Here is a 144,179-nt window from a genome sequence, read left to right as displayed (position 1 = left end):
CCTTTTCTGTGCGATGTTGCAAAAAGGTGTCATTCTGCTTCTCAGCCATGTTTTAAATTGAAATTACACAGACTTGCAAAGTTCTTTTTATTTTTATAATGTGCTGCAGCTCCACCAGACACAAAAGTAATTTTTGTAAAATTGATCGACTGTTTCAAAAAGTCAATTAATTTTGAAATGAATAAGTGAACAGCTTTTGTGTCATGGGTCATTACTTCTGATATTATAATAAAGCTAACGTTTTCTAATTTACCGTTTCTTTTAAAGTAAACTTCAAATGGATGTATTGATGCCTGGGAATTATTCCAATGATAACCCTGCGCAGCATTTTGGATAATGAATGAATAATTTTCAGAGAAATCCAGCAGTACAAGTATTTCACTTTGACCTAAAGTACTCTTTTTGATACTTTTCCGAAAAACTTCTGGGAATTTCACGACAATGCGCCATACAACACTTTTTTGTTGGTTTTGTCATTTTAAAGTTACATCGATTTAAAAAAAAATAAATGAAAAAAAAATAGGCCTTTATCAAAAGTTACTCTTGACATTTTTTGAAAAACCAAGTATGCAGAGTGGCTTAGAAATACCACATCTTTATGCCTACTACAGGGGATGGACAAAATAATTAGGATAGGCAAATTTTGGGTAAAATTAGATTTGTTGTAACTATCTTAGTTATCATCCGATTTTAACAATTCAGGCATGCCCGAACTAGAAAATTAATGCAGTTTGACGGTATGTCCATGGAACCGACTATGGCCACTGGATTACGGAGATATTCCGGGTTTTTCGGAGGTAGGTTCAAAATCGTAAATTTGAGGTGGATATTAGGAGAAGTTGTGGTTAAAAATTGAATAATATTAGTAACCACAAATGAAGTAGGGCTCTTGCTGATTGGAACCATATATTGAGATTTGGAATCGGACCAGAATCAAGTGAGATTTGGCCATTTCTTTATAATCGGTTCCGATCGATACTTATCAAAGGGGCCAGGCCACAACTTCATTTGAATCTCGCTTTTTGATAGATTGTCCACTATGATTTTATTCTAGAAGGCCTCTTATGTATTAAGAATGAAAAAAAAATTGAATAAACGGATCCTGGAGTCGCAGGAAAGTGTCCCCGGGGAACCTGTGAATGGGGACATTTTAGTTTTTTCACCAAAACCAGTCGTTCGACGGCTCTTTTTTCATGGTTTTCGATCAGGAAGTGAAGTATGAATATAAAATGGTCAATTTACGGTTCTGACCGCTTCCAGGACCTACGGATTGGCCTCGGGGAACCTGTGGAAGGGGACATTTTAGTTTTACCACCAAAACCAGTCGTACGACGGCTCTTTTTTCATAGTTTTCGATCAGGAAGCGTAGTATGAATATAAAGTGGTCCATTGACGGCTCTGACCGCTTCCCGGATCTACGGATTGGCCCCGGGGAACCTGTGGAAGGGGACATTTCATGTTTAGCACCAAAACCAGTCATTCGAAGGCTCTTTTTATGGTTTTCGATCAGGAAGCGAAGCATGAAAATAAAATAATTCATTGACGGCTCTGACCGCTTTCAAGACCTATGAATTGGCCCCGGGGGACCTGTGGAAGGGGACATTTTAGTTTTAGCACCAAATCCAGTCATTCGAAGGCTCTTTTTACATGGTTTTCGATCAGGAAGCGAAGCATGAATATAAAATAATCCATTGACGGCTCTGACCGCTTTCAAGACCTACGGATTGGCCCCGGGGAACCTGTGGAAGGGGACATTTTAGTTTTAACACCAAAACTAGTCATTCGAAGGCTCTTTTTTCATAGTTTTCGATCAGGAAGCGAAGTATGAATATTAAATAATCCATTGACGGCTTTGACCGCTTTCAAGACCTACGGATTGGCCCCGGGGAACCTGTGGAAGGGGACATTTTAGTTTTACCACCAAAACCAGTCATTCGACGGTTCTTTTCCATGGTTTTCGATCAGGAAGCGAAGTATGAATATAAAATGGTCCATTGAGGGCTCTGACCGCTTCCAAGACCTACGGATTGGCCCTGGGAACCTGTGGAAGGGACATTTTAGTTTTATCACCAAAACCAGTCATTCGACGGCTACTTTTCATGGTTTTCGATCAGGAAGCGAAGTATGAATATAAAATGGTCCATTGGCGGCTCTGATTGCTTCCAGGACCTACGGATTGGCCCCGAGGAACCTGCGGAAGAGGACATTTTATGTTTAGCATCAAAACCAGTCATTCGACAGCTCTTTTTTCATGGTTTTCGATCAGGAAGCAAACTATGAATATAAAATGGTCCATTGTCGGCTCTGACCTTTTCCAAGGTCTACGGATTGGCCCCGGGGAACCTGTGGAAGGGGACAATTTAGTTTTAGCACCAAACTAGTCATTCGACTGCACTTTTTTCATGGTTTTCGATCTGGAAGCGAAGTATGAATATAAAATGGTCAATTGAAGGCTCTGACCGCTTCCAGGACCTACTGGTTGCCTCCGAAGAACCTGTGGAAGAGGACATTTCATTTTTAGCACCAAAACCAGTCATTCGACGGCTCTTCTCTAGTGATTTCGATTAGGAATCGAGAAAGGAATATAAAAGAGACCATTGATGGCTCTGACCGCTTTCTGAACCTACAGATTGGCCCAGGAAACCTGTGGAAGGGGATATTTTAGTTTTAGCATCAAAACTAGTCATACAACGGCTTTTTTTTCATGGCTTTGGATCAGGAAGCAAAGTATGAAGTAGGCAGGTTCCCCGTGAGCTATCCGTAGGTCCAGAAAACGGTCAGAGCCGTCAATGGTCCATTTCTTGTTCATACTTCACATTCTGATTGAAATCCATGAAAAAAGAGCCGTCCAATGATTGGTTTTTGCCTTCTTCTTCTTCTTATTGGCATAACATCCCCACACTGGGACAGAGCCGCCTCGCAGCTAAGTGTTCATTAAGCACTTCCACAGTTATTAACTGCGAGGTTTCTAAGCCAAGTTACCATTTTTGTATTCGTATGTCATGAGGCTAAGCACGATGATACTTTTATGCCCAGGGAAGTCGAGACAATTTCCAATCCGAAAATTGCCGAGACCGGCACCGGTAATCGAAGCCAGCCACCCTCAGCATGGTCTTGCTTTGTAGCCGCACGTCTTACCGCACGGCTAAGGATTGGTTTTGTGCTAAAACTAAAATGTCCACTTCCACAGTTCCCCGGGGGCAATCCGTATGTCCTGGAAGCGGTCAGATCCATTAATGGTCCAATTTATACTCATACTTCGCTTTCTGATAAAAAATCACGAAAAAAAGCCGTCGAGTTATTGGTTTTGGTGCTGCAACTTAAATGTTCCTTTCCACTGGTTTCCCGGGGGGAATATGTAGGTCCTGAGAGCGGTCAGAGTCATAAATGGGCAATTTTACATTCATACTTTGCTTATATTAAAGAAGAGCTGTCGAATGATTGATTTTGGTGTAAAAATAAAATGTCCCCTTATACAGGTTCCTCGTTGGCTACCAGTAGGTCCTGGAAGCGGTCAAAGCTATCAATGGTCCTTTTATATTTATACTTTGCTTCGTGGTCGAAAACCTATAAAAATAGCCGTCGAATAACTTATTTTAGTGCTAAAACTTATAGATTCCCTTCCACAAGTTCCCCGGTGGCAATCATTGGGTCCTGGAAGCGGTCAGAGCCGTCAATGATTCATTTCATTCTCGTATTTCGCTTACTGATCGATAACCATGAATGAAGAGCTGTCGAATGGCTGATTTTGGTGCTAAAACTAAAATGTCCCCTTCCACAGGTTCCTCGGGGCCAATCCGTAGATCCTGGAATTGGTCAGAGCCGTTAATGGACCATTTTATATTCATACTTCGCTTCCTGATCGAAAACCATGAAAAAAGAGCCTTCGAATGATTAGTTTTGGTGCTAAAACTAAAATGTCCCCTTCCACAGGTTCCCCCGGGCCAATCCGGAGGTCCTGGAAGCGGTCAGAACCGTCAATTGACCATTTTATATTCATACTTCGCTTCCTGATCGAAAACCATGAAAAAAGAGCCGTCGAACGACTGGTTTTGGTGGTAAAACTAAAATGTCCCCATTCACAGGTTCCCCGGGGACATCCCAGCGACTCCAGGATCCGTTTATTCAATTGGTTTTTCATTCTTGATACATAAGAGGCCTTCTAGAATAAAATCATAGTGGACGATCTATCAAAAGCGAGATTCAAATGAAGTTGTGGACTGACCCCTTTGATAAGTATCGATCGGAACCGATTATAAAGCAATGGCCATATCTCACTTGATTCTGGTCCGATTCCAAATCTCAATATATGGTTCCAATCAGCAAGAGCCCTACTTCATTTGTGGTTACTAATATTATTCAATTTTTAACCACAACTTCTCCTAATATCCACCTCAAATTTACGATTTTGAACCTACCTCCGAAAAACCCGGAATATCTCCGAAATCCAGTGCCCATAGTCGATTCCATGGACATACCGTCAAACTGCATTAATTTTCTAGTTCGGGCATGCCTGAATTGTCAAAATCGGATGATAACTAAGATAGTTACAACACATCTAATTTTACCCAAAATTTGCCTATCCTAATTATTTTGTCCATCCCCTGTAAGTTTCATTTGATTCTGAGATGGTGCTGCCAGCCCCATAGAAGGGTTGGCGCGAAATTCGTCTATACCCATCGCGTGTCTAACGTATTTACCCGAAGATTGATTCGATATTTTAACTACTTTGCGACGACTAAAACACGTACTGCACTCGCTTGCTCGATGGCTACTGCAAACTATCGAAGATCGCGCTTGTTTCGACCGGAGCAAAGCGCAATACATGCGCATGAGCCACCGAACACAAGATAGTTATTTCACTATTTTCCCGACGACTAAAACATGCACTGCACTTACTTGCTCGATGGCTACTGCAGACTCATAAAAAAGTTAGAAGTAAAAAGTGAGAAGTAAGAAGCGAGAAGTAAAAAGAAAGAAGTGGAAAGTTCGAAGTTAGAAAAGGAAAATAATAAGCGACAAATTAGAAGTCAGAAGTGAGATATGAATAAATAGAGAGAAATTCGAAGTGTGAAGTTAAAAGTGAGAAATGACATGTGCGAAATGAGAAGTGCAAAGTAAAAAGTGAGAAATGAGTTGTGGGAAGTAAAAAATGCAAAATGAGAAGCGAGAAGAGAGAAGTGAGAAATAATAAGAGAGAAATTAAAAGTGAGAAATTCGAAGTGCGAAGTAGTGGTGAGAAGTGAAAAGTTAGAAGCTAGAAGTGAAAAGTGATGAGTGAGAAATGAGTAATCATAAGTGAGATGTGGGAAAATATAAGTGAGAAGTGAGAAAAAATAGAGAGAAGTGAAAAGTTAAACGTGCGAAGTGAGATATTCGAAGTGTGAAGTGAAAATGGAGCAATGAGAAGTGAGAAGTACGAAGTAAGAAGTGAGAAGTGAGTATTGGAAAGTGACAAATTAGAGGTGAGAAGTTAGAAATGAGAAATTCGGAATGCGAAGTAGTAATGAGAAGTTAGAAGTAAGTGATAAGTGAGAAATGAGAAGACAGAAGTGAGATACGAGTAGTTATAACTGAGAAGGGAGAAAAAAAAGTGAAAATGAGAAGTGAGAAGTGTAAGAAGTGAGTTGTGCGAAGCGAGACATGAATAGTGAGAAGTGTGGAGTGAAAAGAGAGAAATGGGAAGAGGTAGGTGTTTATCGAGGTAGGTGCGAAGAAAAAAGAAAGTAATGACAAGTTAGAAATGAGGAATGAGAAGTGAGTTGTGAGAAGGGAGTAGGATAAAGTGAGGACTGGAGAACGAGAAGTAAGAAACGAGATTTTTTTTTTCATTTGTTTCTCTTCTTCCATCTTCCATCTTCCATAATTTTTCTGTCTTATAATCTTTCCACTCACTTTTCACTACGCAAGATATCATAACTCTCGTTTCTCACAACTTGCTTCTATTTCTATCACTACTCACATCCTACTTCTTATTTTGCAACTATCTCTTCGAACTTTTCACCACTTACTTCTCACTTTCCACTACTCACATGTTACTACACACATCTCACTATTTAATACTCACTTCCGTTTTTCAGTACTCGCTTCCCACTACACTATACTTATTTCGAACATCGTTTATTGACGTACGCCGACGCCGGTCAAGGTGTCGGCGGCGCGCCATACGCCGATTGGCTTCACGACGCCGAATTTCGTATTCCACGCCGATGATTGGCCAAAACAAAAATCACATTATGTAATGCGTTAGCATCTACCGGACCAAGGCAACCTATCAGGCATTGATTAAATAGCTGATATACATTTAGTATATTTGCTTTTATCTCTGTCACTTTTACCGGCATTGGCGTGTTAAATGCTAGGTCATGCAAGAACTTCTTGGCAACAGACCTACAAATCAATGAGCGTAGCGATGAACTTCTAATCTTATATGTAACTTCATGTGGAATAACCTCATTCTGCTCGCATTGGGTGGTTCATCATCTTTTTAAAGGTTTGAATGTTACATATCTTAATTGGTCTAGTGCTTATATTCGCGGCTACAAGTCAACACTATGAAAGTTGGATTTGGATTCCCAGTCTGGTAGGATTTTTTTAAACTTCCCTGAGCATGGAGTATTATTGTGATAGCCTCGTGATATGCGAATGCAAACATGGTAACTTGGCTTCTGGAGCTGGAGCACGATGGAACACGTGACCCATCAAATTGAACATTTCTTTCACTCCTCCTTGTACTTAAATAGCTAGAATTGTTCCGGAAAAACGGGTTTCATTTATTTTGATAAAAAAAATCCCAAAGAAATTTCTTGGTTTTCCTGAAATAATGTCCGAAGGACATCCTGGGGGAAGTTCAGAAAGAATAATTGATGAAAATTCTTAGAGTTTTGAGGGTTTTTTGGATTTATCCCCGTAGTAATTTCTGGATAATTTTCTAATGGATTCCCTGGACAAAATTCTTGGAGGAACGTCCAACAAAATTCTTAAATAAGTTTAAGAATGTCGGCAATTTCTCTAGGAGTTCTCTTGGAAATTGCTCTAGGAATTCGTAAGGAGATTTCGTCCTAGAATTTTGGAAGCAAATGTCGGAGAAAACTCCGAAGGAAATACTAGATGAATATCCGAGGCAGAGTAGAGGCACTTACGCGAAGCCCGCGGGATAGAGAGATTCTCCTTTCAACAGTGTAATCCAACAGACTAATAAATAAATACGCAATACTTTATTTTGATAAACAATACCCAAATAAACTTCTGGGTTTTCTTGAAATACTTTCCGAAGGAAGTCCTGGAGAAAGTTCTGAAGGAATGAACTTGAAGAAATTGCTTAGAGTCTTGAGTAATTTCTGGATCTATCATCGTAGTGTTTTTTGAGGATTTTCTGAAGGAATCCCTGGAAAAAATTCTGAAGGAATTCTTGGAGGAATGTCCAAAAATGTCGGTAATGCCTTTGAAAATTATATCTGATATCTGAAAATTCGTCCTAGAATTTTGGAAGGAAATGGCGGAGGAAATTCTGAAAAAAATACTAGATGAATTTCCGAGGAAATGGAATGTATTATGGAATACCTAGAAAAGTTTCAGAGGAATTGTTAAAATAATTTCCGAAAGAATTTTTCAAAAGTATGTGTATCCATCAGTACAGTAATCATTAAAGTATGTACAGTCATCCATTCTGGCTTGAGTCTTGCTCTGCATATGGCTCCACCCAATATTACAGTCGAATTTAAATACCATTCTGCTTTCAATGCACTGCTGTATGAAGGGCAAAAAACGGAGGCGGTAAACCCGTAAGCAGAAACACTTACGCGAAACCCGCGGTATCTCCTTTCAACAGTATAATCCAACAGACTAATAGATAGATTCGCAATCCTTTTTGAGCTTTTCGACCGGTGGCTTCTTTGAATTGGTATTATCAAAATCAATCTTAGAAGATTTTTTATAAGAATTTCCAGAAGAATATCTTAAGAAAAAACTGGTATCATTTGTAGACGTTTTTGAAGGAGTTCCTGGAGAAATTCCCGATGGAATTCCTGACAGAATTTTTAAAGATATACTAGAATGAGTTTCTTGATGTCTTACCGAATTAATTCCTGAATATATTTTCTAGGGAATTATTTAAGGTATTTACGAAAAAATCTGTAAAATTTTTCGAGGGACTACTAATATCCGCAATATCGATATATCGATATTTTGGGAGTTTTTCTTGGCATGTAATCTTGATTCTAGAGTCAAAAATGAGTTTGTTTCATTACAGTCCAGATTTTCGAAGAAATTCTTAGAGAAATATAGGAATTTTTATTTAAATTCCAATAGCTATCCACTTGGAACATCCACTAAAAAATCCTTCATTTAAAATTTTGTCCAAAAACCTTTTCAGGTTCTCTTTTGGTAATTCCTTCTAATTCCTTCAAGAATAGAGAAAAGCTACAGAAACTAATTTAGTCATTCATCCAGGGATTCCTTCATAAAACCTTCCGGAAAGGCCTTTTATTTATTTTTCATAAACTCCTTTGGAACTTTCTCCAGGACGTCCTTAGAAAATTCCTTCAGTAAACTATACAAAATTTCTGCAGGAATAACTCCGGAACGAATCATAATATGGAGGAATTTTTAAAGGAATTTTCGAAAGAAACTTTTAAGGTACACTGACCTCACAATCATGGGTCACACACTAATATGGGTCATTTCCATCTGATCAACATGCAAAATAGAGTGACTTATAATTGTTACAAAATGACCCATATATGTAAGGTCGGTGTAATTTGAGTGATAAACTTATTTTCTATTAAAAAAAAACACAATATTTAAGAAAATTTAACAAAATTTCCGACGATTCTCCAAAAGATTTTCAGAAGAGATTCCCGAAAGAATTCTTAGAGGTATTTTAAAAGAAATTTTTGGAGATCTACAAGAATTTCTGGAAAAGTTGCTAAAGAAATTTCAGGAGGAATGTTCGAAGGAATTCCTATAGGAAAATTGGAAAGAATTCCTGGAGAAAGTTCTAAATAAATTGTTGAGCAATTACTGGAAGAATTTTTATTATAAATTTCAAAAACAAATTCCTGTAGGAATTTAAAAAAAAATCCTAAATCAAATTCCAAAGGTTTTTTCCGAAAGGGATTTCCGAATGTATTCCTAAAACAGTGTCCGTAGGTATTCCTATAGAAGTTCTTGAAAGATTTTCCATGGGAATTTTCTAAGGAATTCTTAAAGAAATTTTCAAAGGAACTCCTAAAAAAGTTTTCGAATGAATTTCGAAAGAAATTCCCAAAAGACTCCGTAAAGGAATTTCCGAAGCAATCCCTAAAGTAATTTCTAAGGAAATTCCTGAAGGAACTTTTGAAGAAATTTCGGAACGAATATCCGAAGAAATACCCAAATAAATTTTCAAGGGAATTCTTTGAGGAAGTTTTGAAGGAATTCATTAGGGAAATTCTTAATTAATTCTTAAAATTCCTTTTCGAATTTTCTGAGGAATAAATTACTTTCCAATGATTTGTTTCCTATATCGATACCTTCCTAACTCGATGGTCCCTTCAATAGGAAAGTTTGTATTTGGAAAAAAATTGGTTGCCATCCCTAAGAATTATATTTTCTTAATTCCTTAATTCCTCAATTCCTTATTTGCATAGTTTCTTAAATCCCTAATTCCTTAATTCATTAATTCCTTAATTCCCTAATTCTTTATTTCCTTAATTCCTTGATTTCTTAGTTCCTGAATTCCTTGATCCCTTAATTCCTTAATTCCTCAATTCCTCAATTCCTTAATTCCTTAATTCCTCAATTCCCTTATTCCTCAATTCCTCAATTCCATAATTCCTTAATTCTTTATTTTCCTAAATCCTCAATAAATTTATAAATTCCCTAATTATTTAATTCCTTAATACCTTAATTCCTTAATTCCTTACTCCTTTAATTCCTTAATTCCTTAAATCCTTAATATTCCTTACTTCAATACCTCAATTCCAAAATTCCTAAATCCCTAATTCCTTAATACCTTATTTCCTTAATTCTTCGATTCCTGAATTCCTTAATTCCTTAATTCTTCAATTCCTCAATTCCTTATTTGCATAGTTCCTTAAATCCCTAATTCCTTAATTCCTTAATTCTTTAATTCCTTAATTCCTTAATTCCTTGATTCCTTAATTCCTTAATTCCTCAATTCCTAAATTCCTTAATACCTTAATTCCTTAATTCCGTACTCCCTTAATTAGTTAATTCCTCAATTCCCCAATCCCTAATTTCTCAATTCCCTTATTCCTCAATTTCTTAATTCCTCAATTCCTCAATTCCATAATTCCTTGGTTCTTTAATTTCCTAAATCCTCAAATTCCTAATTATTTAATTCCTTAATTCCTTAATTCCTTACTCCTTTAATTCCTTAATTTCTTAAATCCTTAAATCCTTAGTATTCCTTAAATCCTTAATTCCTTAATTCCTTAATTCCTCAATTCCTCAACTCCATAATTCCTTAATTCCTAAATCCCTAATTCCTTAATTCCTTATTTGCTTAATTCCTTGATTCCTGAATTCCTTAATTCCTTAATTCCTTAATTCCTCAATTACTCAATTCCTAAATTCCTCAATTCCTTAAGTCCTTCATTCCTTAATTCCTTAATTCCTTAATTCCTCAATTCCTTAATTCCTTAATTCCTTAATTCCTTAATTCCTTAATTCCTTAATTCCTTAATTCCTTAATTCCTTAATTCCTTAATTCCTTAATTCCTTAATTCCTTAATTCCTTAATTCCTTAATTCCTTAATTCCTTAATTCCTTAATTCCTTAATTCCTTAATTCCTTAATTCCTCAATTCCTTAATTCCTTAATTCCTTAATTCCTTAATTCCTTAATTCCTTAATTCCCCAATTCCTTAATTCCTTAATTCCTTAATTCCTTAATTCTCTAATTCCTTAATTCCCTAATTCCTTAATTCCTCAATTCCTTAATTCCTTAATTCCTCAATTCCTTAATTCCTTAATTCCTTAATTCCTTAATTCCTTAATTCCTTAATTCCTTAATTCCTTAATTCCTTAATTCCTTAATTCCTTAATTCCTTAATTCCTTAATTCCTTAATTCCTTAATTCCTTAATTCCTTAATTCCTTAATTCCTTAATTCCTTAATTCCTTAATTCCTTAATTCCTTAATTCCTTAATTCCTTAATTCCTTAATTCCTTAATTCCTTAATTCCTTAATTCCTTAATTCCTTAATTCCTTAATTCCTTAATTCCTTAATTCCTTAATTCCTTAATTCCTAAATTTCTTAATTTCATAATTTCTCAAATAATTAATTCCTTAATTTCTTTATTCTAATTCATTCATTTATTTAGTCTACATCTATACAGATAACACTGAATCAACAATTTGACGCCACAATACACGGTTCGAGGCCGCATCTCTCCATCCTCGAGTACGCCCCACGCTCGCCAAGTCGTCTTTATTCTAAATTCAATGTTAAAATTGCAAGCTTTCAAAATCACAAAATTTCAAAAATTTAAATCTGATAACTTAAAATTTTAAAGATTCAAGATTTCAAGATTTTCAAATTTTAAAATCTCTCAGACTTCTATATTTTTAAACGGACTGTTATGATCTACCACAAATGTCTTCGGTCTTTAAAGGACTGACTTTGATATTTCTGGAGGAAATGCTATCCTCCAAACCTTTTTTTAATGTTCAAGAGTAGTAACTGATTTCCAGAAATCCTTAACCCGCCTTTTCGAGCTTTTACGGAGTTTAATAAATTCTGTTTACAAAATACCGAACTATTGAAAGCTTCTTCACGGACCTACAGGAATTCACAAACAAATTGTTTTTGCCTTTCTATAGTTCACCAAAAAAGCGCTCAGCCGAAGTTAAAATTCCGTATAGTTCACTGGAAGACACTTTTCTTGGTTAGGCTAGGTGCACCAGTTGTCGCGCTAGTGCTTTATATGCCAAATGACCATTCAAATCACCGCATACCAAGTTCATATCGATAAAGCATACTCATATGACACGATAACACCTTTGATTTCCTCCAAAACAAGCAAAGCATAATTGTAAAAATTGATTTTGCTTAATTTTTAACGTCCTTTGCACCAGTTGTCGCACTAGTGGTCCCAATTTGGCCAGTCCCATAAGAAAACAATGGGATTTGCCAAATAAGGAACCAAAATTAAGAATAGTGCCACAACTGGTGCATGCGTTCCTATTATGGATTAATCAATTTTGAGGATAATAACAAATTTTATTGTGGTTTTCACAGCAGGAAGTAAAACCTTTCGCTTGATATATAAAGTCCACCCACATGCCTTTTACTTATTTTTTAAAATAGTTGTTCTTATGTATGGCGACAATTGGTACACCGACCCTAGTTATTTTGGCTGAGTAACATCACTTTTATTGAGATCTCGGCAATTTAAATTTTGCAATAAACTCAACAAGGCAAAGCTTTCCAATAGTCTGTGAACATTACCTCCTGCATCGTTTTTCTTTTCAGCACGGCATCGTCTTCCTCCCGAACCAAACATTAGAAATACAGCCCCTGAACAGCCGTCTGCGCAATCTCATCCCACAGCTCAGCCACTTCATCGTCGAGTCGCAAAACCTCCATCTAGTCAAAAAGGCGACTCTCAAGGATGTAATTTTCGCGGAGGACCTAATCAATCGGAAAAACTTGCTAGCCATCACCAACCGATCGGGCATCCATCTGCTCGGCGACACCCTGAACGAGAAAAACTACACACTGGACGATCTCGAAGAGTTGGAAGATTTCGACGAACCGGACAACAGCTTCGGCGGTGCGACTAGACTTCGCAAATTGACCATCGAGTTGGGGCTGTTCTTTGATGAAGCCGCGTACCGAATTTTCGCGCCACACTTCGATAACAATGATCTCAAACTGAAAGACTTCATCCTGGCCTACGTGAATGCAATTCAAGCGCTTTATCACCATCCCTCGCTGGGAACGCCCGTTGACATTACGGTGGTGTATTTGGAGATAATGAAACGGCAACCGGACGACATGCCGCACCACAGAGGAGAACGGGAGTCGCTGCTGGATTCGTTCTGTTTGTATCAAAATAAATTGAACAAAGGCGACGACAGCGATGCCAATCATTGGGACTTGGCGCTGTACGTGTCTGGGTTGGATTTTTATGCGATCGAGGACGGCCGGCGGAACGGGGTGACAATGGGTCTGGCAACGGTTGGTGGGATCTGCCTGGGAAAGTACTCCTGCGTAATTGCAGAGTTCGGTACGACGAGCATTTTCGGGAAGCCTTATCCATCCGCCGGATTCACTTCCGTTTATGTGGCAGCACATGAAATTGGGCACAGGTTCGAATGATATATTGGGCCCATTTGGAAATGATCTGAAGTTCCTTTTTAGTTTAGGCATGCATCATGATTCGGCAGGCAACATTTGTGCCAAGGACGGATACGTGATGTCGCCGTCGAGAGGGACGCAAGGTGAAACCACGTGGTCAAGTTGCAGTGCGGCAGCAATTCGGGAGCTGGCGTAAGTGAGTTGATTTAATATGGAAGCTATCGATTAATAAAAGGTTACGATCGATTTCAGTTGGGCGGATTGCTTGTTCGATGCACCTTTGAAGACGAAAAAGGAATTAGATGCTTGGAAATACCAAGGATATCCTGGTCAAGTGTTCACGTCAAAAAAGCAGTGCGAGGTATTGTTGATGTAAGTATGAATGTTAAACTGGTTGTGTATTACAGTTACCTCATCACATCTCGATATTAAAGAGACCATCGAGATAGGGAAAGATCAAAGAAAGGAAGAAGCAGGGAAATGGGTACTAGATCAAAAAAAATCTCGTTACATTGAAAAAAAAAACAACAAAACAAAAGTCATTTCATATTTTTGTTGTGTTTGTTACTGTCAAAAGGTGGTCTAGTAGCCTAAAAAATTGAAAATATCGACATACTTCCGGCAACAAATAATTATAAGGCATTCGCTGATTTTCGTACAAAATGGTCATGGGAGCTGGGGTGCCAAATATGTCAATATAATCGCTGGGTCTCAAATAGCCTTGCGAGCAAAGGCGTAGGATTGCCAATCCAGAGATGGCGAGTTCGATTCTCGGTCCGGTCTAGGATGTTTCCGGGTGGGAAACTTTCTCGACTCCCTGGACATAGTGTATCCATTGCACATTGGGCCACGTCGTAAAATTAGGAGGAAAAAATTATTTTCACCATAATGATAATATTTTAGGATCAAAGTGTCTTCAGCAAAGTCAAAGCTTATTATTTAAGCTTTATTTTGAAGTTTGTTGCAATAGGGTGGCCCCACTACATTTTGAGATAAAATTTTTATCTTCTATATTTCTAATTTTAGCATTGTACGATGTTCTAGAAAGTTGTTCCTTATTTAATTTTGAGGCACTTTGCTGAAGAAACCATTTTTGTACGTCGTTGGTATCATTTGTTGTGATAATTTTGGATAATTATGTTAGGGTGATTTTAGGGTCAATATCAATCAATATTTTGATTGTAACTTTTTAGTTTTAATTTTTATCGAATTGACGTCTTCTACAAAGTTTTAGAGCATAAGATATGCAGAGATATCACTGTTTTTCTTGAAAAAATCCGTTGTTTTCAAATGCTTGTATTTTTGAATGGGGGAAAAAGGGGGATCCATTTTTCCCTGGGTTAGACAGAGGAAGGGCTAAGGATTGCTCTGCATATTTTGGTATTGGGGAATTTGAGGGAATTTGAGGTTTTTCCATCATTTGAAAAAATGGCTTTATGTACGAGGAAATCAAAATCATCAGTTCTAGAAGTGTTATAAAACCGAAAATTCCGCCCAATTCGTCAAAAACAAAATGTTTATAGTAATCATAGCTTCCTTATATATTTCCAGCGCATCTTCACTCAATATACCGATTGGTAGAATAACATGTTCAATAATATCAACGCTTATAAACGTGACAACTTCACTGTACAGACCGTAATCGTAGGTTGTTTACATCACTTGTTCAATCGATTTTACTTTAAAATCGTTAGGGTGGTATGGAAAATTAGGTTTTTCGAGCGTAGTTTTTTTTATTTTACTTTTATCTATTATTAGGGTGGTTCAAAAATTCGATTTTTCTCCACACCGATCACTCAATTCTGTCCCATGTGCTTAGTGTCCTCCGCGAATTTGAGCGAAATTGGATAGCAACTGATTTAGCAGATGATAGAAGATGTCAATTCGATAAAAATTAAAACTAAAAAGTTACAATCAAAATATTGATTTTTTAGGGTCACCCTAACATAATTATTTAAAATTATCATAACAAATGATACCAACGACGTACAAAAATGGTTTCTTCAGCAAAGTGCCTCAAAATTAAATAAGGAACAACTTTCTAGAACATCATACAATGCTAAAATTAGAAATATAGAAGTTAAAAATTTTATCTCAAAATGTAGTGGGGCCACCCTATTGCAACAAACTTCAAAATAAAGCTTAAATAATAAGCTTTGACTTTGCTGAAGACACTTTGATCCTAAAAAATTATCATTATGGTGAAAATATTTTTTTCTTCCTAATTCCACGACGTGGCCCACTGTGCATTGTACTTGTCACAAAAGATACATACTCTTGCAATGGCCGGCATAGAAGAGCTTTCAATTAATAACTGAGAAAATGTTAATAGAATACTAAATTGAAAACAGGTCAAGTTCCAGTTGGAATGTAGAGCCATTGAAGAAGAAGAAGAAGATAATCGCTACAAATCGAGATTTTGGTCCTCAACAAAATCTCGATTTCTAGCAATTAGGTTGAGGACATATTAGGCATCCCAACTTAAAATGACCTAAATTTTCAATAAATGATGGTAAACAGGTACAAATGTTTACTAAAAACGCACGTTTTAATTGGAAATAATTATAAAACCACCACTTTTATATGGAGCTCCATACATGAGAAAAGCAACAGAAACCACTATCCAAAACTAATGTATACGTATGCTTCCTTTTTTTGCGCAATTCAAGTGACAACGATGCCATGGCTGCTCCCACTTCTGGGTTGGAACGAATTTGCCAAAACCTGCAATGTCGAACTCCCCATCGCACCGGATTCTATTTCGCCGGACCAGCATTGGAGGGCACAGACTGTGGTGAAAGTAAGGTGAGCTTTTAGTTTGTTCCATCGAACGCTTTTCGCTCTTGTCCGCCTGTTGGCAGACAGCGTGTCGTGCACCAGCTCTTAACGCTTTTTCGCCTCTTTTCCGTTTTCTAGTGGTGTGTTGGAGGAAGTTGTGTGAAACAAAAGAAAAAGCCCACCACCGTCGTTAGGGGAGGTTGGAGCGAGTGGATGACTGGTGATTGTAACTCTGGGTGCTTGGCCCAATCGAGAGGCTTTCAGCAACGCACTCGAAGTTGCAACAATCCGAAACCAATCAATACAGATGCTGGGTGTGAAGGAAGCGCATACGACGTGGCAATTTGCGATGACCAAAAACTTTGCTCGAACAAACGACAGCCTATTGAAATTTACGCGAGTATTAAATGTCGAGAATTTAGTAAGCTTCTAAACAGATTGGATCAAGCTGGGCTCGGATTGCAAGGTCCGTATGATGGGCATCGTCTCTGGATGAGTTGTGCCATCTATTGTAAACGGGCAGACAGTGATGCGTACTACGCACCACGCTTCGATTTGAATGACCTTGGAGTTGACGCGTACTTTCCCGATGGAACCAAATGCTACTCCGACGGTTCAACCAATTATTATTGCCAACAACATCATTGTCTTCCTGAAGTATTTTTCTTAGATATTTAAGACTACAATTTATTACTATTTTAATCAATTTCAGCATTTTAAAGCATCTAAAATATCGATTTGGGCCCTGACTGAGGACATACCCATCCCGGGCAATGCCCTGCCAATTAGGACGCACTTCCTGGATAAAGAACTGTCCAACTATCTGTCGATTGATCGCAACCGTAAACCACTGCTGCAGCACTGGAACTATCGCCCGATTCATCACCAAGACGACGGCGAATGGCCGGATCATGATTACCTGGAACTACCGGAAGATGTTAAGAGGGCAGCCCACCGTTACTGAACTTGTGTTTGTTTCATTCTGTCCATCGACCGTTCAGCACTGTCGCGTGATAAAAATCGCAAGCTAGGTTCAATAAAGTAACACAAAAGATAAATATTTGACTGCACATCTGGCTTTTTAGCAAAACATGTTTTCTTTCGCGGGCCTTTGTAGGCTACTTATTGGTATGGTAAGTTGTTGCTAAACCTAACGACAAATGACGAGCGTGATGATCTTTGATAAAGATTACGTATTCCAAGTGTTATACTTGAGATGAATTGCTCAGGATTGAAAAAAAAAAAACTTTTAGTTTATAGATACTCCAAACAAAATGATAACATATCTAGGGCAGACTAGACTCGCATATTAGTCCCATACTGGGTTTGCGCATACTGAGAGTGAGATAGTATCCATTCTTCAATATAAAACTTCAAACAAAATCTAATAAATTGAAATATTATCGGATCCAATTGAAATTTGGCTGAGTTGTTCATCATTCGATAGATTACGGTGAATCGATTTAGTATGATTGAAACATTTCTTAGTTTTGTGCATTCAGGTCATGCAATTTTTTAATGGGACTGCTATACTATGAACTAAAAAACCAACTCGCCTCGGCAACACTTATGCCGTGGGTGGACTAGGTACGAGGACCTCAGTATGCTCATATAGAGATCATTGCAGTTCATGCGTTGTGATTGTTGCCATTGTGCCCTTCTCCAACGTGAGTTAGCGATAGAGGCCGATAGGTCGTCACGGGTTGCGATCGAAAGGTTGCCACCTAAGATGTCACGTGTTTTATTGCCTTATGCATAGACCACCCCTCCCCCCGTCCCCATTAAATGTTTAATTGCGGGCCGGAGAGATAGGCATTACTGAGAGTATTTTGGATTAAGAGAGTCGAGTAAGAGTTATTGACATATTTATCCCCTGACTACCTTACTGACCACCCTGGCCCAAGAGTCTGTTTTCAGATTTAAAAAAATGTTGGGAGAACATACTAATATGCACCTTTGGACACTATCAACTCAGTGGTACAGACCGCTGAGATAGCGATCCAACGGAAAAGGCAAGGTATTCGATACTGCGCGTTGGTGACACTTGATGTGAAGAATGCATTCGACAGCGCAAGCTGGGATGCCATCGCGCTCTCATTACATCGGCTTAGCCTGTTAGTGGGTTTGTACCGGATTTGGAAAGTTAATTCCGGAACAGTGTACTATTATACGAGACCGATGTCAGTAAGAAAACGTTTCTTTTACCGAAGGAGTTCCGCAAGGTTCAATACTGGGCCTGCTATTTCGGAACGTTATGCACGAGTCGACGGTGTTCTGAACCTAAAGTTACCTCATGGTTTCAAGATCGTCGGCTTCGCCTTCGGTCTACGTGGAGTCAACTCCTGAGGTAGAACTGACCGCAGCACAGGCGTACGGTGGCAGATTCGATGAGCGCTAGAGCTCTGGGGCTCACTCAACATAAGATGGAGGTGGTTATCGTCTACAACCGCAAATCGGTACAACATACAGTGATTTATGTGCGTGAAGTCGCGTTCACATCAAAGCGGAGTGTGGAGCGCCTTGCGGTCATAATAGACGAGAAGCTGACCTTCGGTAGCCATGTCGACTATGCGTGCAAGAGGGCTTTGACTGCTGTTGTGGCATTATCGGTGATGACGTCCAACAGATCCAAGGTGTGCACCAGTAGACGTCGGCTACTGGCCTGGCAGGCGTTACCATATCTATACTTAGGTATGAGTGAGAGAGTGCGCTGGGGATAAACAGTTACCTGCGGAAGCTGGAGGGCATGCAACGCTTTTAAAATTTTATTTTTTTTACCAGCTACCTAAAAAAGGTTCTCCCAAACACCCGCTATTCTCTTGGCGACTGCGATTCTGTCTCCGTTGATATGGAAATGGAACATTGCCTGCTGCGACTCAACGATGGAATCGTGGTGACTAGTTATTGCCGTCGCGGTGGTGAAATCGTCTGGGGGTCTGGGCTGCCGTAATCTGACAAAGTGAAGTTTCAGATTACGGCAGTGGGGGAGCCTTTATGTGAACGTGCCGAAGAAGCCGTCTTTTGAAAAGCTTCACAACTTAATTGAGCCAAGGTTGGGCCCAAGATGAATACACTACTAGGGGCTCCAATCTGCCAAGTTTATGGCAGAGAAGAAAGCGGGGGTAAAAAAATCAATTTCAGTGCAAAACGAAAACAAATTCGCTTGGCTCTACTATACCAAAATTCAAGATGGCTGGATCGTGAATTTGGCAGATTGGAACACCTAGTGGTGTATTCATCTTGGTTGGGCCTACATCGCGAACAAGTTGTCCACCTTCAACCAAGTACAGCACTAGGGTTCACATTCGTAGATGTCATCGCCCTGGAGCTAGCGGAGAAAATCGTAGCTGAGCACGACGCGTCAACAAACGCAAGACAGAGATAGAAATCAAAATTGGCAAAATGGGGAATTACCCTCGAAGCTCCGTGAAGCTGACAGATTTGTCCGAGGATATCACGAACAAGCAAATTTCCGAGTTTCTGAGCGCGTACGGAAAGGTCCTCTCGATTATCGTGCAGATATATGACAGCAAATACCGCTTCGCTGGCCTTCCGACTGGTGCTCGGATAGTATGAATGGTGGTAAAACGCAATATTCCAAGCTACATCACCATAGATAATCAGATCACCTTCTACGAAAAAATCAAGCCCAATTTATTCGCAACCTGTCTCCCGAAGACTCTCGGTTCTGCCCGACGGATACAGCGACGAATTTGCACCTAGCCGAACCTAGCCGAGCAAAGAAACCGTCGCCTACCTCCACCGGCTTCTACGCATACCACCGTGAGCAACAACTGAACTTAAGCGAGCTATGACTTTGTCATTATGTCAGAACAACTCTAGCCAAAGCTCCTCCCCTTGGATGAACAAGACCATTGTAAAGTGCTTGTTGGCTTCACCTTCACTTTGACCGATCAAGCATTCCAGTAGCGTATACGAACGTGCTTTTTGCTCGTACATTTTTCCTAGTGTTTTTTCTCATTCGTTCATGTTTTAGCTTCGTTGCGTTGGCGTTATTTTCTCCCGGATCCGTCATGGGGGACTCGATCGCGGGAAAGGTGCCGAAGCACAATGCAGTTGGAGGCACGAGTAAACCCTCTGAGCAGCATTCGCAAAGCAACGAGTATTCGTCGTTGCCAATCGAAGATGCTGGCAATCTTCCGAAGAAACGTAAGAAGCAGCAATCGAAGCTTCCGCAGGTGCAACCAGAGTGGAAGGAGAAGTGCTCACCTGTGTTTGTGAAGTGTGATCCACCGGATTTGCGCCCGAAAATTTGCCAGTTGATCGCTAAGAAGCTGAAATGTTCATTTCGACTATGCAGCGAGGGCGTGAAAGTGATGGCGGTAAATAATGACCACCATCAGTTCCTCGAGGTCCACAAGTATGAGAACTACACTCATGACCATTCTGGCACGAAGCCGCTCAAGGCTTTGCTGCGATGACTCCATGATATGAAGGAGGAAGAGCTCCAGGCAGAGCTGATGCCTATCTTCGCGCAGCTCACCTCTCGGCTTCTATCGAGCTGAAGAATTTTCTTGATCAGAAGGAAATAGACATAGCGTTCATCTCCGAAACGCATCTAAAACCGGAGGTGAACGTCAACATCCCGCATCGTTCGCATCGTGCGACTCGACCGGCCGACCAGGGGAGGTGGTTTGGCTATCGCTTTTTGCTACAACTTCAGCTCTCGACTGCTGTCAAGGTCCCAGATGTGCATCGTTGAGGCCATCGGTGTCGAAGTCATTACCTCTGTCGGCACAAACATGCACATCGTGGCGTACTGCCCAACTCAAGCCAAAGCCGGCAATGTTTCATCGGCCGCCCTGCGGAGGTACATAATCAAATTAACTCGGAGGCAAGGTCAGTACATCATTGGCGGAGACCTGAATGCCAAACATCAAGCCAGGGGCAACAGTCACGGCAGTCTAAACGGCACCATCTTTAGCAATGATATGGAGGAAGTCCACTACACGATCCTTAGTCCGGATTCCCCCACTCGGCTACGTCGGTCCGGAGAGCATGCTACACTCGACATGTTCATCACAAATATGCACGATCATATTTCACAGCCGGTTCTCTACCAGGATCTCAGCTCGGACCACTATCCACTACAATGTATGACATGATGGTCTGGTGTACAAACTACAACGATAGAATATTTCCAGCTACCTGGTGAAAATCTTCAATAATTACCTGTCGGCAAAGACATCCCGGTCGCAATCAACGGAGCAAGTTTCGATACGCACGACATCGTTACAGGCGTCCCCCCAGAGCATTATCCTCGGGCCCCTGCTGTTTAATCTGTTCACGTCCGACATACCAGAACCTCCGGAAGACGGCATTCTGTCTCTGTTCGCAAACGACACCTCTCTCGTATACAATGGTAGAGTGATCAAAGCGCAAAACTCCAACGATGCCTGGATGCTTTGACAGAGTACCAGCTGAAAGATCTGTATCATCGCGGAGAAGACCCAAGTCATCAATTTCCCCAACTCTAAATCCCTCAAACATGTTCCGCCTGGGGACCGTGCAATCATCATCAATGGTAAAACTGTGGAATGGGTCAATGAGGCCGACTATCTTGGCTTGACTCACGACAGCAAGCCTATTTTCCGATAACAGTGAGGTTGACAAGACGGCGACGAAGTGTAACGTTTTGTTGAAACTACGGTACCCTTTGATCAATCGTCGGTCGTCATTGTTTCTGACCAATGAGCTTGCTGTGTATAAGTAAATCATCCTCCCTGTAATCGAATACGGCCTGCCGATCTGGAAGAGCTGCGCTGAAACTCATCATCTGAAACTCCAACGAGTGCAAAACAAGTTCCTGAGGATGGTCCTTATCAGCCATTATCACAAGATCGCATATGCTCCTAGAATTTGCAGACGACATCGATATTATCGGGATTGATCGCCGTACTTTGGAAGAGACTTCTGTCCCTTTTAAAAGGGAGGCAGCGTTGATTGGACTCTCGATCCATATCAGCAAAACGACGTACATGGTCGCTGACAATCAACGTGGTTTAATTAGTTTAAATATTTGAAGTTGTAGAAGAATCTGTTTACCTTGGAGCTCTAGTGACTTGCAATAATCACGTTACCCGCAAGGTGAAAAAGCGTATTGCAGCTGTGAATAGGGCTTTCTACAGACTTCGTAAACCGCAAGTCCCATAGTCTGCGAACACAAATTAAATTCGTTCTGATCCTTCAAGTGGCTTTATACGGCCATGAAATATGGACGTTAGGAGGATGACTGGAGAGCTTTCTGAGTATTTGAACCTAAGGTGCTGGCATCTGACGGCGTCGCACGAATCACGAGTTATACCAGGTCCATAAACAGCTGGATATTTGGTAAGCTCATACAACACGACAGTCTAGCTTGACACATTGTTTGTATGCCTGAAGAGCGTTGCGCGAAATAATATTTAGTATAGAACCCGGAAGAGGCAGTAGGCTTCGTGGAAAGCCGCGTACAAGTTGCCTTTTTATAGCTGAAGATTCACACTTGAGGGCGTTAAACGTTTAAGGCCACTGGAATCGATTGACCGAAAATCCAGTTCAGTGGAAAAGTCTGAATCTTTAGAATGGTGTGAAGAATATTCTGAAAATTTGAGCAAAGCTGAGAAAATTTGCTTTAAAACTTCTGCCAAGATTCATAACAAATCGTGAAGTAAATATGTCACGGCAGTCTAAACGGCACCATCTTTAGCAATGATATGGAGGAAGTCCACTACACGATCCTTAGTCCGGATTCCCCCACTCGGCTACGTCGGTCCGGAGAGCATGCTACACTCGACATGTTCATCACAAATATGCACGATCATATTTCACAGCCGGTTGTCTACCAGGATCTCAGCTCGGACCACTATCCACTACAATGTATGGCATGATGGTCTGGTGTACAAACTACAACGATAGAATCTTTCCAGCTACCTGGTGAAAATCATCAACAATTACCTGTCGGCAAAGACATCCCGGTCGCAATCAACGGAGCAAGTTTCGATACGCACGACATCGTTACAGGCGTCCCCCCAGAGCATTATCCTCGGGCCCCTGCTGTTTAATCTGTTCACGTCCGACATACCAGAACCTCCGGAAGACGGCATTCTGTCTCTGTTCGCAAACGACACCTCTCTCGTATACAATGGTAGAGTGATCAAAGCGCAAAACTCCAACGATGCCTGGATGCTTTGACAGAGTACCAGCTGAAAGATCTGTATCATCGCGGAGAAGACCCAAGTCATCAATTTCCCCAACTCTAAATCCCTCAAACATGTTCCGCCTGGGGACCGTGCAATCATCCTCAATGGTACGACTGTGGACTGGGTCGACTATCTATGGCCGACTATCTTGGCTTGACTCACGACAGCAAGCCTATTTTCCGACAACAGTGAGGTTGACAAGACGGCGACGAAGTGTCACGTTTTGTTGAAACTACGGTACCCTTTGATCAATCGTCGGTCGTCATTGTTTCTGAAAAATAAGCTTGCTGTCTACAAGTAAATCATCCTCCCTGTGATCGAATATGCCCTGCCGGTCTGGAAGAGCTGCGCTGAAACTCCAACGAGTGTAAAACAAGTTCCTGAGGATGGTCCTTATCAGCCATTGTTACACGATCGCATATGCTCCTAGGATTTGCAGACGACATCGATATTATCGGGATTGATCGCCGTACCTTGGAAGAGGCTTTTGTCCCTTTTAAAAGGGGGGTAGCGTTGATTGGACTCTCGATCCATATCAGCAAAACGACGTACATGGTCGCTGGCAATCAACGTGGTTTAATTAGTTTAAATATTTAAAGTTGTAGAAGAATCTGTTTACCTTGGAGCTCTAGTGACGTGCAATAATCACGTTACCCGCAAGGTGAAAAAGCGTATTGCAGCTATGAATAAGGCTTTCTACGGACTTCGGAAACCGCAAGTCCCATAGTCTGCGAACAAAAATTAAATTCGTTCTGATCCTTCAAGTGGCTTTATACGGCCATGAAATATGGACGTTAGGAGGATGACTGGAGAGCTTTCTGAATATTTGAGCCTAAGGTGCTGGCGTCTGACGGCGTCGCACGAATCACGAGTTATACCAGGTCCATAAACAGCTGGATATTTGGTAAGCTCATACAACACGACAGTCTAGCTTGACACGTTGTTTGTATGCCTGAAGAGCGTTGCGCGAAATAATATTTAGTATAGAACCCGGAAGAGGCAGTAGGCTTCGTGGAAAGCCGCGTACAAGTTGCCTTTTTATAGTTGAAGATTCACACTTGAGGGCGTTAAACGTTTAAGGCCACTGGAATCGATTGACCCAAAATCCAGTTCAGTGGAAAAGTCTGAATCTTTAGAATGGTGTGAAGAATATTCTGAAAATTTGAGCAAAGCTGAGAAAATTTGCTTTAAAACTTCTGCCAAGATTCATAACAAATCGTGAAGTAAATATGTACAGCAGTTCTTAAGGACAAGCATCTCGGAATCCAAAACGAGATTCACTCGCGTTTTCAAGGGCACACCACTCAATGTGAAAGCATCGCACAACTGTCATTTTCATTATTCCTCGCAAGCTGAAATAATAAAAACAAAAGTTGTCCGCTGCCTCCGTATTGAGTGGTGTGTCCTTGGAAACGTTAGTAAATTTAGTTTTGGATTCTGTGACGCTTGTCCTTAAGCAACATGATGAGATGAGAATTTGTTAATTCAGATCGTCCAATATGGAATCATGTGAAGATATCCCGTGAGCCGAATGATTAGATCCGAGACTTCGTTCCGCTTTTAGAAAAAATCTCCGGATTCTCAGAAAAGTCAAAAGAGGCAGCCGTTGTGTTCTGAACTGAGTTCTGGATGTTCCACCATAGTCCTTAAGAGAATAAAATTAGTTTCGTTACTAAAAAGCGCTTTTCGGTTTAACCAATTTTGATGTTCAAGTTTGATAGATCCGTAAGTAGACTTTTATGGATACCGAGATCTATTTCTTCTCACGGGCATTACATGCCCAATTGTGACAATGCCACCTCGCAGTTCAGTGTTCATTAAGGTGAATTGCGTTGAAATCCAATTTCAAAACACATACCAAAATAGAAGTTCACATCAATATTATTTAAACATATGTTATTATGCTACTAAATTTCAATAATAAAATTTGTTTGAAGCTATGTGCAGAATGTTGCTAAAATATCTAAATTCATATAAAAAATTACTACTTAAAATAAAAAAAACAAGAAATAAAAAGATTTCAAATTTTGATACAATTTTATCACAAAAAATGGCATATTTTGTTAGACATCTATAACAGAATCATAGATGCAAAATATATTGTTAACTAACAGTTGAAATTTTTACAGGTCGTGATAGGTTTTTAATAATAATTTAATAATATTTAGTAATATTTAATAATAATAATTTAATAATTTTAATAAGATTACTTTTAAAGAACATGAAACTCCCATAACAATATAACATATTCGGCAGCCTTTTCAAGTTAATCAGCGTTGTGTTTTCTATGGCGGGGACACTTTGTTACATCCATTTGTATTGCCTACTTTTGAGCACTTTTTAAAATAATATTATGATAAAATCTTGTTACACCATTCGAAAGATATCGGCTACTAATATTTTTTTTATCAAAAAAAGTTATAAATATCACAATGTGTTAAAATTGTGTTCAGTTTTTGTTAAGCTCTTCTAATCGGGTACCGCTTTCAGGGAGACATAACTCCAACAACAAACGACAGGCAGCAGCGAAAAGCAGTTGCTCACTTGCAGCATACACAACAAAAATGGTTTTCATATGTGGTCGGGGTTCTCACAAATCGCACCAAACGCCACTTAAAAATACCCATTTTCTTGCTGAAGTTTTCGTGTAGCAGATTCAATGATCACAAACCGTATCGGATATCCTTCCACCCTATAACTCAGAATATCCAACAACAAATAAATGAATGGATTGATATGAACTCGTTTCCGTTTTCATTCTGCGATCAAAATATCACATGTGAGGGAGGCCATTGTGGCAGCCATTTTCGAACACTGCCGTGATTGTCCTTTCTTTACAGCCAAGCAACCATCTTTGCATTCGTATAACGTATTGACTCAAATTCCGAACATGATTCATATTCCGAACACTCGCTTTTAAACCGCCATTTTGGCTTTATTCGTGTAATTTTCTCCACAGCAGTTTGAATTCGTTTGTAATATTGATTCTCAGTGCGGAAACCCAATGAAAGTTTTAGTTCTAGGGCGCCAAAACGCCAGTGTTCGGAATATGAGTCGGCTTTGGGACAATTCGTCGAATGACATTTCGTCGAATGACGTTTAGTCGAATGGAAATTTAGTCAAATGGACATTTGGTCGAATGGACATTTAGTCGAAAGGACATTTAGTCTAAATGACTTTTAGTCGAATAGAAATTCAGTCGAATGTTGAAAGTAATAGATAATAGATAATTAGTAGAGTGGGGCGCAGTTGTATGGAAAAACGCAAACTTCGTCCGATCAAGTGAGATCAAGGTTTTTCTGAATCGTTTTGGGACCCCAATCAACTGTGCAAAATATGGGCTTGATTGGTTGCGACCTCGCATGCCGCATCGCGTTTTAAATTTACATTGAGATTAGTATGGGAAAACTTACTTTTTCACATATTTGCTATTAACGGCTTCAATTTAGCATCAATCACGTTACTCAATACGTTAGCATATAGTCTGGAAGATGCCAAAAGACTTTGCCGAAGAAGGTACGTCGCTGGAAGGTCTACAAAAAATGTTATTACGTTTCGAAAATTGATTGTTCAAACCATATGCAAGAAATCAATGTTTCTGCCAGCACTACCGACGACCTATGGTTATCGAAGGGCAAAACCCATCTTCCTTCTTGTCGGTTTTTTTTCTTTGTGAAATGATTCAGGATAGCTCCCATGAGCTCTAAAACCCTATAAGAACAATTATTTTGAAATAACACTCAGTTAAATTATTGGTCTACGTAGTTCGGCAGTGCTGGCAGAATAAACGATTTTTTGCAAATGGTTTGAACACTCAATCTTCGAAACGTTATAACTGGACGTGGACGTTCCAGCAGCGTGCCTTCTTCAGCAAAGTTTTTCGGCATCCTTTGGGTTATACTTTAACGCAATGTGCCACTTGGTTCACGTTGAACTGAAACCTTTAGTAGTAGAAATGTAAAAATATACGTTCTCCCATACTAATTTCCATACAAACTTCAAACGCGATGCGGAAAGCGAGGAAGGAACCAATCGGTCCCAAATTCTGCACAGTTGTTCAGGACCCAGAATGGCTTCGAAAAACCATTGATTTGAAAAAATGACCATGACGCCCCACTCTAATAATTAGTCAAATGGATGAATCGTCAATAGATTTTGGGTAAATTTGAATAAATAATCGACAAAATACAAGAATTTAATGGACGTGAGGAAGTTCAATCGATAGCGGAAGAAACGAATACGGAAGCCAATGATGATTTTTCACTTGAGAGAACAGAAACTTTTGGAGACCCTGGTGGATTATGAAAAATTGAAAACCTACAGGAATAGCTAAATTTTTTTTTCCTGTTCGGGTGTGCTAAATATTAAGTGGGGAAAAGACGGCTTTGGCAGGTTTTGTTCTATTATTGTCAGAGGGGTTTTTGTCGACCAAATTTTATGAAATTTTTCCACAATATTCTTTGATATGCAAAGAATGTTTGGGCCAAATTTGAGCATCATCAGTCATAAAAAATCCCCCTGACAATAATAGAACAAAACCTGCCAAAGCCGTCTTTCTCCCTACCTATGGTGAAATACAGTCTCTCCCTATCTCGATGGTCCCTTCAACATCGAGATAGGGAGTGATTGAGGAATGGAAGGCAAATTGAAATGGGTACTCAATACAAAAAAGCTTGTTGCTATAAAAACGACAACAAAACAAATGTCGTTTCTTGTTGTTGATGTGTTTCTTTTTGTCCAAAGATGGTCTAGTAGCCTAAAAATTTTAACATATCGTCATAAGGAAAGTTAATCCTGAACAATATATGATCAGAACACATCGAGATAGAGAGATATCGAGATAGGAAGGTTATCGAGATGTAGAAAGTCCAAATGTATGTAGATTGAAGGGACTGAGGAAACCATCGACATAGGGAGAGATATCGAAATATAGAACATCGAGATGTAGAGAGTCGACTGTATTCTCTATTCTATTTTTCGGCACATGGTCATTATCAATATCAATGTTATTTTGCCAATACTTCATCGTAGTCGGCTTTGGAACATTTCATAGATTTGCATTTAGTCGAATGACAGTTGATCAAATAATACACAATTATTTATGTTTATACAACAATTATAAACAAATAAACAAATTATACAATAATTAAACAATAATTAGTTTAGTATAAAATTGTCTTCCAAACATAATTCGTTAATTATTGGCCGAAAATTTAATTTTGACCAAATGGTCATATGACCTAATATCTATTGGACGTCATGTATAATGACAAAACATCATTCGACTAAATTTCTTTTGACAAAGGGGTATAGATTCATGTTAGTCGGTTGGAACGGTTCACCAAAGTCAATATCCAGTCGGGAATATTTTCGGGATATTAACCGTTTTCGTATTATTCATTCTTTTGATGAACCCATCATTCTTTGGACAATTGGAGCAATGATGATTATGTGATTATTAGAAACACCGCAAAAAATCATTTATTTTTTAATTGTTATTGAGATAAGTTCTTTTCTTTCAAATATCCATTCGACGGAGCTTCATTAGAATAAATGCACCAATATTATTAATTCCAAAATACGCTTTCGACCAAATTTCCTTTCAATCAAACGTCATTCGACCAAATGTCCTACGTCTCTAGCATAACTGACCGCACACCATCCTGGGTTGGCTGTCGATAGAGACGTTAAATGCGCCAGAAAAACAGCCTGTAGGGGTAGGAAGTGTTGTTTAGATACCTTCTTAAAAAGATGCGGAGAACTAGCGCGACCTTAATAGGTATCTGGAGTTGGAATTTGGATGGGTAATTATAGGATGCTTTCCATGGCGAAAAAGCGTAAATTTTAATGCTCACGACTATTAAAATGTAAAGCAATGGCATTTGGTATTGAATAAAATATGAATGGTAAAAAGTGAAATAAATTCGGCAAACTTCTGAAATATTTAAACGTGATGTTAATTATTAAATTTTAAATTTGCTATTGCTATGTGATGTTGCGCCAGAGTCATTGTCTTATCAAATGTTGCCGAAAAGGTGGATTATGCTGTTACGTAATTTCATGTAAGCAAAATAATTCAATAATCTATTCATAGAAACTTGAACGATTGAATCATCGAGTACGATTTTATGTTTTCGTATAAATCTTCCGAATCAACCAAATGTCCTACGTCTCTAGTGGATTAAAATTTCGTTTTCGACTCAATGTGCATTCGACGTAATTTCCTTTCGACCAAATGTCATTCGACGAAATGTCTTTCGACGAAATGGTATCGATTCATATGAGTCTTATTCGGGATTTGAGCCAAAACGGTATATTGAGGCTACCACGATGATACTTTTATGCCCAGGGAAGTCGAGAAAATTTCCAACCCGAAAAATTGCTAGATCGCACCGCGAATTAAACTCAGCCACCTTCAGGATGGTCTTGCTCTGTACCCGCGCATATGTCTAAAGAAAAAGCCCCGCACAATGGATACGTTTGCGTACGTCTCGACATTTTTTTCATGGAGAACCGTTCATAACGTACGCAAACGTATCCATTCTGCAGGGGATCTGAAGATTACCTAGATATTATTAAAAATTGGCAGCAAAATAAAATTTCCATGAGAAATTAAAAATTATTCATAAAATAATAAGAATTTGCCAATAAAGAAATCAGGGTATGAGCAACAAATAAATATGAAATTTCCACAAATAATCCATAAACAATTGAGAATTTTTCACAAAACAAAAATAAATTAGCACTTTTAAAAGCAAAAATTGGAATTATAAAAGAATGATTTTCCATAATGAAACCAAAATATTCCACGGAAAAAATACAAAATTTCTATAAATAAATCAATATTAGCAATAAACAGTTATAACATTTTCCACAAAATAAATATTTTGTTTCATAAAAAAATAAAAAAAAATACACAAAACAATCAATAGAGAACAAATGAAAAATAAGGAAATTTCCAAAAAAAATACAAAAAGGAAATAAAAATGATTAAATTTTTCATGAACGAAAATGCTCAGTTTTATTGCTTTTTTATGAAAATTTTCATATTTTTATTGCTCTATATTGAATAGGGGGAAAGACGGCTTTAACAGGTTTTGTTCTATGATTGGCAGGGGGGTTTTTGTCGACCAAATTTTATGAAATTTGGCCACAATATTCTTTGATATGCAAAGAATGTTTAGACCAAATTTGAGCCTAGTCAGTCATAAAAAACCCCTGCCAATAATAGAACAAAACCTGCCAAATCCGTCATTCCCCCTACCTTTTGTATTTTTTTAAAATGTTTTATGGAGAAAAATATTTATTTTGTGAAAAATTTTGTAATTGTTTATTGCTGACATTGATTTATTTATGGAAATTTTGTATTTTTTCCATTGAACATTTTGATTTCTTTATGGAAAAAATTTTCTTTCATAATTGCATTTTTTCATTGAAAAGTGCTAATTTATTTTTGTTTTGTGGAAAACTCTTAATAAACAATTAAATGGAAATTTTGCATTATTTGTGGAGATTTTATATTTATTTGTTGCTAATATCCTGATTTCTTTATTTATTTATTATTTCCGATTGTTTTATGAAGAATTTCTAATTTTTAGTGAAAGTTTTTATTTTAGTCATTAGAAATTAAGTTTACAGCATATGTCAAATTTGATTCACCTCTTGTTAATTTATGGCTAGGGTAAAAGATGGATTATAAAATATACGAAAGTAAAAACCACATTGATTCTCGGCACAACAGGACAGAGGGAGAGTTGACCTCCCAAGGGATCAAGTTGACTCGCTTCCCCTAATAGTGATTGAATTTGAAAATATGTACAGACTATTCGGTGCTTCAAATAAAGATGAAAATAAATAAAATTCCCAATTATTTTCACATACTTCGTTTTACTCAGTTACTCCACGATACTTCAAATGGTATATAGTTCTAGCTCGACTTTTTATCCTTATGAAGACACTTCACTGAACAAGCTCCAATCGAAACGATAATCACCATTTTTACGTCCAACGCGAGGAAAACTTATCAATCGTAATTAGAAAGCAATATCCTAACTAATAACAGTTAATTGTGCTCGGCACTCGTTCGAACTAACAGAGGTGACAACCAAAAGGCACTTATTAGATAACTTGAGGTTGACCACATCAACCAAGAATAGGACCCATCCATGTATTCATTACATCAGATCATTATCAGTAATTACAACGCTGCATGTCATTTTTGGAAACCTGCATCAATGCCATCCCTGTCAGTCACAATTAGGAACGGTTCTAGGATTCTAGTTTTTACCTTTCGTACACACCCGAAGAAAGGGTGTTATTATACCGAGACTCATTGGCGGCAAAACTTTGTCCGTTCGGTGCTACCAAAGCAAGCAAGGCACTGCCAAAATGAGAAGAAAAAAAACTGTTTGAGCATGTGCACTACTCAACTGTTACATCTGTCGCATATCGCACATTGGTTCGACACTTCTTTCTTCGATCTCTGGTACTAATAGGTACATAATAAATTTAGATCTGTTATCATGTTTTACTACTCACGCAAAAAAAATCACAGACTTCTGTGAAATTTCACATATTTCTCAGCAGTAGAATTGATCTTCACAGATTATTGAAGATTGGGGCAGTAACTGTAGTTGTTCTACTGTCTAAAAAAAGAAAAAAAATCACAGAAAATCCTTACTGTGTTGCTGTTAGTAATTTGGTAAAATTCACTGAAATCTGTAGGGCTGTCTGAGGTTTATTCCTCATCTGTAGCTATTTGCAACTTCTATCCGCCGTATTTCTATAGAAACAGTTCTGGTCCCAAGTTCTTCATAAAGTCAATAACAAAACTTTTATTAAAGCTCTATTTTAGTCTAGGCATTGAATTTGCTCTGTAATCTACATACTTAATGTTGATTGTCAAATCGCAAATTAAATCTGCCAAGATTTGATAAGCTGCCTGCATATTTTAATGAAATTCTTAAACGAAAATGCCAAAAAATCTGCTAAAGATTAACAATGGTCAAATAAAATAGGCGGAACCTAGTTTAATATCAGCTTTCATGCCCTGAAATACATTCAATCTATTCTACAAGCATTCTAAGTAGTTGAAACAGTGACCCATTCTCATCCCTATTTGACCGACCCATTATCACCCCCGAGGACGGTACAACAAAAGAGCAAATAATATGTTATCTAATCTAATCTTATTCGTTATCGTACCGTCTGCTCCGAGCAAAAAAAAAACGGAATGAAAAATGGTTCAACCAACTATCAAGTAAGAAACGGCAGATCCCCCTCGGGTGGATTGTTGAGGGGTTTTAATAACCCAAATCGATAGCTGACAGGCATAAATATTTAACCAAACTAGCTCACGCAAACAGTTTACTCCTCAGCTCCAGAAAAACTTAACAACAATTGGAACTAATTAAGGCAGATTGAGACGTTACTGTGTTATGTTGATAATACCTATGACGGCTGTTGTTGTCAGGTGAACTGCTACGTACTTGCTAATTGTCACTCTAAACGGTTCGATGAATGTTGTCATTCAAGCAAAACCAATTCGTGGCGCGTTTATATTTGTGATGTATGTAGCACGAACAACAAGAGCAATAATTTTCGAGCACGTGAATCATGAATAGGTGCACAAAGGCTGTTCATCAATAGATGATTGATTTTCGGTGAATGAAAACCGATGAGTTTTAGCCGATGTTGCTATAATCTTTCAATTATAAGCTAGAAGTCATCTCAAAATTGCAAAACAATCTAAATAAAGGTATTGTTTTACTGCTGGAAAGCTCTTACGGCAGCTCTTATGGAACAACACACCACGCGTCCGCTGTTCTCTGTTTGTAGAGTTCACGCTCATGTAGAGGAAAGTCTAACTTCGTCGGTTGGATCATAAGAGACGGTTCGAAAAATAGTTAGATGTTTCATCGGAAACCTAATATTTTCATATCTTCCTGTCTATTATTTTGAAGCTTTCTCCACGTTTTAAAATACGTTACACCTTAGGGCTGGCCCATTTGTTCGCTTTCAAACAGATAGTATTAAACCCCATTTTCATTTAATTGTAATTAATTTTCAACGATAATTGTCAATATTTTCAAATCGAGGATACGGCAACCTTTTCGGTTGATTTGCTTTCATATTTTTTCTCACATTGAATAATTTTGGCAAACTAATAGTTGAGATGCTAAAAAGTGCCGACAGTATCATTCAATGGGTAATATATTTATAAAACTTGCTGTGGACTTGCTCAACGAAAATCAATAAATATTTTACGCTGTGGTCTTCATTCGTGCATGTCTGGACAAACTTATCTCGTGCTTGTCTCAACCTGAACGCAATAGAATGGCGCAATAATCGCTTTACTAATTCCTCCATACAGAAGACAAAACAGAACTTCTTCCCGATGTCTGACTGAATATAACAACTACACAAGGTTTCGACAAATAATTTACTGCATACTAAAAGGTTAAATGATAACTATCAAATATTTGCATTGATCGGTGAGTCAGTGCACAATGTGATATTCTATTAATCTCGAGGGATTTGTCTATTTTTCCGTTGAGACACCTGGGCTTAAATTCAGCTTGGAACAAATATTTCCCGGAAGTGGGGATCTGCCACAGTCAGACGTAGCGACAAAGACATAAAATATCCGACATTAACCTAGAATCAACAGAAGTGACAAACATGTTTTTGTATCTACGACCCCGAACACCAAGTGATAATTTTAGTAAGCTACAAATATGATATTAATTCCACATGCAGAATCTGATTAACACATATTGCTGTGGCCAGTGTGCGTCAGCCAACCAGATTTGCCAGCGTCAACCAATAGTCAAAACAATTTTGGCTGCAAATTGACAAGTAATGCCGCCATCGACCGGTTCCTCGACAAACGAGTTGGCCAAAGAGGCAGCATTGCTAGGTCCCGATAATAAAATTGGAAATTTTCATACACAACTTTTAAATTTCCAAGCAAGGAAATAGGATTACAAAATAAAAAGTTTTACTTAAAAGCTTAAAACTTTTATTTATATCAAGACGAACGCATACTACCTATTTTGATTCAATTTAGTCAAATTAAGATAATTTATTAACAACGAACATAAATTTTCAAAAAAAAAATCCTTTGACGCCATCTTTATAAGTACCAGGAGATTATCTAGCTGGGACTGATTTGTTGGTTTGTGATTATCTGTATTTTATATTTTTATTGATGGTTCAATGCGATTCATTATATTTTTTTCCTATTTTGTACAATTTTATGAGGGTCTTAGCATAATGTTGTGTGACTCCAAATGGCCGGAGTAAAGTAGGATGCCAGCGGTACTTCGTGGATGCGTGTACACGCCACGGAGATCTGACAAGAAGAGGCCGAGTCATGGCTTGCTGTTCACCGATTGACACCCTGAGATGTGAATCTATAAACATACGCTGAAGGTTATCCACTATGTACGAAATATGTAATTTGTACGTTAATTGAGAGTCGAGAATAACTGTCAGAACTTACACTTGCGTCCTGCGTCCGATGGTGGTGCCTAGAAGCAGATAGTCAAAGTTAATCAAGCCTTTCTCCCGAGAGACGGTAATTGCCGAACATTTTGCTGGATTCTCCACTATTCAGTTGGTAATGCACCCATTTGAGAATGATAGAATCTGATTTTGCAAAAGGTGGCTATCTTCGATTGAATTAATCGAGAGGAAAATCTTAAGGACAAACCTCCCGGAATCCAAAACTAAATTCACTCGTGTTTTCAAGGGCGCACCATTCAATACGGAAGCAAAGAACAACTGTCATTTTTATGATTCCAGATTTGATTCGTCGCAGCATGCTTGAATAACAAAAATTACAGTTGTACGTTGTGTCCGTTTTGAATGATGAGCCCTTGAAAACGCGAGTGCATTTAGTTTTGTATTCCGAGAGGCTTGTCCTTAATATCGTCCACCTATGAAAGTCATGGACACCCTATAACTATTTCTGAAAGTTAGTATGAAATCCTATCAGTAAGCAATAATTGAATAATTGAATATTTTTTTCGATTTTATGTGATTCGTGACTTCCCCTGGTCGCTGAGACCGGGCCGCTATTTGCACAAGGTTTTTAAAAATATCTAAATTTATGATCATTCGAAAGCTTTCGGCGAGTATACGAAGGATCCGAGTTAAATTCCTCAGAAAGATGGACCCCTCGTCAGTTATACACGAAATCACTGTCATGGACCCCTCGATTTTTGTCAATTCTTTACTCAATTCTTACAATTCTTCCGATCGTAGAGGTCAGTATATCGTTGGAAAGAGTAAGAGTGTAGCCTTTAATTGTACTACTAAAAATTTAGGCAGCCATATTGGATTTAGGCGCCATCTTAGATTTACTTTGGAATTTTTTTTTAGCTAGGATCCCCATCACCAATTTTGATTACATCGTTGGAAAGCTTAGCCTATATTGTGCTTTGTGTTTAGAAATCTCAGGTGTATAATTTTTCTATCAAAAGTTATGTATAATTTACCATATTATTTTTAAAGGCCCATCTGACCAACGAACATTATTTTTATGGTTAATATGATACTACGACGTCAGTTGCTTGATTTCATACACTATTCTACGCCTACGCCAAATATGTTTTGAAAATGAAGAACATATCTACAACAGTAATTTTGAAGGTTCAAAAGTTTTGAGCATAACAGAGCCGCATTCAAGTTGTTGGATTTAATAGTTAAAGAATCTTGACATTGATGATTATAAAAGTAAAGCATAGTTACTTCCGTTTATTCTGAACTTATTTTTCCCTTTTTCCACTTCCCCCAGTGTACCTTACTTTTCGTTTAAAATATAAGTGTAGAGCCGTTGAAGATGCGGTGTAAGCAAAGAAACAATGGTGGAACGTGCTTAGTTTCTCCACTTTTGGGTCTTTTACCCTACCTATTCTGTATGCCAGTTTTTTCCATGTTTCACGTTCTACCAAGACGATTCCTATTGTCATAGCTACCACACTAACAGTTCCAAAACCTCCCGTGACAACTGTTCAATACTTTACGGAATCCTGAAAACTCTGAAATAAAAATTGTATGTACCTGCGTCAAAGGGGAACACATTCGAAGTGGTTGAAAGTGCGGGAATTGATCGAAAGGAGCAAAGGTGATCCGTAGCGAAGAGGAGACAGAAGCATTGAGAAGACAGTGAAATCAAGGGGAGAGTCGCTGAACACAATTTGAATTGTGTTCACTTGAATATTTGTGCCACTGTGTGCCGAAATGTGCCACATTTTGTGCTTGACCTGAGATGAGATAAGACATCTAGTTGTCCTTTTTTGCAACCACTTTGCTGTCAGAAAAGACCACTTTTAATTCGCCGATTTGACAAACGCCGGCAAGCACAGCGTCGCGTTCTTTTCCAGGCGGGTATTTTGTTTTTGCTTTCGCCGTGTTGCTAATAGTCGGGCATTTTTCAACATCGGTATTGTCATAAACAAAAAACTCGGTCAAACTAATTATTTCGCTTTTGTGAACGTGAATTATGAATCAAAAAATACCTGATAAAATTATACAAACAATTTCAATCATGAAATACCGTTTAAAGAGTAAGTATTTGATAATTTATTGTTGAGATTTATTCACCTTGTTCCCTTTTATTCATTCAAAAAGGGATGGTCACACTGCATTGCTCGTCACAAGAATCGTGATGAAAATTGTGTGAGGGCATTCAGCTTCGAGTTGTCTTATCTCATCTCAGCGCTTGACAAAAGTACTGGAAAATTCCTGAATTTGGCTGCACTGCTCGGTCATAGAGTAGAGGGAGTTCGGTCGTAGAAACCAAAGCAATCGGTTGTGTTTTTTGACGTTTCTCTTGATTTTTCGCGGATTTTCAGCTGAAAATTTTCAAAAGGATTAAGTATCCAATACCTATTTAAATGGAGAAAATGGACGCAATCCCCTTCAATTCCATAATAAGAAACGGAAGCGCGCTAGAATTGCCCTGTCCATAGTGAGTAAAACCGATACTCAGCGAATTTGTGTGTCACTGTCACAGTGGTGTTGGTCAGTGGCGCCGTGAGTGGGTAGGACAAGTAGGACATGTCTTACGCATGAATATTCCTGGGTGGGACAGTCAAGGCGTTGTCCTACCCATGATTATATCATCTAGGTAATTATTTTAACTGCAATGCTGTCTGGTCGGTCTCATTTCTAGATCTACAGATAAATCATCAGACATTGAACAGTTTAACGCATGTTGTTTTTGTATGAAATCATTGTCTGGTCACCTGTCTGTTAGAAAAATGGGATTTTCAACTCAACAGTAACAACAGTAATCATAATTAATTGCATATTATTCGGCAACTCGGCCGAACGAAAACCATTTTTTTGTTAAATATCTTGGCTGTGCATATGCACAGCATATGTTTCGAAATGGACAAATTGATATGAAATTTGCGAAAAAGAATCCACGTGTCTTGGAGGGACTCGAACCCTTAACCTCCTACTCTCTAGATAGGCGTGATAACCCTACACAACAAGACCACTTAAAGGTCACGTTTGCGGAAAAGCCATCAGAATCAATTCAGGATTAACTGTGGAAAAAAGATTGAAGACAAAAAGGCGCAAAGACAATAGGTCAAATGGACAAGTAGATGGGGCAAAAGTTCGAAAAAGCAAAATTCAAAAATATCCGTCATTTTCATGGGCAGTTATCTAACCAATTTACAGTGAGTGTGCTGCAGCCACTAGGCGAGGAATAATATGCAGATTTTTTTTCTCTTGTCGTGAGACAGACAGTTTCTGTGAAAATAAGCGCGATTCATTACAAGCCACTGTAGTGTGTAGAGTTTTATATTACTTATATATTTAGTCGCTTTTCAATGCTATTGATTATCATCCCTGCTATTTCACTTTTCTTTTTCAACGGTAATCATGAAGATGCAGAGAATTGCTCGATCTCTTGTACCAACGATTGTCGAATTAATTTGCCTCTCCTTATCATAGATTGACTGTGATCACAATCGTTTTAATTAAAATAGGTACTACCAACTATGAAATGTGCAATCATTTGGAAATGCAATATTTATTCTGAAATTCGAAGAAAATTTTACAAATTTTGTTAGGATCCTGTTCGGAAGGGAGAAGCCCAATTTTTGTATTATTGAATGATGTTATGAAAAATGTGCATCGATTTCTCTACACCACCATCGGCATTTTCCCTATTTGTCCTACCCACGACTTAGAACGTGGATGCGCCTCTGGTGTTGGTAGTATAAAAATAAGGTGCAGATAATTCAATTTGCGACCCAAACTATGGCCTCATGATTGCCGGTAATGGAGTAATTTTTGACTGCTGCAAAATCCAGGCTTCCAGGAACGCCGACGGGTGCGACTGCGCACGTGGACCGGCAATATCTAGGGAAACAAAATAAACGGCCCTCAATCAGATAGCGATGTCAGGAATTACTTCCGAATGGAAGATGAACAGCAAAACACCATACAATCGGTGAGCACGTTCCAGTTACTTACTTCAATGCTTAATTACTAATATTATTGAAAACTAAATACGTACAGGGCATCGTTTGCTGCTATTGCCGCGGATATTGTGGGAGTCCCAGGTATCCGGTTCAAGCTTTAGTCGGCAACGGTGGCTCTTCTCGACCTTCTATTCCCTGAGTAGTCAGTACGAATAAGGGCGTCCTTGTGATGTTTTGCTGTACCTGTTGTGAATAGCTAGTACATCCCCATTCCCTGCACTTCATGAGGACACCTTATTAGCTTCAGAAGTGATTCCTTTTTTACAGTACTAGTATTTACAATAAAAAGGGCACCATTACGGAACATGAGATTTGATCAAATTATTCGTAGTACTACTTGTTCAACGCCCCCGGATGGGTGAGGGATAGAGGATGGCACACACACACACACTGCTCGGTCATAGATAAACATTATCAGCTGACTTATCAAACGTATACGTATATATACGAAGAAATTTTAATTTTTATCCATCAATCGGAGTGTATCCAAAGAAAATGTTCATATTGTTTGAATTCCAGATCAATGAATTCATTTCCGCTTGAAAATAAGCGGAAACAATTCAATAGAAACACCCAACCAACGGTTGTTAGATTTTCCAACAATTCTGTATAAGAATCTACCAAAACCTGCATAAGAACTGGGCATATGCGAAATTGCTAGATTCTTATACAAATATTGTATAAGAATTCAACAATTTTGTAAGCATTTCTTAGAATTTTTGTACACTGAAAATATTATACACGCTCACACAATATTCTTTTAAATGTGAATCGAACGTGTTTTATCAATCATCGTTTTCACTACCCATCCACGTTAAAGTCGCGTGGAATAAATGTGAATCAACACCATTTGAGAAAACTGTTCATTATGACGTGTTTTGAACTTGGTTTGGCGTAGCAATACACCCAGGTTTTTTTTTACACGGTTGGAATTCATTAATTTCTCGGTTAACCTGAACTTTCACAGCTTTGTAAATACCCCCTGAATTTTCTTTGATTTTTTGTGAATTTTTTCGTGGGGTTAACTCATTGCTTCATTGACGCTGAAGGTCTTAAACGACCAAAACCAAACCGTGTAAAAAAAACCTGGGTGTAATAGGGAAAGCAATAAACATGTCGCAACAGAGAAAATTTGTTCAATATGGATGAATCGAAGAAATAGCAAACGCCTGGAGAGAAAAATAATATGTAAATTTTCATTGATTTGCAAATGGCTGCAGCTTTTTAGTGTTGTTCTGGGTATTTTGTTTCAAAAAGGTAAGTTTAAATAAATTCAAGCTTACAAAAATTAAAGAATTTATGTCAAACTATTTCAGATTAACTTGAATTTCGGAACTTGCATATAGGGAATTTGGCTGAGATCCAAGGAGACTAATACGGAAAATTCAACAAAAATCTACCTTATTTCCAGATGCATGATTGGTCAAGTATTTTTGTATGTATAATAAATCAATTATTCAACAAACGTTTTTACTGTGTTTCATTAGTAGATAATGTTCGAATTTATACTTTAATTTTGAAATTGACAAAGAACATGAGCCCAGATTTTCCACTGAAACATTCCACCAAATTTTAACGTGTTTCTCATTTTCATTCTTGCTTTATTTCAATTATATCGAACGTTTCATTTTTTGACATTTGGAACTGGATTCACACGTTATATTGGTATGTTTCTCAAGTAGTGAAAATTCATGTGTGAAACCAGTATCATGAGCGTGTATATTATTTTCAGTGCAGAATTGCCGTTTTTTGCAAAATATGTTGTCGTTTTCGGGATACTTTGGCTATGAAAAATTTGTGACATTCCCTTCGAGTGCAAAATTTATTCAACACCCACTGACATAACCCTCACATATATGTATTTATGCAAAGATGTGCAACGATTACCGCTTCCATGCTTTTGGGAAAGTTTGTATAAAATAGACTCCAACATAAATATTGCTTCAACAACTTTACAAATGGGCTAACTTCTAGAGCGGTTTTAAAGTCACTTATTTTTTAATTTGCGATGTTTTCTAGAGATTTTAAATTTTCCTTACAGATAACCCAGATATCCTAGTGAATACCATTCATAATACATAGAAACTGGAAAAAACTATATAATGCTTTCCACTTGATCGAACGGCGGTTTGTTTATTTTGTTTATCACAAGTGGACAACCAACGAACTCCAAAAACGACCCTTCCTTTCCCATAATCAAAAACCGTCTCGTTAATCCTTCTCACGCCCACGCAAGCTTACACCACCAATATAATATGTTACATATTATGATTGTTTATAAATAGTTTCGATGTCTTAGGAAAGTGTGGCATCAGTCTGAACAAATTGCGATGCTTGCATCCGTTTTCGCAAGAAACAAACGATTCGCATTGAAAATTCTTTTTTGCTTTGTTATCCCAAACAAACATATGGAAGAAAAGGCGGGAGAAGAATGACATTAATTGGCAAGGTTGCCAGTTTCTGACATTCTGTAAATGTCAATGTCAAAGGTGTGCCTCAGTGTGCCACAATTGTGAATTGATTGTTCCTTGTGATTAACAGTGTTTCAAAACACGATGAAAAAGTGTGCTTGGTACAACGTGTTCAGCGACCCACCCATTGAATGAAATACACTCCGCTAATCGAATTGTTTTGCAAATTACTAAACAGCACCTATGAGAGGAAACTGCCCAGCACTTGATGATTACTCCGATATGTTTATTCTATTGATACCGTGGCGTAGAGGAGAAAGAGGACCACGCAGTGTTGTCCTACATTTTGCGCAAAAAAATCTGTTCTTTGATTTTATATCATCCTCACCAGCGAGCGACAGTAGAACGTGACGTCGAGGACTCCATGCCATCTCTTAGAAATGTATTAACAATACCTTCGTTGCTCAGCCCATCTTTCAGCTTTGCCAGCGCCTCCATCAAACTGCAACTTCTGACGTTAGTCACTCCCGATTCCACTGCCCAAGCATCAAAGTCGTTTCCGACGATTACCGGTATTCGGTCGATTAGCTTCTCCGTAAGTGCGTTCAGCATCCGGTTATAGTGCTTCAGAGTCCACCTTCGCTTGAGCTGTCTACCTCCTCATGGTAGGAATCTGTGCATGACTTCGACAGACCCCGTTGAGTCCACCACCCAGTTGCCGTTGTCAGAAGGGATCCGATACAGATCAGCAATACAACGTCACATCTTGTCTGGTATCTGCACCCGACCTCTGTCTCCTACGATAGAGTTGGCTCAAATCCCGAACATGACTCATATTCCGAACACTGGCATTTTGGCACCCTAAAACTAAAAATTCCATCGGTTTTCAGTTCTGATGATCAAGATTACAAATAAATTCAAGATCCTATGAATTACACGAATAAAGCCTAAATGGCCATTTAGAAGCGAGTGTTCGGAATATGAGCCATGTTTGGAATTTGAGTCAAAACGGTACGTTCCCTTCATTGCACTGAATTGGCTACGAACTCCCGGAAGGGAGAACCCTTGATCGTAGAATCCTTCTTCAACTCGAACAGCAACTCTCCTTGTTCTCACCACTTCCTCACCCAAGTCTTTTTGCTCCGGGTCCTCTCTCACCTTCTTCAGGATCACTGCTCGTTTCGACGATCAGGGCGTCACCATTGATCCTCTCTCGAGGAGAATGAAGTTTTTCTTTTTTCTTCTGTTCCTTCCTATTTTCACATTCTCCTTCTGCTTCTTTCTCTTCCTTCCTTCCTTCAGGACACTGGCACAATCTTGGACGTTCCGCTGCTTCCTGCTCTCATGGCGAGTCCCAGCCTCGCTTTTCCGTGCGAGTATTTCGGGGGCTCTTTGGTGCCTGCTGTGTCTCATCTGTTGTTTGCTCCGCAGTGTCTTTCAGCACCTTTTCAGCTGCTTATCTGTTCGTGTCTGGTTGCTTGGATGGCAGATTTGATGTTCGTTACTAGATGCTTGATCTTAGTGTAAACATTGTGCTTGTCCTTCCCTGATTCACATCAGTCTTCTTCGTACTGCTGGTACTCGCCACTACTAGGTTGGTTGATTCTGGTGCCTTGCAGCAGCGTGTTCAGAGCCAAATCGGCCTAAACCAGGAATGGTGCATGGACCGGATTTAGCCGGAAGGGGGCCCCGGGGCCGACGGTATGTGGGGTCCCATAAATGTACAAAAAAGGTTGGTTTTGGTACATAAGATTTGTGGGGGCCCGGGGCCACGGACCCCCCGCCCCCCCCATAAATCCGGCCCTGGGTGCATCTGATCCTACCACCCATCGTTATAGGTGACAGGTTAAAAAACTGCGTTCTTTTTTAATCCGCGAACAAAAATCACGTGAAAAAAACGCCTAAATCTCAATATCCGTGTAAAAAACAGTATTGGAGTAATTCATTTTTATGGAACCTTTTTATTTTAGTCGACGGAAACAAAATTATCTACACGTGCGATCATCGATACTTCGCATGTCGTACATATATTACACAAATACTGAGCTGTAAACCCGGTCCTAAATCATTCGGTGGAAGACATGCTTTGCTAACTTGGTATAAGGACAATTTGCCTTGTTGCTGCCTTTTAAAATGATGATCAAAAAAATAGGATGAGACTTCAATCCTATATCGTTTCCCATGTAATGCACCTCCTCGACAAGCAGTGAGAATCAACAGTGTGTAACTTTGCGGAAAAAATAAACACCTTGCAAGACGCGACTTGTGAAAAATTGTTAAAGAAAAATCAATTATTTGCTGTTTACTTAATCCGAATTTATCTAAATCGAATATATGATAATTGGAGAAATATTTGCAGATTATTAGCACTTCTTGTATCGTCTTGATTGAAGAATCATGACAGGCGGTTTCGAGGTGCGGAGAACTAACCAAAGCGCTTGAATTCGCCCTAATACAGATTGAGATGAATGTCAGGTGATAACAAATAGCCGAAAGTAAATATTTTCGCGCAACAGCTTTGATGTTGTGAACGGTTGGATACAAAAGGGTATTACTCAGCTGTAGAAAACGATATGTCTTTCTCGTAGACGAAGTGCACGCAAAAGCTACAGAATCACTCCAAACATGAAACTTGATTGTATAATTCGATTTATTCGCAACAAGTTACATTTAACGAGAAAGTCAGAGTATTTTTAATTGGCTTGATCGAACATTGCGTTTCGGGTGTATTGTCAAAACTGTTTTAAGGATGCTTGGAGAACACAAGAAAGTTTTCTTTTATTCTATGAGAAGTATAAGTATAATTGAATTCAGCTATATCAGCCTATAGTTAGAGAGGAGACGAAAAGCTAGTTCAGTCGGTAACTGTAAGGACATGCACGCTTAAAATCAATAACACAGAGATGTGTTTGCATCACACAAAACGGACCTAATGCGGAACATCCCCTAGATGAGCGACAGTTACACAGGCACAAAAATGCCTCGTACGGTCGTGATAACGGTCCTTTTCAACATGTTAACGTTTGTACAGATTCCTTGTTTCATGAGGAACCAAATACTGTTGAAAATATTGAAATCCAAGCTTCAATAAAACCACACGAGCTATTTTTGTGGCTGTGTAACTATCGCTCATCTAGGGGATGTTCCGCATTAGGTCCGTTTTGTGTGATGCAAACACATCTCTGTGTTATTGATTTTAAGCGTGTGGCCTCCGTCGTTGTTCATCAACTCGTTCATGGAGTGAGTGTGCCGTATCGTAATCTTTGTCAGATCACTTGTCATAAGACGAGTTAGTACAATCACATTTAATTCCACTACTTGATTGTAACTTTAACAGGTAAGTATTTCGATCTCAACAGTAAGGCCGTCTTCAGCGTCTCGTACTTGATTCGACTATGTCAGACGTTGGATCGTAAAATATAATCGGCATCTACTAGAAAGCTTATCGTGCAACGGAACCACGAGGATGGTGATCGTGCCGGCGAAAAATGCACTTTCGATACGTGCCATCTATCACTGGCACCGTCATAAACCGCTCCACTACCAGCAGAGCAGGTGCCACTGGAAGCTCAGTAAACAGTGAGAAGTGCAAAACTAAAACGTAAACAGTACCTCGTGCTCGGTCGGGTTTGCTCGGTTAGTTGAGTTCGTTTCTTTGTTGATTGCCATTCGTGTGGTGTTCGGAACATTCCAGTGGGGCGACATGTGTGCGAAGTGTTTCTTTTCTTCCATCGATGCGGTATGGAAAAATATGTGCGGGATAAAAATACTACTTTATAGAAAATACCAATATAACCAAATCATTGATGTATTAGATTTATTATCATGACTTGCACTGATTAATAGGCTCGACGTAACAAACTTCCACATTAAGTGATCGTCATTACAATTGTAATAGAGAAAAATATCTATCAACTTTATTAATTACTTTACAGGGCCAGTAAGCATAACTATACCATATTAATATGGGACAGATAAGCCTGCGGCGGCAGTTTTCACATTGCGTTTGCACAACCGTATGGATGGATTTTCTTCATTCCTTCGGCAAATATGTTCGTAATCATTTCCGACGGGTTTATATGATATTTTCTCATGCGAAAAACACGATTGAAGTTGAGTGAATCGTGAAAAACTAAAATTAAGAATCTTATGGAAACTTCGCATGGCTTGTTCAGAACACGCATCTACTTCTTACTTTATTTTGATTAGTATTACACACCACTGACTAGGACATTGTCGCCTCGCTGCTTAGAGTGTAATATCAGCATAACATCATCCTAATTTCAGTATGGATTTATATGGAACACCGTTAGACACCCCAGAACCGATTCCGGAAGGTCAATGAAAGATAAAAACGGACCTTAGCTAGCGGACATATAAAACTTCAAGAAAGCTGTGCTGACTTGCTCGTAGTGGCGAAGCAAGAGGGGTGGTTCCTGCTGTAGTTCAGTAAGAAGGCGGAGAATAAAATTCGACTTCTTACTGAGCAGAGGGAGTTGGTCATAAGCCAGGTTGCTAAGTTGCGATAACGCATGGCAGCTGCCGGTGCAACTACTAAGCTGAGTAAGGTCGTGTAGGTTGTTGACCCGAAAGGTAGGAGAGAGCAAGTGAAGATGCTGAAGTTCGCCGGAAGCAAGGGCTACCCTGTGTGCTATTCCCGATATTATTCAATGCAAGATATTATTTATATGGATTACATTATATTCACAGACAACATTCTACTTTATTTACACTCCAGATTCTGACATTTGCAGCCGGAAAGGTACGGTGGGCAGGGCATGTTGCAAGAATTCCGGATTGCAACCCTGCAAAGATGGTGTTCGCTTCCGATCCGGCAGGTACGAGACGGCAAAGAGCACAGCGAGCGAGGTGGGCAGACCAGGTGCAAAACGACTTGGCGAGCGTAGGGCGCATGGAGAGATGCGGCCTCGAACTGTATATTGTGGCGTCAAATTGTTGATTCAGTGTGATATGTTTAGATGTAAACTAAATAAACGAAATGAAATTCTGACATTTGCACAAATAGCTCGAACTACCTACTTTGAATTCTACACTGTTTTCTTAGAATACCACATCGTCCCCTTACAGAAATAATAATGTACGAAATAATTGATGAACTGAAAAATGTAGTCTTCAGACCATCGATTTGTTCTTAAGTCAGTACGGTTGACTCATTGCAGGTGTTGTGGTCGGTCGGTTAATTAATTACGGTCAGTGGTGTAGCCAGGGCGATGGTTTTGGATACGGATTGCGTTACGAAATTGATTATTATTCCGCGAACCGTTCGAGAAGTTTCCCTGATCGAAACGGTATAAAAAATCAGAAGGGTTATGTACAAGACACAACCGCCCAACGTAAACTACGTAAGGCAGTTTTGTTCATTGAGGATTGTAGTGCCATCATGCATGAATATTTTTATAAAATTCATTTGATTACTTATGTCATTGGTTTCGAACAAAACTAGCGTATCTTAAGATATGAAAATTGTTGGATACGATTTATTCCTAAGTGGTAATGATGCTTCTCTTGGATCCGAATTGCCTACATTTGGGTTTTGAAGCATTTGATGAAATATTTCAATAAAAGAAGCCCTAGGGGAGAATCCTCTTTTTCGTTTGCAACATTTATTATTTTTGAAACATTCCTGTTGGGTGTAGTCTTTCACGGAACGGCAGAACACTTATTGACAGCAGGAATTCTTCGACCAACTTCCAATCTTGTTCTTGTTCAATCCAATTCCAATCATAGGCATATCTTGTTATTCGTACATCACTAGAAATCTTAAAATGTCAATCGTGTACTAAAACCCAATTAATTATGTTGTGATGCGCGCGAGTAGTAAATGTTGCGGACGGGAAAAGAGGGTGTGTGTGTTATAACAATCTAACTCCCACTGCCTGGCAGTGTCACCAGTGTTGGTAAAATCTCCAATTCTCAAATCTCATCGGTGATTCAAACCGTGCGTGAGTCAAATCCCATCAGAATCATGGCCTAGAGATTTGCTCATGATTCTAATCGCATATTGCATCATTGCATGATATTTACGTGTTCTTCATTGATGAATGCATTGAATTAACTGTTTTTCGTCTAAAACAATGGCTAATAATTGCACATATAAACAAAACATACGCCTCGATTGCGTTTTGACGCTTTTTAGAACGAAATCATTTTCGGTGAGTGAGCGAAGCGATGCGATTCTGGCCGAGAAACTCAAGCGCAATGCTCCCCCTACAGAATAGCAGGCGAGTTAGCTCGTGCATGAAACCTCGATGATTCAGATTTGAGTATGATTCTACCAACACTGAGGGTCACTATGGATAAAATATGCGTGCAACCGTTTTATTAACATCATTGCAAGACTTTTGACGCATTGAATCAGGGAGCAATAAGGTGATAGCTCTATTGTAACTCATATAGCCCGTTTCAAGAACGTATGCGTTTCGAAGCTTTTGTCGTATACAATAAGTACCGCATGATTGCACCCACGTATTATGAAAATATCTTAAGTGCGTTCACAATTCCTGAATCAAAGTTAAATCCTTCTGATTCAGGCGCGCATTTAATTGGACAAAATATTATTATGCCGATTTAAATATTTTTTTTTAAATATACCCCCCCCCCCCCTCACTCCTTCGGATTGTTTTGCTCAAAAATAACAATTTGAGGGACAACAAAACATTTTTCCGGTAAATTTTGAGAACTTTCAAAACATTCTTTAACAAATACGAGGAGTTTTTTTTTATTTTTTTCCATTTTATATTTATCTTTTACTAGCAGACCCGACGAACTTTGTTTCGCCTACAATTGATTTATTCTCTGATTAGTTCTCGAGTTATGCAGAAATTTTTGGTTTATTTGTATGGGAGTCCCTCTTTCCAGAAGGGGGAGGCGTTGCAAACCATCACAGAAACATATTTTCCCTTCCAAAACTTCCACACGCCAGATTTGGTTCCATTTGCTTGATCTGGAGTTATGATGAAATTGGTGTGTCATTTGTATAGGAGCCAGGTTTCAAAGAGGAGATGGGGTCTCGAACCATCTTAAGAACCTTCCCCGGCCCCAATAACCTCTGCATTCAAATGTTCACGCCGCTCGATTCAGTAGAAGAAGAAGAAGATTACCCCCTTCCCCTTGACTTTGCGGAGATCATATTTTATAATCATAACAATTGATCGTCTCATGCCTGCACAAACATGTCCCTATCTGCATCACTTTTTATACGCCATGCACTACATTACGCATTTTTGTTACATTTGTTTCGACCGCGGTCACTGGTCCGGCTCCATTGTTCTACTTTTTGTGCGAAACACCGCACAAAAAGCAGAGTCCAAAAGCCAACCGCACTGAACGGCGACGGCCGAAACGAGACTCTTGCGGACAAGAAAAGAGGGTGCTGCCAAAATGATCCGATACCCTATTTTAACGTTTATAACCCAAAGTTTCAATATAATTAACAAATTGGTAGAGAATTTTCGAGTCGATTGATATATAAATCTCAAAAATCCATCGGAAGATAAAGGCGCTATTAACGTTCAAAATCTTACATGATTTCGTGACGGTCTCGAATTTGGAAATTTTCATTTGTCACCCTGTATCCGAGTCTTCCCCTTAGACGTAGTTTACGTCAAAAAATGGGAAAATCGACCAGTGGTCTCTCTTTGAGAGTGGCGCTTAAGCCACCGTTTTAGCAAATCCTCGAGAACATTCCCCGAAAGGTTACAAAATGTTCGTATAGATTTCAACACGCTTAGGATAGAATTAGGCTTAGGTCCGCCCCGGCAAGGAGGTAATTTTTCGTGATGCGTAAAATTCTCTGCTGATTTACTGGATGTTATGTAAATGTTCTGTCCATTGTCTCATGCTAGATGTAAAGTATTCAGAATTTATGCCTGCCTTTCACATTTTGTCGCTTCATACTTGTTCGCGCCCTAGCGAACGGACTTCAATCTGTTTGTTTGAAAAAAAAACTACTCTTGATTATCTACTCCCTAATATTTTGAGTATGACTGACAAATCAATCAAAACTTTAAAACATTCCACAAAAAAACGATAAAAAATTAGAACCATAATAAATATAAAAAAGCCATAATATACGCTTTCGAAGCAGAGGTAATCTATGGAAAAATATTAGTGTTTTATGTTGATTTTTGAATACACAGGATTCTGCTTTACACGATTTTTTTCCGCTCGTAATTTTGATATTGTGACTTTAATTTGCCACTAAAGTCTTTGCAACATGTTCAAAAAATCCTAAATAAGGGAATGACGGCGTTGGCAGGTTTTGTTGTATTATTATCAGGGATTTTTTTTTATGACTGATTATGCTCAAATTTGGCCTAAACATTCTTTGCATATCAAAGAATATTGTGGCCAAATTTCATAAAATTTGGTCGATAAAAACCCCAATAATACAACAAAACCTAATAATAGAACAAAACCTGGCAAAGCCGTCTTTCCCCCTTATTCGAAGAAAAATCACATGGTAATAAATATGCGTTAAACATTTAGGATGAGTGCAAAATTGAGAAAATGTAAATCGTGTAAAAACAGAATCCAGTGTATTTACCAAAGACATGTTCTTTTTGCCTTTTTCGTATTTTTATTTCAACAAAACTTTTAATTCTGATGTGTTGAAAAAATATTTATTTTTAAATGGAATTTGTATTTGAAAGATTTCCTCATCTTCCTTGCAAAGAAACTGCTTGCATCGCCTCAAAATTCGCCAACGTACTCTAAAATTGAACATCCAATTACTGGTTCTCTGTTCCAATAGTTTCGTTTTTTTAAAACTAGTGTTCCTATAGTTGCGAGTCCCATTGTTCTCATACGGAACTCGCAACTATACTGTACCGCAACAATTGGTGCAAGGTTGAGAAAACAGATAAGGTATTTAAATGACATATTACCGATTTTCACCTAATTCCTCCACTATTTTTTGTTGAACAATGTTATGACGTATCTCGAAATCGATATGTGCAGTGCGGGTTGCTGCGAAAAGTTCGTATATTTTGCGTATACCACACTGGGTGCACCCACAATTATTGGAACATTGACCCCATTCATTTATTTATGGAAAAAGTGTTTTTTAAATGGAAATTCTTGATTACTTTAAAAAATCTTATTTTAAAATGTTTAAAATTGCTAATAACTTTTTCGAAAATTTGTATCATGTGTTATTTGGGGAATTTTTTTATGTTTTTATTGCTTGTACTCTGAATTCTGTATTGCAAACTTTCTTATTTCTTCTTTCAGGAAATGTGGGAATTATTCGTCAGAAATTAAAGAATTGCTCCCAGAACGCGCTTGGAAATTTCTACTAGAATTATTTTGAGATTTCATTTGAAGCTGTTTAAAAATTCAAAAAGATTGTTTTGTTTTTTGATTGGATATTATTTATGAACTTGCTTCCACTTTTAGAATGTTTCCTGCAATAATTTTTTCATAATTTCTTTGAGATTTTCTCCGGATTTTTTTAGGATTTCTTTCAGAACTCCATTTTCACATCGAATTATTATTATTTAATCAGACTAAGGCCGATGTGGTTTGTGTGATATATAAGAGTCTTCTCCATTCTGCTCGGTCCATGGCTACACGTCGCCAACCACGCAGTCTACGGAGGGTCCGCAAGTCATCTTCCACCTGATCGATCCACCTTGCCCGCTGCGCACCTCGCCTTCTTGTGCCCGTCGGATCGTTGTCGAGAACCATTTTCACCGGATTACTGTCCGACATTCTGGCTACGTGCCCGGTCACCACAGTCGTCCGATTTTCGCAGTGTGTACGATGGATGGTTCTCCCAGCAGCTCATGCAACTCGTGGTTCATTCGCCTCCTCCTACCCGTACCGTCCGCCATCTGCACCCCACCATAGATGGTACGCAGCACTTTGCTTTCGAAAAATCCAAGTGCGCGTTGGTCCTCCATGAGCATCGTCCAGGTTTCGTGTTCGTAGAGGACTACCGGTCTAATGAGCGTTTTGTAGATTGTTAGTTTGGTACGGCGGCGAACTATATTCGGTCGGAGCTTCTTGCGTGAACGGTTCAACTTCTCATAGAACTTTCGTGTGTTATTAGTGCGGTACAGTTGCTCCGTCTCTTCACGGTCTCGATCTTCCTGCTGACGCTTTTTCCTCCGGAAAATCGACTTTTGTCTGTTCCGCGCCTGTTTATATCGTGCCTCGTTCGCCCTCGTGCGGTGTTGCAGCAATCTCGCACATGCTGCATTCTTCTCTTCTACTAACTGCTCACATTCGCCGTCATACCAGTTGTTTCTCTGATCCGGGGGCACTGTGCCAAGTGCAGCGGTTGCGGTGCTACCAATGTCGGATCGAATATCTCTTTCTAGCCATCTTCAAGAGACGCTGCGCCTAGCTGCTCTTTCGTTGGGAGTGCCACTTCCAGCTGCTGCGCGTAGTCTTGGGCTAGTCTACCGTCTTGTAGCCGCCCAATATTAAGCCGCGGCGTCCGACTTCGACGCGTGTTGTACACCGTCGAGAAATTTGAGCGCAGGCATACTGCAATAAGGTAGTGGTCGGATTCAATATTCGCACTGCGGTAAGTGCGGACGTTCGTGATGTCGGAGAAGAATTTACCGTCGATTAGAACGTGGTCGATTTGGTTTTCCGTTTCTTGATTAGGTGATCTCCATGTGGCCTTGTGGATATTTTTGCGAGGAAAGAAGGTGCTTCGGACTACCATTCCGCGGGAGGCTGCGAAGTTTATGCATCGTTGGCCGTAGTCATTCGATACGGTGTGCAGACTATCCGGTCCGATGACCGGTCTATACATTTCCTCCCTTCCTACTGTTCATGTCACCGATGACGATTTTGACGTCCCGCAGTCGGCATCCATCGTATGTCTGCTCCAGCTGTGCGTAGAACGCTTCTTTCTCGTCGTCGGGTCTCCCTTCGTGTGGGCAGTGCACGTTGATGACGGCCTTTAATCCTCAGCTTGCACATCCTTGCGTTGATTGGCTGCCACCCAATCACGCGTTGGCGCATCTTTCCCAGCACTATGAAGCCAGTTCCCAGCTCGTTGGTGGTGCTACAGCTTTGGTAGAAGGTAGCCGCCCGATGCCCGCTTTTCCACACTTTCTGTCCTGTCCAGCAAATCTCCTGCAGCGCCACGACGTCGAAGTTGCGGGGATGTAATTCATCATAGATCATCCTGTCGCAATCTGCGAAACCTAGCGACTTGCAGTTCCATGTTCCAAGCTTCCAATCGGGATCCTTTATTCGTCGCCTAGGTCTTTGCCGATTATATCGAGTCGCATTATCTCTTATATTGTTCGTAATTATTGGTTTTCCAGGCGGCTTATTGGGCCTGCGCAAACCGAGAGACGTTGAGGTCGAAATACGTGTCTGTCAAGGTACAATTAAGTGGTGGAATTAAATGGGATTGCACAAACTCGTCTTATGACAAGAGCAGGGTTCGTATCGCTCACTCAATCTCAGGAGCACAGGATGCTCCCTCACGAAAATTTTCGGGGAGAAATCGCTTTTCGGGAAAGAAAAACAGCCTGGAGAGTGATAACCATTTTTCGCTCACTTCGATTGCCGCCAAACGTTGGTTTGCTCTTTTTCTTTCATATTCGAGTCTTTTCGTGGCATCTTCAATGCAAATGGTAGTAGCTTATGTAGAACAAATAACCTAATGTTTTCATACAGTTACATCCCTGCGGATATTATTGTTACTATTCTGGGTTCGAATCCCGGTGCAGCCATACAATTTTGTAATTGTTCTGCGATAATTCTCGCGAAAAGTGAGTGAGTGGGTAAAAGTGATGAAACGAAAAAGGATTTTCTATCTAATAGGCAAGATTTTCGTCTATCACCCAAGGGTAATTGTAGAGAAAGATTGATAGGTGAAAGATGATCCTCAACATAAACAACGAAAAAAGATTCTCCCTTGGCCCGAGAAACGCTTGCTTTGGTCTCATTGAAACGAAAAGTTGAAACCCTGGACAAGAGGAAAGCGTTGATATTTTTCTAAATTTTAGAATGCGATGTGTTGCCTAATAATCTTTCAAAATAATTCTTTTTAGCTTTTTTTTGGCAGAATCTAGCTGCTAAGAAACATAGTTTGTTTGGTCCGCTGAGCGAATGTTGTTGGGATTTCGACAAGATCTTTTTAAACAATTATATTCGATTTTTATTAACGTCGACAGTCATCATCGGACATTGTTTTTCGTTCACAGACTTTTTTACTATTTTAGTGCAATCCTCCAGTAATGAATTGTATTTTGACATAATATTTTCCAAGCAGCTGTTGGCATCCTGGATGAGTTCAACATTATCAACATAAGTTTTGAATTCAAGATTTATTATTCTCCGGTTTATGCCAACTTTCATATTAATTTCTGAAAGAATCAAACAGTGATCACTCAAGTCATTAAATATTGTGTGGTCACTTAGCCGGTGAGAATCACCCATTTTACATACAGTATGATCTAGAATATTTGAGCAAGACGGTCTCAATTAACATATTATTAATTAATTAACATAACTGTACCAACATGTTATGACTGATATGCCTAAAGATAGTAGTGAGAAATAATCGAAGCTCTTGGCAAATTTCAAGTTTATTGGAATAATGCACATGTACCACTATTAATGGGAACAAAAAGAAACAGAAACCGATAATCGTTGCCAGAAAAAATCATTCTAAATGACTGTAATACATCCATGTTGCCAAATTTGCTTTTCAATAAGCTGATTTTAGTGGGTGAAACTGTACATGTACCACTTTTTCTGGCAACAAAATGGCCATTGTGATATATACCATGTAACGTTTTACGTTTTTGTTGTTGAAAATTAATTATTCGTAAACTGAAAATAGTATAAGATTAAAAAAATAACTTTAAATAAAAGCTGTTGATAGTGTTGATAAAATCGAGCTATCTCTGTGCTAAACTCGCGTACATGGAGCATGTTATAAAAGCTCTGCTTTTATAGCATGGCGCTAAATTTAAAATAAGCGGTTTAAATTCGCCATGCTTCTCGGCGCCATGCAAATCATTTGGCTCGATTTTCAAATAATGCATTCTCCTGAAGAATAGTTACAGAGTAGTCTTTTAAAATACTTGAAGAGGGCTCAAATTTGAAAAGAGGCACAGTTTCTTGGCGTAGCTATTTCATCCGCTCGATCATTTCGCTAGAAGATCAGCTGGAAAGCAAAAGTACGCGATTAGAGATACTTACGTTTTGAGATTATCTTGTGTGATATGAAGTACAATTTAAAGGTGATATTAGTGAGTGAGTTTATAAAAATGTTAAGTGGTGTTAAACGTTTTGTGTTTCTTTCTTTGTTTAGTGGACTGAGGTCCGTTGTATCGCGAGTTCTGCTTGATTTCTTTTATTAAATCTACTACTACGAAAAAAGGTAATTATACTCAATTATGTGAGCGATTTAACTTAATACTAAAATAAGGGTTAGGGACAGAAGGTCGAAAGATGAAATGTCGAAAGAACAAAAGGTCGAAAGACAAAACGTCGAAAGATAAAAGGTCGAAGGGACAAATGGTCGAAAAGGACAAAAGGTCGAAAGGGACAAAAGGTCGTAAGGACAAAACGTCGAACGGGACAAAGGGTCGAAAGGACAAAACGTCGAACAGGACCAAAGGTCGAAAGGACAAAACGTCGAATGGGACAAAATGTCGAAAGGACAAAACGTCGAACAGGACCAAAGTTCGAAAGGACAAAACGTCGAACGGGACAAAAGGTCGAAAGGGACAAAAGCTTGAAGTAGACAAGAAACTGAAATGGGGAGAATCAATCTTGCTCCAGTGTGTGTTATACGCAGTGTATTCTAAATGCGTGCGTCTGCGTGGCTACGGCGTCCACTATTTTGACAGATAGAAGTGACATTCAGAAAACCTAGATATTCATGTATTATTTGCACTCATTGGATGAATTTTATTTAAATGTTAAAAATAGTGAAAAACAAAAGAGCATTTTTTGGTTCAATCAAAGTTAATTGCCTATTTCCGGGGATTAAACCACCCGGCTTGGACGTTAATTTACAATGTTATGAAAACTCATATGTGAATATGTACGTTATGTGGAAGATATTGATTTGGAAAATGTATTGGAGGTAACCACTTTCCCTTCGATGGGACTCGAAGCCATGACCCTACTGTACGCTAGACTGGTGCTTGAACCAACTAAGCTACGAAGGACCTCCGTCGGCATTTTTTGCCAACTGTATAGGACAACTCTGTCTCGCGAGATACAAGTATATTCATTTCTTATCAACAATCTTTTTTATCTCTATCAGAGCTATCTAGATATTCATAATATTGTTTTACAGTTATTACTCCTTCTTTGAGAATTGCTCATTCTTCTACTTTGATTGATTAGATGAGTGAATTATTTCTGCCTAAAGGTAAATAGATTTCATAAATTCTTTTGGAATACACCCATTTTGTTATCAACTTGTTCTGGATAGACCTTTTGTTCCTTTCGACCTTTTGTCCTTTTCGACCTTTTATCCCTTTCGACCTTTTGTCCTTTTCGACCTTTTGTCCCGTTCAACCTTCTGTTCCTTTCGACCTTTTGTCCTTTCGACCTTCTGTCTCTTTCGACGTTTTGTCTTTTCGACCTTTTGTCCTTTCGACCTTTTGCCCTTTTGCCCTTTCGACCTTTTGCCCTTTCGACCTTTTGTCATAGATTCCTAAAATAAATTCGTGTCGGACACGCAGCGCGCTGCGCTTTTTTTTTTCGTACGGCTGGAAATTTTCGTCATCTTGTGGCGACCTAAGGTCCCTCTCCGTCAATTTCTGTGGACCGGAGCCATCCGAGAGCGCGTGTCGTCCATTACACGCAGTGAATCCGATGCGAACCGAAAGATAGAGATTTCGCCGATCCCCACTCGGTAGAACGGAAAGGTACGTGTGCCTCTATCCGTAAGTAAGGATCGCCCCGGGGACATTATCGGCATTTTTAAGCCGCCATTGCTCTCGCGGAACAAAACGGAAGCTTCCGTTCCAGTCGCCACCTGGGAGGGAGATCCAGATACTACACACGAAATAACAATAAAATGACGCAAGAAAATTATCGACAAGCAAAATATACCAAAGCAAGCGTCACACAGACTGACCAATTTTTATTTTGCGTGTCATCGATGTTTTCGTTGATTTCATTGAAGCCGGTGCGTGACTTTCTCGAGTTTCAGATAACGTTCCGAGTGCGGGAATTTGAAATATGAAGTGTCTCGTGAAACTCTCTCTTTCTCAGAGTATTGAATTAAGAAGTGTCCGGAATATAGTCGTTTTTCGCTTCCCTATGGAGGGAATCACAAAATGCGGTGGATTAAATTCAGTATAAATAAAACACGAATCTCTTGTCAGCATCTATCTCGTCCAACTCAACAACCAAAACTCCTTCAAAGTCATTTATATAAAATTTAATAATTTTGTAGATATTTCTTCACACAAATTTATTCCTAATAATGATATAAATTTCAATGAATCGTTATCTGAATTCTCGTAAAGTATGATATCAATGCAATGATATAGTTTGAAAAAGCATTTCAAAGATGAACACCGAAACATCTTTACCACTTCGCAATAATAAACGTTATCTGATTTTTGATAAAGTACGATATCAACGCAATGATATATTTTGACAAATAATTTCATAAATGATCACCACTACATCTTCATCCCTTTTTGTTCATCGATATAACGGTATTTTAGGACTCTCTGGAAGTTTATATTCTTGTTATAAAAATTTATTGAATGAAACAACATTAGCTTTTGGATTATGAAGGGATAGCCTTGTCGTCATGAAGAACCATTTCACAAGGACATTGCCGGTAATTGATGTTTTGGGATAAGGAAAAAAAATCTGACAGATATCGTATCGTTTTAACGGTATCGATATTTTGGAAAAGATACTTTGCAATTTTTGAGTACATAATTTAAAATTCTTTATGAAACGGCATCGATCGCTATCGATGGTTCATAAGAAAACTTTTAAAATTGGATATGAAGAATTTTGAAGAAACTTAAAGAAATGGTTGGCAAGGATTGATTATTCATGTTGGCAAATGTGATTTTGTTTTCTTTTGCATTTCGAAGTAGCTTGTTTCATGACGGGTGGGAAAAGACGGAAGTTGCAAAGCGAAAAATCTCTTCCATGTCAGAATCGGACGACGAACACATTACTGATTTATTCAAATCGTCAAAACCCGACTAATCGACGAATTTTTTTTTACTGTAGCTGCGGATTGGATTGAATTTGGAGAACGTGAAACGAGCGATACAGATAATGAATTGATGAGCAAAGGGAATCATTGCAAGAAGATGTATCCTAGACGTCTCCTTTTCTCTTTACAATGGACACCATCCATTTTCAAGTTTCACAGTCCGATTTTATTAGGCATTTTTTTTGTTCAACAACCGTCGATTCAAATATAGATTGATAATGTTCAATATAATTTTCTGCTTTTTAAAGTTTTCAAGCAAATTATCAGTATCGATACTCCCCATTTATTAAACATTTTCAGCTAGGTCTGCGGTGACGTTTCATGACAACTAAAGTTAGGTCTGCACTGACATTCATATTTTTTGAATCTGAATCTCCCTCCCAGGTCGCTACCTCCGCATCTCTAGTTCGGCCATAACACACACGCGGGTAATCTGTACGTTGCGCGCCAAATCGCAGCGTGGACATTCCGGTGGCAGCCATCGCATCACCGCCATCAATAAAGTTTTCTCGAGCCAGAAGCTGCACATTCGTCGAAGTTCGTCAGGCACCATCGATCATCAAAAACCTGCGCAGGTACGTGTTAGAGCTTAGTTACATGGCCATGTTTGCTCTTATGTTTCCATTTCCGTTGAAAAACGTCCAGCACGAATAAACCATTCTAGAAGTAAAGTGATTTAGCTTAATTACGTTTAACGTCAGTTTCTTAAATAAACGACTCACTAATTTCGGGAGCCAAACACGTTATTTCTTGGTTGTATGGAAACTTTTTGCGGTCCCTAAGGTCTTGCGGTGAATGAATGGGAGGAGATTTAGCTTGCGCTCGAGAGATTTTGCCAATTTCGCTTGATAACCGTTCTAGGGTTTTCCCTGAGCCAAACAGTCTCAAAAAGTCGGGCAAATAAAACGTGACTCTAAATAAACGATGGTCTCTCGTTGAGAGTGGCGCTAAAGCCGCCGATTAAATAAACTCGGTAAACGTGAACGGTTATAACCAGAAAATAAAATGTGCGAATCTCCAGATTTAGTTGTCACAAGTCACTTTTTCGTTATTCCCTTACTAGATCTTTGCAAATAGAAGTCGTTGGCGTAAAAAAACTGAAAATTGACAAAAATGTTTTATGTACCATTTTTGCTGGCACCGGTTCATATACTGATAAGTTAAAGATTCGCATCGCTTTGCTCAAAGCTCATGTTAATAATTTGTAAATATCCGTTTTCGTTTCGTTTTCGTTAATATCGAATCCGTAGATTTCGCTTCAGTCAAGGAAGACGAACTATTTGAATTATTAACCAAACATTGCAAATACAACTGATACATTACATAAGCAGGGTTTAAGCCTGGACTCTCCATTATAGGAAAACCAAATTACTTTATTTATCGAAATGATCGTTTTGACAGCGCCTGTTGTGAGGTTCATCCACTCAAAATCTTTCCACAATTGATTTGCTTTTAACTAATTCAAGTCAGCTGTGTTGCTAATTTTGACTATGATCAACATCTTGTGATTCTCACTAGAAGCCAATAATAATCCAATTAACTCAACCTTTTAATCATCTTAGGGCTGATTGGAATTCTTGGATTGGGATCTTTGACAAATTTGATTAGTATTGCAATTCAATTAGACCAGCCATGTTGTATGCTTTGCCAAAATAGAATAGTTGCTGCAAAACCAAAAAGAAGGCACTTTAGAGGGTTCGAGACATTTTTTTTGAAAATGATTCTGTAGTTGATTTCGTGGTATAGTACAAATGAGCTGAATTGAGTTTCTAATATTGAGACCCTGCAACAAATGTCCAATAAAATAAATTCCAATTTTTAAATAAAAATCGTTGAAATCATCAATCATAGTTGTGTTCATCGCATTTATACTAAAATTAGATTAGGTTTCGTCAAAGTTAAACACATTGTATTCTTACATGGTTCAATTTAACCAGTGGAAAAATCCTTGCAATTCAAATTTAATAATTAGATCATGAGAAAATGTGTCATAGCAAATAAGGATCATAGTGTTTATCAAACACGGAAAAACATCATCATGTGACTAGTGTTCATAGTCATGAATGCATGTATTATATAAGTAACAAATAAAAAAAATGTCAAATCCGAATTAGGGATAAGATGTGCGTATAATTTTTGAAGATCGTACGAGTTATTATAAAACCACAAGTTCGCAAAATGTGTTGGTGAAACCAATATAATAAAAGTCACTAAAACTCGTAGAAAACAAGAAGCGAGTTGTTCAAACGAATGCTGGTGCGGTTCAGTGGAACAGTGGAGCAAAACACCGTTTCTCGCACAAGCTTAAACGCCTAGTGCTGCACAGCCCCAGCGTGGACAAAGGCTTAGAAGCAATTTTTCCCTAATTGTAATATTTCATTACTTAAACAATTGAAATTGATTGCACCGCCCAGGTATCAGGAAAAACGTTGCTTCTCCAGAAAACGGCCTCCCAATGTTATCTTAATTTTCCACATGAACCTTCCTTCAGAAGCGCCGTTCCTTCCAGTCAACACCACACCATCATCGACGCGAAATCGCGCGCATCGGTGTGTTGTTGTTGTTGCCCGTCTAGTAGTTTGCTACCGCTGGTGTTGGATGGATTGTGATGGTGCCACTGCCGGGCGATACGATTATCAGTGCAACGAGGACCGGTGTGTTGGTACGTCTAGTGGTTTACGTTCGCGTTCGGGTCGCATATAAAGTGACCGCTTTGATGTTACCCAACCTTAATCGTCGAATCCAGTCGAGAAGCAGTCTTGCTATAGAACGGACGCGAGTCATTAGCAACAAATCCATTCCGGTTTGTTTCATGTACTGATTTTGAGTATTCGGGTCGGTCTAACATCGCAATAGTTGAAAGTGCACCGGACTTGAACCGGACACCCGGCGATTCAATATTCAATTATTGTCCAAGAGTGTGATTTTATCTGCTGTGCAGAAATTCTGTGAATCCCATCGCTTTGGGCGCAACTGGTGAAAGACTTGCTGTCGCTTTTTTAGTGTTGCACCTTGATCGGACGCGTCTCGTCGACGTGGTGTTGCAATTGTTGTTACGGTTTAATAGCACCGATTGGAAAGTTTAATTTTCTGTTAAATATTTAAAAGTTGCGACTTAACAAGCCGGTGAAAAAGGTGCTTGTCGCTTGAATATATTTGTTACACGTGAATCAAACGAAAGGAAGGTTTAAAATGTCGACTTCTTGGGGATACACTGAACTGAATGGTAAGTAAGATTAGAACACATTCATGGACTACAGATTTCTTTTGAGTTCAATAGGTGAGGGTTTATACGCTTCAGAATAAATACGCATTTGAATACTCCACAAGTCATAAAAAAATAAACTAAAAGTGTGTAGAAAATAATTTTATTATGATAGAGTAGAGTCACAAGTAGTAATTAAATACGAAGCCCAGGCGGTTTGCAGTGCAATCAAGTAGAAATGATGGCAGTTATTTTAAATATGTAGTGCCAGTTCTCCGGCGCACCGCCGGTGCAACTACGATGGGAGAGAAAAATGCTGAAATGCTTAAAAAATCTCAGTTTGATCTCCTTTGATTGATCTGTTTGAATTGGATGCGTTCACGCTTCGATGCCATCCGAATGAATTCAATTCATCATAGTTACTTTGCATTCGGCTTAGATTGCGCTATAGTTTGTAAACATCCGTGCATTACCCGTACATAACCCTCGCTCTCGAACGTGATTATTGAAGGGTTGAAACAAAATTACCTAAGCGATGTAAAATGCTTGATTGTGGTTTGGAAGCCAAAGTGCGTCATACATATTCAAATGGATGTGTTTTTTGTCCATTGAGCTTGAACTTGCGGCTCGATGTACTACACTGCCAGCCAGAACCAAAACAGAGCTCGAAACTGTTTGACACGAACAATTTCTTTTGATTGATTTGAAGAGATTCTTGATGTGTAATCATTCCGTTTAGTTAACCAAAATATTTTCAAAGTTAGTATTATTTTTAATAATCATCGAAAAAAATATGGAATATGAAATATGAAATACATGTAAAACTGAAATACCCCATTTTTTAATGAAGCATCTAAAAATTATGCGAGGAAAAATGTATTCTCGACTTTTACCTACAGTATACCATGCGTCCCCACATGTTTTGTCGTACTGTCCAAAAAAAAGCAAGCTGACACGTGTCACAATTTGCTGACACTATCATGAAATGAAAATTCTGAAAAATAGTGAAAGTCTGAAGGAAAGTGAAAGTCAAGGAAATTCAAATGAATTTCCCAAGGAAATTCAAATGAATTTCCCAAGGAAATTCGAATGAATTTCCCAAGGAAATTCAAATGAATTTCCCAAGGAAATTCGAATGAATTTCCCAAGGAAATTCGAATGAATTTCCCAAGGAAATTCGAATGAATTTCCCAAGGAAATTCGAATGAATTTCCCAAGGAAATTCGAATGAATTTCCCAAGGAAATTGGAATGAATTTCCCAAGGAAATTCGAATGAATTTCCCAAGGAAATTCGAATGAATTTCCCAAGGAAATTCGAATGAATTTCCCAAGGAAATTCGAATGAATTTCCCAAGGAAATTCGAATGAATTTCCCAAGGAAATTCGAATGAATTTCCCAAGGCAATTCGAATGAATTTCCCAAGGAAATTCGAATGAATTTCCCAAGGAAATTCGAATGAATTTCCCAAGGAAATTCGAATGAATTTCAAGGAAATTGAATGAATTTCCCAAGGAAATTCGAATGAATTTCCCAAGGAAATTCGAATGAATTTCCCAAGGAAATCGAATGAATTTCCCAAGGAAATTGAATAAATTTCCCAAGGAAATTCGAATGAATTTCCCAAGGAAATTCGAATGAATTTCCCAAGGAAATTCGAATGAATTTCCCAAGGAAATTCGAATGAATTTCCCAAGGAAATTCGAATGAATTTCCCAAGGAAATCGAATGAATTTCCCAAGGAAATTCGAATGAATTTCCCAAGGAAATTCGAATGAATTTCCCAAGGAAATTCGAATGAATTTCCCAAGGAAATTCGAATGAATTTCCCAAGGAAATTCGAATGAATTTCCCAAGGAAATTCGAATGAATTTCCCAAGGAAATTCGAATGAATTTCCCAAGGAAATTTGAATGAATTTCCCAAGGAAATTCAAATGAATTTCCCAAGGAAATTCGAATGAATTTCCCAAGGAAATTCGAATGAATTTCCCAAGGAAATTCGAATGAATTTCCCAAGGAAATTCGAATGAATTTCCCAAGGAAATTCGATTGAATTTCCCAAGGAAATTCGAATGAATTTCCCAAGGAAATTCGAATGAATTTCCCAAGGAAATTCGAATGAATTTCCCAAGGAAATTCGAATGAATTTCCCAAGGAAATTCGAATGAATTTCCCAAGGAAATTCGAATGAATTTCCCAAGGAAATCGAATGAATTTCCCAAGGAAATTCGAATGAATTTCCCAAGGAAATTCGAATGAATTTCCCAAGGAAATTCGAATGAATTTCCCAAGGAAATTCGAATGAATTTCCCAAGGAAATTCGAATGAATTTCCCAAGGAAATTCGAATGAATTTCCCAAGGAAATTCGAATGAATTTCCCAAGGAAATTCGAATGAATTTCCCAAGGAAATTCGAATGAATTTCCCAAGGAAATTCGAATGAATTTCTCAAGGAAATTCGAATGAATTTCCCAAGGAAATTCGAATGAATTTCCCAAGGAAATTCGAATGAATTTCCCAAGGAAATTCGAATGAATTTTCCAAGGAAATTCGAATGAATTTTCCAAGGAAATTCGAATGAATTTCCCAAGGAAATTCGAATGAATTTCCCAAGGAAATTCGAATGAATTTCCCAAGGAAATTCGAATGAATTTCCCAAGGAAAATCGAATGAATTCTCCAAGGAAATTCGAATGAATTCTCCAAGGAAATTCGAATGAATTTCCAAGGAAATTCGAATGAATTTCCTTGGGAAATTCGAATGAATTTCCTAGGGAAATTCGAATGAATTTCCCAAGGAAATTCGAATGAATTTCCCAAGGAAATTCGAATGAATTTCCCAAGGAAATTCGAATGAATTTCCCAAGGAAATTCGAATGAATTTCCCAAGGAAATTCGAATGAATTTCCCAAGGAAATTCGAATGAATTTTCCCAAGGAAATTCGAATGAATTTTCCCAAGGAAATTCGAATGAGTTTCCCAAGGAAATTCGAATGAATTTCCCAAGGAAATTCGAATGAATTTCCCAAGGAAATTCGAATGAATTTCCCAAGGAAATTCGAATGAATTTCCCAAGGAAATTCGAATGAATTTCCCAAGGAAATTCGAATGAATTTCCCAAGGAAATTGAATTAATTTCCCAAGGAAATTCGAATGAATTTCCCAAGGAAATTCGAATGAATTTCCCAAGGAAATTCGAATGAATTTCCCAAGGAAATTCGAATGAATTTCCCAAGGAAATTCGAATGAATTTCCCAAGGAAATTCGAATGAATTTCCCAAGGAAATTCGAATGGATTTCCCAAGGAAATTCGAATGAATTTCCCAAGGAAATTCGAATGAATTTCCCAAGGAAATTCGAATGAATTTCCCAAGGAAATTCGAATGAATTTCCCAAGGAAATTCGAATGAATTTCCCAAGGAAATTCGAATGAATTTTCCCAAGGAAATTCGAATGAATTTTCCCAAGGAAATTCGAATGAATTTTCCCAAGGAAATTCGAATGAATTTCCCAAGGAAATTCGAATGAATTTCCCAAGGAAATTCGAATGAATTTCCCAAGAAAATTCGAATGAATTTCCCAAGGAAATTCGAATGAATTTCCCAAGGTTTCTAAAAAGTGGAAAAAAATTCAAGAGCAAGGTATCGACTTGTTAATTTTTTAAATTAAGTTAATTGTTATTAAATTAAGTTTCTATTATTGTTGCAATTCTACTTTGGCTTTAGAATATTCACAACCACATGACCAAAAAGTTTTTAAATTAGACTACCAATCGAGATATTGCAATAAAAAGATAACATGAAACAGGACTACTTAAATGCTGCTATCACAGCATCAAGCAAATTGAAAGCAATTCGACTCGATTAGATTGCGTTCCAGCGACATTCTCTACAATTGAACCGAATCTAGCCGAAAATTGAATCACGTGACGTAGCGTTATCATTTAGCGCACGGACATTGACGTTACCGGTTGGCCGAATACCGAAATCGAACACCAGAACCGCAACCTTTCGGTCGTGATTGATTAGCGCGATGTCGTCGCCATCGTCTTCTTCGGCGGGAGCCAATCAATCAAAGTACAATCTGTTTCTATTAATTCCTTCCTACACTTGCAATGTTTCAGTGAAGTTGTTTTTGTAACACTCGAGTGAAGGAAAGCTGTCAATCGACTGATTAGGAGTGAATCGGGGTGCAATTGTTAATGGCACCCGCGCGGAGTTATCTTTCATTGTTTCGAACTATGTGCATCGATTTAGCACCAGTGTCTGACGCGTGAGGCTGGGTATTTCTTGCTTAGCTAATAATAGATAATAGAATGGGTATCATCCCGTGTGATCGTTACCACTTGCACCCGTTTTTTGAAGTGCCTTGACAAGTGTGATTTGTGCTTCTAATCTGATTGAACAATTGTCCTTATCAGCGCAATTGGCGCAAGTAGGAGTACCGGTTGCTTAACTAGACTTTTAGGTCGATAATTAAAGGGATTAGCTGTGAAAATTAACGGAAGTTTTATGAGTGGATACTGATAAAAAAGACATGTGCTGTCTATTGTTTACCTGATATTGGACAGTGTGTGTTTTAATATGACATTGCAAACTTGAGAATTAATTACCAGACTCAAAACAGAACAAAAACTTGAGAATTGTTGAAGTAGTTTTGGTATTTTGTATGGGGAAATAAGGTTGCCCCTTGCAAGCATATCAATCAAATACATAAATTATTGTAATTATGTTTCCTCATTGAAAAGAAAAGTTAACTCAAAATTTTTAAACAACTGTGCCACTCTAACCCAGAAGTGTATCAATTCGCATATAAACACACTAAATAAATGATTGCATCACGGTACTTCACAATGATCGCAACGGGTGCAGTGGTGTCGTCACTCGGATCAACTTAGCTGCTCATTAGCCAATTGAAACAATTGAAGCTCGTTGAACCGACTATTTGTGCTCATAAAACGGCGATAGGCTTCATACTAATGTGCAAACAGGCAACGCCATCGTCGGAAATCAAGAAGAATAGTCGTTGAGTAGTGTTTCGGTATGCATAACACTTCGTATTCTGACAGCCAAGAATGAATTTATCTTTTTGCGCCAGCTTCTATTGAGGAGAGAAGTGATTTAACCTTCTTTTCGTTATGGTAAATCAGGGCAAATTTAATCATTTCTACGTGTCGCTTAAAAATTTAAACAAAATTGATTGATATTAACGCATTCAACTTTATTTAACGATCCAACTACCAAAAGGGGATGTAAATTAAAGACATGTTAGCAATATTAAATATCAGATTTATGATACTGTATTCACAGGTGTAACTTTCCATTAAAATTGTTTTAATCATGCATTTCACAGAAAACACTAACGCCATCTATTATCAGAATCTCAAATTCTCTGACATGATCGACACATTATTTGGCACAATCGCGCAGCCAAATGCATTTTAAATCGAATGTTAAACACATGAACCTTGTTTCTGAAAAAGCTTGCTGTCTACAGGCGATTACTGAGAAAGCAGCGCTATCTGGAGCTTCAACGGGTTCCAGCTTAATTTCCTCATAATGTTAAATAACCAAATTATTTCAACTTGAGTAAAATGCCTTCAGCGTGTTATAATAGATTCACACATCAGCGTGTCAATCGGCGAGCAGCAAGCCATGATTTTGCCTCTTCCAGTCAGACCTCCGCGGCGTGCACACGCATCCACGGGGAGGCGCCGTCATAATTTCGTTCCGGCCATTTAGGGTCACACATTTTGGCGATCCTGCCAGTCGATTTTTTGGATCCTGTCGCTGATGAGGTGAGTTGAATTCAAGTGGTTAAATTTTGACGAGTGATATATTTCAGTTTGAAAAATCACAAGGCGCGTCTCGAAGACCGTCGGAAAATGGTTTGTAGTTTGCTAAACCGCAAGACGCGTCTCGAAGACCGTCGGAAAATGGTTTGTGGTTTGCTAAATCACAAGACGCGTCTCGAAGACCGTCGGAAAATGGTTTGTGGTTTGCTAAATCACAAGACGCGTCTCGAAGACCGTCGGAAAATGGTTTGTGGTTTGCTAAATCACAAAACGCGTCTCGAAGACCGTCGGAAAATGGTTTGTGGTTTGCTAAACCACAAGACGCGTCTCGAAGACCGTCGGAAAATGGTTTGTGGTTTGCTAAATCACAAGACGCGTCGTCGGAAATTTGTGGTGGCCCGTCTGAAAGACCGCTGGAAAAATGGTTTGTGGTTTGAAGAATATTAAAGCCTCGCCTGGAAGACCGTAAGAAATTGGTTTGTGGTTTGCAAAATTACAATGCGCGTCTGGAAGATCGGTGGAAATGGTTTGTGGTTTAGAAAACTATAAGGCGTGTCTGAAAGGTGACCGAAAATAATGTTTTGTAGTTTGTGTAACTACAAGGTGCGTATGGAAGACTAACGGAAAATAATTTACGATCTAGAACATTTCAAAGTCTTGCGAGCATTGATTTTGATTAAAACAAATTTAGAATGCATGAAGCCACTTGGCAACGTACATGAGACTACCAGTCGAGCTATATAACGAAACCTGAGAGAAATGGAAATGGTAAGATTTGGAATGTTTTTTTTTTGGAAGAAATTGTCATTGTATTTGTATTTGACAAACAAAAGAAGGCTTCAAAATAAGTATGAATCAAAATCTTTCGCGGGCCACAGTTTGGGAACCCATACTCTGAATCATTTTTCTTGTATTAAAACCATGATGTTGAGTCAAGTTTATTTTGGTGTGCAGTTTTCAATGGAGTTAACCGGTTGCTCAATTGGAACCGATGTTCGCTTTCGTCGCATTTAAATAACCCTGAAGAAAAACAAGCATTGCATCCTATGCTAGAAGATTTTTTTTGCGTTTTTTTAATGAGAGAAGAAGGGAAATGTGGAGTTTGAGTAAAATGCCTTCAGCGTGTCAATCGGCGAGCAGCAAGCCATGATTTTGCCTCTTCCAGTCAGACCTCCGCGGCGTGCACACGCATCCACGGGGAGGCGCCGTCATAATTTCGTTCCGGCCATTTAGGGTCACACACAACTAATAAAATGTACCGACGGAGAATTCAAACTATTCAAACAGCTTGGAGGCATTTGGCTCAGTAGAAATTTGCATCTCCAGTGCGTGACTACGTGATGATGATGATGATGATGATGATGATGATGATGATGTTGATACGACCATCTATCGTAGCAAGATACCTGATACTGATCATATCTGTCAAACGATTTGATCCTGTTTATATTATTGCTTATGTCATCAAAATTCTGTATGAAGGGCCAAAAATAGGTGGGGTGGCCCTATAAGTAGAGACAACAGAGTGCAAAAGCCACGGGATGAGTAGAGAATCTCGTTCCAGAAGAAAATTCGTAAATCAACTAAATATTCAAGTTATCGTTTCCCAGATTGACCCAATATATGAGGGGAAAAGCCTGCCCTGGAAATGTTAACAATAAGAAGTTGGTTATCTCACTCTTCCTATTTAAATTGCTTCAATCACGTCGTGTGTCCCGATGGTTATTTTACATAAATCATATAGTTGATAATGTAAATTGATAATTATTACTTATTAGAATACTCTCACCAAGATTCAATTTTCTCTCTTCAGTACCAGTGTGTTTTAAATATATGGTTATCCAATTGTCCGTCGAGGCATATCCTGAGTTAAAACGGCAAATATGTTACATTTTGATTGAAGATTGAAAAATACATTTCATGAACTGAAAAGTTGTAATAAGAAGGGAAGCAGTATCAAAAAATATAACATGAGACATGAGTGCTTTTGTTTGATCCTCAAAGCCTGAACGTACGATTTACGCTTTCATATAATCACTAAAAAAAATCATAACTTCTGCATTTCTCAACCGATTGTGACAATCAATCCCTCAAAACAATCGCTCAGATCTCTAGTTTCTGGAAATGGGATAATATTTTGGATTGGCCACTTAGATCCAAAAATATCCTTGGGTGTACTGGGGTAGATTTTTCGGCACCCGTGGGAACACTTATTTAGCACTTCTATAAGTCAAGGTGCGACATGTCAAACTTCATGATTTTGCAAAATAAGATCAATCGAGACCATCCCGATAGTTTTTGGACAAGTTGGACGTAACCGGGAATATTTCAGAAATCTAGTCCGCCGGTCAAAATGGTTATTTTCTATCAGGTATAAACCTTAGCTTGCGACATTTCAAACTTCATGATTTTGCAAAACAAGATCAATGGAGCTCATTTTCAGTGTTTATGGACAAGTTGGACCTGTTCCGAAATCTTCCGGAATAGTGCCCTTCTGGTCAAAATTGCCAGTTTTGATCATTTATGAAACTTCGCTTGCGACATCTCAAACTTCATGATTTGGCAAAACAAGATCAATGGAGCTCTTTTTGAGGATCTCTGGACAAGTTGGACGTATTCCAGTATTATCCGGAATGGTGCTCCTCCGGGAAAAATTACCAGTTGCACTGCATTTAATTTTGAGGGTTTCTGGACAAGTTGGACAAAATCTGAAATCTCCCGGACTGAATCCCCTGGCTATTTTAGATATAGCCTTGCTTACGACATAGTTAGTTATTTGACATATTTGACATGTTTCGAAAAATTCTGGACTACTGTTCCTCTGGAGGAAAAACCTATTTTTATCATTTTCAAACCTTTGCGATCGGTATGTTAAGGTGCATGTTTTGTATTCAAAATAAGATCAATAATATTCAAATTGAGGATAATTGCACAAGTCCTTTGAAGGAAAGGGCCATTGTTCCATTAGTAATTACACCAATTTTACAACAAGTAAAACTTCATGATTTTGCTTATTTTTATTTGCAAAATTATCAAGTTTAACTTGTTGCAAAATTGCAAATTGAACAACGGTTTTTCAAATACGTATACGTGTCTCGTAATGAATTTCAGGCTTTTAAGGATCAATGAATCTATCGAAGCTCAGAGACTTTTTAACAAAATTTGGAAAGGATTTTAAAAAATTTTGTTTTGATTGTAACGGGAGTTTTGGAATTGGAACCGTTCTTTGATTTCCGTTTAACTGGCTTCACTTAAGCGCCAAGCAAGACGACCTAAATCTCTTGCTTGTGAAGCAGCAAGATAAGATACCCGGCGAGACTCAGGGCGAGTCCTTCAAAGTCATGGAAAAACAGTAGAACGAACCGACCAAATCACTCACAACCTTTACGATTTAATCCCCAGTTCCCTTGCCAGACAATGAATTCTAAAAAAACAATCAATCAATTTTTCCTTTGCCTAAAACAACCTCCGAGTTCGTTAATAGGAATCTAAATTTAATTTAATAGAATTTAATTTTGAAGTCCTCCCTGGCCCGTAGGTGCCTATGTGGTTCACTGGCCGGACGACGAGACAAACGCCTACAAGCCGCCAAGCTTCGGGATCCACCAAGAGGAATCGGAGTGATCGAGACCTCTCGCAACCTACAATCCGATCTTCAGACCGAATGGAACACCTTCGCGTGAAGGGAAAAAAACATAAATCACAGGTCACATTAGCACACCATAACACCAATTTTACTACGACTTGATTGAGCAGAATTATTCGATGCCTTACCTGAGCCTCGAGCAGCCACGACTTATTTTACTAAAATTAGTTATTGGTACTAATTTTCAATATAATAACTTAATAACTTTCTTCCACCAATTTTCATGATTCTGATAGCTAGAACAACAGAACAACAACTACAACAAATGCTTTCCACAGAACGTACTTATAAGATTCTACAATTTGTCTCACTAAAGCTTGATTGAACGATTGTTCCGGCTAATAATGGTCACAAACTCCCACTTCCTCAGGGACTACGTCCTCTTCAATTGTCGTTCAACTCAGAAAAGAGCTATTGATTAGCAATTTGTTTCTTTATAACCTTTGGAATCTTAAAGGTAAATCGATTATTAAAAGAAATACTATCTCATAATTTTCTCGTCATCACATCATATTTTTCTGAAAAGAAAAACGGCGAGTGACACCCAAGTTGCTTGTGATTCAGTATGTAAGGTAGTTGCCTTTTTTGACAACCAGAGGCGCTGCCGGTAATACGTATTTGCTCGAATCTTAGTACTCAATCCTACAAGATGATTTAAATCGGTTTCTCATGGCGTGAAACTAACCAATCAAACTCAATTAAATTAACTAAAACGGTTCCTATTTTGTAATTATGTTACATGATTTTGTCATTTTTAACAGAACTTTTTTGGGGTCTCCAGCAGCCTTGCTTTTTTCCTTTATTACCGTGTTTTGAAAATAAGTTCATCACAGTTAGTAGCCTTGCGAGCAAAGGCATAGAATTGCATAGTGGTACTTCATTTCCAGTGTTGAAGTATTCAAAAAAGTGCCTGATTCCCAGCACAAGATCGACAGTCTGAGATTTGAAAAACGTCGGGTCCGCCAAACTAACGCCATCGGGGAACTCCCATCCTGTCATGTCTACGTTGGCAGTTGGGAGATTTGCTGTTACTTTTGGCAGCAACAGGAATTCCATCCTTCGCGAGAATCCTGTCACTCGCGACTTTGTGGTGCTTCACATTCATGTTAGCTTCTCCGATTCCACATACTTCAGCAACTGTCCGTTGCCTTTGAACCCGCAGTTGTTCAGCCAATGTCTTCGTCATGAAATTGCACTCGGAGCTGGAATCTAGAAGTGGTCTGGCTGGAACACAGACTCCATCTTTTCCTTCCACTAGGATGACGGCCGTTGCAAGGAGTATCGACGATGCTGTTTTTCCGGACACATTGGATGACACTTGCGCTAGTGTTCCTTTCGGTATAACCAACCTTTCGGATTGGGTACTGTTGTTCGTTGGATCTCAGATCTTCGACAATCCGATTCAGCTTCCGTATCGTATGGTGTTCGGAAGCAGACCAAAGTGTGGTGCTTGCCTTTACAATTCCGGCAAGTATTTCGGGTAGGATAATCTATCGACCGATGCTCAGGCTTGAAACAGTTCCGGCAGAGCATGTTGTCCCGTAACGCCTTGTCGCGATCGGGTATGGACATCCGTTGAAATCTCGGGCATTGATACAGGAGGTGATTCTCTTGGCATGCTATACAGCACCAATGTTCCCTCTGAACAACGGTATAGCTCAAGTGGCGAAACGGTGCCTTCTTTGGTTGAGGGGGTTCCACCTTAGAACCGGAGGATCTGGATGGTAGAGCAGCAAGAACTTTCACTCTACGTCTGCTAGTTGTCGGATCCAGTCGCGCGCATAGGACGTTAAATAGCAGCAGATCTTTATATTCAACAGGTTGAACTAGCTGATCTAGCATCGACATAGCATACAAGTTACTTGGTTTCGCCTGCGAAGGAGGCAACCGCACACGCTCCATTGTAGCTTGATCTGCCGCTTCCAGATTTCGGGTTGATTGGTTGAGGACTGGTGGTTCCTCGAACTCCTTGACCTTGTCCAACAGCAAAGACTTCAAGTCATAGTACTTCCCAAGCAACCAGAAGTTCGGATAAGAAGGGCTATTTTGGCTTAATCAGCTCTCACTTTAAGTAATTTTGTGTAAGGTGGGAGCGTAAAAGTGAACTTTAAAGTTCCGTTAAGGATGCTTGGAACTTGATGTGAACCATAGTGAACCAATTAGTTGGGTTAAGAGTAAATTTAAGTAAAATCTGAACTTCTGGTTGCTTGGGTTGCTACCGAATTCCGACCACAGCTTGGACCAGTTGTCCTCCTCCTCGCCGTAGTCATCGTGGGTTTCGATGTTCACGATCACATCGTTAACATTTTCCCACAGCTCATCCAGCTTCTCCAGCCGAACCGTTACCTGACTTGCACTGTTCACTCCGCTCGACTTGTCAACGAACCCACATATGTCCTGGAACATGTTGAGGAGTGACCGCAGTGTTGTTTTCAGTGGCCAGTGGCATCTTCACAATAGGTACTCGGAAAACGGGTTTCAAATGGAAAAGAGCACTAGTGTAATAATCCGTCGATCCTAGCCTCGGCTAGACATACACTGCAGAGTTATTCTATACCGCGGGGCATCGAAATCCGTACACTTAAGCACCTTAGTATACGAAAAAGTCATTAGAAAAAGGAATCGAATGTAAATAAAACGTTTGTCATTGACACAGGCGCATGAAGGCTTCTACTTTTGAAGTGTTTCACATTTACTCATTTAAAACTACAAAAAATATGATAAAATAATGAATTAAATCAACTACTCCTGACTCGAAATCCGTCCACCATGGACGGATTTCGAATCAAAGGATCAAAATCCGTACAGCTATTTCTTCACTAAATATTTAAATTGAAACAGTCTGATTGACTAAACTACCACTGTAAATAGTTCAATACGCACCTTGAGAAGCGATCCCTTCGATTTGTATTCCGCTTATCTTATGTAATGATTTGCAATTAGCAATTAAAACACAGTTACTTTTGGAGCAATTATGCTATACCCGCTAACAAAATGGCGGCACAAACTCCGCGTTTGGTGGGTGGAGATTTGTTTTTGATTTTTGTTGTTTTAATTTCAAAGTCTTCTTTCCCATTCTATGACCTAGAAGCTTACTGTCAAGTATCTGAACAGGATAAGATTAATTATTCCTACATTAATTACCTTTAACCTCCTTTAATTTATTGATATCTCATGAGGTGGACGGATTTCGATGCTGTACGGATTTCGGTCCCGTACGGTATCTCTCGACAGGTACGTTCCTCAAAACTGCTTCTTCGGCTTAAATTATTCGGAAAACTCTCGACGGAAACCCTCAATTTGTCCAAAGCAGAGCGCAATAAAGGGGATGCGTCCAATCGTCCAAAAACAGCCGAAATATCACAAACTGTCTATCCGCAATAGTGGAAACATTAATCGATTTAATCGTATTGACGGATCCCTCGATTATGCTACACGAAAAAAACATTGAATCACCACGTCCACGGCAGCGAGAGAGATATTCATTGATGTAGTGATCTGTTATTCCTTATACAAATTGGCGTAATATCATAAAGCATTATTGGATTATTTGTGCCAGTAATCGGTTGTGATTTCAATTACGATTGAGTAGTGGTTGATCGAAGTATTACTCATTTGTTTTGATTCTATTCCGCCTTGGTGTTTATCGTTTGGCTGAACAAACCAGACTGTTTGCTTGATGGGAATTCCTCCTTTGGTGATATTACCACAACAGTGATTCGGTAGTGCGACGATCAGCAGTTAGGAAATCAGCTGCCTGTAAATTCCAATTAGAATCGCTCAGTTCGGTGCCAGCTGATGGTATTGATTTGTCGTTCTTGCGGATTTTCTTCTTCATTTGGCATGAGTAATCCTTCTCCGGGTTATGTAATGCCGATGGCTTCACTTTCACGAAATTCTTCCAATTATCCTGTTTGGTGGACCAATGTTTTAGAGCTGGTCCGCTGTCTTCGATATGGACTGCATATTGGTGGCCTTGGATAGCGATCATGGGCGGCTAAGTTGGACTCAAAATCTTCGCAGACTTGGATGACTAAATTGGGATTTATTCGTAGGTTTCGAGTTGTTTCCTTGGGCTTTGTTCCAAAACTCAGCGCATCTTTTTACACTTAAATAATACACATTTATTACAGAAGTCCATTGCACATCAGAGCTGGCATTTCCTCACACACTGTGCACAATGAGGAGATTTTAATACACACCACAGAGAGTGACGCTGATACTCATCGTGTAACAAAGCCAACACGGTGAGTGAGGACGAAGACGAAGAGTGAGAGAATCATTCCGGTGAGAGCTGGGCCAGCACAAAGTTGTGCCACTTAGTGCAATATTCTTGGAAACGATTTCGTTTTCTATGAAGCTCGCTGAAATTTTTTAGAACATAAACATACTTCGCTTTTGGAAATTAGTTAACTAACGTTTCAGTTAGAAAGGACGAGGTTTTAATGAAGTTTGGCGCTCCATGCTAAATTGGCGAATAAAGATTGAATAAACAAGATTAAGAAGAAGAAGAAGAAGAAGAAGCTAAAAAATGATATTTGACAGGAATGGCACGGGAAAGCAAACGGTTAAATTTTTAAAACGCTTCTCGAAAATTCTAGAAGCAATTTAGATAAATATGGTTAGCAGCACGGGGATGAACTTTCCTTATATTGTATGAAAACACATAATTTCGATTTTGAATTTTATTCTGTGATATTGCACTGATGTCTAGAATTTGTAAGAAGAGTCCCGTGCCATTTTTTTTCTAATAATATCTTTCGGCTTCTTCTTCTTCATGCAACCTTTATTCGCCTGGAGATGGAAGGGGAATCAAAACTGTTTATTTTTATCTTGGCGTAAATCATAAATCTTTTCTAAAACTGTTTTACACAGAATTGTGCAAAATAAACAGTGTTTTTCAATGAAATTGTGTGGAAACTTTCATACGGCCGTGAACAACATTCTGAAGGACAGCAGGAGTACATTGGGCATGATGCTAACATCAAGAAAAAATTTAGCACTGAAATGAAATAATGGAACTTCATATAAGTTCAAAGTTTTCTGTTTTTGTTCCGAATTTAGAACCTTTATATTTACCAAGATTACCTGACGGAAATTGTGTTTAGAAATCGTCTCGTCAGTAACTTATTTTAAAGCAGGTGGGGCGGAATAATGTTGGTAGTACAATTGCTTCTAAATAGTTTTGCCCACAGACATCCCAAAAGCCAGCAAAAACAAAAGTATCTTATTACGCATAAATAGTATCAACAGCTACGTTTAACTTTCTTTGACAATGTTTATTTTCATTCTGTTTGATTCACCGTTTTGTCAAAACTCATTGAGGAACACGGTGTGTTTATATCATCATCTATCCTCAACTATTCGTGTCTGACAAATGCATTCGATACAGAGTAGAAACACAAAGAGGACTCACTGCGTTGTGGAGGAGAAAGAATGAGCGATAAGGGAAACACACTCTCTGCGGTTTTTTTTGAGGAGTGCAAAAGACGAGCACGTTTCGACTACTCTGAGAAGTATGCCAGCAATACTCATCACTTTAATTACGAAAACTACATTTATTTAAAACTAAACATATCACATATATTTTGGGTTCGGAGATTCGGACCCCATCCGATCCTTTCGTTCGTGATTTCAAACATAAACTGACAAATAGATGGCGCCGCGCCATCACTGTGCCGAAAATCGGTTCCTTCGAAAAATGGGTGGCTACACACACCATTTAGCCGCATGCTTCGTTGAGGGGTGCGTCGATCTTTTGACTAGTCAATGCTCGAGCAGTATATAAAGCAATTATTACACTTGTAAAAACGAGAGTTAACATGGGTACCGAAATTCGTACACTTAAATACTTTAGTGTATGTAAAAGTCTTTAGAAAATACGAATCAAAGTCAAATGAATCGTAGCTGATGCAGGTGAACGATGTCCTCGATTTTTGAATTGTGTTCCACTTGCACCCACTAAAAACCACGAAAAACATGATAAAACATGGTTAGCTAATCAAAATCCGCACAGATATTTTTTGACTTAATATGACCTTAACTAAATTAAAGCTGACCAATTGAATATTTAGCACCTTGAGAAGAGACTGCTTTGATTTATATTCCGCTGAGCTTATTTTACCCATTACAAATTTTAATTATAACACAGGAACTTCTACACCAATTATGGTCAGTACTCGAACGAATGGCACCTGAAACTCCGCGTTTGCTGGGTGACGATTTGTTTTTGATTTTTGTTATTTGAATTTCAAAGCCTACTTTCCATTTCAATGACCAAAAAGCTGACTGACAACGATATGAACAGGATAAAATAAATGATTTATAAATTACCTTAAACCCCCTTTAATTTATTGATATCTCATGAGGTGAACGAACTTCGGAGCTGTACGGATTTCGGTCCCCCCACAGTAACATGATAAATGAACACCTTGTATAAGCAACGCAAACCTACGATGTACCACGCGCCTCCATGGGCTTCCACGCGACTCTGCACACTGTCCTTCGATGTGCCCAAACGATAATACAAAATAATAATAACACCAGCGATGATTTTCATACATAATGATTATGTTTGAGGATCAAAATCTCGCTACCTGACGATTAGATTAAGCACATCTTTTGCCTCCCAGTTCAAAATGACCTGCTCTTTCAAATAATGAATAATATATTTGTGTGCATGTTGACAGGGAAGGCACGTTTCATATGGAAATAATTATAAAGCCACCACTTCTGTATATGAGGTTCCATACAAGTGTAGTGGCTTCATAATTATTTCCAACTTAAACGTGCCTCTCCAGTGCGGAGCTTTATTTGGCAAATCGGGTGCTACTTTGGACATTTTGAAACAAGAATTATTACGTAAATTACTGTAAAATTTTCATTATCATCATTCGGGTGTCTTGTTGATAGTTGGATGGCAACTTCTATTCCAAATTTGGTATTTTTTTTTTTGAGTAGCCCCCCGAAATAAAAAGAAGCCCCGCGGTACAAATAACATACATTGATTGAAAATTCAGAGGAGGCAGCACATGTACTCAACATATTCGCTGATGATCCTCAAACATTACCAGTTTGTATGAAAATCAGCGTTGGCGTCATAATTTTTTGAAGGGATGTATGGCAAAAGGCCTCATAACTTTGGTGCGTTGGTCCCCCATGTTAGCTAACAGGTGATTAACCAGATAATCCAGTTTTTTCTTCAATACTATTCCAACGTCAACAAATAGTTCTGACAATTATTTATAAACTGTGAAATTCCGTTTAAAATTCTTCACATTTCGCAAGCATGACTGCAATCTAATTGATAACGTTGCTATTTGTGGAATTCCACACAATAATTCAATTAGAACAATGCACAATTTTCTGTTCACATAGTTCATCGCGGCGATGATTATCGAAAAAAAACAGCACTACAAGTTCACAACGTTAGGTGCCCGCCCCACAACGCAACCGTCAACAGAGATGTAATCAAGCAAATCTATTGAAAACAACCGCCCACCCTCCCATCTAATTCAGCCAACCTGCTATTATCATTCCCCGAACGCACCCGGCCCTTAACGTCGTGACGTCTTCCCCGCGGGCTTCGTATAGTAACATATCATGTTTATCGCACCTGAGTCCACCCATGTCCGGTTACTACCTTACCCGTCCTATCGCAGACAGTACTTTTCCTATTCGTAATGAGACAACGAAAATTTATTAGTTCATTGTTTTTTGTTTCGATTCGGAGTGCGATACCGATTGTAGAGTCCCCTCCTGCCGATGGAGTTTCAAATGACAAACTAACCCAGTGTGACGGATTGGAGCAATCGCTCAATATGGACCTGCTGGCTGCTGACGAGGGGAGGTTCATTCGGAAGTTGAAATTGCTTGCTGTTTCATTTGCAATTAAGAAAATAGAAATTCGTTTGCGATTTTTAGGGGGTTAATTTTGTTTGTGAAATTTGGCAGCATGCTGTGAGATATTCGTGCCTGCATTACCGAGCACCTGATCAAAACAAACACGAGCGAGTCAACGGCGAAGTTGCCTACTGAGTTTACTGATATGTAGTAAAATGAAGGTTCATGTCCCCCTTTCCCTGAGTATTAAAAATAGTTGAACTTTCTCATGCTTTTATAACTCAACTAGAAAGACCAGAAATATATGATCAGTAGCAGTAAAATTCTGTGAATTTAGAGAAGCTTTTACATTTGTGGTCCTTTTACTTTCTCGTATACCAAGCTATATCGAAAGGCTATATTACTTGGTAATTGAAAAAAGTACTTAGGCAGTATTCCATATTTCCGAACCAGGTCTCAGTTGCATTCCAAACAAATCTCGCGCTTAGTTTCATAGGGATGTAACTGTATTGATCGATTTCTCTTAATCAATTTTATATTTTGTTAATAACTCAATTGTTTCAAAAGCTACAATCGTGATTATCGATTCTGGTGCAAGATACATTCATCGTTTATCGCACCAAACCATTAAATCATCGACAAACTAGCGCAATTCGCTACAATAATAAAAAGAAAACATCGACGAAAAGAAATCGATGAATCCAGTTATGCCCCTATGAAACTAAGCGCGAGAAATGATTTATTTTCTTACACTTTATTAGGAATCCATAGTACTAAACACCGAGTAATTATGTTAAAATGCTACGCAATAATAAAATTTGGGGAAGTGATTAGAAGTACTCTTCAAATAAATCTTCTATCTACTTTTCAACTTTTTGAAAATTGTGAATCTAATAGCAGTGTTATTTTGAAACCATTTAAGCAACGCATTGACTAGGTCGTTTATTAACTGCCGTCAATCAAAGTGTAAAATTACAGGGCAATATCTTTTATGGAAAATTCCCCTTGTGTTGTTCAGATCCGCTATCAAATCGTTTTTGGATGAATTATAAATTGTTCACATTAAGTTTTGCAATGATAATGCAGTGTAATCACTCATCGAAATTGGCAAAAATGTTTACCTCTTTGTGATTCACCGAGCCTAATGATGGTAAAATCTCGAATGGCACAACATAGTGTAAATAACAACAATTAACAATTAAACTGTCTCCGTATGTACGTACGTGCATCATGGAGATAAAAGCCAGTTATCATACTTTTCGAACGGGATCTGATGCGGCGATGGTCTCGTGCCACAAATGTACACACCAATTTACTAATGAATCACGTTGCGTCGTATCTTATCAACGCCGTTTTTCTATTGTTGTTTGGTACCGAACCTACGCACTCGATGAAAAATAAGTCAATCATGATATTTTTCCACGGCCATTATTGAAGGTTCGGAAAAATTTTCTCAAATGATTAGATAAGTGGTCTCATTCAAACGATGTTGAGGGCGTTCATGAAACTCATCAACAGATTCATCGTCGCCTTTATTAACCACATCAGTTTGCCCGGAAAACCATAATCTGCGATCAACTGTGACAAATTCAAAAACGCAATATAGCATCATTTCTACTCGCCATAACTCGTGTATAATCAGTTGCAACAGTAGCTTAGTTTTGTGTAATAAAAGAGAGTCAATCCTTTGAATTTACCTTTTTCTTAACAAGTTTCCCAGATCGTTCAAATTTGTGTGTAACAAATGATGATAATTATATTCGTAACATTAAATGTTATCTATCTCGCGATAGACGGACACATGGTCCATGGAAAAAATCACCCACGAAGCCCATAAACTCCAATTTCAAGTGGTGAGAGCTGGTTTTATACAAATTGGTATAAAAACTTGTAGTCGGTGTCCAGCAGCAAAGTGATAACACAGTTATTGGACCAATCAAGCTTATCGACTTTTTGTAGTTGGGACACACGACACTTTCCATCAAGTGCTTGGATAGAATAATTTCTTACGAAACCTTATTAGAGTAGAAGCATAAGTATTAGAATGCTACAGGCGTTGTTATCGCATTTGCGATCAACATGATTCGACCATAGTAATCCGGATTTCGTATAAAAGATTTGGTCGGTCAAATTTATTGTTTTGATTTGCTTGTTATTACTAAACTAACATTTGAAAAAGGCGTAAAAGCCAAAACTTATTCCTTCTGATTCTTCGTCTACAAATATAGCTATATATGTGGACGAAGAATCAGAAAGAATAAATTTTGGCTGTTACGCCCTTTTTCAAATGTTGGTCCAGATTAAGTACTGTTACTGTGACGAAAAACATAGACATCTGACACAGAAACTACCGTCTTGAACAAAACATGTTGATCAGAAGATTTGAAACGCCATTAGCAATCTAATACTTATCCATCTACTCTTATTAGTTATCCAGTGCAGGAAATATTGTCTAACAAGTCAATTTCCAATTAAGCTTTCTGAGAAGATCTACAGATGCTCCGATACGAGAGACGAGAGACTGAAAATAGAAATAATAGCCCTGTTTAATGAGAGATCAAATAAGTTTTTATCGTTAGCTTAATCATTCCAGCTTAATTCGATTCGAACCCGTGTGTCGGCGTCCAATCAACTTACCCCAAGTTTAACGCAATAGACTAGAAGTTATAGTCAAGCTTACTGTTTTGTCTGCAATTTAATTGACTTAGTAAGTGGTACACAGATTTTCATATAATCTGATTCTGCAATAGAAACCTAAAGAAGCCTCCATTTTCATACTTTTTATGGTCAAGACCTATTTGAAACATACATTTTAAATGATATGCCGAACAGTCGCTGTCATTGACAATGTCAATCCATAAATAAAAAAATATTCGCTGAATCTAAACTACTTCGCCATAATTGATATTATTGACACCAGCGAAATTATTCGCACCCTGCCAAATTCCAGTTCGTTACCACATTTGACCCCTATCAGCAGCCGCAGTTCAAAAATCCTTGAATAAGCAATTGAATTAAGGCCTCCGCCAATTCGTTTCACTTGAACGTGTGCCCTCTTAACTCTTATCGCAACGCAGTCTAATCAAAACTCTGATTGTTCGGGGGTACGACTGGAAGCGATTTCAGTTCATCGGTTATCGGAAGACACGATGACGCTGCACCGCTACATCGAAGATAATATTTTTCGAATTCTGTTTGACGCTGGTGGATAGTCAGACATGACACCTTTATGCCTCCAGTAATCTAAACAACAAAATTGCCTATTTAGGTGATAATGACTTATTTATAGGGGAGATTTTATTCTGGTCGTTAAGATACTTGTTGAAACATCCTAACCAATTGCATCACCATAAAAACGTCAGCAAAAACCGTTCCAAAACGATCTTGATTTTTCCGGAACCCCCAATAAATGCCCAATAAATTTATCAACAGCTAGGCTGGAAGAATTGATCTGAAATAGAAACCGTCTGTGCGTAATTGATCACCTATCATCTCTGGTTGACGTCAGGTCTGCTATTCAAGTGTACCCCCCAATAAAAATTCAATCTCCCGCAATCTAAATATTTTGCCTGCGGATTCCAAATTTCGATCACACTCGGCGCACTTCTGGGGATGCGGATCACCTCCTCCTCGTATATGGTGGGGCATCTGCACCATTTTTAATCAAGATCAATCAAAAAGTCATCATTCGCGGGCGCAGAAAGATCGTTCACTTGACGACGGACCGTGAAATCTCTGGAAGCAGCACAATAAATTTGTTTATGGTATGCGCGTGTTTGATTGAAATGCAGTATAGGTTTTTATTCTTGGTGGCAAGAATCCACCGCAGAATGGAGACAGCACAGATGGGAAAAGAGCATAAACCGTTTAATGTGCGGCATACTGATTCGCGTTAATCAAAAGAAGTCCAGTGACTTTCAATTGGCCTCTAGAAATTAATTGCATTTTAACTGCTGCCTGATTTGTTCTTGTTTGTCCAGGTTTATGTGCACGATAAGCGCAGCCTGACACTAATTTCAATGCGATAGTATCTCAAATTTTATTTTGCATAATTTACGTTTAAATTTAAACTACGTAGAAATTTTCCTTCTCGAGATTTCATTTGAAGTTCACAGAAAATAGATTTCTCGAAGTTATGGGAATGCATCGATCACGTAAAAAACGAATCCAGTGTACAATCGAATGTTATTTATACCTTCATTAGGACAAACTTGTCTTCCAGACTGAACCAAAGCCAGATTCTATACATATTTTAAAATCTCATAAATTAGAAATGCATCTTGACTTGTTTGGGCCTCTCTTCGGACCTCCATCTGCCGTTCAAAAAGTTAACACACATTACAAGCTGTTTTTCCTAACTGTGGACACCAGTTCTTGGTTACAAAGATAAACTTTAGTGATGAGCACAGACTTCGACTTCGATCGCTGTGATTATCAGATTATCAACGCACAGATAGCTTCCATAGACTGCAATCAGTTACTTAACCATTCCTCAAATGACGACTTCGTTTCCGGCTCCGTCTCCGGCTTCCGCTTCATATTAATGCATAATGTTGACATTTAAAAACCATTAAAAAAAAGTTATGGGCGAAACACGCAAATAGGCCCACACAGAAGACACTCCCTTACATCGTTTTGGAGGGCAATCAATTGTGCAGAAGATGCGCCCGCGTTTGAAATTTATATTGAGATAAGTATGGAAAACGCACATTTTTGCATTTTGGCTCCTGGTGATCTCAATTTATCGTCAATCACGTTGATCAATACGTTAGTATATAGCCTACAAGATGCCGATAGACTCTACCGATGCCGAAGAAGATACGTTGCTGGAACGTCTACAAAACAAGTTATAACGCTTCGTATATTAGTTGATCAAACCATGCAAGAAATCATTGTCTTTGCCAGCACTACCGGGTTACCTATGGTTGTTGGAGAGCAAACCTCTTCCTTCCAGTTTAGATCATCACTTTGGCAAATGATTCCAAATAACTCCTGGAAGCTCCCCATCCATATAAGATACATTATTTTGATTTAACACTCAGGCGTTGGTCCGATTCGCGAATTAAAATCAAATTAAACTTAAAACTGCCAAATCAACTTGCAGTTCAATGATTTTCGAATAACCCTGCTCGCAGTTATCCCAATTATTTTAGATAGATGTTTTATTGGTATTCCTGGATAACACCAGCCATTCTTATGACCAAGTTATTTTGTAATTTTTGATCTGTCACTTTTAAGTTAAATTTGATTTTAACTCGCTAATCAGACCAAAAGCCTCAGATAATCATTGGTCCAAGTGGTTCGGCCAAACGATTTTTTTGCTTATAATTTGAGCAATCAATCCTCGAAGCGTTATTCCTTTTTTGTAGACTTTCTCTACCAACGACATCATAATGGGCCATGATGCGAAATGGTTGTTTTTTTTTTGGGGCACAGCTTTTTTATGTCAGTTTTTTGGAAACAATATTTAAAAAACCCAAAAATAATCCACCTAGCGTTGGTGGTGCCTTTCTCGCGCATTATAAAAATGAGAAAAACATATAAGAGAGGTCGCATGCTGACTAGAATTCTTCAAAAAGTGACTGTATTCAAAATGTTAATAACAATAAATAAAGCAAAGTCAGTGGGAAATAAGTCATAGGGATCGCTTCTCAAGGTGCGTATAGTACTATTTATAATGGTAGTATAGTCAATCGATCGTCTGTAATTAAAATATTTAGTCAAAATGAACTGTACGGATTTTTAACTTCTGATTCGAAATCATCCATGGTGGACGGATCTCGATTCAGGAGGAACTGAAAATCACAAAAATAAATAACAAATCAAATACCTTTTCTTTGCTTTGTTTGTGATGGGATGGAAATGGGAGCTATGAGATGAAGTGCCGAACCGTTCCTCTAGTTTAAAAATATTAGGCGTGAGGTTCAGTAAAAGTTAATATCTTACAGTAGTGGCTAATTACGATTCACTGCTGAAAATCATAAAAAATAATTTGAAAATGCATAAGATTGAGAATTTGAATTTATACAAAAGATGTCTGGTTTTTCCACCACTTAGGCTCGATGCCCACGTAGCGTAATTTCAACGCAGAGTGCACGTGGCGTCAAAAAGACACAGGTGTGCACCGGAAAAAGCGGTAACGCAGCGTCACTACGCCGATGCACACCAGCGTTATTTTAACGCTGCGTGTACGTGGCGTTGAAAAACCGCTACGTGGGCATCGGCCCTTAACCGCCATATTGCAGAGGTAAAGAAAAATTGTGGAAATTTTATTTGGAATGGATACATTTTCAAAATAGAACGGAACCTATTATATCTAGATTTTAAGAAGGGAGGTCTGAAATCAATTGATCCTAAAGCAGAAATGAGAGCCCTTTCCATAAAAAAATTGCTATATAATACAGACGAGAACGACAACGTCATCGCAGAAAATTATCCTTTAGGGCTGAGAATTCCACAACGATTGACAAAAAACGCCAGTCAAACTGCTGTATGACTTTTTTGTAGAATTGAATATCTGTGTTCCATCAATTGAAAATAAAATAAATTCTGTCTGGGAAATAGTTTGGGAAAATATCAACCATAACTTCTTAACAATGAATGACCGCTCTAAAGTATTTTGCTTCGTAAATAATTTGATTCCAACCGGTGAAAAGCTTTCAGCCTACAATATTCGAAAAACACAAGGAGGCTTCAATTGTGGAGCTACAGATGATGTATCCCATAGTTTAAAAAAATGTACTGCTGTGAGAAAAATATGGAGCTGGTGCAGTCAGATCACCAGACGTAGAATGAGATGGTCTAATAATGATGTAGAAGATATTTTCTTTCAAAAAATAAGTTTTAACGTCACAAAGGCAGAAGGCTGCGTTATGGTTGACAATACGTGTTATTTCCTTTCATGTGAAATATACAGAATTAGCTTATTTGTTGTTTTTTTAAATAGTGGAGGGAACTACGGTGGAACAAACGAAAAAAATTCGAGAAATAATTTGGCAATTATCTAAATCAGCGGTTCTCAACGTTTTTGATGAGTGGTACCCCTTGAGGCTTTGTCAATGCTTGAGGTACCCCTTAAGATTTTTTCGGTTAATTCAAACTTTAGCCTGAATTGTGGCGTAATTTTTAAGTTGTGGGCAAATGCCACCAGGAAACTTATGATTCAAAAGGGTTATTCGCATGTTTTACTTAACTTCAATCCAAAGATATATTTGAACTGTTCGTTGTTCAGAGATATTCCTCTATTTGATTTTAAAATTTATTCTCAGCCTTCAACTAAAACTTCATGAATTTTCGTACTTCGATCGAGCTGTTAAAATTTTAAAATTATTTGTTGATCATTTTTTGGCGATTCCGACAATAAAAGGAAATTAAAAAAAAACAAAGACTATCCATAAATGGGATACGATTGATCTTTTGGAATCCTCAGAAATCGTTTGTGACACAAAAAATAAAATGTATAAATAATTGGGCATTGGTTTTCGTTACTGTAAAAATTTGATTTTATTTCCAAACTTTGATATTATGGAGGGGAAAATCCGAAAATTTGGAAAATTTGATGTAAACAGTTTTTGAATAATGTATCTTATCGTTCTCGTACGCTTTAAAATAAAAACAACAAACATTAAAATAAATCGACAACCAACGAACGCGTTTTGTTCGCCTGTTAAAAATGTACCAAATGTACTGTTTTTAGTTTCCAAATCACATTAAATAAAGTTTAACTAACGCAGTACAAATCAAAATGTCCGTTTCTCAGTATGTTATGAAACTGTTTACAGTGTCAGTTTAGTCCATCAGTCTGGTTTAATTTATTCATTCAGTCAAAAAATACAGATTGCGATCCCTTGCTACAGCATCTGTCCAAGGTCGTTGAATTATTTTGATTCAGGAGGTTAATATCAATATATCTAACAAACTTTTCGTGATTTTAATATGTAAGGATCAGGCCTCTATGCAACTGTATTAATAACTAATGATTTATTTGCTTCTAATTTTTATTCTTTGTAGGCACTACTACATTAATATATTGAAGTGCTTTTTTTTTGTTGGACATAGAACCACTGCGTCCATTGAGTTGAACTTTTGTGGTAAAAGTTTTAGGGTAGGGTAGGGTCATGGGTTCGAGTCCCATCGAAGGGAAAGAGGTTACCTCCAATACATTTTCCAAATCAATATCTTCCATATAACGTACATATTCACATATGAGTTTTAATAACATTGTAAATTAACGTCCAAGTCGGGTGGTTTAATCCCCGGAAATAGGCAATTAACTTTGATTGAACTAAAATTTTTATGTTTATGATGCTTTTTTATTTAAGAATGCTTGGGTTTTTTATTGGTAATCTGAAAATGGTAATACTGTGAAGTGAATTTTGAGTGGGAGTGTTGGATATTTTCATACGGCCACACCCCCCCCCCTTCCTCCATCGTCACGTTTTTTGTAACAAACCTCTAAAATGTTGGTATGGATTGTCACGCTGCTCTGAACCTTTCCTCCCTTCCCCTGGAGGCGTGAGAGGCGTACTTTGTGGATGTGCCCAGTACAATGATTCCAATTTCAATAATGTTTCAGGTATTTTATGGTTATGATTTGAAAGTTAATTGAAAGTCAATTTATTCATATGGCAATTCACATGGGAAAAATGTTTAAATTGTCGTAGAACTTTCAAATAGTAACGAACTTGATTGTTCAATTGTAATTTCTGTAATCGAATAAGCCAGCGGATGGGTACCTCATTAATTTAAAAGTGTTTTGTATTTGTTGGGTTGATGCTATTAGCTCATTTTAGTCATATGTTAATTCAACCCATTCCAATTGGTAAAAACCTTAATTTGATCCGTAATGTTATGTTGCACTGGTCTTACTTTATTTATTGCAATTTGTAATTTAAGCACAGTCACTATGATACAATTATGGTCAACACGCAAACATATGACCTCAGAGACTTTGCGTTTACTGGGTGTCGATTTGTTTTTGGTTTGTGTTTTAATATCAAAGCCTCTTTTTACTTCAATGACCAACAAGTTTACAGTCAAATATTTGAACAGGATAAGATAAATTATTTAACAATTAATTACTTCAAACACTTTCCATTATACTATTATACATGTATAGATATCTCATAAGGTGGGTGGATTTAGGTGTTGTACGGATTTCGTTACTTCACGGTACTTTCCACTCCATATTGTCTCTGAATTCAGTTTTGGTCTGATGGTTGACATATTTTGATATTTTTAAACTATAGAACGGAGATACTGATGTTTAATTCAAGAAATATAAAATTATGTGCGAATATTTTGGTATCTTTGAGGTCACACTTATAGACAGTTTGGCTACACGGTTTTTCTAGACCAACATTTGAAAAGGGCGTAACAGCCAAAAGTTATTCCTTCTGATTCTTCGTTCACACATATAGCTATATATGTAGACGAAGAATCAGAAGGAATAACTTTTGGCTATTACGCCCTTTTCAAATGTTGGTCTAGTAATTTAAAAAAATCATCGGATTTCAAACATTATCTAGGGTTACTGCTCCTGGACTTCATCTCATAGCTCCGATATTGGTCTCACGAAAAACAAAGCAATGAAAAGGTATTTGGTTTGTTTATTATTTTTGTGATTTTTTTCAGCAGTAAGCACGCATGTTAGCAAAAAGAAGCGACGAAATTGGTGCCGTATTTCTTTGTTTCGCGATGAGATGAATATATGTTCAGTGAGATAGAAAATGGAACAGCTCCCCTATGTGCCAAAATGTGTTGTGGATGACAAAGCCTTAATCAAAACCCGCGTTTTCTCCTCTGTTATTATATTACTAAGAACTCTAAAAGTACCAGAACAAGCCTCGTCGGACGGTAGTTCCTTTTAGAAGGAATCACTGGGAATTATTCAACATGCTCATTATGTGCAATTGTATAACAAATGAAATAAAATATAGGTGTTTTTCATAATTTTTTTGAAGTTTAATGCAATATCCGCCATTATGCATTTTTGTCTCAGGTACCCCCTGAGACCAGCGAAGGTACACCGCTGTCCTAATTGATCCATTTATAGAAAATAAAAATGTAGATTTCAAACTTTCGCTCTTCGTTGCAACACTACTGAGCAGGAGTGAACCTTTCCACTTTTACAAAACGTTATCATCAAATAATCACCTACCTGAAAATCGTCACAGTGCTCGATACAACCATTGGGAGACTTTTTGAAAGCTATCAATTTAAATCCTACGGCTTCTGAATAGTATAAATCATTAGTTTTCTGTTGTGTGCCAGGAATTGGTCCATGTACCCAAGCAGTGATTTGCACAAATAGAAATAAGTCGCATAGTCTTGCTAAATCGTGCTTATCATGGGAAGCTTCATAAGCCAGGGTTCGTACTTTTCATATCGATGAGAGGAAATAAAGCTTCTTTTTTTTCGAAGTTTGTGGTGACAAACATCTTTCGCCTTACTTTATTTCATGCAAAGCTATTTCTCGCCAAAAATCTGCGTTAATGAGCAACCGCTGCTCGTAAGATTGAGTGAATTGAATTATCTTTACGAGATTTTCGGCTCTAGGTCGGTTAATCTCGTATAGATATTGAGTGATAATGACGATCCCTGCTCCTAAGGCCTTCTGAAATGCACTCATCACCCTGTTAGTCTTATCTCCAAACGTTGTCATGGTGATGAAAAACAACAAAAAAACTAAAGCAATTTGTGATTTCATATTTTGGTTTCAGGTCTGTTTAATATGAGTAAACACTCGTAAGCCCTGGTACGGCAATCCTACTTGGGCAAACAATCACAGTGGTCCAGGTAGCATACAAAGCGGTAATAAGTTGTTCAAGCCGAACATAGCAGAGATAGAAAAAAACTTTGTTCTACAAAGTTGCTCCTAACGGTGAGGGGCTTTTTGAGGTTTTCATAAAAATTAGGGTGGGCCACATTTGAAAAAAATTAAATATAAAACTTTTTCATTTGCAGAGATACGGCTATACAATGTTCCGCGAAGTTATAGTTCAGCCAGATTCCAAGAATTTTGCTAAAAAAATTATTTCTCTAGCTCTTAAATTGACTGATTTAGAGCAATTTTCCCAAGTTTACTTAGGGTGACCCTCAAAAAACAGTTTTTTTGCTCTAACTTTTTTGTTTCAAATTTCTCAGCAATGTGATGTTCAGAGCACTTTTTGTGCTTTGCAGGGCGCAACTTTTCATGGACTTAGCGTTGCCATATCTCATGCGGATCAAAAGTTATTAAGGTTTTTCTTCGAAAAAAACGTTTTCTTCTAACGGCTGTATCTATGAATGGCGCAAACATTTTTTCAATCTGTTTTCTCGACCTTATTCTACTACTTTCAGGCTTCATTTCAGGGTGTTTAAATCGAGGGGATAATTGAAAATAAACCCATATTATTGCAATGAAAAATTACCGTTTTTTTCCATTTTCAAGCACTAATTTGCTATTTTTAAGTGTTTTGCTTCCATGGCTTACTTTGTGATATGGCAAACGCCACACCATTTAGTTATAAAGCCTGAGCAGAAGCTAATATCTTGAAAACAGCAGTTTTTATGAACTTGATATGAATAAGAGGTAACATGACAAAAAATAATAACAAAAATTAATATCCAAAATAAATACTTTAGGCATAACATTATCAGATATTTTAATACAAAACAAAAAATAATTATGTTTTGCCTTTGATATTGTAATAACAACATATGTTATGCTTTGAATATTTTGTATATTACTTTTTGTTATTTCGTATCTTATACATGTCAGTAATTTTCGCTGAGACCGAGCCACTATTTGCACGAGGTCTTTAAAAATGCCCAAATTTATGTTCATTAGAATGCTTTCGGCGAGTTTATTAGGGACCCGAGTTAAATTTTTCAGAAAGATGGACCCCTCGTTAGTTATGGACGAAATCACTTTTATGGACCCCTCGATTTTTGTCAATTCTTGATTCACCAAAACTGTCATAACTCCAACATTTCTCAACTAAAAGTGACTTGGCAAGTTGAATCCTGATGTGTTGAGGAGTACAATGCCGCAGCAAAAGTAGGGAGTGCAAGGCGTTGTAGACTTTACTGGAAACAGCGTTTGTCTGGTTTGTCCAATTTAAATTTGAATCCATAAGAATGCCAAGATTTTTAACCACATTAGAATACGTGATGAAATCGTTTCCAACTTTAATTAGAGGAACAAAAGGTAAGGTTGCACGTTTAGTGTGAAAAATTATAGTCTGTGTTTTTTTCTCGTTAAGAATCAGTCCATTCTGTTCACACCACTCTAAAATATTTTGAACATCTGAGTTCATCCGAGAAACGATTTCAGGTGCGGTGCTAGGTTCTCCGGAGATGTACAGCTGACAATCATCCGCATATAGGTGAAATTATATGTTATGCCTAAAGTATTTATTTTGGATATTAATTTTTGTTATTATTTTTTGTCATGTTACCTCTTATTCATATCAAGTTCATAAAAACTGCTGTTTTCAAGATATTAGCTTCTGCTCAGGCTTTATAACTAAATGATGTGGCGTTTGCCATATCACAAAGTAAGCCATGGAAGCAAAACACTTGAAAATAGCAAATTAGTGCTTGAAAATGGAAAAAAACGGTAATTTTTCATTGCAATAATATGGGTTTATTTTCAATTATCCCCTCGATTTAAACACCCTGAAATGAAGCCTGAAAGTAGTAGAATAAGGTCGAGAAAACAGATTGAAAAAATGTTTGCGCCATTCATAGATACAGCCGTTAGAAGAAAACGTTTTTTTCGAAGAAAAACCTTAATAACTTTTGATCCGCATGAGATATGGCAACGCTAAGTCCATGAAAAGTTGCGCCCTGCAAAGCACAAAAAGTGCTCTGAACATCACATTGCTGAGAAATTTGAAACAAAAAAGTTAGAGCAAAAAAACTGTTTTTTTGAGGGTCACCCTAAGTAAACTTGGGAAAATTGCTCTAAATCAGTCAATTTAAGAGCTAGAGAAAAAATTTTTTTAGCAAAATTCTTGGAATCTGGCTGAACTATAACTTCGCGGAACATTGTATAGCCGTATCTCTGCAAATGAAAAAGTTTTATATTTAATTTTTTTCAAATGTGGCCCACCCTAATTTTTATGAAAACCTCAAAAAGCCCCTCACCGTTAGGAGCAACTTTGTAGAACAAAGTTTTTTTCTATCTCTGCTATGTTCGGCTTGAACAACTTATTACCGCTTTGTATGCTACCTGGACCAATGTGCAATGGCAGACTATGTCCATAAAATATCAAGATTAGAAAGATTCCCAAACTTTCCCGGATAAAGACGCGTGAAATGTTTGAAAAGCAAAAATCATCTTGTTTTGGCGTGACCAGAAGCGAGCTCACAAACAGTTAACACATCGCCACCAGTGGGGGAATTGGGGTTAAGCCGCAATTGAAAGTCGTATGAATAAAAAGTAGCAAAACTCAACGCTTGTAGTATCTACTCAAAAATAAAGTCCACAGAGAAAACTACATGTTTGATATGAATAAAAAAAATCGAACTTATGGCATATGCTACATTCGAACTTAGCCTTTACTACAGTTTACTACCATTTACTACATGCAGAAACGTCAAAACAAAATAGACCCCATGATGACGATGATGATTTCATATTTTTTTTGCGGCTGATCAACAAAAGACATGTCTGTTTTGTTTGTTTTTCTTAAATTGGACTTCTGTTTTCAAGAACAATGCCGATTCGCTTCGATTCTGATGAATAATCTGCATTTGAAGCATGAGTAGTAACTTCTTGAGCAGACTACAGTAGTAAACTCTTCTTTTATTCATACCGAATCAGTTGTTTGTAGTATGTTCGAAATGTGTAGTGTAGTAGTCTCTTTTATTCATACGAACATGTTCCACAAGTGACGTTTACTACTCAAAATGTAGTAAACTCGAACTTACTACTTTTTATTCATACGACCCATTAGGCTTTGACAACTAATAAGACCAAGAGCAAATTTTCAAAACGAGTTATTTGTCAAATATGAAACGTTTTTCCTAACAAAGTGGCACAGAAATGTTATTGATTCACTCCGAAAACGATATTTTGACAACAAAAACCCGAACTGTTATACCGAACATTGCAACTCAACGAAATGAGTGAACATTTTAACAAGGTTTAATTGTCGGGGTATCTTTTCTAATAACATTCATTTCAATGTACCGTTTTGACTCAAATACCGAACATGACTCATATTCCGAATACTGGCCTTTTTAGCACCCTAATACTAAAAAATCATCAGTTTTCCATAACATATTCAACGAATTCAAGATCCTATGGAGCGAATAAAGCCAGATTGGTAATTTAACCGTTCAGCACGCACGTGGTCTTGGAACACTCATGCTGTGCATCGTAAGCGATGTTTTTTCGTTAGCGTTGTACAAAATACAACAGCGCGCGTGTTAAAGGCGAGTGTTCGGAACATGAGTCATGTTCGGGATTTAATTTCACCCTGCCCCTGTTTCCCCCATTCAAGGTTGATTATACTGGACCAACCTACACATACGAGTACGAATTTACGTACGTTTCTATGATTTGTGTGGGAAACCTAATTTTCACCTTTGAATTTCTCAACTTGTCGCTAAAACTTCCAGCACACAAATCGTGCAACAACCGCCGGAGCTGACGGTCATGCGTAAATATTGTTTCCTTTAGTTACGGAGCAGCTGAATGCTTACCCAAACATCTGACTGATGCATACCGGATTATTCGGAATCGTGAATTCGTGAGTTCAAATTAATTTTTGATTCGGCAAATCCGTTTCGGTCACGCGTGTAATATTTGTTTGTGGGGATTTTTATAACTATTTTTGTCATATTTGGCCCATTTCAAAATTAACAAAATGGAAGTCGAATTGCCCGACTTGCAATGAAACACTCCAAATTATCGAGTATTACGGCATCTTTGAAGTTTCGTTCGTCGCAGGCGTGGCGGTATCACTGTTAGTGACATCTGCACATATCCTTCCTCTCCGAGTGGTCATCATCGCCTCATCCGATCACGCGCTTCTGCACACCGGCAACAACAAATTTACACAATCAATGTTTTCACTGTCCATTATTTAATCAGGAAGTGGAAGACACCCAGCCAGTCAGAGTGGTTGCGTAGTTGTTTATGCTCTTCTTGTGGTTGTTTTCGCAAGAATCCGTACAAATGTATGCGATTTCAAGGTGAGCCAATCAATAAATATGCCACTGTGGCCGGATTCGGCTTCCCTGTCTCCATGAGGTGTGCAGTTGAGAAAGAATAACATTCTGACTGGAAAGTCTGGATCACTTGTTGTATAACTAGTTCTCATGAGCGCATTCAGTACAATGTTCTTCGTGAATTATCAAAATCACGCTACGATGCACGGCAGATTGATTGTTCACCTCTGACCGGCGAATAACCTACCCAAACTCTATCAGCAGTATCAAGTTCGTTCAATTGGGCTGACGTTCGTGAGTTCAACGATTTCCGCGGAAAAGTAATTTGATGTGATACAAATTAACTTCCTCAAACGACGTTAACGAAGTTTATAATTACAACCATTACCTAGGTGATAGATATTACAAATGGATGTCGATTTCACGACATTACACGCCAATTAGTTTTGCATATTCAGGTGTTGAGCTGCTGCAGTGCTGTTCTTCGCGGGTGTCCAACACTGCGCCGGCAGGTACCTACGTTGTTTGTGTGATTTATCTGAAGCGGAAATTTCAAAAACAGCACGTGATTGATCTACTTGAACTATCGTCGCGATTATAACTGACTGGCCTATTGTCACTAGTCAGTTAGTTTAATAATTTGCGGAAAACGTGTGATCACTCGGAATTTATCCTCAACCAGCGCCCAGCGATAGTTAATTGGAAAAGTGTCTCGCATATGTGCTTGGATTCAAGACAGCTGCTACGGTTTTCAGTTGGCAGTGCTTTACCGGAGGGGTATCGACGCAGCTTAGAATAATGACGAGTAAACAAGTGTGGCATCACGTGCTTTGCTTAGCTTCAGGGTGCTCTGCGGTGCAAGTGCGATTTTGTTTCCAGCTAGAACCAGTCGCTCCGATTGGTAATTCCAGTATTGAACAGGTAAATCCTATACTAGCGGTAGTCGACTACTAGGAACCTGTTTCTGGTGGATTTTTTGTCTGTTAGAAAAATATGTCAAGTGACTACCTCTTTGATATGCGCCACGGATGTAGCCCCGCGTTTCCGCGTGATTTTTAATTAAATCAAATGTGGGTGCGTACATGAGTATGATTGTTCTGCGCTATCAGCGCCTAGCACGTTTTGAGCGAAATTCAAAAACAACATACCTAGTCATGTGATTTTGTACATCGCATTCTTAGAAATTGATTCCGTCCACATGATTCGTTGTTAATATTCTGTGGAGAATTATAAAGTTTTCCATAGATAATATTTTGCTGCTGTCGGTTATGTGCTCTAAATTTTAAAAAGTTATTTGATGACCAGAAGCATAGTCGCTGTTTTCCTGTAGATTCGGAAAGGATCATCATATCTCATCATAGGCATATCGGGGGTTTGAATACAAATGGTTTTAAGACTATGGCTTTCAGTATAAAACATAAAAAATAACTCAAAAATTATTTTCCTGATCATACTTTTGCCAATACCTCGCCTGAGCTTCTTCTTCTTTTTATTGGTATTTATATCCCCACTGGGACATTACCGCCTCGCAGCTTAATGTTGATTAAGCCTTCCAGCATTATTAACTGCGAGGTCTCTAAATAAGCCAAGTTACTATTTTTTTTGCATTCGTATATCATGAGGCTGTTGGCCCTCCTTAGCCGTGCGGTTAGACGTGCGGCTACAAAGCAAGACCATGCTGAGGGTTCGATTCCCGGTGCCGGTCTAGGCAATTTTCGGATTGGAAATTCTCTCGATTTCCCTGAGCATAAAAGTATCATCGTGTTAGCCTCATGATATACGAATGCAAAAATGGTAACTTGGCTTAGAAACCTCGCAGTTAATAACTGTGGTAGTGCTTAATGAACACTAAGCTGCGAGGCGGCGCTAAAAAGAAGAAGATATCATGAGGCTAAACACGATGATGTCCTTGACCGGACCGAGAATCGAACCCTTCCGCATGGTCTTGCTTTGTTCCCGCGCATCTAACAAAAAGTAACTGAATTCAACCATCATCAATCAGTTTGATTGTATTAATTCTGATCAGATTTCGGTCAAATCAATTTCGTCCATATTCACGAGCGATACTTTCGTGTGCTCCACTGAATTTTGATAAAATATTGGTTCGCGAGAATCAAAACACTCATGACTTGCCTAAATGGTCGGCAAGTCATGAGTGTTTTGATTGCTTTATGATTTATATCAAGTGTATGTGAATTTATGACAAAGGTCAAAATGACAAAAGGTCGAAAAGACAAAACGTCGAAAGGGACAGAAGGTCGAAAGAACAAAAGTTCATAAGGGGAAAAAGGCTGCAAAAGACAAAAGGTCGAAAAGGACAAAAGATCGAAAGAACAAAAGGTCGAAAGGGACAAAAGGTTGAACGGGACAAAAGGTCGAAAGGGACAAAAGGTCGATCAAGAACAAGTTAATAATTAGTTGGAAGATTCCAAAGGAATTTGTGAAATGCATTTAACTTCAAAGAGTAGTAATAAACTTATCTCATCAATCAAAATTGAAGAATGAACCATGTTCAAAGAAGGATTAATTACTATGGAACAATGTTTTGAATATCTAGATGGTTCTGATATGGTTGAATAAGATTGTTAATTCAAGAAATAAATAAAACTTGTATTGTGCGAGATTGATTCTCTCCGTTTCAGTATCTTGTATATTTTGGCCTTTTGTATCATTCGATCTTGTGTTTTTTTTCAACCTTTTGTCTCTTTCGACCTTTTGTTCTTTCGATCTTTTGTCTTTTTCATCTTTTTGTCTTTTGCAACCTTTTGTCCCTTTCGACCTTTTGTACTTTTTGACCGTTTGTCCATTCGACCTTTTGTCTTTCGACCTTTTGTCTCTAACCCAGTTTATGTACACCCAGCCAGCAACTGTTAGATTGTCTTATAAGAACCTACGAAACCCTGTATAAGGACTTGGCATATGCGAAATCGTTAAACTTTCATTCTATATATTATTCAATTTGTCTAAAAAATTTAGTACAGCAGGTTTGTCGGCAGCGAGTGAAAATGAGAGAGAAAACTGCACTTGCACCATTCTGCTGTCACCGACGACAGCCACTGATTTATCGCTTATTTGCTGCAGACGTCATCTTTGTGAATAATATTCTGCAGCAACTACCCGTCGTCGACCGCCACTGGCAAAAATTCCTCTTAATGCCCCTTTCTTCCCAGTCACAAACTGCAGCAAAACGAAAGTAAGAATTTTGCGAGAAAATTTCACTTGTGCGACAATTTTCAATACAGCAAACAAAACCTTTTTCTTTATAAAATGATGGTCCTGAAAAAAAACGATCAAATGCGCCATTCACTATCAGTATGCGAGAAAATTTCGCTTTGGTATTGCTCCCACAGACGACGAAATTTCTGCAGCAACCACCGTCGACGGCCATCATAGTTGGATTAATTTTCGAAATCTTGAAGATGTTACTGACGACGGCCACACGAATATTTACCGGATCTGCAGCATCCGCCAATTACGCGAGAGAAGTCCACTGATGTTGATACTGGGACCGCTTTCCGAAGAATCTCGAACTAACTGGCTCGCGCGCGCTGGTTGCGATGCTGGGACTACGTTGGACCGATCTCTGCAAAATCTCGAACAAAACGGTTCGCGCGCGCAGGAACGCTGCTTTCTGCTATCTTGTGAAGTGAGCTCCGCCCCTTCGTTATTTGTAATGAGTGCACTTAAAATTTGCACCCATAAGGATTAACGAAGGGGCTGGGCATCGGGCTCACTATATTGAATACAAGAAAGTAGCTTTCACGCGCGCGCGGGCCCTTTTGTTCGAGATTCCTTGGAGAGCGCCCTGCATCGGCATCAGTGACAGTCGTCGCCGTCGGAGTCTGGTGCGTCCAGCGGGTTGTGGTCCCAGCTTGGTTATCGGCGGTGCTCGTAGGCGTGTTGCTGCAGAATCATCATCGTACTGAAGTGTACAGCAGTACAGCAAATCGTGGTGAAGCATTGAGTGGCTATCCGCAACAATCGTCAGCGGATATGTATCAAGGCGCATACCGGTCCTTTTCAGGATCATTATTTTGAATGGAAGACACTGGATATGTGACGAATATTTTTACAGGAACAGACAATTTGATGACAATTATGGTAACATCAATGCCGTTGTAGCTGCGGCAGCCATTTAGCGGGACGAAGTGAAATTTTCTCTTCAGATTCGGATAATCGTTTGGTTGCTGTCAGTGGTTGTAAAGGCGCATCAAGACCCGTATATGGCGTTCTTTCATGATCCTAATTTTGTTCGTGTAATCTCGAACGAAAATGAAGCGCGCGCGCAAAACACGGCTCTTATGCATAGAGAAAATGAAGCGGTGGGCCAAAAGGTGTGTAACTTACATCAATTTGATGTTCCGAGTGAATGCACGACAATTCCCCGAATGCAATTTCCCCGACTGTAACAATTCCTTGAAAATAAAATACCTCTTGCAAACACATCTTCGCAATCGACTGTATGCGTCCGAAAAAAGCAGCGTTCAAAGATACATTCAAGAGTGTCTTATTGGAGAATATCAGCTGAATAGCCTTTGGTAGTATTTGTAGTTCTTGATCCTCCAAGATGTGTTTTTGAAATATAAAGATATAAGGGACAATGTTTTCTAAGGTAGTTTTTGACGTAAACTACGTCTAAGGGGAAGACTCAGATACAGGGTGTAAAACCGAAATTTCCAAATTCGAGACCGTCACGAAATTAGGATAGATTTCAAACGCTGATAGCGTCTTTATCTTTCGATGGATTTTCGACATTTGCTTATCAATCGATTCAGAAACTCTCCAGCAATTTGCCAATTCTATTGATACTATTGATTATCATTAATGCTTAATTTTTTTCTACAACAAATATGATTTTGAAAAAGTATCACCGGCGCGTGCTTACTCGCAATCTACATGCTGATACATTTACAGTTACATCAAACAACTGAAAACCGAAATACGCCACTCCAAAATTACGAGGTGACAATGTTAAAAAGAGACAGAAGATAGGAAAAATAACACGGTGTGTAGTGCCTCCCCGAGTCACCTTTAGAGCCACTTTCATTGATGGTAGCCGATCGTTAGTACTTCATATCAAATATCATATCATATCATAACATACCAAAGAATATTGTGGCCAAATTTCATAAAATTTGGTCAACAAAAACCCCCCCGACAATAATATAACAAAACCTGCCAAAGCTATCATTCCTCCTACATCATACAAGAAAATTTAAACTGAGCACTGCTAATGTTAATGACGACGACCGCGCGACCCAGACCATCGCCGGGAATAAAGTTTCCGGTAGGAGCTTCGCCGATGCCGAAGGTGGTACCACGGTCTGCTCTCCGCGACATCTCGAACGAACTGGCTCGCGCGCGCGGAAGAGCTGCTTTCTTGTAATCAATTAAGTTGAACCTGTAGCCACGCCCCTTTGGGGAGTGTGTGACGGTTACACAATATTTGCAGTCATACCGGACAACAAAGAGGCGGGACTAATGAGCCATCTTTATTGATTATAAGAAAACTGCTCTCCCGCGCGCGCGTGGCCCATCCCAGTTCGAGACAGCAGCACGTACGGACGTGTTTATTGTTCGCGCATTTTGACAACTACGTCTAAGGAGAAGCCTCGGATACAGGGTGCAAAATGAAAATTTCCAAATTGGGGACCGTCACGAAATCATGTAAGATTTCAAACGGTAATGGCGACTTTATCTTTCGACGGATTTTCGAGATTTTGTTATTAATAGATTCGGAAACTTTCCGCCAATTTGCTAATTGTATTAAAACTATTCATTATCAACGGCAAACTATTAAAAATGTTATTTCTTTCCAAACCGGGTGCAAAATTCAAAAATAATCAATCCCGTTCATAAATCCCCAACACGGACATCAGATTGCAGTAAGGTACGGGCCTTTTGATCCACTGCTTCGTTTTCCCTGTGTATAAAAAGCCCCGCGTTTCGCGTGCGCGCGTCATTTTCATTTTGGATTTCATGGAAAGCGGACCAAGGCGTCCAGAAGCGGTCCTAGCGACAACGGCTGTGGTGGTGCGGATGAAAATTTTTCGTTCGATAGTGGTGGCGGTCGTGGCAACAGCAGTACATCTTTACATCCGTGTTACAAGCAGCATTTTTGGATCTGGCAATTAACGGCGTGCGTAGAGCCGAATCATCAGATGGCTGTCGCGCAGTCCAGTAGTTGATGTTGGTGAGGCACATAATTGGGAATGAATCGGATCTTTTCAGAACCACCATTATGTTTGGGAGGAAGGTTAAGTTGAAATAATTTGTCTATAGTGCAAACGCTAGGAACTAGAAAATTCTTCAGTGAAATATTCTAGCGTGATTCTGAGCTCAATTATATGATGTTTGTCTAGCACTTAACTACTCTTCTTGCTGTGGATTTAATTTTGAACAATGATTCAGTGATTGACAAGTGATTGAGAAAGCTGATATAAGACGAACTTTTTTCATAGAACAAAGCATAATTGTTTGGTATCGGTAGCGGAATCATAGCATTACTGCCGGTCCGAGCGCGCGTCAGAAGGAGAAGCTGCAAATATGTATTCGCATGGATGGAAATAAAACCTTAAGCAAGTAGCAGGCTACCTACTAGAATTATAATCTTGATGGGAAATTTCACTTGACTGTTACTGCTATCCACGCGAATAATTATCGACAGCGTCTTTTTTTGATTCTGCTACCGATGGAAAACAATCTGCCATCACCAAGCAATTAAGTTTTACTTTGAACAAAATTCATCTCGCCTCAAGTTGTGACTTAAGAGCTACTTTCTCTGATGGTAGCCAATCATTAGTACTTCAGACAAGAAAATTTAATCTGAGCGCGAACGACCGCATGAACCACACCATCGATGAGAATGAAATTTCCGGCAGCTCCGCCGAAGCCGATGGTGGGACTACGATCTGCTTTTCGCGGCATCTCGAACGAAATGGCTCACGCGCGCGGAAGAGCTGATTTCTTGTAATCAATAAAGTTAAACCTGTAGTCACGCCCCTTTAGTAAGTGTGTGACGGGTACACAATATTTGCAGTCATACCGGATAACAAAGAGGCGGGACTAATAGGCCATCTTTATTGATTATAAGAAAACTGCTCTACCCCGCGCGCGTGGCATTTCATTTGAAATATCGCGGAGAGCGGTCCCAGCATCGGTAGAGATGTCGCAAATTAATCGATTACTTCGATTAATCGATTATTTGTTGTGATAATCGATTAATTTTCAAATCGATTACTTCCCAACGATTAATCGATTCAATAATCGACAAGAATCGAGAGTAATCGATTAATCGGGGTTTTACGACAACTATTAGATTTCGATTACTTCAATTAATCGATTCATCGTTATGATTCGATTACTACTCAACGATGAATCGATTCAAGAATCGAGAGTAATCGATTAGTTACTAATCGATTAATCGAGATTTTACAACATCTCTAAGCATCGGCGGAGTTGCTGAGCAAATTTTATTCCAAATACATATGGGATATTGGAAAAATCGGTTCTTCTCATTCTATACAAAGGAAGATTGAGGCGAGGCGAACTTTTTTCAAAGTGCAAATTAACCGCTTGGAGACGCCATAAAGTTGCCTGGCGTCCGTAGCAGAACCACGAGCGCGCGTCGGAGGGAGATGCTACAAATATGTATTCGCATGGATAGCTTCAGTGGCAGTCAAGTTTAATTCTTTCAAGATTCTTATTTGGTTTTGTTATTCCAGCCTATGGCATGGGTCGTGTGGTCGTTAGTGATTCGAAATATGTATTATTGGGAATTAATCGATTCTTCTCATGGACACCATTTTAAACATAGGAAGATTGAGGCGAGACGAATTTGTTCAAAGTACGACGTCGTAGCAGAATTACGTTGCCGTTCGTAGCAGAATAACGAGCGCGTATTGTAGAGAGCTGCTGCAAATATGTATTCTTGCACTGGCACTAGATTCTTCATTTCACCAAACTGTTTTACGTAGTTTTCGTCGGGCGGTCGTGTCTTGTACACAACCCTTATGATTTTTTCTTCTAAAATAGAATCAAACTGCAATTCCGATTGAAGGCCTTTTGGTAAATTTTTTTTCCTATCTTCGGAATCAAACTTCTGTCCTGTATATACCTTCTTCATTTCTCATTTCTCATCTTCTGAAGACTTTTGGAGCTTTTCAAAACGCGTGTTTTGCTATAAAAATATCGTATGTATCTTCTTCCGTTGTCGAGTTAGATTAATTTATTTAAAAAAACATGATTTTAGTAAAATTGATTAAACTTGAGATAAAAAAATAACATAACCCATAATTTTTTGACATAATAAAGAATATTAATTTCTCTTTCAAATGCCGTGTAAATATATTTTTTGGTCTGCCCTAGCCGGAGATATCAACTTATGAAAAAAATGTAATTTTGACAGAAAAACAATTATAACTTTTGATCGAACAAAGATATTGAGCATATTTACCCATCAAAAGTTGCATTTTTTTGTGCTCTAAAAGTCACCTGAACACGACAAGTAGATCAAAAATACTGTTTTTTTTAGGTACACCCTAATCCAATTAGGTAAAATTGCTCTAAATCAGCCAACTTAAGAACTACAGCAAAAGTTCTTTTTTAGCGAAATTGATTGGAATTAGCTACGCTACAACTTTGTAGAACATAACATGTCAATATTCCGAGAAATAAAAAAAATATTTTCTATTTTTTTTATATGATGGGCCACCCTATTTTTCGGTAGAACCATAATGATGACCTTACTATTTCGAACAATTTTGTAGAACAACAGTTTTTTTTTTTAAATATAGTTAATAAAATGCATCTTTCCGCGTAAATCTGTATCCTGAACCATAGTGCAATGGTAGATGTGAATCCTTGTAAACAAAAATAATGCGTTTGCCCGGAAAGAGGCAATGGTAAATGTGATTCCTTCTTCACAAATAATGCATCTGCTCGGAATAATGCAATTGTTAATGTGTCTCTTCTACAGTGGGTGTTTCACCAGATAATGAATGTTATTATTCGTCCTTTAATAACATGTATCTGCCCTGAATATGATAAGGGGGGATGTGATGCATTCTTAAAAAGAAGGCATTTTTACAAAGTAAGAAAATGGTAGACTTCTTCAAATGGACCACTCCTTCAAAAATAGGCGTTAGCTCGAAATAATACAAAGATGAATGAATTGAAAATGAGAATAAGGACTAATCTGATCTCTTATTTTGATGCAGGCGAATTTAGCCAGAATAAGAAAAAATATTAGATCCCTTATTACGCAATATGTATGGAATGTATTATATTTCACCGAAAAACATTTTGCCGAATTCATTTTCTCAATAGCATTAGGTGGTCTGTAACTCTCGCGGTGTGACTTTTGATGGATTCTACCTTTTTCAGAATGACCTTTGGAAGAATGCCGATTTTCAGAATGTTATATCAAACAAATTAGCATTTTCTATGATAAGTATGGCGTAATATAACAGCAGTTTTGAAACATATAATTGTTTCATATGAATCATTTCTCGCTTAACTTTTCAAAAGGACCTAAGTAACATTTTTTTATGAATTAATTTGAATAGCGCAATCAACAGAACAACATGAAAACTATAAATTGCTGTATTCAAATTAATTCATGAAAAAAATGTTACTTAGGTCCTTTTGAAACGTTAAGCGAGATTTATTATACCTGGCAAGCGTGCTACTTGCTCAGTAAACGAATTATCTCCTGATTTTGCTGTATTGCGGACAGAATTTCTGTTTCAAGAGGCCTTAATTTAAAGAAGGCATTCCCAAGCAACCAAAAGTTCTGATTTTATTTAAATTTGTTCTCAACCGAACCAATTGGTTCACTCTTGGTTCACATTGAGTTCCAAGCCCCTTAACGGAACTTCAAAGTTCACTTGTGCGCTCCCACCATACAAAAAGTTACTTAAAAATGCGAGCTGATCAAGCCAAAATATTCCATCTTATCCGTACTTTTGGTTGCTTGGGTTATCTCCTCCATTCTCATTACACCAGGCAGACGCGATCATTTAAAGAAGGCGTTGTTTCATTATTTCACTTTATTCCAGACAAACGAGTTCATTTAAAGAAGGGGCTATCTATCCTCTTTGCCTTAAACCGGTCAGATGTATACATTTGAGAAAGACATTATCACTTTCTTTCCCCTAATACCTGCCGATGCTATCATATAAAGAAGGAATTATCTCCTACCGTCGTCTTAGATGTTCAGATGCGTTCATCATACCGAGCAAACTTATTTTTTTAAAGAAAGCATTATCTCCTCACTTCGTCTTATACAGATCAAATGCGTTCATTCAAAGAAAGTTTTGTCTTCTTTCAGCGCATTGTCTACATATTCAATGGCTTTACATTCTATCTGAAACTTGGGCAATCATACGCCTTTGCTTGCATAGCTTACTATCCATCGCCCTGTGCCGCACTCAAAAAGAAGGGAGATGTTACATTCGGGAAAATTGCATTCGGAGAAATTGCAGTCGGGAAATTGTTATTCGGGGAATTGTCGTACAATCGTCCCGAGTAGCACAACTCACACTGATTTGGTTTCAGCAACTAAAATGTAATTCATTTTTGTTGCATATGGGTTACTGCTACTTCTCTACAGTATGGGGTCCGTGATGGGGGTGCATGAACGACATTGGTTGGTTCCGAAATATTTTAATACGCGAATTGGTGGAATGTTTAGTTTGTGCACGGGCCCTTTGCACCCTGTATGCGAGGCTTCCTCTTAGACGCCAAAAAGTGGCAAGAAAAGCTTCAGGTCAATCAAAGTTAATTGCGTATTTCCGGGGATTAAAACACCCGACTTGGACATTAATTTACAATGTTGTGAAAACTCATATGTGAATATGTACGTTATGTGGAAGATATTGATTTGGAACATGAATTGGAGGTAGAAGCTTGTAAAATTGTAAGGTCTCATACAATATTTGTACCTATAAGAATCTAGCATTTTCGCATATACTCAGTTCTTATACAGGTTTTGGTAGGTTCTTATACAGAATTGTTAGAAAATCTAACAATCACCAGTTGGGTGTACTTATATGCCCAGCGTGGAAAATGGGATTCACATTTCAGCTAATAAAATAAAGCCAAAGGAAAATAAAAATGTATTAACTCAAACCCCGAGTAATGGTCGTATTCTCAAGTGCCCTTTGGCATTACAGTTAACCTAAAATTCCTATTCGTGGTCACAACCGGCCGGCATTTATTCAGGCGGCGTTTGTAAATTAACTAACACAGAGATCACGAAACGACTCCCGTTTCGAACTTCTACAAACACATGGAACCAGTTCCGATGGCAAAAATCTGAAAAATCTGCCTTGTTTGATGCACGGTGATGTGCATTGGCAATGTGGTCTTCTGTTGCAACTAACCGACATGAACATCGTGAAACCAGTTCCGATTCAGAACTAGTTGCTGTGGTTGTTAGCTACTGAAAACCGAGCTTAAACGAACTAATTATGTGCTAGGCCCAAACAAGCTAATAGATCTTTCGTGAAACACGCGCGTGCAAAGCTTTCAAAGATCATTTCTGTTAGCATACCCTCATAAATAGATCAAAGTCTAGTTAGAAGTGTTTCCCCTGCGCACTTATCGCGCATCACGTTGCATTTTTATTAATTTTAACGACGATCCTCCAACGGAATGTGCCATTACTTTACTAGGCCACGGTTATATCACATAGTTATCAACACCGAACGGGGCCTCAATATTGCGCGCCGGAAACAACGTGCCGATCAACGCCGCGCCGTGCAAAAGCGCCGACACTGACTGCACTACACCACTACTGGTGCAAAAGTCAGTGAACTTTCCAGAAATCCAAAATACGACTTTGTTTACCTTTTCTGCTCAATCAATGGAGGGGAGCCCCGTGAACAAGCGGTGTGCCACGATCAGCTGGCAACGGATCAGCACGAGACAACTTCACGTGCGCTTGGCCGGAGCAGAAAATGGCACATGGAAAACATGGCAAGAGAAGTGTTGATCGTGAATGGAGTCGATGTGGAGTTGTTAGTCATCGAGGGGATTCACAACGCCCCGCGCCGGTTGGAACTGGTTTCTTTTGATGTTTACATTTTTTTTTCTTGCGAGGGCGATAGGATCGAATTTTGCACCGTCACGATAATTTGCTCTGATATATGGGATGGCAGATTAAATGAACTGTGAAGAACAGAACTTTTTATGGATAAGAATTTCTCAAGCAACCGGTTTCTGTGTTCGTAACAGGAAAGAACTAGAAATGGATTTTTTTTGTGTTCCAATCAGTTGTGCTCCAGAAGAACCTTTGGACCGAATATGGAAGACACGATCACCAATCACTCGATCGGCGATGTAGCTGTGTGCAATCAAAGTGCGGTTAGGCGATTTAGTGCTTGTTTTATTTTTTGGGGAAGATGGTCAGAAAGATAGTGTCTACTTTCGATTATGCAATGGGATTTAAATTTATTTTTTGTTCGGGAAGAACTACTGCGTCAATTACATTGAACATTTGTAGTACACCCGTTTAGTCCATTGCTTTTAAGAAGAAATGAAGTAGTCGTTTTTTATTAATATATATTTCAAACTTAATGTGAACCAACTTTAGGTACCATTAACAAAATGGAGAGATAATACTGGTTTTGATAACGCAACGATACTGAAGCTCAAACATATTTTGACTTCTTTTTATGAGGTCTTAGTTCATTTTATGTTCAGAGATTTGAGGTGGCATTGCACATATCGACTCAAAACGAGCAAACTGCCATACAAAAGTGTTGGCGAATTCAAGTGCCCTATTCGGAAAATTCCCCGAAGAAATTCCGAAGACTATCCCACGAAAATATGAAAAAATGTCCGTGCAAATTACAAATAACTTTTTTTGGAAACTCTAAAGAATTTCTTATGAAAATTTTCCTGTGAAGTTTCTGAAGAATTTAACGTGAAAGGCTGAAGGCTTTTAGTGCGAAGGTTTTTCTACAACTCTCCTTAACAGGTGGATGTTCGAATTCCACTAATAAAGGAGTTACGGTGCTAGTTGCTATACTTATACTAAATGATAACAAAATATGCAATCATTTAGTCTAAGTTACTGTTACTAGCGCTATAGCTCCGTTATTAGTGAAATTCAAACAACGAACTGTTAGGCAGAGTTGTAGATGAACCTTTGCACTACAAGTCCACCATACAACACATTTTGAAATTTAGCCTCTGGAATGAGTTATTGACAAACAGCTAAATGATCGATAACATCCTTGGACGTACGGAATAATATGATTCAAACGCACTAGCAAAACACCGCCGGGCACTTGGCACAACCTTTGACAGTTAAGGTTCCCCCAAACACACACGACGGGACAATCGCGACGCCATTCTATCGCTTGGCGACTGCGATTCTGTCGCCGTTGGTATGGAAGCGTGAATGGAACATTGTTTGCAGCGACCCAACGATAGAATCTCGGGTCTAGCTGTCACCGTCGCGGCGATGAAATCGCTTAGGTTTGGGTGAGCCTTTAATATATGGGTCTGACGTTTTGGGCTGATGATTCGTTCGTTCTGAAATGTTGCACAGCCCAAAATTTGCCTTAAAATGTCTTAAACACCAAAATATTATTGCCTGATTTTCTCAAAATTGCACGCGGCGAACCCTTCATGAAAGGTACCGCCGCGCTTTCTGCACCCGTTTACTTGATTCTTATGGGTGAATAGCATTGCGGTGTATCATTTGGCGCGGCCGTACTTTTCGATAGTCATTTGCCGCGTGAAGTTTTGTGCAAGTACCCATTTGGGAACACTACAAACGCCGCGCAGTGTATCTAATCCAGAAAATCTGACAATATTTCTACTGATTTAGACTTTTACCAGATTTTTTATAACATCGGATCAAGCATTCTTGACCGATGCACTATCGTTTGTAACCATAAACGAGGTAGGGCTTTAGGACCCAATTGCCATTCATGATTGATACAGAATTTACTGAAGAATATATGATATCTTTTATTCAGTTAGATATTGTTCATCCTCCGATTTGAGGCATTTTATACCACCGTAACCTAAAAGTGGTCTTAAAGCCGGTTTCTCCGCTCCTGATTTGGGCTCAACAACTCGACCCTGCCATACCCCGCTGGAAGCACTTGGCGGTGGATGGCGGTGTGGTGGCTGCAGTTTTCTACGGAATTTTGAAATGCTCTGTTGCCGCAGTTGTGTTTACAAGTTGCCAACGTTTCGGTGTCGCTCGAACAACAATAATCGTCGCCATCCATCCATCGCCGTCACGTGATTTAGGCTGCCCGTGCGTAAACACCACCATCATCGTGCGCTCGGCAGCCGACTTGACTTGACTGCAAATCATTGCGTGGTCGTCGTCGTCGTCGTTCGCGAATTACCCACCAACCTAATCTTGCAAACGGATCCAGCGTCTTTTCTCCGGCGATGGAGCAGCGCAAGCGGTCGCTGCTGCTGTTTTGGTTGGTGCGCGAAGCATGACTTTCAACACGTGCTACATCTAGGGTTGGATTGTGCGGTGCGAAAACTTTACGACGCCCATCACTCATGGCGGAATTGTGCCGGTCGTGCGTTGCAGCTTCATGATATCTTTTTTACTTTTCGGTGTGATGTTTACAGATGCAAATTATCCGGGCGAAATTACTATGATAAAAAGCTACTTGGTAACCGGTTTATGACAGAGGAATGCGTCATGCGAGTTGTTGACACTGGAATAAAGGATTCTCTTGTCTAATAAGGAGAATATCTACTGTCATAAATCCGCGAGATTGAAGGTTATCATCTGCGCATTCACCTCTTGGGAAGAAGGATATAGTTTTCTTTGTCGATTTCCTATCGAGTTACTAAATTCAAATATTGTTGCAAGATGAAAACATCTCAGTTTAAACTTGTCAGGATTTCCCAGTAAAAGTTGATCTACCACAATATTTAAGATGAAAAGCATCACTACCAATGCGAATATTCCGCCGCCTGACCTTATACACTCGAATCAACACTATACGAAGCATGACTGTGTTAAATATTTTGATGCGCAGTCCAGTGTACTATATTCACGAAAAGATACGCCCAGGTGGTATCATTCGGTGGGCGTTTCAGCGACACTGATGCTGCTATCTTACAAGTGGCATTGTAAACAAGATCTTCCTGCTATTAAGTTTATTATGATTTCTACTTCTGCCTATTATGAACTTGAGAGAGTTATGACTAGCGAAGATAACACACAGTTCTGAGCAGGGGAAAATCCACATAGCCTTAAAGACGCTATTTTTTATTACTAAATTAAAAAAAAACAAAATGATGATTGTTTGGTGAATTTCGGTAAAACCGTATACGTGCAAGTGCTCATGGTATGCTTATCAACGAATAAATGTTAGATCTCGAACTAAATGTGGACTTTAGTACCTTAGAAGTTGGAACTTAGTAAGGGTGAAAAACAAATCTAAGAAATGTGAAGTTATTTAAGCAATGTGGACGATAACTGAAGACTGCTCTAACTTACTCTGAAAACTATTGTTTGGTAGGAAGCTTTTAACATGGGTTTTAACGAAAACGGAAAAAGCTAGATTTGTATACACATATTGTATGAGACATTACAATTATGCAAACTTTTCTTGCAATATTTGTTTGTGAACTTACATTTGTTGTATAAGAATCTAACAATTTCGCATATGCCCAGTTCGTATACAGAGTTTGGCAGGTTCTTATACAGAACTGTTACAAAATTTGTAATATATTCAAATAACTTGCCAGTTGAGTTGCTCTGATTTTTTGCTGAATTTTCAATGTCAATTAAGGGAAATATTGAATTTATTTTATGTCCGAAAGCTCTTGGAAGGTACGAGGGGGGGCTGAAAAAAACAAGAAAATAAAAAAAAAAAGTCCAAAATGCAATTATTCCATAGAAAATTTGTAGTGATGAACTTTTTTTTTTTTTTTTATCTTTATTAAGGAGACTTGCAGCCCCAGGCTGGCTTGCCTCCGGGTGATGAACTTCTCCCACACTGAAAAAACGCTATAAGTAATAGAGATTTCAAAAAAGTGATTTTTTAAAATTTTAATGGAAAATGATAGCAATGAATGTTTATAGAAAGCAAAAAATATGAATATTTGTAACATATTTGTCCAGTAGTGAATTTCAAAACAAACTTCATATATCTAATTAAAAAATACTGGAACTTGTTTGTGTAAAAATTTTAGTTTTTCTTTTTGGAAAAATGCTGTTTTGAAAATTGCTGGAGTCTGAAGATGGCTCTTTTATGAAGTTCTTGCACAGGTTCGGAATTTCAGACATCCCGGACTATACGAAATCATAGGTAAAGTCTGAAGTAGAATCGGTGGAGCACGTCATAATAGCATGCCCACGTTCCTAAAATTATTGGAATGCCATACTACTTGTTGGCGGCATATATACGATCTCGGACAAACCCGTAGAGAGGGTGCAATCAGCATTCGGTATCCAGTTCTGAGGCCACTAGGCCTGAGCTGTAAAACGCATACATCGGTTGATGAATACTTGCAAATCTCTTCCATCTCTTCTAATACGCGCCAAGTCTTACTGGCGTATAACTCAAATTTCATCTTAGAGTACTTCACCACAAATATCTTTATTTCTTTATTTGTAGCAGGGAAAAGCCCGTTTAAGTAGAACTATTAATGGAATCTTTTTTAAACGGGCGCAAAACCTTCTCATCTGCGGGGCAATCAATTCTCGATTGCAGAAAATCTGAAACCAAAAACGCCTTAGATACGTCCCGGCGTTCACTCAACAGATCTAAGCCAATAGGTTGGCAGCGTGCTAAGTCAGTTGAGACGAGAGTCTAACAACACACTCAAATCTTTAACAACAAATTTTCGTCTAATAGCTGTAGATCCGATTTTGTAGCAAAAGTCAATCACAGAGCGCTTACGGGCAAATGGAATTACAGCACATTCGGCGTTGAGGACCATGCGATTAGTATCACACCATTTGACGAAGGTTTCGAGCTGACGTTGCAAAAATAGAACATCCTGATCATCATTAACTGTCCAGTATAATTTAAAATTATCGGAGAAAGAAAGCTTGAAAGATTCGAGTATGAGATTCACATCATTTAGATACACTAGAAATATCGAAGAACCTAAGTGACTTTCAGGTACACCTGAGGTAACATCGAAATATTGCAAGGTAGAGTCTCCAATGCTGATGGCCATTTCACCAGTTAGATAGGATTCAAGCAAGAACAGTAATGATCCGGAAAAACTAGCAACCCTATAACCAGAGACCGGCGGTGTGCTAAACTGCCGAAATGGCAACGTGTGAAATTGCATGAAATCGTAAAAATAATACTGGCAGCACTTGAACTTTTTGATTGCTACAGTATACCCCCGCTGATCCGACAAAAGTATGGCCGGACTATCGGGGTTTCTCTCGTTAATCCGACTGTCAAATCCATTATTATTTATTTATTCAGACTAAGGCCGAAGTGGCCTGTGCGGTATATAAGAGTCTTCTCCATTCGGCTCGGTCCATGGCTACACGTCGCCAACCACGCAGTCTACGGAGGGTCCGCAAGTCATCTTCCACCTGATCGATCCACCTTGCCCGCTGCGCACCTCGCCTTCTTGTGCCCGTCGGATCATTGTCGAGAACCATTTTCACCGGGTTACTGTCCGACATTCTGGCTACGTGCCCGGCCCATCGCAGTCGTCCGATTTTCGCGGTGTGAACGATGGATGGTTCTCCCAACAGCTGATGCAATTCGTGGTTCATTCGCCTCCTCCACGTACCGTCCGCCATCTGCACCCCACCATAGATGGTACGCAGCACTTTCCTTTCGAAAACTCCAAGTGCGCGTTGGTCCTCCACGAGCATCGTCCAGGTCTCGTGTCCGTAAAGGACTACCGGTCTAATTAGCGTTTTGTAGATTGTCAGTTTGGTACGGCGGCGAACTCTATTCGATCGGAGCGTCTTGCGGAGTCCAAAGTACGTACGATTTCCAGCCACTATGCGTCTCCGAATTTCTCTGCCGGTGTCATTTTCGGCAGTCACCAGTGAGCCCAAGTACACAAATTCTTCTACCACCTCGATTTCGTCACCACCGATGCAAACTCGCGGTGGGTGGCTCACATTGTCTTCTCTTGAACCTCTTCCTATCATGTACTTCGTCTTCGACGTGTTGATGACTAGTCCGATCCGCTTAGCTTCCCTCTTCAGTCTGATGTAGGCTTCCTCCATCTTCTCAAAGTTACGTGCCATAATATCTATGTCGTCGGCGAAACCAAATAGCTGGACGGACTTATTGAAAATTGTACCACTCGTGTTAATCCCTGCTCTTCGTATTACCCCTTCCAAAGCGATGTTGAATAGCAAACACGAAAGACCATCACCTTGCCGTAACCCTCTGCGGGTTTCGAAGGGACTCGAGAATGCCCCTGAAACTCGAACTACGCACATCACCCGATCCATCGTCGCTTTAATCAATCGTGTCAGTTTATCCGGAAAACCGTGTTCGTGCATTAGCTGCCATAGCTGGTCCCGATCGATTGTATCATATGCGGCTTTGAAGTCGATGAATAGATGATGTGTGGGCACGTTGTATTCGCGGCATTTCTGCAGTACTTGGCGAATGGCAAACACCTGGTCCGTGGTGGAGCGTTCGCCCATAAAACCCGCCTGGTACTGCCCCACGAACTCCCTTGCAGTTGGTGCTAGTCGACGGCATAAAATTTGGGAGAGTACCTTGTAGGCGGCGTTCAGCAATGTGATTGCGCGGTAGTTGCTACAATCCAGCTTATCGCCCTTTTGTAGATGGGACACGACACCTTCCATCCACTCCTGCGGCAAAACTTCCTCCTCCCAAATCTTGGTAATGACCCAGTGCAGCGCTCTAGCCAGTGCCTCACCACCGTGTTTAAATAGCTCTCCTGGTAGTTGGTCAACCCCAGGGGCTTTGTTGTTCTTCAGCCGGCCAATCTCCTCCTGGATTTCCTGGAGATCCGGAGCCGGTAGAATTCTATCCTGCGCGCGTTCTCCCAGGTCCATCACCATACCGCCATCTTCGTCTGCCACATCGCCATTCAGGTGTTCTTCGTAGTGCTGCCGCCACCTTTGGATCACCTCACGCTCGTTCGTAAGAAGGTTCCCGTTTATGTCCTTACACATATCAGGCTGTGGCACGTGACCCTTACGTGAACGGTTTAACTTCTCATAGAACTTTCGTGTGTTATTAGCGCGGTACAGTTGCTCCGTTTCTTCACGGTCTCGATCTTCCTGCTGGCGCTTTTTCCTCCGGAAAATCGAGTTTTGTCTGTTCCGCGCCTGTTTATATCGTGCTTCGTTCGCCCTCGTGCGGTGTTGCAGCAATCTCGCCCATGCTGCATTCTTCTCTTCCACTAACTGCTCACATTCGCCGTCATACCAGTCGTTTCTCTGATCCGGGAGCACCGTGCCAAGTGCAGCGGTTGCGGTGCTACCAATGGCGGATCGAATATCTCTCCAGCCATCTTCAAGAGACGCTGCGCCTAGCTGCTCTTCCGTTGGAAGTGCCACTTCCAGCTGCTGCGCGTATTCTTGGGCTAGTCTACCGTCTTGTAGCCGCCCAATGTTAAGCCGCGGCGTCCGACTTCGACGCGTGTTGTATACCGTCGAGAGTTTTGAGCGCAGGCATACTGCAACGAGGTAGTGGTCGGATTCAATATTCGCACTGCGGTAAGTGCGGACGTTCGTGATGTCGGAGAAGAATTTACCGTCGATTAGAACGTGGTCGATTTGGTTTTCCGTTTCTTGGTTAGGTGATCTCCATGTGGCCTTGTGGATATTTTTGCGGGGAAAGAAGGTGCTTCGGACTACCATTCCGCGGGAGGCTGCGAAGTTTATGCATCGTTGGCCGTTGTCATTCGATACGGTGTGCAGACTATCCGGTTCGATGACCGGTCTATACTGTCAAATCCATACAAAATCCATATAAAAATCACAGCACAAATTTGAAAACTGACAGCATAATGTGTTTAGATGGGTGTTAGTACTTTTTAATCCGCAAAATTCCGAATTAGCGAGATCCGGACTAACGAGTCGTCGGACTAGCGAGGTCCGGATAAGCGGATGAACCGCTTTTGACAGCTCGATTGGAAACAAGATGGCGTCTTCACCGTTCTCTTATTCTAGTATTTCTAGGAAAACCTGAGCGATTAAACTTAGCAATCGTAATCCTATGAATGATTTTTTCACACATTATTTCCAATTATGTTTTTTATATAAACATGTATTGCCCATGATCGCATATTTGTAATATTTGCATTTTGGTTGATTTTGTAAATCGTTTGTCAGTTCTTCCCACAAACTCAATAATTTCCAGCTTACCACAGATAAGCAAGATAGTAAAGCCTATTTCACTTTTGTGCTATTAGATGCAGTAAATTGAGCTAACGATTCACAGGCTTTCTACAAAATGAACAAAAATGCGAGTGTTACAAATATGCGATCATGGGCAGTGTAATCCTCAAAGGACCCTATAACTATACGTCATTTCTCTAAATCTAATATTGGTGGCGTGAGAGTCGAAATAGTGTCAAATGACATTAATGTCATGACATTCCGTGACATTTTTTAAATTTCGCTTTCATGGCTTAGACTTTGTATTTAGACCAATGATCTGTTCGACAAAGTTCTAGGATCTTTTAAGCATTGAATGTTAATCAAAAAATCCAAATTGTTAATAACTTCTGAAAAAAGTTATTGGCAAATTAGTAATTGCAATCCCACGACATTTTTGACATTTCCCGTCACTGGCTCAAAGATAAATTCTGAGCGATTTTAGACATTGTGGAGTAAAAACTGGTAGACTACTTGCTCAAACAATTTTGAAGTGGCGTATAGTGCGGCTACACCACGATAAATGCTTACTTCACGTCTGTTTCCTTTTTTGAAAGGGAAAATGAAAGACTTCTTCCAATGCTCAGGAAAAATTCCGAGTTGAAGCGATGCGTTGAAGTAACTAGCTAGAGGAACGGATAGGCTACTGAGACATTTTTTCAAGACGAACGCAGGGATACTATTTGGTCCACATCTAGTTTAAGCTTTTACGGTAGAGCAAATATTCACTACTGTGGTGTCTGCATCGACGAATGGGGTGGTCTCTATGTTCTATGTTGATCTTGGTTCGCCGCCGAGTTCTTTGGCTGGCTTTGGTTTTCGACCTTCTCCACTGTTTACCCGGCTACCGTGGAGTTGAAGTTATTCACATATTGCGGTCGGTCACATATTGCAAGGGAGCTTAGACGGAATCAGTAAGCAAGAGTCCCCTTAATATTCGTGACCTGATAGGCTATAGAATATGTGTGCCGATAGAGAAATACGCTCATATTTTGATTAAAATACTCTTGGTGACTAATTTATGGTCTATAAATGCTATATTTCGTACCAAGAATGTGATGCATAATATTGAACATTATAAAATAAATAAATGTAAATAAATAAAAAATCCTTCAAAAAAAAATTTCATCCTCCCAATATTTTTGGAAAATTGTAGGGGTAGGCTGACATAATAGGGTATCCAATCATGGTTTGAACCAAATGGCGGGTTTCAGATGAGCCGTCAAAACAAAGTTGATTTATTTCATTAAAGGGACATGTTAGAACTGCGATTTCTATTTTATATGGAAGCTTAGTTCATTATCTTTCTAAAAACATCCTGGGTGCACATAATTATGCTTAGTTTCATTGAAAAAACTTAATAATTACATAACTTTGATTCGTACCATGGTTTGAACTACACTGTTCATGGTTTGAACTAAAATCGTACCATGGTTTGAACTACTGCAGCAGCCAGCAGCTCCTAAATATAATACTAATCACATGCATGAAACGCTGAGGAAATCTATAGAAAAGCAAATTTGTTTTACTATTCATCTTCTCGCATTAGATTAGTTACTCGAAACGAGTGAAAATCGTCTAAAGTATCGATATGAAAATTGCGATTTTTCATATTGGAAATGTAAACAAAATGCTCCAGCTAGGCGCATGCAGCGCTCCTAGCGGACAGCAGCAGAACATGACTGCATTTACAAGTTCAAACCATGGTACGAATTTAGTTCAAACCATGATCAGTTTTTACCTTGTATAAATGTTACTATTTTAACAATTTAAAACTGTTTCCTCATTGTATGATGATGTCAATCGATTACAGACAAAAATAGCGTTCTTTTGATATATTGATCTCACTCCTGTGTCATAAAATGCGTCCTTTACGAGCTTTTTGAAATTATGCCACTGGTGGGGGGAATTTAGCGAGAATTCAGGACGTTTTTAAATCGCTTTATTTTATTACTTAAACAATATGTACAAATGTTTAAATAAACTCTATCACTTCCAGTATACCTAAATATGCCATTCATACTGTTTTAGGTTTATTTCCTGCCAATGAGATGGTAATTTCTACTGATTTCAAAATGGTTCAAACCATGATACGCTTTTCACTAGTTCAAACCATGATTGGATACCCTAATAGTTTGTGCAACTAGTTGCAAAAAGATGTTTTTTTTTCAGCACAAGTTGTCCGTTCATGCGATAAATATGAAAATGATAAATACTACTGTGCTGTAAAAATCGAGTATTACAACGAGTTGCACACGTTATTTTTTGCAATGATGAAAAATGGGCTTTAATATGATAAATCGGTACCCAAATTGTACAGTCTAATTTATTCCACATGATGATTCTTGCCAATGAATTAAGTTTCTGCAGAAAATAATCTGATTCCATCTTATTGAGCAACATTACATAGCTTGACAAGCCATGAAGCGATAGATGTGCTTGCCTTTGGAAAATGTTGATGTCATGCCCATCAAACTATTTCATTTAGGACAAGAAGACTAAAATATAAGAGACCTTTTTGAACGATTTTGCTCTACGACCTCCAGACTGCCGGTGAGAGCGATGACTCATTCTCACCCACCAGACCCATTGTCACCCCCGATGGCGGTATGAAAAAGTAGGCCGTTTTATCACTCATAGACGAACTGTAAGCCAGGTATTATGATCAGGAATGAATTATTGGCAGTGGCTGATTTTCTACTTGCCGCTTCCACATCCAGGCGCTATCGTATATGCGCAAGTAGCCAGCATGAGTTAACCGCCAGATATTTGTATGGCGAAAGACATCTAACGCGGGTTATCTCAAAATTAGGAACTTTTGATACCGGTTATGAAGGATGGTGTCCGCTACTACGCCTACCAAATATTTTTGCAATTAAGGTGCGTAATTTTGATAATTCGAAACATAAATCGCTATACTGATTTCAGAAAGGTAACTCCTAGTGTTCCGCTGTAAGCACGCTCAAAGCTCAAAGGCGATTCATAGCAAAAAAATAAATTTAATATTTGTATCGGCCTCATTAAATTTATTGCTACACCAATTTTTGTGCGACGGCGTTGGTTTTCTTCACATTGTATTTTAATGTAATTTCAACCTTGATATTTTATTTCAACTGTCAAATTTGCATACTCTTGATCTGATTTTCAAACAGTTGATCTCAAGACGATTAGTGTGTAAATCTTGCAAATTGGCCCATCCGCTCGTGAGTTATATTGTCTCAAAGGAGATGCAATCTCATTTTTATATTTAGAAAATAGAGAGAAGCTATAGAGCATGAGCATGAGCATGAGCATGAGCATGATTGACCGCCCACGGTTGCTCCTCCGTTATTGCCAGGTCAGCTGTAATTACACAGAGAACCAACAGATAAAGTTTGGGACTAACATCATCCACAATGTGTAAGAACTGGTGACCCAAAAATAAGCAATACCAGCGCCGGCCGTGTCCGAATGCAGATCAATTGAGGAATGGGTAGGAGAATGTTGACATGATTCTCGCTTTGATAGAAGCCGACGAGTCATCTGCACTTCCACGAGAAATCACTGGGATGTTGGATATATGGGGTAGGGAGTGTGGCAGGGTTCGTTTTGGTAAACGGTATGCCGTGTATAGCGTGTAGTTTGATCGATGAAAACAAAACTAATAATTTTAATTTAAGGCCGCGCAAAGCAGAACAAAATTTCGGTGATCGGCTGATCGTTCTGCTTACCGCACAAAGCAAAACAAAGTTTCGATGACCGGCCGATCGTTCTGCTTCCTGAAGAAAACATGTCTGGACGCGATCTAAACTTTAACTTTCTAATTAATTTACACACCCGCACTACGCAGAACAAAATTTCGGTGACCGGCCGATTGTTCTGCTTACCGCACAAAGCAAAACACAATTTTGATGACCGGCTGATCGTTCTGCTTAATGAAGAAAACATGGACGCGATCTACGATCGTTATACATAACGTACACAAACAAAAATGCACTGATTGTTTCACTTTCTTATTAATTTACCCACCCGCACAACAGAACCGGACATGTAGATAATCGCGCGATCACCCTATGTCCAACACAAAGCATAAAAAAACTGATTGTTTTATTTTTTAATATTCTTTCCTCACCAATCTGACTATAAATTAAAAGGTGTTCCCTTAGCTTAGCTTAGCTTAGCTTAGACTGACTGTACATATCAATGGTTGCTACTCTGTGATTGATCAGAACTGGTGCAAATTGCACTACGATCCAAGTGAATAGTGGTTGGGGTTTACCATCTATTCTCGAAGTGCACGTTTCAGCAGCTCTCAAATGTTGATCAATAACGGCGCCGGCCAAGTCCTTACAGTCAGTTGGGGAAGGGAAGGAATGTTAGTGTGTGGTTATTGTTGCTACTAGAGACCGAGAATACCTCTGCATCTCCACAATTACCACGGGAAGGAAGTTGTGTTACTTGGGTGGGGTAATCAGTAACATAGATCGGGATGCACCATGGCAAGTGATGTGACTATGCAACTTCTATACTACAGTATTAGCATTTCCTTGATTTATTCAATTGTTTATCCTTCGCGAGAATAAACAATCAATCGCTCAAAATGAGCGATTGTTCATTTGAATTTCGGATGAGGCGCCCGCTGCATCATTTCTTCAACGCAAGGAAAGTAAAAAAGAAACGGGATTTAAATTGAAAATAAAGTAATAATCACGACTGTTCAACCAAATTGATAGTAATCGGAAAGCTAATTATGTTATCTCTATTTGACGTTAAATAAGAATGTTCAGCCAGACATATTTTGTTAATTTACGTTTATTTTACAAGTCGTTTATTTTACATGTCGTTTATTTTGCATTACTTTCGCGCGTGTGTTTGTCGCTTGTCGTGACCAGTATACCGTAATCAGGATCTCACTGGTATTAATCCTGATGTGCCGGTTGGCACTCGTGTTGGGCTTGTGCGCTTTGAGCGGCACACGGTCGCTTTTCAGTCAATATAAAGTCGTACATGGTGCAATACAAGATGCTAAATTGGAGACGATATAGATACACGATATACATACATGTTGTATGGAGAAGCACCTATATCGCCTCCACTTCAACAGCCTACACGACACCATATACTTTCATGTGTTGACTGGGTTTGATAGGGCCTGCCTATAGACACATGCAGCTTTTTGCAGAGGTTCAACAGAGCCCACTGTCAAACCCCACCACATCCTAGACAGGCCCCCTAACTCGCAGTGGCCATGGGGAGGGGTCGTCAAGCCCTTGGACATAGTCCCTGCTGCCCCTGACTATAAATTAAAAGGTGTTCCCGAATAAAAAGGTCCAATAGAATTACAATAGAAATTATTGCAACGATACGATACATTTAATTGTAATTACAATAAACTCTATTGCTGCCCACAATTGAATAACAATCAAGAATACTGTTTTCCACCATAAATCCTAATGTAAATGGCAGTTTTACAATAGAAAATAGGAGTTGTTGGTTACCGTAACAATAAAAAAATCGTTTTTTTTTCTCGAATAAATTTTTGCCGCTACAATAGAATTTATTGTACGTTTATGGGAACAACAATAAGAGTATTTACAATGTACTATGTACAATGTATTTTCTATTCGGGTTGGCTCTCTTTCACGTTGACCATAAAATTATTCTCATTAGTTTGCAGATATCTGACGAAATTTACAGATTGTATAACATCATAACTATTTGTACAATATTTTACTGATCTTCTGTGAATTCGAATTATGTTTACTTTTTTATCTATTGATATTATGTCTTAAATATTTCCAACATTACTGATTTTTCATTCATTGTGGAATATCAGATTTTTTTTCGTCGGGGAAGGTTAAATTTTTTCGATTCGATAGTTTACCAGCATATATTGTGGAAAAATACTAAACTACACATATTAAACAAATAAATTGTACAAAATAAATCGAGCAAAATCGTTAGTGTCGCAGAACAACTATATATTGCTCACTAATATAAAAAACAAATTTAAATTGCGAAATTATTTTAAAATTTTATCAGGCCGATACAAATATTTAAAAACTATTTTGTCTTCCCCTCCGATTTTATTGCCAAAAAATAATATTTTGAGGGGGCAACAAAATAAAATTCGGGTAATTTTGAGGATTTTCTTAACACTTTTTTTTAACGAATCCGAATAGTTTTATATGATTTTTTGCATTTTAATATTTATTTTTTATTAAGGTCAAGGGGGGACCTTTCGAAGACCAGTAGAACAAATTGTTGAATAAATATTTGTAAAGGCCTTATTAAAAAATTATAGACAGTAAGAGACGAACCAACCGAGGGCTACACTGCCACAATGCGAGAAAGCGACGCATGTGCCCAATTTTCAACATACATGTTTTCCATTTTTCTATTAAATAACTCGATGAGTACTACTTGATAACACCATTTTTTGCAAAATAACACAAACGCCACTTCTTATAAAAAAGCGCATATGTTATCAGTAAAAACTAAAATGCAAGAGGCACGTATGACGGGAAGCCAAAAAACATATTTTTTTCGTTACTGTTATACTTGTTGTAATTTGACTTATTCGTTAGAAGAGGTACTAATTGAACTCTTAGAATTATTATCTGATCGCGATTCAAAGCTACTCATAGTTTAACGGGGATTACGTTCTCATTTTTCAGGATTATGTGTTTTAATACGGTTCAGTAGAAGTGGAACTAAAACGTTTAAAGTATATATTGCCATAGTTGATTTATGGCTCACGTAAAAAACCTGGATAGTCCAACGTATCGGTTTTTAAATTTTTATATGGTGCAGAATATTTTAAGAAAAACCAACAATATTCCATGGAATCGATTTCCATCTAAAATGAACGATGCTGGATATATAATATGCATCACTAAAAATGATATTCAAAATATACCAATATGTTCCACTAAAATTGTTACACTCTTCTACCGTCGTCGGGGAATCGGTCAAATGGGGGTGAGAACAGTGACCCATGTTTCAATTACTTAGAAAGCTTGTAGAATGGATTGAATGTATCTGAGGGCAAAAAGACTAAAATATAAGAGACCTTAAAAGCGATGACCCATTCTCACCCCCAGACCCATTGTCACCCCCGACGGCGGTACACAAGATTAGTTCTTTTCTTCATTAACATGCACATATTTTTTCGAAAAATATCATTGAGGATAGGAACACCAAAAATGCACCAAAAACAGACTGAAAACACTCTACACTTCAAATAAATATTAAAGATATTTTAACCATTTTTTGTTCGGCGGTCAACAAATATTTACTGGCTTCAGGCGCCCTCAATTTTGAGACAAAACTTGGATTATTAGCCAAGAAAATGAAGTGGCACAAGCGGTGCTTTTCATAGAGATGAAAGAAAGTTTCAATATGAATAGAACTAGGAAAATGATTCGCGTCACGCTAGGATCTGTAGGGAACACTTTGTGGAACTAAACTACGCATCCATAAAATATCTGTAAAGTTACTTATCCTCTGGAGCAGCGCCGTTTTTGAGTAGTTCATAGTGAAATCGCACTTTCCTCTCCAGTTCTATACTCCAAGATGCTTCATTGGTGTTGTTAATGGAATAGCCTCCAAAGACCGCCGTGTTGCACTATTTCCATTATGACAAAATTCAGCTTATATTCACTCTTTTGCATTTTAATCTTTTTTTTTTTTCGCAAATAGAGAGAAGCTATAGAGAAGAAAAGCTAACGATGGTTTACTTAACAAAAACAACTAATCTATAAAAATCACCAAGAAATGCGATTTTTGTCAATAACAGGGTTGTTACGGAGATCCGCGCCAAATTCGCGCCGACTAAAATCAAATCCACGGCATTTCTGCGCGAAATGAAATCCATTCCGTGCAAAATTCGCCAACTAAACTAAATTTTTGACAAATACGCATGAAATATCAATTTTTGTTACCACAATTTACTGAATGTTTTCTCTTCAAATTAGTCTTTATGATATTACCTATTTTTTATATGATAACTTTGCACATATGTACCGCAAATTAAAAATAGGACAAAAAAAACACAGCTTTTCTCGATCCCCAAGATCGTATATGATGTTATATAAGATGCTAAAGTGGAAGCCATATAGGTACTTCTCCATACTACTTATACGTATATTGCCCTTTTGTGTTGCATCATAGGGCAAGTGTACCGGTTTTGGCCAACCATTAAAAAGACATATTTTCCAAAAACTGTCGAACAGTTTCAACAGCGAAGAAGCATAAGGGATATATCTCCTGTTAGAGCTAATAAGGAGTTATGCGAGAAACTTGCCAAAATTTTGGAAGGTCCGGAAATTTTTTTCGGGAATTTTATAGAACAATTTGCGGAAACTCAAAGTATCATAACTCCAACATTTCTCAACCGATCGTAGAGATCAGCATATCGTTGGAAAGAGGAAGAGTGTATCTTCAATTTGCAATAGTAAAAATAGAAGCAGCTATATTCAATTTGACTGCCATCTTGGATTTCTTTTTGAAAACTATTTTTCGCCAGGTTCGCAACCACCGATTTTGAATATTAATACATCGATGGAAAGCTTAGCTTATATTGTGCATTGTGTCAAAAAATCTCAGGTGTATGTTTTTTCTATAAAAAGTTATCCACTATTTACCAATACCAAAATTCTTGAATTATTTAATACAATAACTTGAAAACGGCTCCGTTATGCTCCAAACTTTTGAGCCCTTCAAATAAAATACTGTAGTAGATATGCTTTTAATTTTTGAAACATATTTGGCTTAGAATAGTGTATGAAATCAAGGAACTGACGTCCTAGTATCAAATTAACCAAAAAAATAATGTTCTTTGGTCAGATGGGCCTTCAAAAAATAATTTGGTAAATCGTACATAACTTTTGATAGAAAAAACATACACCTGAAATTTTTTGACACAATGTACAATATAAGCTAAGCCTTCCATCGATGTATTAATATTCGAAATCGGTGGTTGCAAACCTGGCGGAAAATTATTTTTCAAAAAGAAATCCAAGATGGCGGCCAAATTAAATATGGCTGCTTCTATTTTTACTATTGCAAATTGAGGATACACCCTTCCTCTTTCCAACGATATGCTGATCTTTACAATCGGTTGAGAAATGTTGGAGTTATGATACTTTTGGTGAGTCAAGAATTGACAAAAATCGAGGGGTCCATTAAAATGATTTCGTGTATAACTAACTAGGGGTTTATCTTTCTGAAGAATTTAACTCGGATGCTTAATATACTCGCCGAAAGCTTTCGAAAGAATATGAATTTAGGCATTTTTAAGAACCTCGTGCAAATAGTGGCCCGGTTTCAGCGAGAATTACTCACTCAGAGACTGAGTGAAATTGTATTGTCGTCTCTTTTTTCCCCACGGAAATGTTACTTAATTTTCGTAAAAAGTGGAACTCAAAATTTGAATAGTTCCACTTTTTACGAAAAATGAGTAAAATTTCCGTGAGAAAAAAAGAGACGCCAATACAATTTTACTCATTCTCTGAGTGATTTGAAACGGGCGTGTAGAAATTTCAGAAATTCCAACCAAATGTTTAGCCAAAATTTCTTTGGGAATCCCTGCAAAAAAAAAAAATTATCAAAATACATTCGGAAATTCCTCTATGCATTCCTACGGAAATCGCTTTGAAAATTTCTGCAGACATTCATTGGTGAAATCCTGCGGACAACCTTCCATTAATACTTCCGAGGCAGTATTTCTGCAGATTTTTTTTTATAATAAGGCCGATACAAATATTTCACAACAATTTTGTCCCCCCCCCCCTCCCTCGGATTTTTTTGCCAAAAAAATTTGGGGTTGTATACAAGACACGACCGCTCGACGTAAACTACGTAAAACCAAATATAGTACACTGAACAAATTATTCCGCTCTATATATCTCGGGTACTTATTCAAAAGGACGTATGTGATTTTGTAAACAAAGATTCAAACGTCGATTTGTCCAATCTGATGGCACTCCCACGTAAGTTTTTTTCCCAGTTTTCTTCGTAATTGTTCTAGGGGTATTTCTGCGAAAATGCCATCGGAGTTATCCGAAAATATCGCAAAAAATCCGTTTGAAATTTTTGCGTTTTTTCAGATACCTATTCAGCCGTAATCTTAAAAAGTGACGTATACGCCCTTTCCAAAAATGATTTTAGCGAGTAGTACTCATCGAGCTCTTTAACAGAAAAATAAAAAAATCAAGTACCGCCAACGGGGGTGTCATTGGGCCAAAATGTGGTATGCTCCAAGTAAATGTTACAAAGCTCTAGTAGTTAACATTGGAATCAAGTTTTAATTAGTTTGGTACAAGCTTGAATAATAAATTTACCGCTGTGTGGGGAAAAAATAATGAATTATGGAAATTCTTCAAAGTTATATGTTGTTCAAAATTGGCCCATTCTCACCCCGCACAGGGGGTGACATTGGGCCAAATGAAATAGTTCAGCGGTGACGATGAAACGATTCAATCGTTCATTCAAAATAATTGCCTACATTACGGCTCTTACCAACTATGTAAGGCAAATCAACTGAAGGCTTGGCCCAATCTCACCCCTTTTTTGCGTGCATTGCTCGTTGCTACGAAAAACCAGAACCGTTATATAAATATTGATAAAATTCGATAAAACAACAACAGATTATCGTAACATGATAACCAGGTATCCATCGATCTAAAAACTAGTTATGTAATAGATTTGTGGGGCATTACAGACAATATTTTAATACGGGTTTATTCGCTCAATAGTTTTACATTCATAAACATTTAGTGTGTAACCGACAGGCGAAATGACGTTAAACGGATAACGGCGTACTCGGTGAACCAACGTCGATTTAGGTAGGATGAAGTCAAATAAAGGGGCTGAGATCAGTCTTTATGTAAACTCCAACTAAGCTACACGTTGTTTTCATTTATCCCCTGAGTATTCATGCTGCACAGAGTGTAAAGTAAAGTTCTCCTAAAAGGACATAAAACATTCAAATTCCAAGCATTATCGTACGAGCACAATTAGTTCTTGGAATTTGTTTTGTGATTTCCTAGACGTGAATTTTAATATAATTTCGAACCGTTTAAAGTTTTCATCAAAATTCGTAACAGTTTCTGAGATATTAGGAGTTGAAACATTTTTCGTTTTTGGCCCAATCTTACCCCCTAGGCCCAATGTCACCCGAACGACGGTATGTTGTAATTTAATACGTCACGTCAGTATAGACGAATCCAAGTAAAAATAAGAAGAAGACACACGACGGTGTTAACTTTGACAGATCCTACAGCACAGCATAGGAAGATCATTTTAAAATGCTTATAATAAATTCTAGACAAATTGTAATTAAAATCTGATTGATGTACGATACGGAAAAAGTTCTGAATTACATATTTAGAAGCTTATCTCAATTTTTTGAATATTTTCCAAACATGTATCTATCATACAGTTCGGAACTTTTTCGTATCATACATCAATCAGATTTTAATTACAATTTGTCTAGAATTTATTATAAGCATTTTAAAATGATCTTCCTATGCTGTGCTGTAGGATCTGTCAAAGTTAACACCGTCGTGTGTCTTCTTCTTATTTTTACTTGGATTCGTCCATTGAACCTTTTAATTTTTTAACGAACTTCTGTAGAAGCACTCAATCAAATGAGGCATCGGCATCAAATCAATGTACATTTTGTTTTTTCATTTGCCTGCATGAACGCAATATAAAACGTTCATCACTATAGAAAAATTTCCAAAACTTTCGAAAAATGATATGATGTATCATGTTGTGTGGTTCATCGTAAAAGGATTAATCAATCAGAAATTGACAAATATCTCGGAATTACGAAATTGACGAGAAAAAAAAAGTTTGTTCAAAAACTTTAAGATAAACCTACAGACAGAGTATGATCTAAGACATCAACTTAGTTTCGATTGTTTTTTTTTAATCACAGCCTTCACAGCGATTCTCAAGACAGGGCGTTTCTTTAAAATTTAATTGAGGTTAATTCCGTAATTTGAACAGAGTTTTGGAAACTAAAAGCATCATTAATCTCTATTAACGTAAAATATTGGTAGTGCTTAAGAAGTTTTTTAGCGCTGACTACTCTTCATGATCAGAAAAAGCACTTCAGTTAAAAGCATATGATCCCTTGAATCTTCATTTAAGAACAGAACTGAATGCACTTCAAAACTGCATACCAAGCATAATTTTCATCCACTCGATGGTAGCGCCACTGTTTGTAATGCAATTAGGCACGGATCGCACCCACGATGTCAACGAGCGTCGCGCCATCAATTACGATTAAGGTGAATTGAGAAACGATCCAATGCTAACCTTTTCTCTTTTTTCCGTAGAAATCATATCTTTTGTTTAGCAACCATGGCAGAAAATACTTGTGTTGTGAGTGAGCACGCAAAATGACAATTTTCAAATATCATTATTATCATTGATCCAAAATATCAGTACGGTGAGAATGCTCACCTTAACCGATAGGCTGAGAAGCTTCGCACTGGATAATATGAACGATTACCTACCGTACATGCCCACATGCATAAGCCACGTGTGGGGGAACATTTACCCACTCACTGCTGGACACTTCATCATTATCGTCATCGACGAACAACGTGTGGAAGCAGGCACTAAAGCTTTCACTGGGAAATCATGTCCAGAACTAATTCTGACTATCAATGCTGGCAATGCAGTCATGAAACTGTGTTCTAGAGATTTGCTTAACTAGCTTTATTGTTGTTTAGCAAACAGTTAATAATGTTTACACAAACTTATATCACGAGAAACCAGTCAGCATGATTTATAGAAAATAATTTACGGTTTATTTACTGGCATACAATGTGGCTCACCTGTAGAACCAAATCTAAGTCACGATAACGTTGTTTGTATTACAATCACCGATATGGATCAAGTTGAAAGGGAAACTGGCTACTGGAGACAGATACCCTTTCAACAATATTTATCTAGGAAACAGTAATAGACATACCTTTATCAATTGAATCAAGTATTACTGGACGAATAGGACTAAGCTGTAAACAATTGAAAAACGTTTATCGAAGCTCCACATAATCAGTAATCACGTGCATAACCATCTGATTGGGCGACTTGCGACGAAGGTAAAAGTGATTGGCTGGCACGATATAGCCTCCAGCACATATGCAAGTACCACTATCTGCCTCCCGAACAGCAATGACAAAAACAACACCACGTTTACTCCCGTCATGATAGTAATGCATTACGATTTTTTCTTCTCCCCCTCCACAGGACCTCATGTCTGGCCGGAAATGTACCCACAGGCCGCCGGCAAACGTCAATCGCCGATAGACATTGTCACAGACAAAACGCAGCAGTCGAGCGACTTGAAGCAGAACCCGCTGCGCTGGACGTACGTCCCGGAGAACACACGCAGCCTGGTAAATCCGGGCTACTGCTGGCGCGTAGATGTCAACGGCAAGGGATCCCAGCTGACCGGCGGACCGCTGAACGACGAAATCTTCGTCCTGGAGCAGTTCCATGCACACTGGGGCTGCTCGGACCGTCGCGGCTCGGAGCATACGGTGGATGGAGTTTCCTATGCGGGCGAGCTGCATCTCGTTCACTGGAACCAGAGCAAGTACAAAAGCTTCGCCGAAGCTGCCGGACAACCCGATGGGCTGGCTGTGTTGGGAGTTTTTCTGCAGGTTTGTATTAGAAACTTAATATAGACGTTAGTTCTCCTTGTTAGGCGATTTTTATGGCTTTTGATTGAAAATTTGTTGCAATGTGAATATAACACGTGCAGCTTTAGAAAAATCAATGCACCATCGATTTGACACCAATTTTGACTTTGTTTTTTGTTCTACAAATCGTTTTAATCCGAAAACAAAGTATAAGATTGTCTTTCATATTCTATGTACTTATATGACTTATATAGGCTTCTCTTTGTCCCTTTTGTCGTATTCTTCAGTGGGACTAGAGCACGGCCTATATTTCTCTCACCATTATTGCCTATGACTATTCATGCAGTTAGTCAAATCGAATCTTAAACACGTAGGTACTTACTGCTTCACTGAACAGGCGCTTGTTGCTAACCTTTCCATTTCATGTGCGTTAATGACACAAATGCAGTGTAATAAAAAAGTTAGCTCTGCTAATTGAGTGACATCCTTCATGCGCCATCAATGCCTATGTAAATTGATTCGTGCGATGATGCGTATCAAAATCATCAAGAACGATCTAGATCGTTGGATCCGTCAGATTTATATACGGAAGGGCACTTCGGCATTTCAATCATAGCAAATCCGCCTCCATGGTGTGTGTCACAGTCACTGCATTTCTGTTCCGCAATTCACAATTCACACCGGTTGCACCAACCAGTCTGTGTAGGGCATGGGTTGAACCGGTGTGCGAATTGTAGTTCAATCAGTCGTTACTCAGCCAGCAGACTACCGGTCGTCGCCTAAACAGGTTTCATTGCCGGTGCTAAAGTTCACTTATTGGAGTCATGCTTTAGTGCAGGGCGACTATTAGAGGCAGTTACGTCACGCCACGCCGTACCTACTGCAGTTCTAGGGAGAGGCAGTGCTGAGTAATGCCCAAGCGCTTAAATGCCCGGAGTGTCGCATAGCCAACGATCTAACCCCGCACAATTGATGCTTCTCGCTGGCGACGACGTCGGGGTAATTACCGTATTAGCTGGAATAGAATAATTTAACGTTCATCAGTAGTCCAGTAACGGAGCATCGTTGTTTTACGATGATTTTGCGCACCGGACTTAATATTGTGACAGTGGCGGTATACCGCATTGTTTAAAAGGCATGATCTTAATTAGTTATAGGGATGTTTGTTTGACAGCAGAGCTGTTTTTCAGTAGAATTCTGTAGCTGACTTTTGTACATGAAACCACAAATTCTTGCTTTAATTTTCAACATGTAATTACATTATCTACAAACTGTTGCACCGGGAAATGAGAAACAATATTTCCTACACTATCTGATCTCGTTTCTCATTGTAACCTGTTCCAACGTTGCGTTTGGACATCTACCTGCCGGCTAAAAACTGCCTACACAGAGTTCGAAACTGAGATATGATCGTCGTAAACCGCTACACGAGCCTAGCGCAAGCCATGCACGTGACTTCGATGAGCGAGGCATTAGGTACTTGGAAGAATGTGTGCAGCCCTAAAACAAGGGACCGATTTCCGAGTCGTTTTAGCCGCGACGCAGTATCTTAAGCAGCAGTGATCGAGTTCCACACCACCGAGTTCGACACGATCTCCACAAGTTGGTTGGGTGTAAAGTTAGCAAGTTGAAGGTCATCTATTACAGTGTACTGCATTTATTGTAAGCATGATTAGCTTTTTCATTAACCGGTGTTTTATAACTTTTTTACATGCTACCGGCTTAACCGAACCAGTTTGCATGATGATCATGTCATTTAATATAGGCAAATTTAAATGTAAGCAAATGCAGGCAATAGCTGCACACAAATTACTCTATTTTCTTCCGTTGGTCTATGTTTATACTGGAACTTTTTTAGTTTTATTGGCAACAAAAAAAAACAACGAAACTGTCGTCACAAAGCTCAACGGTTGTAAGTCATTTTGCAATTTAATATATATGTAGGTATTTGCAATGTCTCGTATCGTAACTGAAAGATCGTCTTTTTGTCCAGTACGAGGAAGAGCTGACTTTAGTCTAGACACGCTAATATAGTATAGAAAACAAGGAATTGAAATGAAGGAACATCATTTGCAACCTTGTTTTTAGCCCTAAACAATGGCATAGAGACAGAATACGCTCTGTACAGTTTTTATTAAATTTAATTTTATTACACTTTCCATTACAGGTCGGCAGGCCACACCCGGAGCTGGATGCAATTGCGAAGCTATTGCCCTTCATCACACACAAGGGTGACAAAGTGAGTATTTTTATCCATCAGTCAGCAGTTTTCAACCCTTCCCTGTTACATAACCAACAGTGCCCATTTTGGAAAAAAAAATCATCATCACGTCTTCGGGAGAACAATGTGATAACATTCGTCTTCACATTGATTCTAGTTTTCATAAAATGTGAAGAAAGTAAATTGTTCGTATCTCCAGTAAAGGGATTAACCAGATGAAGCCATACATAAATAATAATATCGAATAGAGCAATGTGTTCCAACAAAATCCCAACCGGTGCAAAGAATTTACTCTTTTCGTGGTTTGTCTATCATGAACACGTTTCTTAATAGAATTATATTATTTTTTTGTGTACAAAAATCAATTTATTAGATTTACTCAGAACCATGAGATTTGAAAGAGTTTCTTCTCAGTAGTGATTTGTAAACTTCAACCAAAAGCGACGACATTATGGCTATAATAAATACCTTCTTTGCTTCTGGTGGCTTGTAGTAGGAAAAAGTTGGGCGAGTTTGTACTGATGGTGCACCTGCAATGCTTGGGCTAAAATCATGACTTCAGAAAAGAATAAAAGAGCTTATTGCACGTGAGTAATTCTCGCTGAGACCGGGCCACTACTTGCACGAGGTCTTTGAAAATGCCTAAATTTTTGTTCATTCGAAAACTTTCGGCGAGTTTAGGGATCCGAGTTAAATTTTTCAGAAAGATCCAAATTCGAGCGATAATTCCTCCTATTGGATCAATGTTACTTCATTGAATTTGTAAAAAACACAATTTCCCAAAACACTGGACTTTTTTTCTTTTTTCTTCTTTATTGAAGAGGTTTTCAGCTCTTGGCTGGTTCACCTCTTTCACACTGGAAATAAATTCCTTCTACCTACCACAAATTAAACTTCCGATTACTTTGGTTTTTACCTTAGATAACACTTTTTATTACATTTGTCATAATATTACAGTTCCCTATCAACCATGAACAATGCCTACAAAAAAGTTTTTTTTTATTTAGATTAAAATATAGGCTATAATAAATTTTATATTCGTGAATTTGAATAATTGAGTTGAAGAAAAACAGGAATAATGATAAAACAATTAGATAGTGCGTGTTTCATCTCCCAGCAAATAAAAACTTTAACTATGGGAAAAGTACAATTTATGCTTCTTCATGTTTTATACCAATACAAACAAGCAAGCGAAACTAAAGAATGACTCGCACGCGGCAGGCATTGCTTATTTTATACACAAAGAAAATCTTGCGGTTGACCAAAAGGCCCGCAACTTACAGCTATCTGATGTCTGTGTTGGGAATGCATGAACAAGATTGGTTGGTTCTGAAAATTTTACTGGGTATGACAAGAATTTAAATTTTCAATAGTTTATCGTAAATAATTTTGAGTTTCAATAAAACTGAAAAATTGCTGGAGAGTTTTTGAGTCGATTGATATATGAATCTTCAAAATCCATCGAAAGATAATGTCGCTATTAACGTTTAAAATCTTACATGATTTCGTGACGGTCCCCAATTTTAGCTTCTGCTTTGATACCCAGTACCTTTGGCTAAAGGGCCCCACATAATGATGAGCGCAGCGGCGCGTTTTGACAGTTAACCCATGTATTTTTTGTCAAAACCTGCCGCCAAACCTGCTCACCATTCTGGATGGGCCATAGGACGTTGTCCAACGTCAAAACATAATTTAGATCATTGGTTTGCCATTTTGACTCTAGCCCAACTTTTGACAAGGGCATAAGTAAACAAATCTCGCGTTACATATGATTAAGGCTTATCCAGTTTTCCGCGAGCGGTAATGGCCGCCAGCTTGCCTGCGGGTCAGTCTCTGATTTGACGTTTCTGGAGGTCAACTGCACCCACCGCTCCGAGCATTTTGACCAATGTTGCATATAAGAAGGTGCTGATTCAGTGAATTCAAGCCTTCTTATATACCACATTGATCAAAATGCTTGAATGGTGGGTGCAGTTGACCTCCAGAAATGTCAAATCAGAGACTAACCCGCAGGCAAGCTGGCGGCCATTACCGCTCGCGGAAAACTGGATAAACCAAAATCATAATTTTTGATTTTCTAGCACAAACGATTGCTTTGTAAAGGATGGTTTATCATCTCGTGAATTATTTAGAGGAAAAACTTTGAACCAGTTTTGGTGTGGCTTCGTATAATGCAGAGTCGCATTCCAAGTTTTGAAGATTCTTATACCGTTTGCTTCTGTATATAACATAAGGGATCGTTCAAAAATTACGTCCATCGTTTTTCGGTATTTTCAACCCCCCTCCCCTCCTGTCACAAACTGTCACAAATCATTGACCCCCTCCCTCCCCCTGTACGTACATGTGTATTTTATATGTTAGCGATTATTTTAGTTTTTCTATTTTGTACACTATTTTTATGTTCATAATGATCAATCGCCGCGAAATTTCTGGTGGGGATTCTCATCGATTTGTTTTCGGCGAAAAATTACAAAACAAAACTTTGCCAGACTGTTCGGACGTTTCGGTCGATTTACTGGCCTTCGACCATCTTCTGCGGACAAATCTTCCCATCACTTATTTTCTAACAGACAGCCATTAGACACTATTTTTACAATATCGTAGTGAGTTATGTCCCTTACTAAAAGTTTGATAATGTTTTTAAAAAGCAAATTGTTCCCAAAATACCCTCAAATTTTTTTGTGGATGGACGTCACATAAGACGAACCCTCCTCCATCCCCCTGTCACAAACTGTCACAAAACTCAAACCCCCTCCCCCCCTTAAACCTTGAACGTAATTTTTGAACGACCCCTAACTATAATATGCGAGAGTTTCTTTTCAACACATCTCCAGATAAAGACCAAAACAAAAACAAGCTGACTTTCCTAATTTGTAATTATTCGGTGAATCGAATGTTCGATTTTTATTGTAAGATAATTTCGATTTTTCTAACTAGGGTATATGCTCCCATCTCCATCTCAGCCCCTATATTCATCTCATTCTGCATACGGTAAACTTCATTGGAATGAAACACACGATATGCGCACTAATTCAAATCAGAAATTAATGAAGCACATTCTTTTAGAACTAATTTATATAATGTTTCCAAAAGTTACAGCAATAATTATGAAATAAAGTTAAATTTTAATGAAACACAGAACACTTACTTCAATAAGATGGAATTTTCACTTCATACGCTTCATTTGCTCATCCGTACAAATCGTTCATCACCCACCGGCACTATTTTTTCCATTTGAATTGGAGAACATACACTATATATAACACAATAAATCACTACACAACACATTCTTAGAACTAAGGATTAAATTATCCAATGATTATTGTTAAATAATTAGCTTCAGAAAGCCGGAAAATAATAGGATGAATTTTTCTTACTACAGAAACATACTTGAACATATTTCAATCGCAATTTATCACTGTCGTAGAAATACAGGAATGCCAGATGGCATGAAATTGTTAGGATGATGTTCATAAATTATACTTAGTAATTCGCTACTTTTGAAAGCCAAACGGCTATGAATATATTTCTGCTACATCCCATAATAGTGGAAACAACAAAAGATTTGAAATTCAGCTTCAAATAATGTTCTAATAATGAATTTGAGGATGATCAAAAATCATCTATTCTACTGCGCTGCTCCAAATTCCACGAATTTGGCATCACAGCACGCATGTTTCCATCGTTTCCATAGCACCACGATGCGCATGCGCTAGCTGGCAAAGATGCTGTACATTTTGACGAATAGACAAATCTATACATTACGTCACAAAGCGTGTTGATATCGATTATTCATTAAACAAAACAAAAACATCTACATCGGAGCTGTCATCTTCAATGCAACGAGCATATCTGTGTCGTAGCTATAAAGAAATCTATGCCGGGCGGGCATACTGGCGGTGGTGTGAGATGCAGTTTTGAGTGAGTAAAAAATGAGCTGGATATCGGGGCATGCAATAAGATGAAAATTTTACAATGAGATGGATATCGGTACAATTCGGTGGAATCTTAATCAATTGATATGGTTAATTATTGAAATGAAATGCGATATTTAATGCGATTAGGATAATTTATGAATGTGAGCAAGCAGGATTTTTATATTTATTTCAGGATCGAATGCATTTTCTTTGAGTTATTGATGTTTAAAACATTCACGCTTGCTTAATGAGATGGATATAGGGACAGATACCCTATCACTTCAAAGGTTAATTTGGTGGTTTAGACAGAGTCTGTTTTGGCTAAACTGTTTAAGAATCACTCAAAATCATTTACTTCCATCGTCGCGCTGAGCGTTGAAGTTAGCGTTTTGTACTAAAACGCAACACTCACTCTGGAAAAAATAAATTCTAAATAGAATACATGTTACGCTAAACCGATACTCGCCTGGTTGACCCCATATTCGATTAAGTGGCAACTATACCGGCTTAGTATAACTTCGATTTATATGACTTTAGTTTAGTGTGACTTTATAATGGATAGTTTATTTTGTCGGGAGATTGAATTGATCGTAGGTGGATTCTGCATCAGTGTTTACAATTCCTAATGATTAATGATCAAATACAAATAATTGTCGGGTGTAAATAAATATTTACAAAGAAAACATTTTATTTTCCGATAGAATAATAATTATACATATGCACTGTTCTTTTGTTGAGCAGTATTCATCTGATTTATGATCGCGAACAAACAATCGGCTTTTAAATTGGTAACCACAAATTTGAACTCTCAGGGTGGCCATCCGTAGGATTGATTTTCTCTTGATGATCTGCATATACCACTGGGAAGGAAGCCTGTTTTGTTCAGGATCAGGAAATGTCGGATATCACATGAGAACGGCCACCACCGCAAACGTTCGGATAATGGTACTTGGTCTGTACAGGATGTGTGTGCCGTTGAAGCACTTGAACAGCACATGGTATTGTAGGCTTCTTGTAGCTCATTTTATAGGGTCCTAAAATAAGGAGATTTAACCATTTTTATAGTTTCTGGTTCATATAATATCACAACTTACATCCTTCCCGCTGAGGGGATGTTCAGATGCTAGATGTCTCGATCAAATCCGCCGAAATCAACATGAGCAGCAACGGAATTTTTGTTCACTTTGTCCTAAAACTTGAACAGATTTATTTAATCGATTTCGATAGGTATTATTTATAAGTAACTTCCTAGCTGTATTTTAATACCAATATTTTTATTTCACTTACAGAGTGATGGGGATGCAAACTTGACTGCACGTTTTTCCGAAAAGATTGCGAAAATGTGGTGTCGGGTGCTTTGACTTGAAGTACGGCTGCTCGAGTAATCAATTAGAATATGTATATCATTGAGATATCCTGATATAGGTTAAATTAAAAACATCAATAGTATTGTCTGATTTTCTCAAAATTGCACGCGGCGAACCTTTCATGAAAGGTACCGCCGCGCTTTCTGCACCCCGTTTACTTGATTCTTATGGATGAATAGCATTGCGGTGTATCGTTTGTCGCGGCCGTACCTTTCGACAGTCATTCGCCGCGTGAAGTTTTGTGCAAGTACCAATTTGGGAACATTACAAACGCCGCGCAGTGTATCATATCCAGAAAATCTGACAATATACTTTCATATACTAGATTCATTTCAATATCGTTTATTGCTTACAAGTTTAAGATTTAATCTAAACCAGTTTAACTTTATTTCTGAGTGCTGATGAACGTTACGCCACAGACAAACAGACGTAACACTGGAGAAATTACCATCGAACATGATTTCAATGATCAATTTGAATTCGATTGACTGCGCGTTTCACAACTAGAGGCGCTAGCGTAGCAATCCTTCGAGTTTGTCATTTCACTCAAGCGCCTTCTGGTGACAATGTCATACGAAACATTGTTTCGTGTAACATGCTCGCAAGATGGTGTTAGAGGAGTTGGGCGATGGATTTTTCAGATAAATGTTCAAGCTGTTACGTCTGTTTGTCTGTGGTGACGCAATCACGCTCACAATGCAACGTCCGCGTTGTGTGTTGAGCATGAGCATGATTGACCGTGCATTTCGTAGTTGCTACTCCGTGATCGACCAGAACAATCGCAATTGCACAGGGAACCAATGGATGGAAGCATGGGATTTGCACTCCAACCTCAATGTGCACAGTCCGAGAGCTCTAGTATTGGAAAGTCGATAACGGCGCTGGCCACGTCCTCACGGTCATCGGGGATGGGAAAGAATTGATGATGCAGTCACTCGCCCACTGCAAGCCGAGAACACCTCTGCACTCGCCACGAGTTACTGCGGAATTTTATTGGATTCTGGGGGTTAGGTTGTATGGCAGAGGTTCGTCTTGGTTAACGAGTTGCCGATGTGATAGTAATGAAAGGGTGGTGTAGTATTCTAATTGGATGCCGAAACGAACTTTTTCGCTCATTTCGAACTCTTAACATTTACCTGCTACAACTAATCAAGTTGTAGTTATAGGGATAGAAGATAGAAACGGTATGAAAATCCATTTCCAGTTCTAGCGTTTGCTAGAACATGAGTAATATATGAAAAGATACAAAGTAGGAGAATTGAACGGGCCTGGGATTGAACCCACGACCTCCTGCGTATGAGGCAGAAGCGGTAGCCATATGACCACCAAGCCCGTCGATACAACGTCCGCGTTGTGTGTTTATTTAAAACAATAGGACACTGCACGGACTGCTTTGTCTCTTTCTCACTGCAAAGAAATTAGAAAACAACAAGGCCAGTAAACGTCAAAATTTATGAGGAACGAAAGAGAAAGAGATGTTTCCGTGCAGTGCCCTATAATGGATTCAAAAATGTATGAATTATCGCACATCAAATTAAATAAAAAAAACCCAGAATAATCCACCTAGCGGTGATGGTGTCTTTCTCGTGTGTTATAAAACAAGAAAACACATAAAAGTAACAGAAAAAGCACATAAGAGAGGTCAAAATTGCACATTAGGGAGATAGACTCAGTTATTTCCATCAATTCACATTTATTTGCATTTATTTGAATGCATTGCAGGAGTTTTTGATTTTTTTTTTAAATTTTAATTTTATTTTACGAGAAAGGTAAAAAACTAACCGCGGTGGAGGTTGGTACTCGGATTCTGATGGCTTTTCCGCAAACGGGACCTTTAAGTGGTCTTATTGTGTAGGAGTTATCACGCTTATCTAGAAAGTAGGAGGTTGAGGGTTCGAGTCCCTCCAAGACACGTGGATGCTTTATCGCAACTTCCATATCAATTTGTCCATTTCGAAACATGTGCTGTGCATATGCACAGCTAAGATATTTAACAAAAATGATTTTAATAATATACAATTATAATATTATAATAATATACAATTAATTGTACTGGGCGACTTCCTTGATGAACTCTAGAAGGAATTCCCAGAGGAACTCCTGAAGTAATTTCTTGAGGAATTTCTAGATGAATTCTTGAAGAAAGCCTAAATGAAATTCTGAAAGAGAGCCTAAATGAATTCCTGGAGGAACTACTGGTGGAACTTCCGGAAGAAATACCGGAAGAATTTCCAGAGGTACACTCGGAGGAACTCCCGGAGCATTTCCAGGCAGTGTTGTGCTGAATCATTATCAGACGATAATGACTGCAGTTTTCATGTGAAAACTTTTCACGTAAAAACAGTGGGCGAGTTATCTTCTCAAATTTTGTACTCAAACGATAATAAACACAGAATTTTCATTCAAACATAAATCTTTACTAATATCAGCTAATTGTCAACAGTACCGTTATATGTATCTTCTATTTGCCGTTATGGTTCCATGGTAGTAAGGAAAAAGATTACAAAACGAAACGGTAAATGCTTCAAATCAAGATACGATTTTCAAACGATTCTTAATCGATGGCGAGTTTTTTTCACTTGACAATTTAAAAGTAAGATCGCGGGTGAGTTTTGATCATTCTCGATTTTTTGAAAATTTGATTTTTTTTCCATCCCTGGTTCCAGGAGGAACTTCTGGAAGAATTCTTAGAGGACATTCCGAAGAAATTCACGGTGGAAATCTCAGAGATATTCTCGGAGGAACTTCTTCTAGATAAATTCCTGAAGAAAGCCGAAATGAATTCCTGAAAGAAAGCCTGAATTAATGCCCTGAATGTACTCCCGGAGGACATCCTGGAGAAATTCCAAGAGGAACTCCCGAAGGAATTCCTAGAGCAACTCTCGTAGAAACTTCTAGGTAAATTTCTCAAGAAAGCCTTAATTAATTCCTGCAAAAAAGCCTGAATGAATTCCCGGAGGAACAACTGGTGGAACTCCCGGTGGAATTTCTGGACGATTTCCTGGAGGAACTCACGGAAGAAAATCCCAGAGAACCTACTGGAGGAATTCCTATAGGAACTCCATGAGGTATTCTCGAAGGAATTTCTGGAGGAACTCCGAAAGAATACGGGGAGAAACTCTCGGATGAATTCCTAGACGAATTCTCGTAGGAGCCCCGGAGGACGAGAATTCGCGGAGAAACTCTTGGAGAAGTTTCAGGAGGAACTCTCGAAGGAATTCCTGGTGGAATTCGGACCAACTCTCGAAGGAATTGCCGCAATGAATTCCGGATGCCGGATGGATTCTCGGAGAAACTTCCGGAAGAATTCCCGAGGATTTTTTGGAGGAGCTCCCGGAGCAATTTTCGTCATGTCATGTCATTCCATTCCGTGACATTTTTTAAATTTCGCTTTGCGGGCAATCTTCACGGAATCCAAATTTAAAAGTACTCGCATTACACCAATTAATACGGAAGCACAATGCACAACTGTCATTTTGATTATTTCAGATTTGCTGCGTTGCAGCATGCGTGAAATTATAAAAATGACAGTTGTGCATTGCTTCCGTACTGAGTGATGTGCCCTTGAAAACGCCAGTACTTTTAAATTTGGATTCCGTCAGGATGGCCCTTATGTCACCCACTTTGTATTTAGAACAATGATCTGTTTGACAAAGTTCCAGGATCCTTTAGGTATTACATGGTAATAAAAAAATCCGAATTGTAAATAACTTTTCAAAAAAGTTATGGGCGAGTTAGTAATCCAGTACTTTGCGCTCGATAATGGCGGCGTGAGTTCCTCGCACTTTGACATTCAAGAGGTAGAAAACATTGGAACTCATCAAGTATGCCTCGATCCACTGTTTTTTTTGTAGTCAACAAACTTATGTCAACATGCCAACCATTTGACAGCATACAAGGCTTACAAAAGTTTTCTAATATTTAATTAGATTCATTACCAGTATTAATGCTTTACTTTGTGGTTTTTAGATTTCTACTGAATATATTGAATAATACAGGAACACAAAAAAGGCTAATAAGGATCTTTCATTGACTAGATGGGCGAAAACGGTTGATTTTAAAAAATGATCTAATAGTCTTCAACAAAATGCATCCGCTCATGCTTTATCTTGTGATGATAATGGATTCAATGGAACAGCGAGGGTGTCACAATCTTGATACTCTTATTTCTTTTGAATGGAAAAGGAGGTAACATAAACTTCTTCTTGGCTGGAATAATCAAATGTCTGAATACCAAATTAAGTTTTCTTTGCAACCTCTTGCACACACACATTTCAAGTCCAAAGATCCGTACAAAGTTTTTAAAAATAGTTAGCTTGTGGCTTCAGAATTCTTCCGCTGTAAATTTAAAAACCCAGATTAATCCACCTAGCGGTGATGGTGCCTTTCTCGTGCATTATAAAATAGTATTTTGGCCATTACTCATGAGCCAATAGTCCGATCTGGCCAATTTTCAATAGGAAACAATGGGAGAGTATTCTGCGTCAAATGCAACTTGTTGCGAGTAAATCGGTAAAGAATAAGTGCCTAAAAAATGAGTGACATTTTTTTTCTAAATTTTTCTATAAAAATGTGGTATTTTGGCCATAACTTCCGAGCCCATAGTCCAATCTGACCAATTTTCAATAGGACACAATGATAAAGTATCCTGCGTCGAATGTAACTTGTTGCGAGTAAATCGGTTAAGGATAAGTGCCTGAAAAATGAGTGACATTTTTTTTTGGGTGGGTGCGCACACACACACACATACACACACACACACACACACACACACACACACACACACACACACACACACACACACACACACACACACACACACACACACACACACACACACACACACACACACACATACACACAGACATCACCTCAATTCGTCGAGCTGAGTCGATCGGTATATAACACTATGGGTCTCCGGGCCTTCTATAAAAAGTTTGTTTTTGGAGCGATCATATAGCCTTTACCGTATACTTAGTATACGAGAAAGGCAAAAATCATATTAAAAAATGTTAATTGTAAAAGAATTGCAACTATAGAAAATTACGACGGCGGATATGTTTAGACTTTTGATAAACAAAATTGTTGGTTCAATGCATAGCTGATGAGTGCCAATATTTCTCTTTGAATATAGGCCTACATTGATTAAAATATGTAAAAAATTTCTACCTCTTGAATGTCAAAAAGGCACTCACTAGGCCGCCATTACCGAGCGCAAAATACTGGATAGCAATCCCATGACCCATTTCCCATTTGGGACCCTCCTTAGCCGTGTGGTAAGACGCGCGGCTACAAAGCAAGACCATGCTGAGGGTGGCTGGGTTCGATTCCCGGTGCCGGTCTAGGCAATTTACGGGTTGGAAATTGTCTCGACTTCCCTGGGCATAAAAGTATCATCGTGTTAGCCTCATGATAGACGAATGCAAAAATGGTAACTTGGCTTAGAAACCTCGCAGTTAATAACTGTGGAAGTGCTTAATGAACACTCTGCTGCAAGGCGGCTCTGTCCCAGTGAGGGGATGTAATGCCAATAAGAAGAAGAAAAAGAATCCCATGACACTTTTGTGGCGTTTTACATCACTGGCTAGAAAAGATATTTTAGTTACCAGATAAAGATTGTCGCTATCGTCGCTGTCCGGAACATCTTTTGCTGACAAGGATAGGGGATCTGAATGTTAATGAAGGAAAAATATATACAATTTGACAGTTAGGTACCACACATGTTTCGGACAGCAGAACAAAGGGAACCAAAGCGACAATCTTTATCTGGTAACTAAAATATCTTTAATATCTAATAGACAGTGATCCTGTCCTTATGATTTCCTTAGCAAATTCTTCAAAAACTCATCGGAATATTTCGAAACTTCCTAGACAAAAGCTTTAAAATTTCTTCACGATATTCTTTTGAAATCCCACGAAATTTTCTTTGGCAAAATCTTTGGAATTTCGTCAAAAAAATCTTCGGAATGGATTAATGGAAAAGCAAAATCTGCCGCTAGGAAATGAGTAGATAGCGCAACCGTAAACCAGTTCCTTCAAAACCACTCGCATGTTAACCTACATATACTGTAGCGGCATTGTTTTGATGCGGTGAGTGCAAAATAAGTTACCTAAAAAAATACACTTTCCTCGGCAAATTTGTTTCGGGGAACTTGGCAAACACTTCGTAATTTCCTTGGAAAATTATTCGGAGTTTCTCGAGTGATTCTTTGAAATCTCCTCAAGATATGCTTCAAAATTTTCTCAGGAAAATTTGGAGAATTTTGTTTGGGAAATTCTACGTAATTTCTACGACGACTTTACGGAATTTTCACTGATTTTTACATTTTTTTATTATTGTAGACTCCCCAAAAATTTCAACCGGCGTGATAAATTGCGGCGCGCCAATGCAAAAACTGTCGGCACATCTCTATTTTTTTTAGACCATTTGAACTGCCTGTTCCTATTCATATGGGACATTTTTGCGGTTACAGGCAGTAAAGCCTTACAAAATTTATTGATGCTACTACAGATATGCTTTGCTTCATTGAACACTTGAAATACTTTGAAACTTTGACCTTAATTTCTCCAATAAAATGACCATTTTCCTAAACTATATTCTTCTGGAGGCTTTTGCAGTCTAAATAATAATATTGTGTAAATAATGCAATAGAAAAAAAAACTTACGAACAGTTTTGGCATTTACTCATTTTAAAATATGGTTTGGAGTACACTGGTTCCAGATATTCGCTATATTCAACACGGAGATAGGGCGATATTGCATTCGGTATTAGTCATTCCTCACGACAGATTAGCATTCGAAGCGTAATTTATTTCACACAACACCTCACAGTCATCGCATCTTCTGTGGCTATTCGATGCACTCGTGTGCAACTCTTTCCAATGCAAGCCATAAGTGAATAATTTGCATTCACAGGATGATGCAAATTTTCTCCCGGAGTATCTAACAAATTTATCGCCTGGAACAGCTAAGGGACTAAACCACTTAAAATGTGACCACATTTAGCAGAAGATCTATCCAGATATTAAGCTTTCCATTGATTTCCATGTGGGAATAATGGCGCTCCTTTATACGGATGGACAGGAAATTGAAAGTGGACACTTCTCGTGCGTACATTCACGTAACGTACCTCTTCAAGTGTATTGTTCAATTTCTTTGATTACTTTAGATGGCAACCGCAAGCGAGACGATTATTTGCTTCTAAATCGTTACAGGAAAAATAATAGACAATAATAACCGGCGGCAGGTAATGGAGAACTATAAAATGAGTGCCACGTGTTGCACTTTTATACACCTACCTAATGGTCTTCTCCAAGTGATGGAGTGACACGTTGTTGTGCCATATCAAATTTTATTTTTCATTACCACCCGGGACGTGGAAATATTCTAATAGTTCGCCCTTTTCCGCCGTCCTACATTAAAACTTCTCTTCCTCCCTTTTCCCAGGTTACCATCAACAAGCCATTGGATCCGGCCAACCTGCTACCCAACGGAAAGGCCTACTGGACCTACCACGGCTCGTTGACCACTCCACCGTGTACGGAATCGGTTACCTGGATCCTGTTCAAGGATCCCATCGACGTGTCCCACGACCAGCTGGAACTGTTCCGTGAGATGCGTTGCTATGATGCCCGGGAGGACTGCCCCTGTGACGACTCGCTGCACAAGACGTTCGAGTACGGCAAGGTGGTCAACAACTACCGGCCACCACTGGAGTTGAACAATCGCGAGCTGCGCGAGTTCGGAGGTCACTAAGCGTTTGACAACCGCCGAACTAAGCACATCATCACCGGACCCTGTTGTGTAGAACTACATATGATATGGATATCTATTTGTAGATATAGTCTTACATTGCGCCTAGTGCGATTGAGTTTTGTCGTTGTGCAACGATTGAAAAGCAATAACATGTTACACTACTTGTTCACGTTGTCGAGTGTGTCTGTTTCAACACGATTGTGAAAAGTGAACAAACCAATAAGCAAAACTTCTGTGTTGTTAGTAACGGTTGATATATGCATGTACAAGATACGGATCCGTCAGATTTGAATACGATGAAAACGATCCTATAGATGTTGATTTCTATAAATTTAAAGTTTCTTTTTATGTAACCAATTGGATTTTTATTACTAAAGAATTATCGTATTGAAATTATAACACACTTAAGGACAGACAGGTTTTAAGTTACGGCTGAGCTCGGTAGCATAGCCCCACACTAAGGAGCAGGTGCAGTGCAATCCAGAAGAATCATTGGAATTTGTTTTTATTCAAAACTTGTTTAATACGCGTTGGACCGGTACACACATAATATTATATTAATATTCCGGTGGTACTGTAGTTGACAATCGGAGTAATTCAGTTGGCCATTTATTGTTACGTAAAATTGTTGTTAGGTTAAACATATTTTCTAATACGTATATTGTTTCGGTCCATTTATTAACACTTTGAAAGTCGAGTTTTACTAAAACTGAAAAAAAAACCTAGAAAGTGCCTATTACTGTATAGAAATGGTGAAAAGATAAGAGCAGTCGGCAAGTTAACAAACGAGTAATCGAACCGTAAACAGTATTTCAGGGAACTGGTAGTCAATTAATCGCATCGCGTGACAATGACCCCGGCAAACAATAGAGCAGATAAAGTTTAGTAGAACCTTTACTAGCAACTCCCAAAATATTATACAGTTTTTGTGCCGCTTAACAGATGAGTGCTGTTGTATTAGCACCCAGAAGTAGGAAACAAATAACGCTCTGTTAGCACCAAGAGAATAATGTTAGAAAACATATTACTATTGTGACCATTATTTGAAAAAATATATATTTGGACCAACACCTAGTTGATAGCATGCGAAAAGCTCAAGTGTTTTATTTACAACTAATATCACTTCTTACGGACTGCACAACTAAACACTTCTAGCATTGCATCATCAACTATGACAATTTGCCACAATCTTGAATTCTTAAATGAATTTAATAGTGCACTAAGGTTTTTCGAATGCCCATGCTTGTACCGTGAAAAAATAAAAAAAAACGACGTTATTTCAAAAAACGAGCCTCGCTACTTCAAAATTTGACGTAAAAACCCACATTAATCCACCTAGCGTTGGTGGTGCCTTTCTCGCATTTAGTTAAGACACCAACCTTATATGAGGTTTATATGGCCCGATGTACCATTTTCTTCATAACTTTTAAACGCAATGACCGATCGTTATAAAATTCAATAGTGATCAACAAGGCTTTGTCTCCTATTGAATAAAACTTGTTGCGAGAAAATCGGTTAAGGATTACTATACGAAAAGTTGGCTAATGTTTTTCATAGCTTTTGTGCACACACATACGCACACACATACACACACATACACACACACATACACACACACATACACACACATATACACACGAACAGACAGACATGTGCTCAGCTCGTCGAGCTGAGTCGATTGGTATGTAATACTATGGGTCTCAGAGGCTTCTATAAAAAGTTCGTTTTCGTAGTGAAATGATAGCCTTTCGGTACAACTTAGTTGTACGAGAAAGGCAAAAATATAATGATGGACTTAGATTTTTTTTTATGATTTTTTTATGATGGTGTCTATCCTAACTTAGAAAACATTTTGAGTGGGTAGTTATATAATGCACGGGGTAGGC

The 144,179-nt window shown here is 38.6% G+C and overlaps 2 protein-coding genes across 2 annotated transcripts in view; both read left to right on the top strand.

Moving 5' to 3' along the window:
- Positions 1-17,143, top strand: part of LOC134216205 (A disintegrin and metalloproteinase with thrombospondin motifs adt-2-like) — a 21,899-nt gene extending 4,756 nt beyond the window's left edge. The window contains exons 2-7 of the mRNA XM_062695156.1: positions 12,478-13,316; positions 13,369-13,497; positions 13,558-13,677; positions 15,975-16,110; positions 16,222-16,740; positions 16,796-17,143. Of these exons, the coding sequence (XP_062551140.1) occupies positions 12,478-13,316; positions 13,369-13,497; positions 13,558-13,677; positions 15,975-16,110; positions 16,222-16,740; positions 16,796-17,047 (1,995 nt within the window). The 3' untranslated portion in view covers positions 17,048-17,143. The remainder of the gene's footprint in view (positions 1-12,477; positions 13,317-13,368; positions 13,498-13,557; positions 13,678-15,974; positions 16,111-16,221; positions 16,741-16,795) is intronic.
- A 42,912-nt stretch (positions 17,144-60,055) lies between these two features.
- LOC134212107 (carbonic anhydrase) lies at positions 60,056-143,385 on the top strand. The gene is made up of 4 exons (XM_062689650.1): positions 60,056-60,629; positions 126,638-127,053; positions 129,200-129,271; positions 141,985-143,385. Exons 1-4 carry the CDS (start codon positions 60,596-60,598, stop codon positions 142,291-142,293), a joined length of 831 nt encoding a protein of 276 aa, XP_062545634.1. The 5' UTR covers positions 60,056-60,595; the 3' UTR covers positions 142,294-143,385.
- The last annotated feature ends 794 nt before the right edge of the window (positions 143,386-144,179 follow it).

This window comes from Armigeres subalbatus, chromosome 2 (assembly GCF_024139115.2).
Source record: "Armigeres subalbatus isolate Guangzhou_Male chromosome 2, GZ_Asu_2, whole genome shotgun sequence".
In the NCBI taxonomy this organism is placed as follows: Eukaryota; Metazoa; Arthropoda; class Insecta; order Diptera; family Culicidae; genus Armigeres; species Armigeres subalbatus.
This window is presented reverse-complemented; position numbering and strand designations above follow the sequence as displayed.

Excerpts from the sequence above, each read along its gene's own strand:
- LOC134212107 (XM_062689650.1), top strand. The coding sequence starts at position 60,596 with ATGTCGACTTCTTGGGGATACACTGAACTGAATG. Across the intron at positions 60,630-126,637 it reads GGGATACACTGAACTGAATG|GACCTCATGTCTGGCCGGAA; the intron begins GTAAGTAAGATT and ends CCCCCTCCACAG. Across the intron at positions 127,054-129,199 it reads TGTTGGGAGTTTTTCTGCAG|GTCGGCAGGCCACACCCGGA; the intron begins GTTTGTATTAGA and ends TTTCCATTACAG.